At 49.8% G+C, this 142,104-nt stretch overlaps 1 protein-coding gene, 4 long non-coding RNA genes and 2 pseudogenes across 15 annotated transcripts in view; 5 read left to right on the forward strand and 2 right to left on the reverse strand.

Annotated features, from left to right (window-relative positions):
- Positions 1-9,413: 9,413 nt before the first annotated feature.
- On the reverse strand, positions 9,414-11,974 carry LOC140603535 (TOM1-like protein 1; annotated as a pseudogene).
- Positions 11,975-18,543: 6,569 nt separating this feature from the next.
- On the reverse strand, positions 18,544-33,938 carry LOC140603995 (uncharacterized). Its single transcript, XR_012007042.1, has 3 exons — positions 33,877-33,938; positions 18,961-19,253; positions 18,544-18,789 (listed from the first exon to the last, which is right to left on the reverse strand). It is a non-coding gene; the product is annotated as an uncharacterized lncRNA (long non-coding RNA).
- Positions 20,222-44,483, forward strand: LOC140603994 (uncharacterized). 8 transcript variants are annotated; one of them, XR_012007041.1, is made up of 5 exons: positions 20,244-20,304; positions 35,674-35,741; positions 37,729-37,887; positions 41,636-41,781; positions 44,217-44,483. It is a non-coding gene; the product is annotated as an uncharacterized lncRNA (long non-coding RNA). The 8 variants fall into 8 exon arrangements; XR_012007037.1 differs by having other exon boundaries at positions 20,248-20,304; positions 37,729-37,801; XR_012007040.1 differs by lacking the exon at positions 20,244-20,304 and adding an exon at positions 23,047-23,061 and having other exon boundaries at positions 37,729-37,801.
- Positions 44,484-51,919: 7,436 nt separating this feature from the next.
- LOC140603996 (uncharacterized) lies at positions 51,920-62,793 on the forward strand. 4 transcript variants are annotated; one of them, XR_012007043.1, is made up of 4 exons: positions 51,920-52,508; positions 60,905-61,040; positions 61,922-62,108; positions 62,363-62,793. It is a non-coding gene; the product is annotated as an uncharacterized lncRNA (long non-coding RNA). The 4 variants fall into 4 exon arrangements; XR_012007044.1 differs by having other exon boundaries at positions 61,922-62,074; XR_012007045.1 differs by having other exon boundaries at positions 51,920-52,457.
- A 39,349-nt stretch (positions 62,794-102,142) lies between these two features.
- On the forward strand, positions 102,143-102,242 carry LOC140604359 (U6 spliceosomal RNA; annotated as a pseudogene).
- Positions 102,243-105,578: 3,336 nt separating this feature from the next.
- LOC140603451 (uncharacterized) lies at positions 105,579-112,199 on the forward strand. The gene is made up of 3 exons (XR_012006434.1): positions 105,579-107,719; positions 108,309-108,414; positions 112,101-112,199. It is a non-coding gene; the product is annotated as an uncharacterized lncRNA (long non-coding RNA).
- Positions 112,200-139,289: 27,090 nt separating this feature from the next.
- SHISA3 (shisa family member 3) overlaps positions 139,290-142,104 on the forward strand; it is a 4,576-nt gene continuing 1,761 nt past the window's right edge. Inside the window, exon 1 of the mRNA XM_072774847.1 lies at positions 139,290-139,581. Coding sequence (XP_072630948.1) covers positions 139,305-139,581 — 277 coding nt within the window. The 5' untranslated portion in view covers positions 139,290-139,304. The remainder of the gene's footprint in view (positions 139,582-142,104) is intronic.

Genomic DNA, 142,104 nt, shown 5'->3' on the forward strand with positions numbered 1-142,104 from the left:
GCCAACGCGTGTAGCAGAACGTCCGGGGCAGCATGAAGGCACAGCTGACGTTGGTGGCATCAGTTTTATCCTAGAACCTGTGGCGGGAGGCCGCGTGGGAGAGCATGCAACAGGAGGACTTGCGGAATTGGTTTCCCCGGACACAGACGTCGGCCCAGCTTCCCCGCAGCGTGTGCTGGAGTTTGAGCACGTCGCTGAAGTTCTCTGAGCTGCTGCTGCGTTTTTTTTTTTTTCCTTTTTTTTTTATTTTTTTTATTTTTATTTTTTTTTTTTTCCTTCCTTTTTTTTTAAAGAAGATTTTATTTATCCATGAGAGACCCATGAGAGAGAGAGAGGCAGAGCCACAGGCAGAGGGAGAAGCAGACTCTGTGCAAGGAGCCCGACGCGGGACTCGATCCCAGGACCCCGGGGTCACGCCCTGGGCCCGAGGCAGACGTTCACCCCGGAGCCCCCCGAACGTCCCATCTGAGCTTCCCCTTCTTCATCCTAATACTGTTTATTTTATAAAGTTGCATATTGATTAAGTGAAGTTTCATGGAAGGAACCACCCGCCGTTTTGACTCTCAGGTCACCGCTGGCCTGTGTGGCACTTGCATGTAAGTCATAAAACATCCCCCCGCCCCCCTCCTCAAGTGCTCTTACTTCCGCGTGTTAGAGGACTTTCCCAACGTGCTGGTGATTACAACAAAAAACACTTGGCCGTGTCTATTAGCTTGCTGGAGCTGGCAAACAGAACGCCACAAGCTGGGTGACTTAAATCACGGAGCTTAATTTCTCGTGGTCCTCGGTTCTGGGAGGTCGAGGTCGCGGTGCCGGCAGGGCCGCCTTCTCCTGAGACCCCCGTTCCTGGCTTGCAGATGGCCACGGTCTCACCGTCCGCGCGGGGCCTTTGCTCTGCACACAGCGGTGGTGTCGCCTCCTCCCCTTTGGGGACCCCAGCCCTCTTGGATTAGGGCCCACCCACGTGACTTCACTTAACTCTGTGTCCCCCGCCAACGCATACGTTGAATCCCTAACCCCTGCGTGACTTGGACACAGGGCTTCCACGTATGCGTTCGAGGGGGACACAGTTCACTCCACACACTAGTCTCTGCCAGAAAGTTGTCAGAATATATAAATGTATGGGGGGCGCCTGGGGGGCTCAGTTGAAGAGCTGCCTTCAGCTCAGACCATGAGCCCGGGGTCCTGGGGTGGAGCCCCGTGTCGGGTGCCCTGCTCAGCAGGGAGTCTGCTTCTCCCTCTGGCCCTCCCCTTAGACAAACAGATAAATCCTTTAAAAAGGTCATTAAAAAGAACATCAAATATCTACGCTTTGAACAGAGTGCCTTGTGCAGTGTGCAACCTGCGGAGCCTTACGCAAGCCCGGCGCATGGCAGGTCCTGATTTCATGTGGCTCTCCTCCTCCTCCCTCTTCCTCCTGCGTCTTCCTCCTGAAGTTGCTGCGACCTGTACACCTGTACGTGGTGTGGCGGGTCCCCAGGGAGCCAGACTTGTTGAGACGGCTCCCCGGCTGGTTTTCTGGCCCCCACGCCACCCAGAGGCAGGGGTGCCATTGCCACCCTCCATTTTTCTCTCTCCCACTGCCTTCTGTGTCCTCAAGCCGGCTTCCCTCGGGGTGGGGGGGGGCGGTGAGCCAAGAAGGCCGGGCCTAGTGCCGGAGCTGCCCCGCACCTGTCCTGCCCAGCCTGGGGCCTGCGGGTGGCCAGCCTCTGCGAGTGGGCCCGGCTGGGCTGAGCACCCAGGAAGGCGCCAGGCGGCACCAGGTCCGGCCCGTTTCCAGGACTCCCGGCCCCGCTGGCTGCCGTGGGCTCCCTGGCGTCGCTGCGCCGTCCGGTGCGCTGGCAGGGCCCTCCCTCGGGGGCTACTCCTCGACCGTCGCATCCCTGATGGCTGCAGTCGCTGTCGCGTGGATATCTCCAATCCCCTCGGCTCCAGGATTCCTTTTCTGTTCCATTTATCTGGCAAAGCTCTGACCTGGACCCACGTGTGTGCCTTCCCTGGGCATGGGCCCGAGCAGCTGGGCGCTGGCACGTGTGGCACGTGGCGGTCCTGCGTCACCTGGAGGTGGCCCGGCTTTGTCCTCGGCCCTGGGCCCCCGGCCCCCTCCGCTCCCTCGTTTCTCCCAGGCAGCTGTGGCCCACGAGCGCGTCTTCCTCGGGCGATAGGAGCCCTTGGTGGCAGCACCTGCCCTCGCCGTCACCGCTGCCACCGCCGTCACCGCATCGGCCGCAGGTCTTCTGTGTCCGCATCCGCCCCTCGGCCTCTCCCCTGTCTCGCCCTCCTTGCACTGTCACCTTGCACCCTCCCCTTTCTGCTGGGCCACGGGGCGTCCTCACGCCCCTCCCCGGACCCCACCGTGTCCGTGTCCGGGCAGCCCCTCCGTGTCTCCGCATCTCATCGTGGTCAGACGTGTCGGCAGAGCTGCCTGGCTCTTGTCGTCGGTGTCCACCAGGGAGACGCCGACCGTTTACATGGTCGCCCTGGGGGTTGCACGGTCTCCGGCCCTCCCTGCGTGTGCTAGAGCCGTGGGGACCCCTGGACGCCCCTCCTCCTTCACCCAGGCACCGCTTCTCGTTTGGTACCCGTGCCCCAGGCCCTTCTCCTCTGTTCCACCGTCACTACCAGGTGGCCTCAGGAGCTGCTCATCGGTCCCCTTTGTTGTCCACAGTCTCTTTCCTGGGGACCCTCTCCTGAGGGTCCCAGGTTCCTGGCATGTGTGTGCTGATGCTTCCAGCGCCCGCCTGTCTTCCGAGCTGCAGAGCCCACGGCCCGACCGCCGCCCTGCATGTCCCACGAGCGTCCCAGTAATGCGGCGTCCAGGCCCTGGCCGTGTTGGGAGGTGCTGATCGCCCAGCAGCCCCCCTGGAAACCGGGAGGCGCTCCTGGATCTTCCCAGGGCCCCCTCTACATCTAGTGCCTAACCCGCCCCCTGGGACTTCACGCTCTACTTGGGGGGGGGGTCTTCACCTCCCTGCTTCCCCGCCCCGTCCTCGTGGCCACCACCCCTCTCGGGGCTGACGCGCATGTCCCCCTGCCTCCCAGGTGAAGGCTGCTCTGGCAGCAAAAGCTGGAGGCCAGGCGCCTTGCACGAGGCTGCCCCGCATGCGTGGCTCCTGCGGGTGTCCCCGCCGTCCCGCCGTGTTCCTCTCCGCTCCGGCCTGAGCACCCCGAGCACCCTGATCGTCGGACGGCCTGCCCCGGCCTCCTGTTGGCACCACAGCGCACCTGCGCTGGCACCCAGTCTGCTGGCACCTCAGCCCCCGCCCGGCCTCCGGAACCCTGACACACACGCCTCTGCCACCTGTTAGCCAGCCAGTCCCGGGCCCAGACCCCTTCCTTGGGGTTGGCGTCCAGGGTTGGCATCGGGGCGGTCCCCTTGTCTGGCATCAGCTTCTCTCCCATCCCGGGGAGGCTGTTTCCTTCCCGACGCGGAAGCCTCTCCTGCAGTGTCCCCCTCCCCTTGTCATGGGGGGTCTCGTCCACCCTCCGCCAAATGTCTTTGCCTCCACACACTTATCCCAGGTGTAATTTCGTACTTACTTCTTTGTCACTCATTTCAGCCTGCCCCCACCCCACCCCCGGGACCATTAGCCGGACAAAGGCAGGGCCCGTGTTGGGTTGTCCCCCTGCCCAGAGAAGCCCGGCCCTCGGCATCACGCGTGGCTCCTCATTGGCACGTTTGCTGGATTTGTGATGGGATGAAGCAGCTGCAAAGTTTTTTATTTTATTTTATTTTATTTTATTTTATTTTATTTTATTTTATTTTATTTTATTATTTTTACATTTATTTATTTATTTATTTATTTATTTATTTATTTGCGAGGTTTCCGGTTAAATCCGTTATCCTGGATTTGAGCTTCCTCACCTGTATTCCACGAAGTGTCACTCTGGGATTCAGGAGATGATTACAAGGAACATCATGAGTCATCATGGTTCTTAAAAGTACCCGTTTCAGCTTTAATTAGTAGCTCTTCCTTCCCTGCCAGGAAGGGTGGAGGACGCGAGGACCCCCACTTCCTGCCACTCTCCCTCCCCACCTCCCGTTTTCCTTCTGGTACCTGATTACATCCTGGCAAAGCCTTTGCCGTCTACACCTGTTTCGCAGCCCTGACTCCCTCAGTTACTTGATCATGGTTTTCTATCGAGATGGGGGAATTGCTCACCGTCCGCATTATTTTAGGTCTTTGGTGTTAAACAACAAAATTCAGTCTTGGCTGATTCGAGCAGAGAAGGAATTGGCTGGGTGGGTGTCGGGCGACTCACAGGCGGGAAGAGGGAGGGAACCGGCCGGAAGTTGGGTGGGAACCAAGGGATGCGGAGGGACAGGGAAAACCCAGCCCAGGCCCGGCCTCGTGCAGCTGGTTAGGACGCATCTCGGGGCCTCCCTCCCTCCCGTCCTTCCTCTGTTCCCTCCGTCTTCCTCCTCTTTTCTGTCCTTAATGATCGTCCCCAATCTGAGGAGCTTTTCCAGCTTTTCGTGTGGTGCAAATGAAGTCCCCTTGTCTCTGAAACTCCGTCTCCCACTCTCAGTTGTTTGAAGGCCGGATATTTCGTTTTCTTTCGGTCTTGGTTTTTGTTTTGTTGTTTGTATCCTCAGGAATGGGGAAAAGCATGGTTGAGGCTGTGGGAAATCTTTATCAGAAGACCCGTCTTCTGGGGGATCCCTGGGTGGCCCAACGGTTTAGCGCCTGCCTTTGGCCCAGGGCGTGATCCTGGAGTCCCAGGATCGAATCCCGCATCGTGCTCCCTGCATGGAGCCTGCTTCTCCCTCTGCCTGTGTCTCTGCCTCTCTCTCTGTGTCTCTCATGAATAAATAAATAAAAATCTTTAAAAAAAAAAAAAAAAAGAAGAAGAAGACCTGTCTTCTGTTCTGTAATGTGATTTTTGTCAAATGACTTCTACGAGAATCCACTCCAGGGTCAGAGGGTGGATTCTGTTCCATGAGCTGGGAAAATTCCCTACGTTCCAGATTATTTACCCCCCACCCCATCCCACCCCACCCAAGGCCCTAGGTTCATTGAAGGGTCCTGACACCTTCATTTCTGGCGGAGAAAACAGGCCACGGGCGTCTCCTCTCTCACCCGTCCCTTCTAAGGAGCCGTTTCTATTTTCTGCCAGTTGGATGATGGGAAATACAAAGATACACCCTCAGTTCACCTCTGTCCAGATTTGGAGTAAAGTGGTTGCAGCGTAGGATTTTTTTTAAAAAAATATTTTATTTATCTATTCATGAGAGACAGAGAGAGAGAGAGAGAGAGAGGCAGAGACACAGGCAGAGGGAGAAGCAGGCTCCATGCAGGGAGCCCGACGCGGGACTCGATCCTGGGTCTCCAGGATCAGGCCCTGGGCTAAAGGCGGCGCTAAACCGCTGGATTTTTTTGTCTGGTGGGCCAGGGAGGTTGGTGGTAGAGGCTGGAGGGCGTGGGGGGAGGTCGTACTCAGGAGCTATGCTAGGCCAGAAACCCCTGCTTCGTTCCTCTGCGGCCCCTCCCCTTGTTTGATGTGGGTGAAGTGTCTGCTAATTGCTCGACTCTGGACGTTGGCGGAGGGAGAGGCCCTGAGAGTCTCCACGGGCCCCAGTATCCCGATATTGCACCTGTCACCTCCTCTGGCTCAGGTTGGGTTTCTGTCACTTGTGAACTGGACCGTGCGCACACGGGCAATGCCGTAGGTGGAGGAGGCAGCCGTTTCCCGTGCGAATGAGGGGCCCAGCCTGCAGCCTAGGAGCTTCGTACCTGGTCTGCAAGAGATGGCCGGTGGGGGGGCGGGGGGAGAGTCAGGAGCATCTTTCTTCAGCGGCTCGTTGGATCCTCTGCTTAACTGCTCCCCTTGCAACCTCGTGGAGCGATGACAAGCATAAAGCGACCCGGCCCAGACTGGGTAATTTTAAGAGTGCTGTGGTGCTCGGTGCGATGCGCCAACTTGGCCAAGCCCAACTATCTGGTCAAATACCACCCTAGATGTTGCTGTGAAGGTGGTTTTGGATGCGATCAACATGGCAGTCAGTAGGTTTGAGTGAAGCAGATCACCCTCCAGGACACGCTCGGGCACAGTGGGAGGCCTTCAGGGGAGAGACTGAGCTCCCTCCCTCCCGACAGGCTGCCCCACAGTGCGGGCCTCCTGGCTGGCCCACCTGCCACCTCCCACCTTCGTGTCCGCGCAGCCGCTTCCTTAGCGTCCCCCCCTCGGTGTACCCGTGCTTGCACCTGCCGCAGCCGACGGCTGCTGCTTCCCTGGAGGACCCCACTCAATACAGGCGGGAGGACTGCATGCCACGGTCACCACGGATGCCCAGTGGGTCTCCTAAGGGCCAGGCCACTTTGTCTCCTGTGGACCCGTGTGGGGTTTGCCGAGGTGAGTTTGCTGCTGAGGGGGGCCGACTCTGTGGTCAGGCTGCCTTGTTTCAATCCCCAGTGCCCCCCTCCTTGCTGGCGACTTGGGCAGTCGATGTGGCCTCTGTGCACCCCGGTTTCCCCACGTGTGAGACGGGACGGAGGTTCGGATTGTGTACAGATCGAGGTGACACCTACAAAGGGATCGGAATAGCTTCTGATACAGTAGATCCTGGGGAACCTCGCAGATGCACTGTGGCCTCGCATCCGAGCCCCGATGGGGGGGGCCACCACTGCCGCCAGCCTGCCATCCCCGTCTAAGTGGGCCGCACCCAGAGGAGGAGATGCAGGGGACAAGCCCCGCATGCAGGTGGTGTCACGCTTCACCTCGGGTGTGGGCTTGGGGCTCCGCGAGCAGGGTACCAGGCTGCAGGGAGCTTGCGCCACCCCCACCCCCCCGGCACCGGGCACCAGGCACTGTCTTGTGGGGTGTTGGCGGGGAGGCCCGAGGCAGCCAGGCCTGGCAGCAGCAGCTTCTGCCCAGAAGCGCCCTGAGCTCAGGGACAAGGACCCCGGTCGGCTGGGGCCCGGGGCGCGAGGCGGGCTGGCCACCTGCTGCCTCCTCGGCCCAGCGCGGGCGCCCCGTGCCCCTGGTGCCTGTGGGGGTGGAGGCCGGCCGGTAGGCGCGGGGTGGGCCGCGGAGCTCGGTGCATTAGGGCCCAGGTGGCCGAGCCGCTCCCCTTAGGCTGGCGGTACTGGAAGCCTGCACGTCGGGGGCACCCGCTGAGCCGGCCCTCTTTGGTTTTAATAGTAATCCCGTTGTCTCTGTTCCGACTAGAAATACTAAGTTGCAGTAAAAAAGGGTAGAGAAAGGAACATTTAGTATGAGAAAGAATAACAGAAAATCGCCAGGACTCAAAGACAACCTGATACCGAGCCCTGGGACTCGTGAGGGCGCCTGAAATGTGACTGAACTCCCATCATCAAGGCTTTCATAAGTGACATTGTGAACCAGAATATTTATAAAGCAGTACAAATTGACTTTTTTTTAATTCCAACGTTGTGCTTATTTATTTATTAAAGGTTTTATTTATTTACTCACGAGACACAGAGAGGGAGGCAGAGACACAGGCAGAGGGAGAAGCAGGCTCCCTGCAGGGAGCACGATGCAGGATTCGATCCCGGGACCCCGGGGTCACGCCCTGAGCCAAAGGCAGGTGCTAAACCGCTGAGCCCCCCAGGGGCCTCTCAAGGTTGTATTTAAATTCAAGATGGTTAACATATAGTGTAGTGTTGGTTTCAGGAGTAGAATTTAGTGATTCATCACTTACAGGCACCACCCAGTGCTCATCCCCACAAGTGCTGTCCTGAGTGCCCGTCACCCAGTTACCCCACCCCGCGCCCCGCTCCCCTCCTGCAACCCTCAGTTCTCTGTAGTTAAGAGTTGCTTGTGGTCTGTCTCCTTCTCTGTTTTTATCTTATTTTGTTTTTCCTCCCCTTCCCCTGTGTTCATCTGCGAAGAAGTACAAATTGACTTTCCCATTCGATTTTAGTTAAACGAAGGCACTCCACAGTCCTATTATTTTGTAGGAAAATACTCTTCATCTGCTCTTCTCACAGCTGCGTGGTATCTTCTCTTCCAAATGTGGGAAGGCCTGTGAACCACCACATGCTATAATATAACTAAGCTGGCTGGCGCTTGTACAACGCATTTTTCTTCTGCTGAAGTTTCAAGGGAGTATGTGTTAAACCAAGTTCTGGGATAAAGCTTGCACTATGGTCAGGAACCGGTAAGGTCACACCGGTTGGCCACTTTTCTGTTTTTATTTTATTATTTTATTTTATTTTAATTAATTAATTAATTAATTAATTGGCTACTCTTCTGTTTTTATTTTATTTTATTTTAATTAATTAATTAATTAATTAATTAATTTTTTTTGGCTACTCTTCTGTTAAACTGCATTATTGCAGGAGAGAAATGGTCTACCATGTTTTTTCAGGCACAGGTGGGTCTTGTCTTCTGAGTTTCAAAGCTGCCCAGGGCCACCTTCTGGAGGATTGGCACCTCTAATGTAGTTAATGGGCCGATCATCACTTTCACCTCAACAGTCACTGTGACTTAGAGCTCTTTTATGGTGATAAACATCAGGCTTTTTTTTTTTCCTTTTCCTTTTTTAAAATTTTTATTTATTTATGATAGTCACAGAGAGAGAGAGAGAGAGAGAGAGAGAGAGAGGCAGAGACACAGGCAGAGGGAGAAGCAGGCTCCATGCACCGGGAGCCCGACGTGGGATTCGATCCTGGGTCCCCAGGATCACGTCCTGGGCCACAGGCAGGCACTAAACCGCTGCACCACCCAGGGATCCCCTTTTTTCCTTTTTCATACATAGCTTCTGTAGTGACAGCAGGAGCTAAGGACTCGAACCCCATCACCCCGTAGTACTTGGGTGGCTGGAGATCATTCTTTGCCGTTGCCGAGTGATTATTGGGCAAAGATGACAGTCTTCGGCTCGATGGTGTTGCTGGAATGGCCTAGCGGCTACGGTAGGAACACTGCATTTGAATGTTTTGAAAAACTCTCATATGTAGGACTCCAGGTGAGGCTTTGGCTGGCCCTTTGGGGAAACGGGGGTGTTTCTGTGTTTACCAAGGCCAACAGACCCACCTGTGGAGGAAGGCTAGGTTTCAAGTTGTTCGTTATAGCAGGACTTTAAGTCTGAAAGCTGAGCAGTCGTGGCGCCGGGCTCTCCCAGAGTGGCCCCGTGCAGTGGAGGGCTGGGATTAGGTCAAGGAGATCACAGGATGGGTTTTGCTGGTGGTGTGGGCATCTTCCCTCTGGTTCTTGTTTTGCTCCAAAATCCTTTGATGTTTTCTTTTTTTTTTTTTAAAGATTTTATTTATTCATCAGAGAGAGAGAGAGAGAGAGAGGCAGAGACACAGGCAGAGGGAGAAGCAGGCTCCATGCAGGGAGCCCGACGTGGGACTCAATCCCGGGACTCCAGGATCCTGCCCTGGGCTGGAGGCGGTGCTAAACCGCTGAGCCACTTGCGCTGCCCTCTTTGATGTTTTCAAGTAAGGCTGTCACATCCAGGGACATTTAATCCATTGAATTAGCTCAACGGTGACATCTGCATTCTCCACTACCGTGAGCAGGTTCACCATCCTGTTCTGCGTCTCCTGACCCATCGTATAAGGTTTCCGCAGTAGCTCTGTGTCTTCATGGTTTTCGGACCCAGGAAGACAGTGGGTCTGCCTCAGTTGGGCGGACAGCACCGTCATGTTCATTGTCACCACATCCAATTCGCTGTGCAGTTGTCCAGTCTGTTTGGGACCGATGTAACAGTAGAGCTCTGGAGAGCAGTTCAAAAAGAAGGGCTGGTGGGGTAGGTGTCCATGAGGTCTGGGCGGTTGCTTGTCTTGCCGATTCAGCCTCAGCATCTGAGGGAGGAAAATGAACCCCTTCCTTGAGAAGGTCGGGGTACACATCTCTCACTGCTCTTATGTCTGTTCCTCCTGGGAAACGCTGTCACCAAATCTTAATGAAACTTAAAGATTCTATACTGAATGTCTAATAGCAGAATGTATCTGGTATCCAGTAGCTTAACTAGATTATCTTTCATGAATTCCTTCTTCACAGTATTGGAAACTTGGACCACAGTCCTGCACGGACGGGCATGTCAGTAAGTGACCAGTAAGTTGGAGTTCTTTATGATTGTGGTTTTTGGAAATCCTTCACTTCAGAGTTCTTATTGCATCTTTTCACCCATGATGGGCAGTGCTGTTTTTTTTTATTTTTATTTTTATTTTTTTTTAATTTTATTTATTTATGATAGTCACAGAGAGAGAGAGAGAGAGAGAGAGAGAGAGGCAGAGACACAGGCAGAGGGAGAAGCAGGCTCCATGCACCGGGAGCCCGATGTGGGAATCGATCCTGGGTCTCCAGGATCGCGCCCTAGGCCAAAGGCAGGCGCCAAACCGCTGCGCCACCCAGGGATCCCGGCAGTGCTGTTTATGTCACACAGGAACTGGCCCCCGTCTTCAGCCTGAATGCTAGCATATATGGCCTTTCTGTATTTTGGGGTGCTCTGTCCATCACTTGTAGGCTACGGATATGGCACATTGTTTCAGAGGCAGGATTCTGGGCATCCTATGATCGAGTCACTCAACACAGAAGGGTCTTCGTAGAACACCACTTAGGGATCCAGCCACAAAGGACACCCTTGGTGGGAAGCGTGGTTGGGAAAAAATGGAGAGTCAGAATCTTGTTCTTCAGCATGAGGCCCTACTCCCGCAGAACACTCGTGTGTGGCCTGTTCCAAATGCTTCAGATCGTTTGCGTTCCAGTTTAACTTCCAGACTTGAGCTTTGCAGAGTGTGCACTGCTAGAGCTCTTTCACGGGAAGAAGGCTCCTCTTGCTGTGCCCTGGGGTGGTAGCAGGTTAGGAACTCCTTCTCCCCTGGTCACAGTCCTGCAAGGCCCGCAGATGTGAGCTCCACTGGCCACCTGAGCCCGGACATCTAGAGGTGCCCCTTGGCTGGTGTAAAAATCAGGGTGCCAGAGGAGGGCCTGAGCTCCTTGATACCAGTGAGCTGCAAGAGGCAGAGAGAGAGAAGGAAGACGGGCCCGCCGGCCGCCATCCCTGGAGAGCATTTCAGCAGGCTCCTCGCTGTATATTAGATTAGCTGCCTGCCCCTCGGGCCACCGCCTTCAGACCAGCAAATATGCCTCCTTTCGCAGAGAGTCTGGGCACTTTTTAATCTGGACCCTGGGGCAAGATGAGTCCTCTAGAAATGTTCTCAGTTTGCAGTATAGCTTTGTGGGTCCAGTCGACGCAAGTTCTGTTGATTTTCGAAGCACCATGCTTTGGGGCTTGTCTCTCAGGCGCAGGGCTTAAGACGTGGGGTTCCCAACGTTAGAGTCAAAACTTTTACTCCTCAAGAAGAAGCAGCTGAGCATTTTGAGTTCCTTCCATGTTGTGAGTTGTCACCCTGGAGTATGATTTATGGTGAGATTTGTCTCAGCTTCTCCTACCCGCTTGGATGTAGGTTTCTTCTCATTTTTTGGACGTGTAGGAGTCTCTCAGCTAGCTTTTTTTTTTTTTTTTTCAGAGGAGGTTGTGCCATATGTAGGTGTAGATTTGGCGTGTCCACGGGAGGAGGCAAGTTCAGGATTTTCCCGCGTGACCATCATGAACCAGAATATCTGTAGTGTGTATACATATTTGAACCCATAAAGGTCAGATGGTTTAGCACTCGTTGGTGCCAGCCATCAAAATAGGATTGAAGTAGCTTTGGCAAAACATCTCCTGGAACTTGTTTTGGTTTAAGGAGGTTAATCAGAGATTTTATTCTTCTTCTGTGGAGGCTGTGCAGCATTGCCCAGGTCCCTGCTTGAGGTAAAAGGGCTTAGTCCCCTGGCTACTGAGAAGGTTGTTGGCTAACGTCTGTCTCTGGAAATTGCCACCTGCTGGAGAAAGAGCCTTCTTGCCCAAGGTCACACCCCTTTGGGGGCAGCCCTCGTCCGTGGTGCTGAAATATCCACGCTCCTCCCCCGCTTCCCTGGCTGGGGAGAACTCGGAAGGGCTGTTCCTGCACCAGACTTGCCTGTGGGGTCGGCTGAGACCTTGTTGTACCTGCTCCATAGCCCAGCTTCTCCCCTGCCCTGTCCTGCTCCCATCCTTTTCTTCCGTGGGTATTGAACCAAGGGCAGTCCCAAATATGCCTCTGTACCTAAGTCAGCCTCTCAGAATTTGCTTCCTGGGGAATGCAACCAGGTCTCAGCGGGAGGTGAAAAAATATAGTTCTCAGATCCTTACCATGTGAGAAGATACTCACTTTTTTTTTTTAAAGATTTTATTTATTCATTCATAGAGACACAGAGAGAGAATGAGAGGCAGAGACACAGTCAGAGGGAGAAGCAGGCTCCATGCAGGGAGCCCGACATGGGACTCGATCCCAGGTCTCCAGGATCACGCCCTGGGCTGAAGGCAGCGCTAAACCACTGAGCCACCCGGGCTGCCCGAAGATACTTTTGAGATACTCTGCCTTTGATCATTAAAAAGGAAAGAAAAGAAATGACTCTTTTGGAAATTCGCTGGGTCTTTCTGCGGAGCTGCACGCTCTGCTGTGTACTGTTTCCCTTTACTTAACTAACTTTCACCCTGGTTTTAATTTATCTCAAAATACGAATAGCCAGGCCGACTTGAACCCTTTTTGCAAGTGAAATTTGTTGCAGAACAGAAAATTACACGAGGAGCCGGGAGGACAAGGCATTTGTTGGAACGGGAAACTCAGAACGTTATAGCAGAAGGGAGTACTTCTGGTAATGATGCGTGGGGTTGAAGCGATGTGAAAGGGAAATCATTTAACCATGTAAATTGAATGAAGGAGCATCCCATGAGAATGACCCCAGGCCCCAGTTTTCAGGAAAAGAAAATGGTGGGTATTGGAATGAGGTCACCCCAGTGCATGTGGGACATTGGGTCTATCGGTCCACTTGGGTTTGGCATCCTGGTTTAATTCTCTACTGGAGCATGAATTAGTTTTCATCTCAACAGCCCTCCAGCTTCTCAGAGGGTAAAAATATAGGCCCATTTTATAACAGACTGCAAGATATCTCCGGGTAGGAGCAATTTTAGGGAAAAAGGATTTTCGCAAACAAATTGGCGACTCCATTTGACCTGGAGTCTCAATTAAAGGTTTCAGTAACAGGTTAAAACAATTGCATTTGCTGGAGACAAGGAAGAGGAGGAAGAGCTGTTACTGTTGTCATTGTTTTTTTGTTTTTTTTTTTTTCTCTAATATTTCCTAACCAAGCAACTGCTTTGGGATAATAACAAAATGATTTCACTATGGAAAAAATGCAGAGAAGAGAAACTGGAGCCATTTGATTGGCTAATAATGAACATAAAGGACTTCATGCTTGTTGAATGGCAGATTGAAATCCAGTGTGTATTCATGCAGATCTTATGGGGGTGGTATTGGATTGGACCACAAATTAGTGCTGGCATTAATGAGATGGAGGCTGTAAAATACAGAGAGTTCCAATAACCATGATCTCTGATAAGGCCCGATTGAAAGCACCCAGACCTTTCAGACAAGTTCTGTGTGAGAGCAGAGCAATAAACAACAAAGAGACATTATTCAAAATGGGGGAAAACTGGGGATTATATAACGGACTGAAGTGGTGTTAGAACGCTTGGTTAAAATGACACAGCACAGCTGAGTGACAAACAGAGCCTTGCCTAGAATAATGATTTTTAGAAACAGACACTGTTTAGATGCTACTCAAATGATCAGAGAGAAAAATTATGCCTTTTTATTGTAGGGAAGTTGGTCTAAATGAGGAACTGCTCTGTGGCAATACCACCGCCGCTACCCTTAATGCTAATCACCTTCCATGTGATGTGTATTGTGATTTATGGTTTATGACGCTCTTAACATTTGTTATCCTGTTCTGGCCTCACAATGTTTGCACACCAATAGTTGAATACATGTCTGTGCACCCGGTTAGCTCTTGCATTCCATGACTGCAGGAACTGGATCTTACTCATTTTACGAAGCTTCTCCTCTTTTGTTTGTGAATTCTCCAAATCAATTTGTTTCCAAGAACACTGCCAGGTGAAAAATCTCTCTTTTCCAGCATTTCCGGGATTATCTGGCATACATAACAAAGGCTATTATGGCAAAATTATATTACGTAATGACATTAGGTTGACAAATGAACAGAAGACGCCGTGTGCTGTTAACGTGGGTGGCTTGCGTTTGCATGAGTGGAGTTCTTGGGTTACCTCAGTCTGCAAAACTCGTCCATACCTGCTGTGGGTGTGTTCTCTTTCCTAGGCTGACCAGCAAGGTTTCGATGTGCACGTGTGCTCCTTGTAGAACCGCGTGGCTTCCTGGAGCTCTGTCAGTAACTTTTCAGGAGTTTGTCTTCATGTTGTCTTAGGTGAACCGGCTGGTGGCTCTCCTGCTGGAGCTCCCCGTGCTTATTTGCTACTCAAACTCCAGTCTTTTATTTCCTGAGCCTCTAGCAAAGCCTTGAGTTCTAAAGTAGCTGTGGCCTGCTTTTTGTTGAGGGCACACGCAAGGCGTTACTATAGAGAGAACTTATTTCATTTCCTTGATGGTCACCATCTTGGATTTGTTCTTCCACATTCTCATTTTCCACATAACCTGAGTTATTTCTGTCTTTCAAGGGCCTCATCAGATACGCTGGCCTTTAACCTGCCTTTTTGTAACCTCTCCTTCCTGCAGAAATTTGTTGGGTGTTCAGCACAGAGCCTGACATACAGTGTTTGTTTATTTAGTAAATATTGAAATGAGTTGAAGTACCCTCCACGAGAGGCCCTTCTATATTCATTGAATATATAAGAACAGTTAAACCAAGAGATTATATCTATGACCTTAGATAAAAATTTACAGCTGAGGAGACCCTTAGAAATCAACTAAGCTTCTCTACTGCATCCCCATTGTTTGTTTTGATAAGAAAATTAAGTTAGAAGGAAATTGGCTTTGCCAGTATCTAGCACTCAGGGGGTGGTTTCATAAAGGCTAGAACCCTGAGCAATGGTTGTTGTCTGTGTCCCCATATGTCTTCCTCAAGGTTAAACACAGTAGACATAGAGACACTCCTGTGTGCATCATATTGATCTTGATTTCAACATCTTTCTCCCAGGCGTGGCGTGCCAATGGCTTTTTATTTACATCCCTTGGTGATTTCATGTCTTTCTATACCAGGAATTTAAGAAATGTCAGGGAAGGAGAGGCTGGAAAACTTCCTGAACTGGCTGTCATGGAATCGTAGAATCTTGAGGTCAGAAGAGGTTATACAGGTCACCCAGAGCAGCCATGCTCTAAAATTTGAATCCCCATCTACGACATTCTGACAACTGGTCAGTCAGATTCTATCGGAACATTCCTAGCCTCTCTCTTTGGGCAGAGCCGACTCTTGGGATTTTGCCTGAAAGCCGTCTTCCTGGAGCCTCCACGTGAGGACCCAAGTCTACCCCTTTGGGGACGCTCAGAAATACTGAATTTCTGGTCCCTATGGCAGTTCTTCCAGTGTGCTTCTCCATGATGTTTCTCTTTCTATATCAACGTTTTTTTCTTTTTTTTTTTTTCCTACCACTGTTTCCCAGCCTTTTGAAATCCAAGGCAGACACTGAAGATATTTGCAGAGCACCCTGGGGTGAACCCGAGGGGAATTAGGGATGTCTGTCTGGGGAGTGGTGAAAAACTCATTACGTTTTTTCACTATAGTATATAATTATGATAAAATAAAGTACAAACGATTAGGGAACATGTTAAATATTGAAATTGTAGGAAGCTTCCAAATAAAATCTTTTCAAAGGTTTGAAAATGAAACTTAGCTTGATTCCACGAACATAACCTTTAATACCAGGTTTTATGTTTGAAATGGCTACTTATAATTCCCGATCAAGACTCGTTAATGATGAATTCTTCAAATTTTCAATAGTCGAGATGGACAAGAAGCTGTGATTAAGAATTCAATACCGTTTTTTTCCCCACCTATGAAAAACAGAGTAGTTGAAATTATACTTAATTAAAGACTCTAATACCGCTCTCTTTACTTTCATTGACAAATATAATGTTGAAATTTCTAATGTTGTTGAGAAAGGACTTCTACTCTGATTGCACTTTCATGTTAAGTATTTCAAAATATGCTGGAACTCTGCTTTGCAGAATGCACATGCGTTGTTCGAGCAGACATCCAGCAGTACGGAAGCCTCCCGGAGGGGTACATCGGTGCACAGACACAGAGGGAAGTAGTTGCATGTGAAGGAAGAGACCCTGAGCAGCATGAGTCATACCCACTGGAGCAGCTGGAAGGCTCCTCCACCTCCGCCCCCCCCTCCCCCCACCTCTAGCCAGGAGCAGGTGGGTAACTGTGCTCTCTGGGCACCTGGAGTGGGAACTACTTCGGCAACGGCATCTCCACCTCTCAAGATGGGCAGCTGTGCTCTGCCTCTGGCTGCCAAGGTAGATGTAGAGGTGATAGATCTTGTTTGTGCTCAGTACATCCAGGCTGAGTAGCAAGTGCCAAATGTCACTTTTAATGTTTTCCCATTGGGGGACCGTGAAAGACATCCTGACCCCACTGTGCTTGGACAGTGCTTGCACAGACCGACCAGAGCTGCCTGGGCCGGAGCTGGCCGGCATAGGGTCTTTGGCTGTCCAGGTCCTGCTCAAGAGCTGAGTGATCTAGCTCCAGGCACAGCTTTAAACAGTTCGGAGCACACCATGATGCCAGAGGCGCGTGGCCTGGGAAGATCTCTTGGACATTGCTTCCATGGTGTGCATTCAGATTCTTTCATCATCATGGTCTTTCTCTGAGGTCATGTCTGATTGATCTCCATCCTTTTCACAGCCTGATGCCCAAACTTTGAACACTAGGTGCAAACTAATCAGCAACAGAGAACCCCCGTCCACCAGCCCCAGGGATCTTTACCTCTTTAGACATTGATACAGTGCTTCTAAGATGCATTCCTGGCACCTACATCATGCCATCTCGTATTAAGCTTCTTGAATATTTTAGCTTTTTTTTTTTTATAGACTACATTTTTTAAATTTTTATTTATTTATGATAGTCACACACACACACACAGAGAGGCAGAGACACAGGCAGAGGGAGAAGCAGGCTCCATGCACCGGGAGCCCGACGTGGGATTCGATCCCGGGTCTCCAGGATCGCGCCCTGGGCCAAAGGCAGGCGCCAAACCGCTGTGCCACCGAGGGATCCCCAATATTTTAGCTTTTAAGTGGCTAACTTTGTCTTAAAGAAAAAAAAAAAAGCCTGCTCCCCTGGCCACAAATGATTAGGCCAGTGATTTTTGTAAGAGTTAAAGGCAAAATCTTGGTTGAATACAGGGAGACCAGCTGCCTCTGAGGTGACAAAACTGAGCCACATAGATGGCAGCATGTCCTCTTGCTTTGCTTAAGGAGGGTGAGTACAAATGCTAGGTACATGAGGAGGAGGCGTGTTACTCTTTGTGAACTTAAAGAACCTTCAGGTACTCCATGACCAAGAGCTTGGACATTTTTCTTTTTTTCTTTTTTTTTTTTTTAATTTAAAGATTTTATTTATTCATGAGAGACACAGAGAAGGAGAGAGGCAGAGACACAGGCAGAGGGAGAAGCAGGCTCCATGCAGGGAGCCCAACGGGACAAGATTCTGGGTCCCCAGGATCACGCCCTGGGCTGAAGGCGGAGCTAAACCACTGAGCCACCAGGGCTGCCCTTGGATATTTTTCTGTAGGCAATAGCAGTCATTGTGTTTGGAAAAGCAAGTAGCCTAATCTAGTTGTACACTTTTACTTTGCTTTAGGTTAGGATTTTTTTTCCTTGTAATTTTTCTTCCTTTTTTAAAATAAGCCAGTAGTGTTGGAATATGTATAAAGAAGAGTGCACCAATCATACACGTACTCCCTAATTATTACAAAATCAACACACGAGTCAAGAAATAAAACATTACCAGGAACCTAGAAGATTTCTTACTTCCATTTACCAACCACTTCCCCTCCTCCTTGTCCAGATGTAACCACTCTCCTTACTTCTAATATATAGATTAGTTGTGCCTGTTTGGGACGTCCTACACGGACTCATCAAATATATATTCTTTTGTGTTCGGCCAGTGTGTCCAATATCGTGTCCACGAGGTTGATCTGTATTGTTGAGATAGCCGTAGTTTGTTCTTTTTCATTACAATGTAGAATTTCAGCGTATCGAATATACCACATTTCATTTATCATTCCATTGTTATATGGATGTTTGGGTCGCCTCCAGTATTTATCTCTCATGAATAATGCTACTAAGAGCATTTGTATACATGTCAGTGGCCCATATTTATGATTTTAAGGGATTATCATGCTTTGCTGCCACTTGGAACTGATCTGCTCTGGAGCAGAGCCTGGGTGTTCTTCTCCCTGGGCACAAAGGCAAGTAGTAGAGATTCCTTCTCGAACCACGAAGCTATTTTTCCTGATGTATGTCCCAAAGTTGTCCTCGGTGAAATAATAACTCTGAATTTCTTTCTTTCTTTCTTTCTTTCTTTCTTTCTTTCTTTCTTTCTTTCTTTCTTTCTTTCTTTCTTTCTTTCTTTCTTTTCCTTCCTTCCTTCCTTCCTTCCTTCCTTCCTTCCTTCCTTCCTTCCTTCCTTCCTTCCTCCCTCCCTCCCTCCCTCCCTCTCTCTCTCTCTCTTTCTTTCTTTCTTTTCTTCTTTCTTTCTTTTTTTCTTTTTGGCTTGATGCAGTATGTATGCATGTATTTTAGTTCCAGTGTGGTTCACACACAGTGCGATATTGGTTTCAGGTGTGTAACAGAGCGATTCGCCAGTTCCACATATCACTTAGTGTTCCTCAAAGTAAATGTACTCTTAATCCTCTTCAGTTTCTTAAGGTATTTTCCTCTCTTTGAATTCCAAATGTGTAGTCCACACCTGTGCAAGAGAAGAAAACACAAGACTGAGTTGTGAGATGGTGACATTGGAGGTTCTTTCCTACTCTGAGACCTACAAAGCAATGAGATATTCTAGAGGAAGGAGTGAGAGCCCAGGAAACTTGACCTTTGCCTCTGTCTCCAGGGTGATCGAAGCCCAGCCCTTTCTTACCCTGTAGTACATTGTATCCCAGTCATTTGTTTATGCTCATCTCTCTGGCCCCATAGGATCTCCTCAGGGATCCACATGAAGTCTTCTTCATCTTTTTGGTTCCTAGCACGGCGCCTACACATGGTAGATTGTCTGCGTGCATTCCATCCTCAGGGTTACCACTGGACAGCTGCAGAGGGGAGGCTGGAGATTGGCCCTGAGAATACATCAGAACTGCTCTCGCACCTCTAGATTTTTCAAATTTGTTTCTTAGTGTTGATGATCCAGTATTAGCACTCAGAGGCACAATGTGGCTTAAAATAATAAAAAACACATAGTTAATGCTAATTGCATCTTTCTAGTGACCAGACACCGTTCTATGTGTTTTACATTTATTAGCTCATTTAATCCTAGCAAATCTTCAGGTGAGAAAGTTAAGGCTCCAGCAATTAAGGCTTAAAGTCCTCCAACTAGAAGGACAAAAGCAGGATGGGAACCCGGGCTGTCTGGCTACAGAACCCCTGTTACAGCCATTCCTCTGTGTTGTGTTCACCAAGAGACGCATAGGACAAATACCTATTGATTAGTTTTTGGTGGAGATTCTTCACTCTTTAAAGAACAAAACCATTTCCTATGTTAAAAGTTCTCTGGATAAATTCAAATGTATTCCAAATGGAAGCCTTGCATGGTAGTCGGGTACAGAATCCCAACCCGCGGTGGAGTGAGTAAGAGCATGGGCCCTGGGGACAGATGCCATGGATTTGAGTCCTCGCTCTGCCTCTTATTCCCTGTGAATTTGACAGTTTACATAACTTCTCTGAGCCCCAATTTTCTTATCTATGAATTAGAAATAGTCATTTTTACTTTAAAATTTTTTTGAAAATGAAAAAAATATATAAAATACTTAGCATTACTAAAAAATAACAACAAATGGTAGTAATATTTTTGGTAGTATTAGTATTTCTGTTAGTATTATTCGCTGTGACACCACAAAAGGTCTTCGTAGGGATGTTTCTTTTCTGAAAACTTGTTCATCTCTAGCCCTCTACAATCAGAACCTTTTCTCTCTCAGGCAATCTTAGAAGGAAATAGACTCTATCTTCTCTAATACTCAGTGTTGTCTTGTGGCAAAATATACATGAAATTTACTATTTTAGCCATTTTTTAATACAGTGCTCTGGAAGGAAGTACACTTAAGTTGTTGTGCAACCATCACCACCATCCATCTCTAGAACCTTTACATCTTCCCAAACAGAAGCTTAGTACCCATTAGACAATAGCTCCACATTCTTCTTTGCTCCTGGCTCTTGGCAACCACCATTCTATTTTCTTTCTCTATGAATGTGACCACCCTAGGAGACTGGCGTAAGTGGAATCACACAATATTTGTCCTTTTGTGACTGGCTTATTTCATTTAGTAGAGTGTTTTCAAGGTTCATCCAGGTTAGAACGTGTGCCAGCATGTCCTTCCTTTTTAAGGATAAATAATACTCCATTGTGTGTATATATCACAGTTTCTTTATCCATTACTTCATCAGTTGGTTGCTTACCTTTTGGTTATTGTCAATAATGTTGCTAAGAACATGAGTATACAGATACCTGTTTAAGTCCCCGTTTTCAGTTATTTTGGTATATACCTAGAAGTGGAATTGTTGAATCATATATTAATTCCATGTTTAATTTTTGAGGAACTACCATGCTGTTTTCCACAGTGGCTGTACCCTTTTATATACCTACTGGCAACACACTAGGGTCCCAGTTTCTCTACATCCTCACCAACACTTCTTAGTTTCTGTTTTTTTTTTTGTTTGTTTGTTTATTTTTTTAATAACAGCCATCCTAATGGGTATGAAGTGATAGCTCTTGTGATTTTTTGTTTGTTATTTTTTATCATTGTGGTTTTGATTTGAATTTTCGTATGATTGGTAATGTTAATCATCTTTTCATGGGCTTATTGGCCATTTTTCTCCAATATCCAGTTTTATTCTTTACGAAAAACACATGCTCCCACTCAACTCTAACAGTCCATCAATTCATACCAGGCAAGTCACCATACGATATAGTAGGTAGTTGTTTCATATTTTCATGATACCTCAGTGTCCTCTTAGTACATTGCTGGACCATTGTAGGGTGAGTTACTTGCGATAGATGACTAATCTGAAATGCAAGACATTGATCTTTTTTCACTATCAGTTTTAGGGCGTGCTTTTTCATCCATCTGTTGCCTTATCTGATGGGCAAGAAAGCTTTCAGTAGGAATTACCCCTGTGTGCAAGTAAACCCCATTGAATGAATGATGAATGAATGATGCCTTTCTTCCCCAAATGTACTGAATATATCTTGAGCAGTCTTTGACAATGTTGACTACTCTGTCCTTTTGAACTTGTCTTCTCCTTTGGCTGCCCTGACACCATCCTCTCTGGTTCTCAGTCTACCTCTCTGACATTCCTTCTAAGTTTCCCTCCCTTTTCTTTGTTCTTTTAAATATTGGTGTTTTCCATTTCTGTTTTGGCTCTTTTGTTCATCTCCATGGTCTTTCTCCCTCACCCACCATTTTTACCTCCATTTATATATGGGGAACTTCCAAACATGTCTCTTGCCTAAAACTCGGAGCTCTAGGATCGTTTATTAAGCTCTTCATTAGAAAAATCCTATAAGCACCTCAAATTCTACATTATCTAAAATAGAACCCAGATTCCCCCCAAATAATAATCTTTCTTGAATCTTCCCTAAATTGATGAAAGACATTGCCATCAAGTCACAAAACAGGGAAATCATTATGCATTCCCCTCTTTCCCTTACCTCCCCACATCTAGTAAGTCTCTCAGTTCCCCTCTCATCTCCTACCTAAGATTTCTGAACTCAGTAAGATGATGCTTGCAGTATGTTGGCTCTGTGCCCTGCACACTGTAAGCATGCCATTCATGATAACTTTCCTGTTAGTAGTAGTTGCTTCCAACTCCTGTTACTATCCACCAAGGCTCTTTCAATGGTCATCTCTCCTCCTGCTTCCAATCTTGCCCCCATCAAATCCATCCGTTAAATTCCTTCAGTCATTTTTAATTTTTTTCATAGCACACATCTTACCATCTCACGTCCCTGCTTAAAAATGCTTTCCTGGCTCCCTAATGCAATTCAGTTTCTAAGCTCAGTACACAAGGTCCTCCAGCATCTGGCTGCTGGCTAAAGTTGGATCCATCTTTGGTTGCTTCCCATGGAACCCTATCCTATGTTCTGGCCAGAGCAAATGCCTATGCTTCCCTGAACACACCCCGTAGCTCCACAAGTTTACGGCTTTGTGCACACTCCTCCCTGTGTACAAAACGTGTTCCTCCCTCCTTTTCCTCCAACCGTAGTTCATCCTTTGAGACCTCACCAAGTGACTTCTCTTACATGTTGTCTCCCCTGAGCTCAGGTTTTCCAGGATGGTTGGCCATCCTCTGGCTTGTGCTACTGTAACTCGTACATTATCACAGGTAATTCAGGTGTCTGATGAATAAGACAGAAACTGCTGACAGCATCTTAGATGTAAGGTTTTCTAGCATTGAAAATAAAATAAAATTTCAAGGTCTAGTCTCCACTGGAAATCCTGTCACGGTATCATTTTTTCTCCCCAGATTGCTTTGTAATTGTTATTTTTTAAAATGTCTGCCTCCTGACTAATGGAAGACACGGGAAAAGGCCTGGGTCATAGTCACCTTTACCTGGCTCAGTGTGTGATACCAGACGCTTCTTGAGCACTATCTGTGTGCCAAGAACTGCTGTAGGCACTGTGCAAATTGTAAGGAACAAAAATCCCGGCATCCCTGAGGGCAGGGATGCACTCTATGCACTGCCCACCATTTCCCAGTTTCCCTCCTACCCAAAGGCTGATGTTATTCACAGACTTTTCTATGATTAGGAATATAAAGGGGGAAAAAATCACTCAGAGAGAAAATACGAACTGTCAGATGAGAATGAAATTATAAGTGGTAAGAGGAGAATTAAATTAAGAGCAGTAAGCATCATGGATTTATAAAAACAAGTCATGTCAGACAAACTTAATTGCTTTTCCTGATAGAATTACCAAATTAGGGGATGGCGGGATACAATATCCTGAGAGCAGTTTCCTTCAACGACCAGGTAATGAATATTATTTTTGAAGTTAGCAGAACCCTTTGAAATAGTATCTGTTGAAATTGTACAAAATGAATTCAAATTGACTTTGATGTGAGTCTGGTTCACTGACTTGACAGCAGATTGAAAAGGAGAAAAGCTAAGGCAACTACAAACAATATGGCACTAAGCTTAAAGATATTGCCTAGCAGGAGCTTGGGGGGCTTTTTATTTAGATGTGTTTATCATGATCATTATCAGGGGTCAAAGTATGATTTGGTGGCATTTAAAAGACATTGAAAGAAAATCATAGTACTTGGGGGAAGTCATTGAATGGAGCACAGAAATGAGATGGTTCTATATTATCATTCTAATGGTATGGTCCTTGGAGTGATAAAACCCAATATTTTGCATAGTGCTTTAAACTCTTGCTACTCAAAGTGTGGGCTACAGACGGCAGGAGCCCAGAGAGCCGTCATGATCTGGGAGCTTGTTAGAAATGTAGAATCTCAGTTCCCACCCCAGTGATTCCAAATCTTCATTTTAACAAAGATCCCCAGGTGATATTTGCACGCACATTCATTAGAGAAGCACTGCTAGGCTATTTTCAGATTGTTCTATATGATTTGAGTTTTAGACCCTTCTCAGAGGTGCAAGACATTGCATTGATCTAATAAGTGGGGACTAAGTCCCAGTCTCAGTAATCCCACTTATTTACCCTTTTTACTTTGCTTAAAAGCAAGCCTGTGTAGCTGATGAAGCTGTGTCCTGGGGGCAGTTAACTTCAGTGGGTCACACCATTGTCGTCTGTAAGGAGGAGCTACCCACCTGTGCCTCCTCACAGTGTTTCTGTGCGCCATGCATGTGTGCCGTCCATTTGCATCCTTTAACATCACGGAGAAGTGTCTTACTAGTCTCATTTCACAGATGTGAACTCTGATGTTTGGAGTGTTAATATAATTGGCCTAAATTCATGTTTTTAGTAAATGGCAGAGCCAGAGCCAGAATTTAAACCTAGGCCTGTCTGATTCCCAAAGCCTTGGTGTTTCATATATAACGGGCTACGTCATGGCTATGTGTGATAGGGATTTCAGAAGATGGCACAGAGAGGGGGATTCACTGAAGAAATATTTATTGAAGGGATGCCTGGGTGGCTTAGTCAGTTAAGCCTCCGACTCTTGATTTTGGCTGGGGTCATGATCTCAGGGTCGTGAGATCTCGAGCTCTGTGTAGGCTCTGTGCTGGGAGTGGAGTCTGCTTAAATTCTCTCTCCCTCTTCCTTTGCCCCTCCCCCCAAAAAAAAGAGAGAGAAAAGAAGAGTCTTTACTCAAAAAAAAAAAAAAAGTATTTATTGAGCATCTATAATGTTGTAGGAACCTTGAGAATATTTATTAAGGAATAAAACAGACCTAGGCCCTGACTTTGTAGAATTTACAATCTAGTAGAGATGGGAAATTGTGTGTGTGTGTGTTGAAGTGGGAAGAGTATGAGGAATATTGCTTCCAAACGTGCCGTTTGTTGGGATAATGCAGATATCAAGAACGACGGATGATTGGTAAACATGCGGGTATGAAAACAGCTTAAAATACATAATATACTATTAACCTATTAACGACAAACTTCTAGGTAACCATTTTGCTTTTTAAGAATTTCTTCCAACTTTGTAAGGAACCTTATTGGGCCCTTAGAAAATTCTAATATCATTGTATGTCAATGAGAACTTTGGAAAGGAGAGGTGAAGGAGGAGACTGAAACGCCATCTCTTTCATCTGACTTTGGCCCCGTGTCTAGGTCCCACTCCCTTTTGGTATTTGAGGTTGAACTAAGAGAAAGATGTTTGTCTTCACGTGAGTCTGGTCTCTAGAAAACTGCTGAGTGACAAGCATCATAGAAATGTAGACTCCAAGAGTGAGGATCCTTAGTGGGGAGGTGGTACATTGAGACATGTGGGACCAAGCATCGCTCAGAAGCTTTTCTCCTAGTGAACTGTCCTTTATCCCTCAAGTTTCTGATCCTGCAGACCTGGTTAGGAAGGTGATCTCTGCCACATGGTCCTGCACAGCTTTTCCTTTTCCTTTAAAGTCCTCCTTAAATTGTATTCTTTTTAATATCCATTTCTTGCCACTAGTTCCCAGCTCCATGAGGGTAGAGCATTGGTCTCTTGCAATAAATACTACATCCCCAGGATCTAGCAGAGTGCAAGGCATATAATAGGTGATAAATCAATGATTCAATAGTTGTCCTATTAAAATTTGAAAAGCTGATATTTTTAAAAGTCTTTTCGGTTTTAAAAAATGTGGCTCAATAAATATCCTTTGTGTGTGTGTGTGTGTGTGTGTCTGTGTCAAAATGCATGTAACATAAATTTACCATCCTGACCATTTTAAGCATACAATTCAGTGTCATAAAGTACATTCAGATTGTTATACAACCATCATTACTACACATGCACAGATGGATGCAAAAACGAAACTCTGTACCGATTCAACACTGACTTCCTGTTTTCCCTTCCGCCCTGTCTCTGGCGACCACCATTATGCTTTTTGCCTCTATGCGTTCCACTACGCTAGGCACTTCACACTAGTAGGCTCGTGCAGTATTTGTCCTCTGAAGACTTTTTTACTTTTATTGTTCTGAAGGAGCAAGGAACACAAACTACATGGTGGTGTTTGTTGGAGTGAGTCTATTCTTCATCTCATTTAGAAAGAAATATGCTTATTCTTGGCCTGTTCACATTGAAAGAGCCAGAGACTAGTAGAAGAGGAAGAGAAGTGGATGGATCTTCTCCAGGCTTCTTACTATTAAACTTCACTTAGAAGATTTGTGGCTACACTGAAATTCAAGGGTGTGACCTATTGAATGTGAGAATCCAAGGCAATGGATTTAAGGTAGGGTTTCCCCAACATTACTTATTTTCACAGCTCACCCAGGCTCCTAGCATAGTATTAAAGAGAAGGCTGAAATGCAGATAATAAAGAGAAACAGAACGAACGTGGCACGGATCCTCGGGCAGTAATTTAATACCTGAATCTGGGGTGTGGAGAAGGGACTGGCTCTGGTCTCTTTGATCTAACAGGGCCAAGCAGGGATTATGAGGTCTGTCTGTGCTTTGCCTGGGATATGCTTACCACACACACAAATCAGTGGTTTAGAGATGACAGAGAGGGCTTGCGGAAGTCACATTTACCTTTGCAACATCATCTTTGACTAGCGGGTGAATTGACAACAAATAGCAAGTAAAGATGAGACATTGGGGATCTCTGTTTAGAGTAGCTATCTATACTACTCAGATTGGCCTTTCCATGGTACAGGGAGGGGTGGGGAGAGTGATGTTTGATGGGGGCTCAGCACCATGGCTGGGACCTGAAATGGGATTCTCCCTCAAGGCTTTGAGCATCATCAGATTCTGGGGAGCACATGGAGCCAGGAGCTGAATAAGACACCAGAGTCCACTAAGCCCATTTAGGAGGTGGGAAGGAGTACAAAACGTGAAGGGAGTCGGAGATTGTTATCAGAACGAAGAAGCTGAAAGATAAGAAAGTACTCAGCATTTAAAGCATAAGTGGGCAATAGCTGGGACGGGGTGTTTTCTGTGACCATGTAGGCAAGTTTAAAGAGCTAGGAAATTTTGCCCAAATTGCTAAACAGGTCACATTTATTTTACTGGGTAGACATAACCAAAGTGCCACGTTGATGTCTCTTTCCCCTAAACCCCACCTCCTCCACATCCTAGACGCTCCCAGCTTTATATCCCTATTACAGACCAACCACCTGGATGCCAAATGATGTACTGGTGTAATAGTTAAGGGGGCTTCTAGCAAGATAAGCTCTCTATATCCAGTGATTTGCCTGGGATTAGAAATGTGCATTCCACTTGGAGAGCCCTGCAGGTATCTGAGAAGCTTTGGGTCTTACACAAAACCATTTGCATGTCTTACGCATGCGTTTTAGCTTTTACTTGTGCAGAGATGATAATGGTTTTATTTATTCCTTCAACTTTCTTTGACTATTGAAAGAAGTAGTTACAGAGTTTGCTGAGAATCTTTGCAGCCCAAGTGCAAGTGAAAATACATATATCATGGATCTGTGTCTCTCTCTCTATATCATATATCAAGTATATTTTTATCCATGAAAAGATGGCTTCCGAAATTAGTGGACGTATTTGTCTTAGCTTTTGCAACCTCAAGCCCTGCTGCCAGACCAGGTAATGCTTTTCTTCTTGGATCATATGGTATGTGCTTCAGTCTGAATAACATTAAAAATATTTCTCTTAGCAGGATGTGGTGGAGTTGTTTTCTTTTTTAATTTCAAATAACACCACTCCTTGAACTGGGAACAAACAATTCACTTGCAGCTCAGCTCTGCATTTATTTGTAATTTTCACATAAATCAACTTATATGAAAATGTATTCATAATTTGAGCTTTCTCTATAGCGATAAAATGTTTCTGCTTCTGTGGTAGAAAATAGCTTATTATGCAAACAACATTGCCACTCTTACATTATGCATGGGATTTACCTGGAGAACATCACAAAAGCTTCAGAAAAGGGGGGGCGTCCAGGGGAGGGTGTAGGGTACTTCATTTACTGCACCATTTACCTATAATAATTAGCTACAAATGAGTTAATATCTGTATTTAGCAACTTATTTAATATTGCTTTGGTTAATTCAGTGAAACAATGGAGGAAAAAGAAAAAAATACAAGGGAGGTCTTCTGATAAATGGTGCCTTTCAGGATGTCAGCCCAGTGAAAAATGAGATCTAGTGGTTTCAAACTTAGGCCAGTGGTGGTGAGTAATTAATGGCCAACTCATTTGAACTTGTGTGCTCGATCTAATTTGGGATATTGAGGGTTCACACTGATTTGCCTTTAAAAAGAATGTCACTGTCAAATAAGGTGATTGTATAAGATTGATATGGAGAGCTCTGACTTGGATGTATAGCACAATTTATATTTAGAGAGGCAGCAGCAGTGTTATTCCAAACCGTGTGTGTAGTGTCACCACCATATCTGGATGGAAAGCTGGTGTTCTTTCTATATAGGATTCAAACAGGGATCACTTTAGGTATAAGTGGTATATGGTATTTATTTTTTTCAGTCACATAACAGATATGTTTTAAATGTCTTTTTGCTGTGTTTGGGCGTGTGGATAAAGTAGTAATACACAATGGCCTCTGCTTTTATGTTACCTTATTGTGATTGGAGGGGAGTGGGTAGGCAAAGCATAACACAAGTAAATAATTGCAATAAGATTGATAAATGCTATGAAGGAAACATACAAGGAGCACGATTTAAGGAGTATTGGGATGGTAGAGATAATCTTTGACAAATGATTTAACCTTTCTGAATTTGCTCTTTGTAAATTGTGAAGGACTATATGTGAATTATCATTACTTTACACAGTTACATACAATTCTACATGGTTGCCTCTTGTGAATCTGCCATCTTGAATCACTGTTAGTAGTCCATTTGCTCCATCTGGGTGATCCCATTTCAAAGGACCAAAAAGCAAGAAGATCACTCTGTGGTTGTGGCTTCTCAGCAGTTCCTAGCTCTTCTTTGCAAAGGCTTATGACTTTTCTATTGGGTGTTCTCCAAAGGGCAGCTTTCTTTTGTTGGTCCTGCTATAAGATTTCTGCTAAACTTTGTTTAGGGCTGAATTAGAGGCTCTTACTTGGAGAGATGACATGGTAGATCAAAGATTCAGGCCTGGAATCAGAAGCCTGGTGTTCCATTCCTAGCTCTACCCTTTAATGGTTGCTTGACTTTGGTCAACTTACATACTTTACTGAACATCTATTCCTTGTCATGTTTAAAAACTATATTACAATAATACTTCCCTAATAGTATCTAATAATACCTTTCCAAGTTATCATAAAGTAAAATGGAAACTCCTGTTATTTAATAATTTCAGTCTTTAGAAAAAAATAGATAGTTCCTTAGTTCATTTTACAAAGCCAATGTAATCTGATAATTATGTATTGATTTCACTTATAAATATGGATGCAAAAAGTAAAACTAAAACTGTAGCCCTGTATAAAATGAATGACATACCATGACTAAGTAGGATTTATTTCTGTAATGTAAAGGTGTTTTAATATCAGAAAATCTACATGGTAATTCTTTAAATCAAACTAAAAGGGGAAAAAATCATGGGATTAAATCATTGGATACTATAATGTAATTTTATAAGATTAAATAGCCATTCTTGGCAAAATAGGAATATAGGGAAATTTATTTAAGCATAAAAAGATTATCACATTATTTTAGCAAGTATAATAAGCTATCCAATGATAAAGTTATTTTGTTTAAAATTAGGAACAAAATAGGGCTCTTCTCTATGACCACAATTATTTACCTTGATTTGAAGGTAGTAGCAAATGAAATGAGAGAAGTAAATAATGGGTATAAATATTAGAAGAGATAAAATTGCTGTATTTGGAGATAGTATGGCTGGATACTTAGCAAACCCATGAGATTAAAAAGAATACTAAATTTGGTAAGAGGTTTTGGTAAGGTGTTTGGTTATTTGATAAATATACAAAATCTGTAATTTTTTTGAAAGATTATTAATGTGTTTATTTGAGAGAGAGAGTGAGCAGGGGGAGGAACAGAGGAAGAGGAACAAGCAGACTCTGCGCTGAGCCTGGAGCCCAATGCAGGGCTTGATCTCAGGACTCTAAGATCATGACTTGAACCAAAATCAAGAGTTAGATGCTCAACTGACTGAACCATTGAGGCACTTCTGTAATTTTTTTTACTAGTGTTAGTCAACTAGAGGTAGACTTTGAAAAAAACATTCCATTTATAATAGCAACAAAAATTTAAAGTACATAGGAATAATTTACAAGATTTATAGTCTTCCTTAAAAAAGCTTAAAAAATCTTATTGAATACATTGAGAGACATATGTTCTACACGGAAGACTTAAAACTGTAAAATTTTCAATTCTTTCAAAATCAAACACATATTTGCAATTTCATTTAAAATCTTAATGGGATTTTTAAAAAAAGAAAATAATTAAGTATCTTAAAATAGTCAAGAAAATTATGCAAAAGAATAATAAGACATACTTACTAGATATTAAAACTAACTTCAGAGCCATGGTAATAAAAATTGTTTGATATCAGCATCAAATCAAATAAATAGATCAAAGAAGCAGAGTAAAAACTCCGGAAAAAGATCCAGGTATTTATAAGACCTTACTATGGCATTGCGGGGTGCCTGTGTGGCTCAGTTGGTAAGTGTCTGACTCTTGATCTCAGCTCAAGTCTTGATTTCTGGATCATGGGTTCAAGCCCTGGGTTGTAGTCTATGCTGGGTGTAGAGCCTACTTTAAAAAAAAGGTGGTATTGCAACTTATTAAAAGCAGTTATTTAATAAAAATTGCTGGCAAAAGTGGCTACCCAAGTGGAAGAAAATAAAATTTATAATCCTTACCTCATCATATAAAAAATAAAGTCTGGATGGATTAAAGAAAGTAATATGTCAATTTTTATTAAAATGAGTGATGTACTTAAGCTTTGACCTTGCAAAGTGAGTGGGATTCTAGCCAATAGACATAAAGCACGTATGTAAGGACATGTATACTAATATTTATTACAGCATTGCTTTTATTAGCAAACAAACAAGAAAACTGGAGACAACCTTAGTTTTCATCAATAGAACTATTGAGTAAGGAGATCCATTATTTGGCATTTTGTTTTTTGGGTTTTTTTTTTATGTAGCATTTTGAAAGAATGAATTCCACCTCTATTTATTGGTTTGGAAGGATGTCTATAAAGTAATTCAAGAAATAAAAGCAAGCTGCGAAATTATGTGACGAGTATCATCTAGTTTCTGTATCTATATTTTTATATTTGCCCAAAAAGGTTTGAAAGTGCTCACCTAGCTGTTGATATTGGTTTTCTCTGGGAAGAAGGCAAGGATGGAGGGAAATGAAGAGGGGGATGTATATTTTCTTCTTTGCATATTGTTAGATTTTGTCACATGTTAAAATGAGCACATGTTCCTTTCAAAATTAAAACAAAAATCATTAAAAATGACCAAATGAGTTCATGGATACAAAGGCGTACTGTCTGATTGGCATTACTTTTTGCCTCTCCTTTTTTTTTTTTTTTGCCAGAGAATAGAAAACTAGCTTATTGAGAATGGGCCAGTTCTCATCTAATTAGATAATATTTTTCCAAAGATCCTCTAAGAAATAAACCTTCCCAAAGATCCCTAAAAACCCAGATCCCCAAATCACAAGCACTTTCCTTTATATTCAAATAACCAATATTTTAACAAAATACATTGGACAGTAAGAACAATTTATAAAAGTTAGATCAAAAAACCTTTGGTAGGGCAATTACATGGGGTCAGCCTCCAAAAGGAAGAGGCCTGGGGCCTAGAAGTTCTCAAAGGACACCAGTCTCATAGCTAGTAATGCGAGGCTCTGACTCTCCTTATCTGACTTGGGATATGATATCCTTTACTGCCTCATAACTGCCTCTCAATATGGTCAAAGGGCACTAAACCTATTCCAAATGGAAATGATTTTTTCTCCCACCAATTTAGTAGACCTTTGAGGACTTTACAGGCTACTGTACTAAACCATATGTATCAAAATGTTCTGCTGTTTTGAATTCTGGTTTTTGAGATACTGAGTAAATAGAAATTTTCATAGACTGGCCATGACCATTTCTTGCCAGACCAAGTCAAATTGATGCCAGCTTCTACCTATCTCATTCTTCATTTTACTACTGTCCTAGTAAAAACTAAAGTTGGCTTGCAGTCTAGTGATAACTGGGCATCTATCTCTTGGTGCAATGCTATTAAGCTCCAGGTATCTGATGTGGGGTGAGTTATTTAGGAGATGCAAGCTGGTGGCATGGACAAAGCATACTCTCGGGTATTAGCATAGTAGCCCAGTCGTGTGTGTGTGTGTGTGTGTGTGTGTGTGTGTTTGTAAGGCTTAGAATTGCCTCAGTAATGATCACAAGCACTTTTTTGATGTTTGCAACCTATGAACACATGCCAACAATTGACTGGCTGGCTGAGTTGGATGAGTGTCCCAGAGGACGGGTTGTTGGCAGCTGTTCTTGGTGTATCTTCAAGCATAGTTACTTGGGAGAGAAGAAATAAGATTGGAGCAAGAGAACAACTTGGCTTCATTCTAGTATGAGAAAGGGTTGTGACTTGAAGTCATCTGTCTGTATCCTGATGTTAAGAGTAGCTCAGATGTAAATTTCAAATTAAATAAGAAAATCTAAGAGAATGCATTATGAGCTCAGTGCTCAATGAACAAAATAAAAAATGATTTCACTAAGGGAGTTCATTTTACTCTGCGGATGAGTTTATATGTTTCCCCTTTAAGTATACTTAGAATTCAGTCCTGAGGGTCAAATATTGACATTAATGAGACGACTTCTTATACTATACAGCAATGATAATGAAAGATTGTACATGAAACATTGTGAGTGAATCTCACAACATAATGTTAAGCACAAGAAGCCAGACACCAAAGAGTACACTGTATGATTCCATTTACATAAAGTTCAAAAACAGGCAAAACTCATCAATGGTGTTGGAAGTCAGGAAAGTGGTTGCCCCTGGGGGCAGGGGTGAGAGGAAGGAGCATGAGGGGAGGTGCTTGCCATATTCAATTTCTTGATCTAGGTGCAGAGTACATGAACATGTTCAATTTTTGAAAAATTCATTGACCTGCATGATTATAATGAGCATACTTTTCTTATGTATATGTCAATAAAAAATAAAAATAATTAATTTCTTGGGCCTTTCTTACCTGCCCTTTCTTTAATTGGCTTTTTTATTATCCTTGGTAAATGGCAACCGTTCCTCCTCCCCTATCTCACTTTCTTCCTATGGGTAAATCTTTAATAAAGGTTACAATTGATTAGCATGAAACTGTTTTTGAGTCCTTGACTATTTAGAATGGAGTTCTTTTTTTTTTTTTTAAGATTTTATTTATTTATTCATGAGAGACACACAGAGAGAGTCAGAGACCCAGGCAGAGGGAGAAGCAGGCTCCCTGCAGGAAGAGCCTGATGTGGGACTCGATCCAGAGACTCCAGGATCACACCCTGGGCTGAAGGCCGGCGCCAAATCATTGAGCCACCCAGAGATCCCCCAGAGTGGAGTTCATTTATTGTAGTCTTTTCACCTGACACTTACTGAGGGGGCAGCCTAATAAAACAGGTGCAGACAGCTTGAAATAAGTGTTAGGCATGAGGAAAAGATGGCCCATTAACCTCACACAGTGAAGGGTACCGTAATTGCAGGTTGAGAGGCAACTTTCACCCCGTTTACAGATTTGCTTAAGGCCTGGTCATCTAACTAAGCTTTTAATCTCTGTGCTGGGTAGTTTGCTTATTTATTCTGTCTAGAGGCAGGGCGTTGTTTGGGAAACCTCTGGAGATATTTTCTGGTCTTTTCATTTCAGATTAAGTCTATCAGGGAGCATGGTAGGAGATGAGCACAACTTGCATTGTGAGTGATCCAAGCAGGGAGTGCCCAGGAATGAATAAATGAAGGAGGGGATGGAATCTGGTTGACCTCTAGGTCAGGACATCCCACCTTCAGCTCAGTAATGTCCCTACCCCAGACCCTTCCTCCTGAGTCCACTCAAGCTGCCCAAGGCTGCACTCATCTTTGGTTTGTCTGCACCTCTGCTGTTCCACCCCTACTTCTGTTGTGACCCCCTGGTACTGACCCATCTCTTGCCACCAAGTGGTGTTCCCAGGTACCATCCCTCTCTGCGAGGGATGGCTATCCACTCGCTGGCACTTGCCTATCATAATTCTCCCCTCCTTTCTGCAAGGGAACTCCATCGGAGCCTACCTTGGGATGTTTTCTCACCACAGCTTGAACTGCCCCTTGCTCACGGATCAGTGGCCCTGAGCTGGCACTGAACAGACAAAAAGAAGGGGGATGGTGGGAGGAGCAAGTAGAAGGAGAAACTCTGATAAAAGTTGCTCATCTTCAGGGTGCTTCAGTTCAAATGTTACTTCCTTAGAGAAACATTCTCTAACCTCCCTTTCTACAGGGACCCCATCATTTTCTATCATATCACTCTTTTAGTTTCCTCCTTATTCCTGAAATTCTCTTGTTCATTGTTTACTTGTTTGCTAGCTAATTCTCTACTTCACTACGACTGTGATCTCTGTAAAGAGTCCCTTACTTATCTTGTTTGCTGTGACATCCTAGCACTGTGATAGGACTCAACTCACATTTAATGAATGAGTGAATCTTTTTTTTTAATTTTTATTTTTATTTATTATTTTTTTAATTAATAAATTTATTTTTTATTGGTGTTCAATTTGCCAACATACAGAATAACACCCAGTGCTCATCCCATCAAGTGCCCCCCTCAGTGCCCCCCTCACCCATTTACCCCCCACCCCTCCCCTTCCACCACCACTAGTTCGTTTCCCAGAGTTAGGAGTCTTTATGTTCTGTCTCCCTTTCTGATATTTCCCACACATTTCTTCTCCCTTCCCTTCTATTCCCTTTCACTCTTATTTATATTCCCCAAATGAATGAGACCATATAATGTTTGTCCTTCTCCGAATGAGTGAATCTTTAAAAACACTCTGAAACTTGAAGAAAGTTTGAGTGACTCCCATTCAGAGTATAATATGTGAAAGTAAAATGGCCTCCATCAGTATGAAATCCTTGTGGTTTTGTCTTGCAAAACCCAACTGGCCAAAAACTATTGAACACCTGCTCGGGTTAGTTACACTGTGATGCTGGTGTAGACTTTGTTGGGCTAAGTGTAGATCATTGGCCTATGATGGTGATGCTGCTTCTCTAGGCTAGCTTCTGGCTCTGGCGAGGAGTGTGGCTTTTAGTTACAGAGTTGAGAAGGCACGCAAGGTTAATTCTGAGTTAAACTTTAGGATTCAACTCCCCAGGGAGACCTAGAAATGGCTAAGATCTTACATTAATATGTAACCAAAATTTAAACTCATATTTCAGCAACAAGGAATAGTAAATAATGCATTGCTTCATGAAGATTTGTTTAGTTTATTTACTTACATTATTTATAGGTTATGTTGGGAATAGACTTGGCCTGCTCTGCTTTGTTCACAGTAACATTCCATAAATATAACAGCAAGCAATAAAATAGCATTGATTCAGAAGTGAGCTCATAGCTTTGTATAACATCAAACATAAAAGCTGTGTTACAATGATAAATACTAAATCTTTAAAATATCTTTAAAATATCATTGGCTTTTTACTGCCATTACTTATGCAGTGTGTATTTCAGATTTTCATATTCAGTATTGTACGTTTTATGTGTGAGTTATGTCCTGAAGCTTTTGGTGTAGTCTGTACAAAACCGGCATTTTGAAGTTTTGGATGGGTGGCGAAAGAACTTGATTCTGGTTCAGAAGACCATTGTGAGTTGTCCAGAAAGATCTCAGTGAGAGAACAAATGGCGTTCTCTCTCTCTCTCTCTTTTTTTTTTTATGTTCTCAAAACATATTGGCGTTTTTTTTTTTTCTATGAATGTGAAGTTCAAGCAATTTAGAAAAAATAAAAGTGTGGGTTTAAAACAAAAGTCTTTTATTCTTCCTATAGTAGGAAGTGTCCTTGTTTTCTTATTTGACATCTAGAATTTTCTTGTGATTCTAGAGTCTCTGCATGGTCTGCTGTTGGTCTGATGGACTCCAAGATGGTGCTTAGCAGAGGCTGGGAGATAGGTATGTAGTCGTGTTAATATCTGGAATATGGAGTCACGTAGCTCTGGCCTGGGGTTCTGGCTCTGCTATTAACAGGTTGTGTGTTTTGGGCAAGAGACTTAATTAAGCACTTGAGTCTCAATTTGCTTGTCTGTCAGAGATCATACCATATAGCTAATAATGTAATGAATATCCAGTAACATAATGTTTGTGGAGCACAGTGCCTGACACATACTGAAGGCCTTTACATGTTGCATCGCCTTGGGGAAGGGCCGATGAAGAGGAGGGGGAGATATCCCGGCCGTATAACCAAAATAGAAGTTGCAAATTACCTGATATTTATGGGAAATGGTTTATATGAAATAGTCATAATTATACATTGAGACCTCACCTTAACACTATTTGGCATAAGGCATGTCTTGGAGACCCCTTTCAAGGAAATTTATGAAAACCAGTATTACAAAAAGGCCTGCCATAAAGTACAGTTATACACATCTATTTCCCTGGCAAAGGCCTGAGGGCAGTGTGAATATATTTAAAAAAAAACACAATCTGCAATATTGCTAACTCTGAGTGTTGGGTAATTTAAAAAATTTTTTTAATGCCCTTATGGAGGCACAGTTGTGTTTTTATTTTTTTTATTTTTTATTTTTTTACGCAGTTGTGTTTTTAATATAGTGACAGACAGAAGTAGGAATGGGAACGATGGAAAAAGCAAGCCCAGGGGAGGACGGAAAGGAAGGGGGGCTGACAAATAGCCCTCGGATGGGACAAGTTGGAGCAGCTCTCAATTTATGGGCCACCACTTTCAACCCTGGGTCTGTCTTTGACATGCAGATTGGAAAGCAGTGGCTCAGACGGTTAGATCCCCATGTGAGGTGACCTAAATTACAGCCTCAGTACACTGGGACACGGGAGATTTGTTAGAAATGATTTTCTGTCTCTTATGGTACCCTCAAGACTTATTTAATCCTCTCTCAAAGTTTGAAGAATACATAAGAATTATGGTATCTTGTTGAGAGTATCTTTTTTAAAAATTTCATCTTTTAATTTGAAAAAGAAAAGTACTGAAAAGTTACAAGACCAATACAATGAACTACCGTACATGTTCACCTAGATCCACCTATTATTCCTATTTTTCCACCTTCACTTTATCTACCCATATCTATGATATAGGATGCATGACATATAACATTTTTTACTTATCCTTCTGCTGAACCTTTGGGAGTAAATTGTAGAAATCATGGTCGTATCAGCGAACATTTTCTAAGAACATAAAATGCATCAACATCATGATCCCATCAAATCTAGAAAGTTTCACATTGATACAAGGCCATTATCTAACAAACAGTACATATTCAAGTCTTGTCCATTGTCCCAGAAATGTCCTTTCTGGCACCTGTTTTTTCCACCCCAGGATAATTTATTGTATTGACGTGCCATGTTTCTTTAGCTTGCAATCATTCCGTGGTTTTTCCTCTGTATTTCCTTTTTTTTTCCCTCTGTATTTCCTGACAGTGACATTTTTGAAAAATATCAGCCCCTTGTTTTGTAAGATGTCCTCCAATTTGGGTTTGTCTGATTGTTTCCTTATGATCCATTTCAAGTTCTGCATTTTTGTTACGACTACCACTGACGTGATGTTGTGTCCTTCTCGGGGCCTCAACGCAGGTGATATGCAATGCCAAAGTCGAAAATTTTCATCAGCACTAAAATATATTTTTAATAATCTTATTTGTTAAAATGAAGACTTTGGAGTACTTCTTAATTGGAAAAATCTCCTTGAAAATCTTACTTTATGGAACATTACAACCATAAGATCTGCCACCGTTTCTTGGAAGAATGGTTGTGGAGTCATCTTTCTAGTCTTCATCACTCGGTAGAATGGCGCTGATGTGTTTAAATGTCAAAATATCTTAGGGACTTCTCTAAGATGCCTTGTTATCAGGAGAATCCAATTACATTGGAAGTCTGAGGGTGCAAATTAATCCCCATTCCCTTTCCGCAGGTGTTTAACCAGTTGAGAACACAAGGGACAAAATGATGATCAGCTTTATCACCAGGAGACCCGGAGCATATGGGCAAGCCTTTTCCCTCCCTCTCCGAAGCAGAACCTTCAGTGCTTTCCCAGTCCTGACCTCACCATTCTCAGCCCACATTTGGAAAGGTTGAGACCTGGCCAGGCCTGCCAGAAACTGGTTGGGAGAGGAAACAGCTATCTGTGTTGTCGAGCACATGCAGATCTGAGAGGCCACGTGCAAATGGCAAGAGGTGGGGGCCCTCGCTGGCTCCCCACTGCCTGGAATGTGCCCACGACTGCTCTCTTTTTTCCAGTCCTATCCTCTTCTGTGGAGAGGAACCAGTGACAGAGGAGAGAGAGGAAGTACAGGTGTTCTCCCTAACATTCCCCTAGAGGACGAGAGGTGAAGTCTTGTCCCTAGTGTAGGGTGGCAATGTGGGGAAGAACAGAAAAGGACTCTTCCTATAACATTGCCCACATTTATTTCTTGGGTTGCACCAAGTGGAATGGAAAATATGAAGTCTAATTGCAAAGTGAAATCTCATCTTTCTAATTAATGCTGCAGGCTGCCAGGGATGTCAACTTGCCTTTTCAACTTCGGAAAACTCATTGAAGAGCAAAACATTTGTCAGCTTTGCCAACCTAGACTGTTACTAAGATAGACTCTCCTACACTGTTGTTTTTTTCTTTTCTTCTCTCTCTCTCTTTTTGGAATAAATAATACATTCACATGGTTAAAAGTTTTAAAGTTACAAAATTTACAGAAATCTCCATTTCACCTTTTCTGTCTGTTGTTCAGTTCTTCTTTGAGGTTCCAGGGCTATTGCTTCTTGTTTTTAAAATCTGTTCTTCAATGGTGTGGGTCCAGCATTCATTTTTCAGACAAGTCATTATCGCCTGAAGCTTCCTCACCCTTCCATCCCTCCTGTCCATCTTGGTTCCCAATCTTTTGATATTAAAGCCAGATCCTGGAAAGGGGTCAGTACTAGACAGGGAGAAGATTCTAGGCATATGTGTATGCATATTTATGTGCCAGCATTTCAAAGTCAAATATAAATGATTTAGGAATTGCTCATTTAGTCAATAAACCAAAATATATTTATTATTTAATTATCATGTGCCAAGGATGATACAAAGAGTACAAAGAATGGTCCCCTGAATTCAGAAAGCTCCAGAGTTTACTTGTGGAAGCAGAATTAATAAACCTGTTTGCAGACAACTTCTAAGCCGTGTGGGTACTGGGGTCTTCTGGAAAGGAGAGGATTGGTGTGAACTATGGGCTCTGGCGAGAACTTCATGGAGGAGATAGGATTTGAACAGCCCTTTGGAGGACAAGTGGTACCCAGTGGGTGTTGGGAAGGAGGGGCTTTCTAGACATGACTACCTAAGTCACACCGGCCCCTCTTCCGTTCCCCTCCTGTGGAGGCTCATTGCTGACATGCACCCTTACTGTTTCCTCTGCCCGGATCCCTATCCAGTCTGCTTAGCTAATTCTCCATCCCCGGGTCACTGCTCTAATATCACCTACCTGATGACACCCGCCCCAACCTCCCTATTGAGAATCAGAACCCACCTCCATGCTCTGAATGCCCCTTATTCCGATCTAGTCTTTCCAGGGCTGTCAGCAGTTTATAAGACATTCTATCATTTAATTTTGAGATTATTTATTTATTTATTTGAGAGAGACAGAGAGAGAGAGAGAGCAAGCAGGGGGAGAGGGAGGAGCAGATTCCCCGCTGAGCAGTGAGCCGACTGTGGGGCTCCATCCCAGGACCCTGGGATCATTACCTGAGCTGAAGGCAGATGCTTAGCTGACTGAGCCCCCCAGGCGCCCCTATCATTCAATTTTAAAAACTCTATTAGTTGTTCATTTTCTGTCTACCCCCCCACTAGAAGGTAAGTACTGTAAAGGCAGAGATTTTTGTTTTCTTCCCTGTTTTCTGCTAACCTCAGCCCTTAGACATTGGCCTGTCATAGGCAATCTGTAAATGCCGAGTACAAGAAGGAATAGAGCCATCCCTTCCTTCCTCTCCAAGAAATTGTGGAGAGAGAAAGCCCACGTCAAAAAAAAAAAAAAAAAAAAATTAATCAAGTCATCCCTTTGAGCTCAAGACCTCTTTGCATTTCCTTTGTGTGTGTGTGTGTGTGTGTGTGTGTGTGTGTGTGTAAGATTTTATTTATTCATGAGAGACACAGAGAGAGAGGCAGAGACCCAGGCAGAGGGAGAAGCAGGCTCCATGCAGGGAGCCCGAGGTGGGACTCGATCCCGGGCCCCGGGGTCACACCCTGAGCTGAAGGCAGATGCTCAACCACTGAGCCCCCAGGTGCCCCACCACTTTGCATTTCTAAGGGACAGTTATTGAAAGTAGGTGGCTCAATGCTGGGCCTCTGATTTTCTGCAGGCCTGAACATACTCAGTTTGGAAATAGAAAATGAAGGGAAGAAAGTAAACATTGTTCTGCATATTAATGTGACACAGTGATGCTATTGAGAGAACAGCACCTTGAAATTTATGAGCAGTTAGAAACTGATTCCTCTTCATCTCTCCGGGTCTAGACGGTCTAGACGGTGTTGCTGAACTGCTTTCCCTCCCTCGTTCAGCCTGGCCTTCCCCTCTGCGTTGAATCCCCCTGGATGTGCTGGTGACACCCACACTTGCATCTCTTAGCCTGACAGCCCCATTTGCATGTCATGTCTAAGTCGCCCCCGTCTTCTCCGTCTCCGTTAATGGCACTATCACGTACAAAGGCTCCGGCCCCAGGCCTCCTGGTCATCGTCCATTCCTCCTTTTCCTCCCTGCTCACATCTCATTCAGTGGCAAGTCCTGTGAGTTCTTCTTCCAAAAAGTATTACATCCCAGCGCTGTTCGCCGACCCTCTCCACCACCATCACCTCCTCCTCCTGCTGCTGGAGACTTCCACGGATCTTCCTGCTTCCTCCCTTATCCCCAAGAACCTATTCGCACAGATCAGGCTGCGGTAATTCTGTCAAAGATGTAGCTCCGATTATGCCCCACTCCTGTTTAAACCCTTTTAAGGTCATTGGATGGGACTTAGAATGGAATCTAAAGGGGATCCCTGGGTGGCGCAATGGTTTAGTGCCTGCCTTTGGCCCAGGGTGAGATCCTGGAGACCCAGGATCCAGTCCTATGTCAGGCTCCCGGTGCATGGAGCCTGCTTCTCCCTCTGCCTATGTCTCTGCCTCTCTCTCTCTCTCTGTGTGACTATCATAAATTAAAAAAAAAATAAACAAAAAAAGAATGGAATCTAAAGCCTTACCGTGGCTCTGGGCTTCACCTGATCTGACCTGGCCCTTGCCTGCTTCTCCATCCCATCACCATCACGCTCCTCCTTCACGACGTTGGCCTCATTTTCCTTCTTTGAATATACGGAACTCATTCCTGCTTTGGATCTTTTGCAATTGAATTGCTTTTCCCTTTGTCTGGAAGTCTCCATCCCAGGGCATTGCTGGACTCTGTTCGTTAGTCAGGTCACCCACTCAGAGAGCCCCTCCTGACTGTCCTGTATAACGCCTTTCCGCCCCCACCCTATCTCCTAGGTCTTATAAGCAGGAATCATTTTGATTGTGTGTCTGTTTCTCTTAAAGAGGTCCCACAGAAGACAGCCCGGTCACATGGGTGGATAAAAGGACCATTTACAAAGATTTAGGCAGATAAAGGGAAACGAATAAGTGATAGAAGTACTTCTTATAGCAACAATAACAGAAAACTGTTAACACCCCAAGGCCTGAATGGGGCAGGGGGTGAGAGTAGCTACTTGAACCTGGAGAAAGTAGCTGTAGTTTACAGGAGAGGCCATTTGGCACGTCTTTGGCCCAGCAGACAGGGTGTCAGGGGGAAGAAACACTCAGACCTTACTTTCCTGCTTCCATCCAGACTTTTGCTGCTGCTCCTCATTGACCAGATTCAACCAGAAGCTGAAGGGCATGACTACCAACTGATGCAATCCATAAAGGACTGTCTCCAAGGCGTACAGTTGGCTTGAAAAGAGAGGAGAGAGGATCCGGGAGGGCAAACAGAAGGTATCCACACACACCCCTTACTAGAATTCACGCTTCATGGGAGAAGCAACTGTCCTCCGAATCTAGGAGAGTTCCCGGCACACATAGATGCCCAGTAAATATTTGTAGAATAAATGAATGAGAATTCTTTGTCTTTGGAGGATGTGTCTGTTTTTTTTTTCCCCCCAACTATTATAAGCTATAAAATTGGAGAGAGTAAATAGATGTGCCTTCAGTTCACACTGCCGGAGTGGGAAGTTGGGAATGGATTCACTCTGGCAGGTGTGTGTCCTCCCGATGCTGGGCAGTGCTGTTGCAGCTGGGAGCCTGCCCCTCCTAACCCTCCAGCTGAAGCCCTGGTCAGGGTGTTGCTATACGCGTAACTACTCAGACTTGGAGAAGCATACCTTGGACTGGGTCGTGGGAGGGGATTGATTCTCCAAAAGGAGAGCTGAGGTTTCCCAAAGGATGAGTTGAGATTCACGAAGAGGAAGCATGAGGGAAGCACTTTTGTAAGAGTGTGTAAATCTGAGGGTAGGAGTTCCTTGAGAAGGATGTAACTTGTTACCCTCTGTATGTGACACCTGAAACCCTTTAGCTGTCTGTTATGCAATCTTTTTCCTTCAGGTTGAAAGAGAGAGTATTAATATTAATACCCCTTTTTTCTTAAGGAAGATACACTAAAGGGCCATTGCACATGTGCTTGTATTAAGGAATAATGAACAGCATCTATATAGATGTGTTATCAGCAATTCTCCTCTCTTGACACCTCCTAATATATATAATGAGAGACATGCTCCTTTGTTTAAGGCCTCATGGAATTTCACCAGGCCAAGGTCTAATAGAGCTTTGTCTTGAGTAAAGGCCTAATGGGATTAGGCCTGGGGGAAAGAAAACTCATTGTGGGCCTTTTAGTTTGTGCCTCCGGAAAAGTTAGGGGTGGGGAGAGAGACAGAGACAGAGAAACTGAGGGAGAGGAAGGGTAGATGGACCAAACTTTTCAGAAAGAGGAGATAAATTTTACTACCTCCTTTGGGCCATCTCACACCTACGTGATTTCATTTATCCCTTAGGACAATATTATGATGTCAGGAGTCTTATTGTTTCATTTCTACAGATAGGTAAACAGATTAGCCAAGAAATTGAGTTCCCCAAAGTGAGAAGTCTGGGAACAGTTCCCTGCCTTTTTAGTCTTGTACCTCTCAAATCCATTCTGTCCACCAGTAGAAAGAACTCCAATGAAAGGTTGCTGGGAACTCAGTTGTGACAGGAGGAGTTCTTTCTTTCTCTTTGCCTTGGCATTTTTCTGACACAGTAGACTTTGCCCTGGACGAGGTTCCAGGTGAGCATGAAGGATTGATGAGGCCCAAAAGGGGTGGGAGGAAGGGAGTTGGTACATTGGTACTTCATACTCTTTCTGATGTGGAGGACATGATAAATGTTTTTTGGTTTAAGAGAAACCTTCCATAAGAAAAGTCTCTTCTGAGGCACCTGGGGGGCTCCGTTAGTTAAGCGTCTACCTTCTCAGGGTCCTGGGATCGAGCCCCATTTGGGCTCCCTGCTCAGAGGGAATCTGCTTCTCCCTCTGTCCCATTTGTTCTCTCTCGTGTACCCACTCTCTCTCAGATAAATAAATAAAATCTTAAAAAAAAAAGTCTATTAAAGAAGAGATAGCGAGTTAATGTGAAAACTATCTTCCTAAACTAATAATGTCAACAATTATTAAGAAGCAATACGGATAATGCATTGAGGGTAATCAGGAGTGAATATTGCATAAGTCAATGTAATGATCATCATTTCTTGAATTTCAAGAAGGAGAAGGAACAGAACTTTCTTAGAGAACATGGAAATATTGGCGCAATGGATTATCCCCTTCTCCTGCTGTTTTTGTAGTCAGAGAACAAACACTCTTTATGTAAAGGAAATTTGGGGTTGAGCAAGGAGAAATATGTTAACTCAGACCTTTCTTTATTACTGGGTAAAAATAAGAAAGAAAGCATGAGAGGAATAATTTTTTGGAAGAAAAGTTTATGCAGGAGAAAACACAAAGCCATGCCTAGCTGTATCTGGGCTATATCGTGTGGAAGATTTATTTACTTTCAGACTGATCCTGCCCACAGAGCATGAGAGCGTGAGGCGAGGCAGACCAACCCATGTGTGATAACACTCTTGTTCTAGGCTCGATCATATTGTTTTTGAAACTTAGATAAGATTCCACTGCCCTGGTACCAGTACTGTGTACTTACTAGTTGTGATAGATATCACTATTTTTCACTGATATTTCCAATTTTCCTCTCCTCCTCAGACATATGAAAGACTATGTTTTCTTGCCCCTCCATTTGTTGGGTGGGACAATGTGACCAGTTCTAGCCAGTAGGCTAGGAATAAAAATGGCATGTGTCCCTTTTGGGGAAAGCAGTGAAATGCTGATGTGTTATTTTCTGTCTTTCTCTTAGCATGGTAGACCAAGAAGTGTCACGTTGAGATGGAGAAACTCAAGATTGAAGCCTGGAATGCTGACCCACTACATGGAGGACAAATGTCCCAAAAAAGCCACCAGGACCTGCAGTGAATTTGTGTGAACAAATCTTTGGTTGTGTCCATGTCTGAAGATTTAGGGAGATGTTTATTACCACAGCCTAAACTAGCCTATTCTTAGAACATCTGGTGGGTGGACACACACACCCATATACACACACAGAAGTCAAGAAGAATGTACAAAACTGGCTCTTCATTCTGTTTCTAATTATATCTCCTAAGTCCCACAAATTACATAGAATATGATGACACTCCTCTCCCTTTTGCCACCAGCTACTCATCTGGGGTACCTGTAACCTTGGCTCTTAGGGCCACCTCTTGTGCTTGCTTCTCAGGTGGTCACTGCTCAAACTAGTTGTTCTAACTCCCCTCACTCCCAGAACCTGGCAGCTTCCCCTTCCTAGCCTCTGGTGTGCATTTTAGTCATTACATTTTGTTTTAAGGCTTAAGGTATTTAGGATTCTTGTGGAAGGATAATCTTTAGGGCAGTGAGGATTTTCCCATCAAGATGTCTGCTATTAGCAGGAATTCTTAGAGTTATGAGGCTGAAAGAACCCAGTATTCTGGATTGTGTGTACATTGGTCTGTACTGTGTCGCAGGAAGAAGTGTTTGTGTGTATGGGGAGAGGTAGCAAGAGGAGGGAAACAGACCACCCTTCCCGCCACACTAAGAGACAAGAAAATGAGGCCTATCTCTGGTAGGATTCTGTGAATGCCCAGTAAACGCCAATAATGATGATGCCTGACTTTTCATTTATATGGTCTTATTTTGTTTCTGCCCTAACCTGAATGTGGTGTCAAGGGAACTATTAATGGCTTCTATTCAGGGACATGTGACTTGGTATTTATATATTACCTGCCCACTTCATAAAGTGCTAATGAATGTTTGCAAAGCTCTTTGAAATCCTCTGGTGAAAGGTGCAACGTTAAGTGAAAAATATTATTATTATTATTAGAAGGTAATAGACAGCTTTGAATGATTGGTCATAAGAATAACCGACATAGCATTAAAAGAAGTGCCAGAAATCATCCAGACGTTTTCAGCTCCTCCGGCCCTATCAGCCTCCACATTACATATATTACACTGTTTCCCTGACACCCATTCTAATAACTGTATAATTCACACATTAAATCACCACTTCCAGGGAAAGGTTGAGCTCACTCACAGCTCTATTGATGGTGACACTGAGAGGATATTAAATGTTGGAAGGTCTAAAATGGAGGCGAAGTGCTCTTAGGTGGAGAGGCCAGATCTAGCCACTGAATGGCCACCATGTTTAAGAGGATATGAAAAGAGAATGAATCAGAGACACCTTGGAAATGGAGATAAAACTTTAAAATAGATGCAGGATGGGAAATCCATGAAAACAATCAAAATCTAAAGTGAGATAGCCGACATGTAGCCATATTCTTTATTGTATGCCTTCTCTGGTTTGAAAAGTAGTGGCAACACAAAAGGATTTGGGTTTCCTAATTCCTTTAGCTTGGAGTTGTTTAGTATTTCTATCTTCTGCATAAAACTCAGTCTTGGTTAGGGTTGGCAAGTTACTTCCAACTTTTCTCACTAACTCTGGTTGGATGGCTGGATGGATGGCTGGATGATGGTAGCCACCTAAAGTACGGTATTGAGAATTATGGGGGCACATTTGGCCTTGGCAGGAAAGAATGCTACGATCCATTAGCAATGTCTGCCCAGGCAGAGGGAGAAGGAAGATTGGCACATATGTGGAGTAGGCCTTGGGCTTAGTTCAAGGCTGCTTTTATTGTGACTTATAACCAAAGCTATTAAAAAGTAGTCCAGGGGATGCCTCTTGATCACCTGCCAGCAGAGGCCAGAAAAGCTTGTGTTCCTGGCCCTGTAGGAACATAATAATCCATGTCTCCTGGAAAGGAACTCCTACGTCTGTCTGGCACCGTGATCTTTCTGACTTATGTCAGGAGACACCTCTATATTGCCTGGCTTTAGTTGCCAGTGGGACTTATGCTTATGAATTCCATAGGACTGTAACCAGCCAAGAAACATTTCTTAAACATCTACCATCCTAATGCATAGTAAGAAGCAACCAACCCAGGAAATTTGCTTTTTCTGTGATGGAGGCCTATTAGCTTACCATCATGAACGCAACCAGGGGTAGGCTTCTGATTAGGCATGCATCTTGAGGTGGACTGTAATCCTTTCCAGAGACCTTGAAGAGCAGGTGCTGCCTTTTTTTTTTTTTTTTGCCCCCGAGCAGGTTCTGTCTTCATGCTCACCCTCTGCTGTGCTCCAGAGTGCCAGCGTGTCCTGGAGGGAGTGTTACATGATTTTGGTGCTCTACTTTTTGTGTCTGGAGCTCAAGTTTTTGCAGTTGCCACCTGGGGGGATGCCCCTTAATTGCCTGGTTCTGGTGGCCAGGGGCACTTGCATTCCTGGGTCCCAAGAGACTGTGACAATCAGAGGGATGGTTCTTGGCAGGCAGGTTATCATCCCTATGGCACTGCACAGATGGCAGACCATGGTACACTCCCCAGTATTTCTGTGAAAGACACTTGTCTTGGAGTTTTGGTATGAGGTGCAAGATTCAGGTTTGGCACACATTTAGTGGCTTCTGGAATTGCTCTCAAAGAACATAGGCTGTGGATGCCATCTTGCTGCTTTCCCTCTGACCTGCTTCACCTCACCAGTATCACCCAGAAAAGAGTTTATATACTCTTCACAAATTATGTGACTGCTGCTCAGGGGACACCTCCAGATCCCTGGCTCTGGTGGCCAATGGGGCTTGCACTTGTAGTCCTATAGGACTGTATATATCTGCACACTTCAGAAAGTTGATGCCTGAGGGTCTGGTTTTAGTCAGCCTGAATCTAAATGCTGAGATCCAATCAATCAATCAATCAATCAATCAATCCATGCTGAGATCCTCCCCTTTGGGACATTGACAGGTTTTGGCACATTCTCAACCACTGATAGCTATTGGAGATGTAATAGGCTACTTGGAAAAGCACAGAGGTTTGGGAGAAAACCAAGAGCTGAGGCAGGGTTAAACCAGGGTCATCTCCTATACAAGGCCACTTCTCCAAGACTGGAAGAGGTATTTATTTCATCTACCAAATAGAAACCAACATAGAGAGTCAAGCAAAGTGAGGAAGTAGAGGAATATGCTCCAAATGAAAGAACAAGATAAAACCTCTAGGGAAAACAAAGATAATGAAATAGAGATAAACAATTCAAGTGTTAAAGTGTACTAATTAGTGGTCATAAATATGCTGATCAAACCTGGGGAGCCAAAAGGATGAACACAGTGAGAACTTCATCAAAGAGATGAATAATATAAGAAAGTACCAAATAGAAGAAGTCATAGAGTTGAAGAATACAATAACCGAAGTAAAAAAATATACTAGAGGGATTCAACAGCAGACCAGATGAAGCAGAAGAAAGAATCAGTCAACAAAAAGACAAAACAGTGGAACTCAACCAATCAGAGCAGCAAAAAAGCTAAAAGGATGAGAACAGGTGAAAATAGTGACTTACAGGGCAACATCAGATGTTCCCATCATAGGGTCCCCAGGCAACTAAAGGGAGAGGGAAAGAGAACCAAAAATCTTATTTGAAGAAATAATGGCTTAAAACTTCCCTAACATGGGAAAGGAAACAGACATCCAGATCCAGGAATCCCAGAGAGTTTTATATAAGATAAATCCAAAGAGACCCACAAGACATATAATTCAAGTGTTAAAGGTTAAGGACCAGGAGAGGATCTTAAAAGCAGCCAGAGAAAAACAACTCGTCACATACAAGGGAACCTTTGTAAGACTAGCAACAGAATTTTCAGCAGAAACTTTGCAGGCCACAGGAGAGCAGTATGATATATTCAATGCACTGAAATAGAAAAAAAAGGCTTCCAACCAAGAATTCTCTGCTTGGTGGTTATCAGTCAAAAATGAAGAAGAGATGAAGAGTTTTCCAGACAAACAGAAGCCAAAGGACTTCATCACCACTAGACTGACCTTACAAGAGACGGCAAAGGGATTTCTCTAAGCTGAAAATTAAGGGTGCTAATTAGTAACAAGAACACATGAAAGAATAAATCTCACTGGAAAGGCAAATATAGTGAAGGTAGTGGAGTAATCTTTTAAAGCTAGTATGAAGGTTAAAAGAAAAAAGTAGTAAAAAATAACTATAATTACGATAATTACTTAAGGGATACACAAGATAAAAAGATACAAAATATGATCTTAAACACGTAAAACGTTGGGAGGAGAGCTTTACAATGAGATCAAACTTAGGTTGTTATCAACATAAAATAGACTCAACTATAAAATGCCAAGAGTAAAAGAATTAATCTTATATCATTGTTGCAAAGATTAAATGAGATGATACATGTAATTTAGAATAGTGCTAGATGCACAGTAAGCTTTTATAATAATTTTTAAAATATTTTATTTATTTAATTGAGAGATGGCAAGCACAAGCAAGGGGAGGGGCAGAAGCAGAGGGAGAGGGACAAGCAGGCTTCCTGCTGAGCAGGAGCCCATTGAGGGGCTCCACCTCAGGACCCTGAGACCAGGACCTAAGCAAAGTCAGATGCTTAACTGACTGAGCCACTCAGGTGCCCTAATCATAATCATAATCATGATCATAAAATTTATTTTAAAATTTAAAAATATTATTAAAAGTTTATGATTTATTTGTACTAAATATTTTGTTTTATATTTTGTTTTTTTTGTTTTTTTTTTGTTTTGCTTTATACTTTGAATTTGCTTCATTTTATTCTTTTTTTATGTTTGCCTCTTATTTTTGTTCTTGTGCTCTTTGTTAGTTTAAAGGTACACACAATTTGGCTGTAAATAGTTAGAATGTTCATCTGAAGTCTATGCAAAAATGTACTAGAACTTTCCCCATTGTCCTAGAATTGCAGCTAAAGCCCAATAGGCCATATTGGAAATGTGCTATTATTGAGGGATGATCTTCTCCCTCTGGGGCTTACAAGAATTGCCAAGAAGTATGTTTGGCCTGGCCCTACAACCACCTGCCTCCTTTCAAATGGCCCTAGTCAATATAAAGCGAGGATTAAGAGTGAGGAGTTAGCATTAAGGGGGTGAAGTGTTTGAGACTGTTCCCTCCACTCATCCTAAAAGAGACCTCAAGAGACCCACAGGTCAGGACAGGGTGTCCTGAAGGAAGAGGAGACTAGCCTTTCATTCTCCAGTTATGACTGCATAGCCAGGAGACTTGTGATTTGTCCCCAGGGCTTGTGACCATATAGGAGATAATTATTATGAGTCAAGGCACGGAACATAATCGGTATTTAGACACAAAAGAGTGCATTAGTAGCAAAAATACTAAAAAGATACTGAGGGACACCTGGGTGGCTCAGGTGGTTAAGTGGCTAACTCTTGATTTTGGTTCAGGTCATGATCTCAGGGTCCTAGGATCAATCCCCATTATCAGGCTCTATGCTCAATGTGAAGTCAGCTTGAGTTTCTCTCTTTTCCTCTTCCTCTCCCTCCACTAATGCTTGCTGTCTCTCTCTTTCCACTAAATAAATCTTTTAAAAATCTTTTTAATGTTTTTTTTTTATTTTTAAATATCTTATTTATTTATTCATGAGAGACACAGAGAGAGGCAGACACAGGCAGAGGGAGAAGCAGGATCCCTGTGAGAAGCCTGATGTGGGACTTGATCCCGGGACCTTGGGGTCATGACCTGAGCCCAAGGCAGACACTCAACCACTGAGCCCCCCAGGTGTCCCTAAATAAATCTTTTTTAAAAAGTAAAAGAAAAAAAAAAGGGATATTGAGCTAATTTTTGTAATTAGCATCCCATGTGTGCCAATTACAAAAAACAGTTTTTAGGCTACTATAGCAAAAGCTAGAAATTTGAGGTGTTTAGCATCATATCCTTCCAAGAGACAGTGCAAGTGTAGTGGTTAAGCATTGATTTTAGAACTGGATTATATGAGTTCAAATCTTAGTTTTCTTTTTGCTCGTTGGTGGCCATTTACAGCTGGGGTCCCCATGCCTCAGTTTGCAGTAAGTGGTATTCAGCTTGAAGGGGGTGTTGGCCGAATTAAGAAAGTTGGTGTATCTAGAGCTGTGCTGTCAAACGGAAGAGACCAATGAGCCATATATGTAATTTAAAATGTTCTGGTAGCCTCATGAAAACCCAGAAAAGGGGAATAGGTGAAACTAATTGTAATAATATATTTCATTTAATCCAGTACATCCAAAATATAGTTTCAATGTGTAATTAATACAAAATTATTAATGAGATATTTTACATTAGTTGTCTGACTCTTCGGCATCTGTAATTTATACTTACTGCACAACTCAGGTTGGACCAGCCTCATCCCATGTGCTTATAGCCATGAGCGGCTGGTGGCCACTGCGTCCGACAGCACAGCTGTAGGATGTTTAGAAGAGCGCCGGGTGCATGCAAGCTGTCATACGAGGTTTATCAATTCTTTTACCTTTCAAATATTTTTCAGATGGATCACCTTTTTCCTTCTCCACTGACATGCCCGAGACCAATTTATCATCATCTTTGCCAGGAAAGATGGATTAGCCTCCTACCTTGGCGCCCCCCATATTCACTAGCCACAGCCCTTTGCTCTCTGTTCTTCATACTGAAGTTCAAGGCATCCTTTCAAAATATGGGTCTGATCATACCCCCACTCCTTTGCCCCCGGACCTTCCCTGAGCCACGTTCGTGCTCCTCTGAGCTTTGCCACTAACCTTTGTTTAGTTCTTTGTGGAGTCCTTGGACATGTAACCCCATCTGTAGCCTTCCCTGCATGCCCCCCTTCCTTTGTATCTTCTTGGGAAGCCCTTTCTGGTGGCTTCGGTCTCTGTCAGATAACTTTGCTAAACTGCAGGCATAGGATCCTGTTCTTTTCCCAACGCTCTTTTCTCTGTTTGTAATTTTGCTTTCGTTAGTGCAATAAATTAGTTAACCTGCCTGCTGCCCCATGTAGACCATAAATTCTTTCAGGGCAGGCACTTCATTGGTCTTTGTTCACTATTTTGTCCCCTCCATCTAGCTCAATGCCTGGCACTTTGTGGGCCCTCATGAAATATGTTTAAATGAACTACTGAAATAAGTAAACATGCAAATATTGCCCGACAGGACCCAGCAAAAACAGAGTGAGGGGAATTTAAACCAAGGAAGAAAATGACACAAGGTCAGCTTTTAGTTTAAATTATTAAAAGATAAGAACAGAAGGATTCTAGAGTAGAACGACGCACCATGTAACAAGATGCAGAAGGCTTCACAAACATGGGAGTACCAACGTTTGGACTGATGTAGACAAAGCCGTGAGCAGACGGTGTCCTTAACCCAAGTGTATAAAATCAGCCTGTAAGGAAGAGAAAGAAAAGGAGGTGGGGAGCATGGAGGAATATTGTGGGCCGTCTTTTACTTCTCTGGTGCCTGAGAAAGTAAATGAGTTGGGCATGGGGGAGTATGGCTGGAAGAGGAAGCTTGGGGCCTTTTGACCCAGATTTTACACGATAGACCTGTACTCTCTTCTCTGTAAACAGCTGAACTATAACGGAAATTCCAGGATCTCAGCAAATAGTAATGAAATGGAGCTGGTCAATGAGTCAACAAATGTTTTTATTTTCCGTAAGCTGCGTGCTGGGAACCCTGTGGAAAGCAAGACAGCTTGGTGTCCGTCTCTTTAGGTCTAGGGATGACATCAGTTTCATACTTCCTTTTTCAGTTCTCTGTCAACTGAGCTCGGACCAGGCCAAGTAAGGGTTAAAGTGGAGTGTGTGGACTGGACACGTAAAGTAAGTGACGGTAAAGGTGGTTCAAGGGATCCCACCAATAAGGCCGCCTACTACGTCTACTACGCATTAGAGGACGGGGGAGACCCTGACTTGAAGAGTTCTCCAATATTGCCCCCCTCTGGAGGGTAGACGACTACTCCCAAGAAATCATGGAAAATGGATGCGAGCGTCTGCTCACTGCCGACGTGAAGTTTCTGTCCAGTCGGTTGGGTGGAGTGAGAACACCAGAGAGAGGAGCAAGTCGACTCCATCTTGGATGAGCCGCCTCGTGCCCCTCCCATAAACTGATCACGGAGTCTCAGCGACGTAACCCAGTAGGGATTTAGTCCGCGCTCACATAGTGTCTGTTGTGCATCTGGCGGCTCTCTGGAGCAGCACGCCTTGAAGCGGTGAGAGAAACCCGGGGCTCTGTTATCTCGGCACGACTTCCAGACCTCCAGGTGACCTCTAGGTGGCCAGGGCAGTGGAAGAGAACTGTGGCACTCACCCCCTCAGCCTGCAGGGGACATATGTCACTGTCATTCACAACCCCCCGGGCAGAGGGAGTCACCGTACAGCCCCTGACTGCAAACGGGTCTGTGACGGGCCAGCTTCCGTGTGCCCAGGAAGGAGGGCGACTGGATGTTCGTGAACGCGAGGAATGTCCACCACGCAGGAGATGCACTTAGGGTGCCCCTGAAACACCCGAGTGGGAATCTCCGATACGCAGCTGGACACAGGGGTCTGGAGCTGTGGGTCTCAAACTTGACTGTGTGTAAGAATTATCTGGAGGAGACGGTTAAAAATTCAGATTCAGATTCCTGGGTCCTCGGCTCAGAGGCTCCACGGCGGGAGGCCTGGGTTAGGCCCCGGGGTCTGAACGTTTAGTCCCCGCGGAGACCGTAACTTGACGAACACGAGTAGAGACGTAGAAGCTCAGCCCCGTAGGGGTGGTGCCGGGCTGCCAGTGGGGGAGACCACGGCCACGACCCGCGGCCGGAACGTGGGGGCGGGGCAGATAGGAGAGAAAGATCCAGGGAAGTCCAAGGGGAGAGGCTGTGTGGAGAAGGCAGGAGGGCGGCGTTTACGGCCGGTGTGGGGTGGGGCTCAAGGGCTTCGAGGGGCCAGAGCCCGAGGTCGACCGCAGCTCTGCTCCCTGAAGAGTGGGTGGAAGCGGCGGGCAGCGTGGGCCCCTCCTCGAGGATGTTCGGCTGCAAAAAGGGGAGAAGGTGGCGGCTGAGGTGAGGGCGCGAGATCAGGGGAATCAGAAGAATCCATCGGGTGAAGCTTGGACATGGTTACGGGCTGACAGGAAGGGGCCGGGGGTGAGGGTTCAGGTGGAGGGACGGGGACCAGGCCTCAGCTGCATCTTCCCCGTGGACAGAAGGAAGGATGGATGCTCCTCCTCTGTGGTGGAGGGAAGGGGAAGGGCTTGTCAGCTCCGGCGCCCGGGAAGTGCCAGGGAGGCGGACACGCAGGGGCCTGTCCCCCGTGACCAGCCGGGACCAGAGTCCTGTGCAAGCTCTGCCCACGGTTGGGACGCGCTGCTGACCCTTCCAGGCGGCCGCTGGCTTTGAAGCAGGCCTGGTCACTAGGGTCCAGGCAGGGTCGCAAGCCCCGCTCAGACCCCAGCCCTCTGCTCCGGGACCTCGTCTAGGGGCCCGTCCCCGCCATCCCCTCTGTCCCCCCCAACCCCTCCATCCCCGCCGTCCCCTCCGACCCCTCCGTCCCCTCTGTCCCCTCTGTTCCCGCCATCCCCTCCATCCCCTCCATCCCTGCCATCCCCTCCATCCCTGCCGTCCCCTCCATCCCTGCCATCCCCTCTGTCCCCTCCGTCCCCTTGGTCCCCTCTGTCCCTGCCATCCCCACTGTCCCCTCCATCCCCTCCAACCCCGCCATCACCTCCATCCCCTCCGTCCCTGCTGTCCCCTTTGTCCCTGCCATCCTCCTCCATCCTCTGTCCCCTTTGTCCCCACCGTCCCCTCTGTCCCCATCATCCCCTCCGTCCCCTACGTCTCCGCTGTCCCCTCCATCCCCTCCTTCCCCGTCGTCCCCTCCATCCCCTCTGTCCCTGCCGTCCCCTCTGCCCGGTTTCTGCTGGCCCCCCGCTGGCAAGCAGGGCCCGGGCCGTGGCAGGACAGCGGAGAGGTGGGAGGGACCCGGGTATGACCATGGGGGCGGCGGGGGGCACCTGCAGGTGCAGAACCGGCCGAGGGCGCCGACGCAAAGGCCCGCATGGCCCACCCCCCGTGCCGCGCACGTGGGCGCTCCCTGTCGAGCCCCGCGTGGCTACTTTGTCTGGCGCTCGGGGCTGCTGGCAGTCCAGAACGAGCCCCTGGCCTGTTGGCTGCCGGCGACTACGGGGACTAGACGGGGCCCCAGGCCCGTCGCAAGCCCGTTCAGGACTAGAGCTCCGGAGGGAGGCGTCGCGGTCGCGGGTGCGGTGCTTGTGCCTCAGCCAGCAGGACACACTTTGCTCACAGCCAGACCCCTGTTATTTTTTTTTTTTTCACCCAAGAAGTCGAATCCTGCGTGAATCCATAGTACATACGAATGAGGAGGCGCTTGTAGTGTGTGTGGCGAGGACCCAGGAAACCACGGACCTCACAACCCTTTTTAGGCAATGTTTTCCTAATTGTGCCTCCTAAACTTTTCTTTTATTATTTACTTATTATTATTATTTTTTTTAATTATCGGATTTGGTTGACGTACGACGTTACGTTGGTTGCCGGTTTACAACAAAGTGGTTTAACAGGACATCTGTTCCGTCTTCAGCCTCCATCCTGCTAAATGGAACCGCCGACCGATGCGTGTTACATGGCTGTGGGCGGTTGGTATGGATGATGCTGCGTCATAAGTTTGCAGACTTTTTCTGTACACGTCTCATGTTTTGTGGGCTGTCCAGTCTGTCGCAGCCACTCAACTCCGCTCCTGTAGCCCCAGAAGTGTCTCAGACGATAGGTCAGTAAATGGGCACGGCCACCATACCGCTTTTCTTGCTGTGTCATAAATCATCACAGACTTAGTGGCTGAAAACCATGCGCATTTATGGCCTCACAGTTTCCGTAGGTCAGGAGTCCGCTCAACTGGGTCCTCTGCTCGGGCTACCATCAAGGTGTTTCAAGGGCTGCAGTCTCATCCGAGGCCTGGGATCCTCTTCCAAGCTCAAGGGCCCGCTGGTGGGATGCAGGACCTTGTCCGTCTAACTCACGGCTGCTTGAGAGCAACACATGAGCTCTCTACTCATCTTACTCATCTCAGCCGGACACTTGGGGAAGGCCTAAGGCGTCCTTTAAGGGCTCATCCGGTTAGGGCGGGCCCGCCCAAGGCTGTCTTCCTTTGGTTACTTCACAATGAACGGATTGAAGGCCTTCATTACACCTACAAAATATCACATCCCCTCACCTTTGCTATGCAAGGTAACATAATCCTGGGGCGGGGGGGGGGGGTGGGGGGCACCTCATCATAGTCACAGGTCCCACCCACACTTGAGAGAAGGAGAGATTACAGAGGGAGTGGGAATACGGGGGGCTGGCTACCTTGGACTTCTGTCTACTGCATCTGTGTGCTAACAAAACGACAGAGGTCCTGGGAAATGTGAGCGTCAGAGCTCTTTTCCCCTGTCACAAAAGTAGTATTCTTCTCTTGATTATTTTTTCGACCCTTTAAATATGTAAAAGTCACTCTTGTGGGCTGGAGAAAACAAAAAGCCAACATCATCAGGCACTCGGCTGGACCTGTGGCCTCTGGTTTGTCACAGCCTGATGCCATCTGTGGAACGGAGTGAGACAGCTCTCGTGGCCGAGAGGGAGGTGGTTTCCAGAACCAGACGCTGGATCCGGATGTTAGGGCTCTGCAGTGTGCGGAGCAGGGCTGGAGTTTGAGGGTGACCTGTTGGGATGGAAGACGCTCGATCCCTCCAAGACCTAACAGAGAGCAGAGCCACAGCCCTGACCGTCGCCCGCACAGGGACGCGTGTGCTCAACCAGTGCTCCGCAGCCTGTTATCTCCCCGTTACCCTGTGAGGACGTGTTCTCCGTGCTTATTGATGCAAATTGTCGCTTTCCTGCATTTACCTGTTCCAGTGCTTATTTTCTTCAAGGCTTCACTGGGATCCTCTGTGGGGCTGTTGCAACTTCACATAGTCAATCAGGGATCGGCTTGCTCTTTGGTGTTACGGAAAATAGAATTCTGCTGAAACAGAATTTATGGCCAGAAAAACACCAAACAGAATAAAACAGGAAGCCCAAGCATTGCTTTTCATATCACAAGGCACAATCATAGTTTCAAATATGTGGATTGTACGTCTAGGCTAATTTTCATATTGTTTAAATCCAGATTTTCGCCTGCACAAACAAAAAGATGAACAACTGTGAAAAACGTCCTTGTTCCGGAAGCTCAAGAGAACTCTGCTCGTATTGTGTGAGACATTGGATCTTAGAATCATGATCTACTCATCTAGCCATAAATATACTTAAATGCGTATATGGCGCTTACTATGTGCCAGGCACTGTTCTAAAGATTTTATTTATTTATTCATGAGAGACCCAGAGAGAGAGGCAGGCTCCACGCAGGGAGCCTGATGCGGGGCCCCATCCCAGGACCCCGGGGTCACGCCCTGAGCCGAAGACCCCTCGGCGTCCCTGCCAGGCACTGTTCTAAGCCCTATGCAAGTAGTAATTTGGTTAAGCCTGGTAATAACTCTTCAAATACAGTGTTATTAATATCATGACAACAAACCGAGGCACGGAGCAGGATTTAGTCACATGACCAGTATCTCCTGACTAAGGAGTGGCTGAAATGGGATTTGAACCCCAGCAATTTCCATCCAGGGCCCGTTCTTTCAACCACTATCCATAGTACTTCCCCAGCATATAATAGTAATTTCTAGATGTCTCCTGAACATGCTGTTGTGATTCATGATGCACAACTAGTTGATAAGATATTTAAATGAAAACACTGAAATTAGTGTGAAAATTCTTGCCAGGTGACTGAAATGGCCAATTAAATGACCATCTTTCCCCTGGTCTCAGCCTCGCAGCCTTGTTGATTAGCCTGTCAGGGTGTCCTGTGATATTTCTAATGCCAGCTTTGAGATTCTTTCCCAATAATGGCGATATCAGAATCTTGGTAAGGATCAGTTACATGGCACACATTTGCAACGACTGTATTAATAATTCATCAGATTTTTTCAATTGATGCAGAAGTTGTTATTGTAAAATTATTCAAAATTTGTTACATTTCTATAATACGAGTGAAGACATTGAAATAATTGTGTGATTTTATCAAAGACAAATCTCGTCCTATTCAAACATAAGATTTCTGATACGGATGCCTGTTCTCAGAAGAATACTAATAATGTCTCGATCATCACGTGCTTAGTTTTTATCAGCTGAAAAAGTTCCATTGTCAAGACATTTTCCGAAGACCCTAAATCAAAACAAGGCCATTGCAATTTTCCATGACACTTTTTTTAAAAATGGAGAAGCATAAAGTTTCTCCATGTGAATCTTTGCATTTTAATCAGAATTGAAGAGAAAGATAAAAATATGGTTTCCTTCTAAAAATAAAAGAATTTCAGAAGAAAATCGCCAGTAATGTTAACTATTTGTTGTGATGTGGATTTGGTGAAACGGCTGAGGGGATGGGAGTAGAATTACCCGCCTTGAGAAGGAATATATTGAAAAGCCTTGAACAGTTTTGCTTCACTTGGAAAAAATGACAAAAACTTGTTAAAAGGCCCTGGAAAGGATTATCTGAGGAAAGCAGGGAATAATTTCTGGGATATTTTGTTTTCTGTTGCTGCAGACTTTTCAAAATGGGATCCTTAAACTCTCGCTTGAATAGTTGTTTGCTGAGTGGAAGCAGAAGAAAACAAAATTCCACAGAAAGATTTCCATGGAGAAACATCGTACTATTCCAGGGTTTCATGCCACATGGTATATGGTTCCAGTTCATGAGATCATTTTTGCTGACAGTTTTTGGAGGATTACTAAAATAATTGATATAAAAATCTCTCTTGGTAATCAAGTGAATTAGACTTTCCAAGAGCTGTTTGGAAAAAAAAAAATTTCTAACTTCACATGTTGAATTCTACAAATGGGCACAGACCCTGTCATCAGCTTTGACAGAGATGATGAAATTGTACTAAAGTAAAATCATATTAATCCGTCTGTAATTTTTTTGCAGAATTTTTAATTAAGCCCCACATACATGTACCCGTGTTGGTAAAAGGCAATGGGTTAAATGCATAACTCGTAAAAGTTATTTTTTTTTCTAATTTCTGAGGCTTCTAAAAATAAATTCACAAATGCAAAACACTGGTTGTCAGAACATGAATTTAAATTCGGGGTCTGTCAATATGGTCACCATATGAATGTTCTGGACCAGAACGAGTGTTCTGAGCCAGAAAGAACGAAGCAGAGCAGTCGCAGAGTGGATGTAAATGAGAGAACGATGAAGTGTGGGTGATTTGAGGATTAATGGGGACTTTTTTGTGTCCAGAAGGAAAACAAGGCTGACATAAGATGATTCTTGATAAGGTAATAATCACTCACTATCATCAAAGTGTAAGTACTTCAGCCAGAGACTGCTGAGCCCCAGGAAAGGGCTATTAGGCCTTGTTAAGGCGATCAGCCGCTTCCGTCATTATTTGTGTGCCTGGCATTTCACAATCAGAACTCGGCATCCGTGTTAGGAGGCCGCTGGAATTCACGAATTTGGACGGACAGATTGGCTGGATGACGACAAAGCGGGAAGGCTGTCTTTCTGCGCTGGACCTCAGCAGAGAGTGAGAAACACCGTGACGCACCCACGCTAGCCTGGCGCGCTGTGCTCGATGATGCTTCCCAAGCCGGCGCTGGGCGCGGAGAAAGGGATCCGGGGAAAGATGTGGTAAGTGGTGTTTTGGAACAACCAAAGGTGAAACTCACGCCTATTTCCTGAATAGAAAGTTATGAAATGGCTCATTTGCTCGTCCAACAAATCCTGAGTGTGTCCCGTGTGCCAGGCACCATCCCAGGCGTGACAGGCCAGTGAGCAAAGATGGGCCACAGGGCTACGAGTCCAGCAAAACCACAGGAAAGGAGATAAAACCATTATATGCAGGGCAGCCCGGGTGGCTCGGTGGCTCAGCGCCTGCCTTTGGCCCAGGGCGTGACCCCGGGGTCCCGGGATCGAGTCCCGCGTTGGGCTCCCTGCATGGAGCCTGCTGCTTCCTCTGCCTTGCCTCTGCCTTTCTCTCTGTGTCACGAATAAATAAATAAAATCTTAAAAAAACCTATTATGTGCAAGTTGGATTGACTGTGTATAAAAAAGCCACATACATATTAGGAGGAGGGATCTACTACCCGTGTTGTTACAGTAAACACTACTGGATATCGTGTATATATTTTTAAAAGGAAAAACTGCTTTTTCCTTTTAAAGATTATTTATTTATTAGAAAGAGCGCACGTGTAAGAGAGATCACGCGCGGAGCATGAGCGGAGTAGGGAGGGGCAGAGGCAGAGGGAGACTCCCCGCTAAACGGAGCCGGTGCGGGGCTCGTCCCAGGACCCGGAGATGCTGACCTGAGCTGAAGGCGGGCGCTGCACCGACTGAGCCACCCGCCTGCCCACAGTTCAACTTCTAATTAACGTTTCTTTTGCATGGAAATTATATTTGACTAATACATGCCAGGGGAGTCCGTGTGCTTCTTTTTAAAAAACGAATATTAACTATCGCATAATCCCAGAATTCTGTTCATCTAGTTTCTAAAGAAAATTTAGGTCATTATACACAATCGACCAAATTAAAACTGACTTGCAAAAAAAAAAAAAAGTGTTTTTAGCATATGTAACCTGGGAGATTTCCAACTTTGAGGAAAACTCAGACTCCATATAGTTCCACTTTAACTGCACTTCTTGTAGTTAAAAGCGTTTCCAAGAGATACGCACATTTAGGAAATATTTCTCACGTACTGAATTCTAGATGTTTGCATGACTTCTCAGATGGACCAGGAAAAGATTCTGATAGTTTCCTATAAAGGAATAGCCCTGAAAAGCACATAAAAATTCTGAGCACTTTACACAGCGCTTGGCACATAGTAAGTACTCATTAAATACTTGTAGACATGAGCAAGCAAATTGGGCATGACAAGTTAGCATCACGATAATTAGATAGTAGGGGCCGTCCCCGTTTTGTGAAATCGGAAGCTTTTGCAATTTTGGGAGCCCTCTAAAAAAAAAAAGAATTCAAAATCATACGTATAAAATTAGGCATGAAAGTGAATATCCATTTAGAATGAGAAAATAAATCACTACAAATTATAATATTTAAAAGGATAGACAATTGTGAAAAAGCACTTCTTCTCGCATGTTTTTGGCTTCTCCCAGGATGTTTCATTTTGTCATATTTAATCAATAATCTGCAAAAATACACAAAACGAATCTGAAATTAAGGCATACAAAGGAAGAATGCAAATATGTTTTTTTTTTTAAATGCGATTGTGTAACCAAGTCACTGAGACCCTGGAACATGCCCCTATTGCCCTTCGGCCCCTGGCCCTGGGCTCTCATGTCCTGACGTTGGGAGAGCCAGTATGGGGGTGGGGGTGGGATGGGAAAGAAGCCAAGTGGTCCAATTCTGGGGGCCCCCGGTCACTCCTCCGTTTCCAGGCCTGGGGCCGAGCACCGGCACTTGGGCTTCATGGTGTTGGGACCGTGGCCCGTGACTGGCACCACCTGCCGCGTGATGGGCTCCCGTCCCCGACCTGCTCTCCAGCCAGGACAACTTTACCAACAGGGGGGCACCTAGTGTGACCTCTGATTTGCACAAATGGTGCAATAAAAGGGGTCCTTCTGGTCCTTTCTGCTCGCAGCTTCTCAGTAAAGGGACATCAGAGCTCATATGGCAACTTAGTGACCGAGGCACCTGTCACCAGTGACTGTCCTTACGGCCTCGATGCGGACTGGCTCAAGAGCAGGACGTTGTCGGGAGGACTCTAATCCTAAAAGGTCAGTCCTTAGCCCTGCTATCCTGCCCGGACCCTTTGGCCCAGACCCGCCGGGGCCCTGCCTCTCAGAGCAGGAGCCTCCTCCCTGGCCCGCCGGCCCTGCGGGGGCCTCTTCCCTCCCAGGGCACCGCCCGACAGCGGCCGCCCTCTTGCCCCGGACACTCTGCTAACTTGCCCAGCCTCCAGGCCACTGGGCCGCGTGGACCCTGAGTTCCCGGGGGTCTTGGCACTGAGGCCAAGCGGCGTCAGTTAGTTCCCCGTGGAAAGCAAACCTGGGGCTCAGCTTGCCTCCCGAGCCCGGGCACTCCCCTTCCTCACCGAGTGCGGTCGTGGTTGTGGGATCTCTGGGGTTAAGGCTGGGGGGTGCTTCTGGGCTTCCTGATGGGCCCCACGCTTGCTCTCCTCGCACCCATCCTTGAGGCTGGGCGCTGGTGAAGGTGACACACGGCCCCCGGGACCCAAGCTTGACCTTCTTAAGGCTCCCTGCCGAGCTAAACCACAGCTTGTCCATATGTGCAGGCTCGGGGGGGGCGGGCACCCGCCCGGGGGACCAAGGGCTGAGGCCAGGCTCAGGGCTGGGGGAGCGGGTGACCCCATGACGGCGGTGGTGGCACTTCTCTGGTGTTGGAAGTGCCGGAAGCCGGGAACCCGCAGGACATGTCGCACTCCTGGTTCACGGTTCTGTGACCACACGGGTCTGTGTCCCTGTCGTGCTCACATTTAAAACTGGACTTTTTGTGTTTTTGTGTTTTTGTTTTCTGTTCTGTCTCTTCTGTCTCCCTTTCTTTTTCTTTTTCTTTTCTTTTTTTTTTTCTGTCTCCCTTTCTTCATCTGATTGATATTTCATCCTTCAAAACACTCTGCACTCGTCGCTGCTGTAAGGAGAGCCCTCCTGACGCCCCCAGAGTCTGCACTGGGCCCCCCAGGTGCTCCCGCGGCAGCCCGCCTGCCTCCACTGTGGGCTCCCACGGGGTCTGTGCTGTCTCGCAGGAGGAGCTACGTCTTTTGTCTTGCCGTTCCGATGTCTCGTGCCCAGTAAATATGCAATAGATGCTTGTTGAATGAATGAGTGAGTGAGAATTATTGACTTTTGGGGCATCAAACTATTCCAGACCCTGGTGATCTCAAATCCATCATCATATTCTGTACAAACTGATTGAATATCGATCCCTTGACATTGCTTTGAGTTTTTTTTTTTTTTAAAAAAAGGCCTTTTGAAACTATGATGTGCAACTGTAAAAAAAAAAAAAAAAAAAAAACAAACCTGTTTCTACAACACACACATAGATACCAGTCTTATTATTTTATGATTATCCTTTGCAGGTAAGATGTGAGATGCCCAAGCTGCAGGCAGACCTGAACACATGCTTCACGAAGCTTCACTTTGTTCGCTCATAGAAGACAGTTTCGATTGAAAATCTTGGAAAGAAACAGCTTGACCAGGAGAAGATTTGCAAATAGTCTTTTATTTCACTTCCGCCATATGGTCTGTGCCCATATGCTAATCTTCAGGTCCTGCTCTCAGTGACCCTACCCCCTCGTCCTGGGACTCTCTTGTTGACACAAACCAGTCACACACCTAAGACGCTCGCAGTTTATTCACTTCCACGCAACTTTACTGAATACGTACTCCTCACATTCACTGTTGTTGAGATTAGGTCACGCGGTCAGGGTATCTGTATCCAATGTTTTTTTCTTATTCTTTCATTTCTTCAACAAATACAAAGCTTTCATGTCAGGGCACTGCGTGCTCCCGAAGCCATGAGAGGGAAAGAAAGGTCGATGCTTTCCTGATTTCAGAGAAATCTTAATTTAATTAGGAAGATAAGGGACACAGGTGTAATGTGTTGAGTATCAACAGGAGCCAACACTGTCAGGGACGACCCCTGGGGAGGTCCCTCGCTGTTGCTCTGCCTGCCCCTAGGATTTTCACCCTCACAAAAGGCCGAGTTGGGTGTGAGGGCGAGGAGATGTGGGCGGGTAGGTGTGCAGGATGAGGAGACGTGGGTGAGTGGGCCAAGCCTGGGGTATGGGGTCGGGGGGAGCCGAGCCTGGAGCTCCCGGGGGATGGAGTCGGGGAGGGGGGGCCCAAGCCCAGGGCCTTGAGGGATGGGGTCTGGGGGAGCCAAGCCTGGAGCTCCCGGGGGAGGGGCCGGGGGGGTAGGGGGAGCCCCCCGGGGTCCTGCTGGGCCACAGCCCAGGTGCTTCCAAGAAGCGGGAAGGGAGGGCACGGGGGTGGGGGTGGGGTGTGGGGCTCAGGGTGTGACCCTGGGTGTGCGCTCAGGTCCGGGTCTCAGGGTGGTGGGATGGAGTCCACGGGGGCTCAGCGCCCAGCCCGGAGGCTGCTGCAGGTTTTCTCTGGCCTGGCCCTGCCCCTCTCATAGGTGTGCACTTGCCCTCCCTCCCTCCCTCCCTCTCTGATTCTTACACACACACATAAATAAGTAAAATCTTGTAAAAAGCAAGTGGGGCGGGGAGGGGGTGGCTGGAGAGGGCCTGGTGCAGGGGTGCGGTGGCCTGCGGGCTCCAGGGGACGAGGCGCAGGGGCCTGCAGGTGCCGGGCAGCAGGTCTCAGGGGGCAGGGGCCCAGCACCCCAGTGCCTCCTGGGGACCAGGACAGGAGTGAAGCCGAGCAGTGCCCAGAAGGCTGCATCTATGCAGGAAGCCACCAGGCGAGTGCAGCCCGAGTCACAAGGAGCCTTGAGCTTGTCCCCTCTGCAGGGGCCACCGTGGGGGCTGGGGAGGCTCCGGGGCAACACCACCTTCACCCTGATGTCCTCCCCGGCCCTGCGGGGACAGCCGGTGGGAAATGAGACTCAAGGGCCTTCGCCGTAACCTTGACCCGGGCCTGGGCCTCTGACAACTGAGCGAGCGTCGGTTTGTGCTGCAGGATGGCCTCGCACCCCAGGTGTGGCCTCATGGAGGACCCGGGGCGGGGGGGGGGGCTGGGTGCAGCACAGCTGGGAGCAGCGAGGGGAGGGGACGGAGCGTCTCCATATTTGTGCCCCTGGGAGCCCAGGCTCGCCCAGGTCACCCAGGAGCCGAGCGGCCGGGCCCCCCGGGGGTGCTGGCCATGGCCTGCAGCTGCCCTCCCCCAGCCCAGTGTCCCTGCAGGACTGGACCCCCCACCACCCGCGCAGGGTGAGAGCCCCCCGCCTGGCGGATGGGGCCTGGAGCCCCTTGGAGCCCCTTCGCTGGAATTTGAAGGGCCCACCCCCTACCCAGCGGCGGCCACCGGCCGTTCCCGGTCCACATTTCTGAGCTCGGTCTCTCTGCCTCTAAGCCGGGGGATGAAGGAACCCGCCTCCCAGGTTTCCTTGGGGTTGCTTCGGAAAGAACGGAGCTCATGCTTATAGGGCGCTTAAAACAGTGCCTGTGTACAGTCCCGCAATGCGTGTGAGCGTGGACGTGACTTCTACACGCACTGTATCGGCACGATGTGTGCCCACACGCGGGTCAGGTAACGCACATGCATGTGTACACATATAGATCACGAAATACATAGATAATGAGATATTTCCTGCGTGTCCCCGCTCATAGACTGGGAATCCCGCCCGCGCCCCCCGGTTCCTGGGGCGGCACGGTAAGGGCTCGGAGGTGGCCAGTCCTCTCCAGCCACAAGGAAATAGCGCGACGAGCTGGAAAACAGTAACTTGGCTCGGATTTAGCAGAGAAGAGCGGTCACAGGGCCGAAGCTATCCTCAGAGCTGGAGGACAGACAGACAGACCCCTCCTGACAGTAGGGCTGCTGCTTCCCGGGGCTGCACATACACCCGGTGGCCTCATAGGGAGGCTTGGTGCCTTGGCCGGTTTCCCGCCCCCGGAAGGGCATTGGCCACAACGCAGGGAACGAGTGGCGGCCTGCGGAGCCCAGGTAACCTTGGAGGGAACACCCGAACGTGCATATCGACGCAGCCATTTGAGTAAGTATTGATTCCTGGTAGCTGGGGCCCGGATGCTTAGCTCGCGCAAGAGGTGGGAAGGGTTACTTACACATCAGGGCATAGAAAGCTTAAAAAAAACAACAATAAGCCGATAAACCCTTGGGGGATCTTGTCGTTTTTTTCTTTATAGATACTTAGTTGATGGAGAATGCAGTGGGGCCTGTGGCTTGGTGGTTATTGATCCATAGGTATGATTAAAAGAGCCTATAGGTAGCTGCGGAGACCACCCTGAGCGGGGAGCAACCGCGATTCCCTGGTAGGAAATTGATAAGGCAAACAGGAATTCGGAAAGGGGTGCCTATTGGACAGGAACTGGGCTGGTTTTTCTTCTGGAAGGAGGGAGGTGCAGTTTTATGAATTTATACTCTAAACCAGATCAAGGGCAAGAACCAGGGACAAGACTGAATGTGATGGGCCCTGGATTCTGCTTCCACTTCTCTTCAGTCATCCACAATTAAGCCGCTTGCATTTACTTAATATCTCACGCTCTCAAAATACACTTCCAAGATCTTTTTTTTTCCCCTGACACTGTCATACCATGAAGGAGACAGAAAAGTCTTATTTTTGGCCACACATGAGAGCAGAACAAGGCTGAGAGTCTACTGGTGGGTTCCAGGGGAATGGACACCTAGTGATACCACAGTTAGAATGTCCATCTGTCCACCCGTCCACCTGTCCAACCATCCGCCCACCCACCCATCCATCCATTCACCCATCCACTCAACCACTCACCCACCCATCCATCCACCCGCCCACCATCCACCTATCCATCCATCCACCCACCCACCCAGCCACTCACCCACCCATCCACCCATCATCCACCCACCCACCCATCTATCCACCTACCCAACCACTCACCCACCCAACAACTCATCCATCCATCCATCCATCCATCCATCCATCCATCCATTCATCCATCTTATATTTGCTGAGTGTCAGGCATTGTGTTTATGTCTGGAGATTCATAGATAAACAAAACACAAGTCCCTAGATCAGGAGCTCACGATCTTATAGGGGAAGAGGGAAGACAGCTGTGTAAACAAATATAGGCATCATCATTATCCACATTTAATTTTTTTAAAGAAAAGTGATGGATTGCCTATTTCCAGCAGAACCCAAGCTCTTTTGTTTTAAATTGGAAAAATAATGTGTCCCTATCCCATTCAAAAATGTCAGTTTCTCCAAGAATCTTTCAAAAACCCTTGTAAACACCTATACAACTATCCAATAAAAATGTCTGGTTTAGTATAAAACACCTTAAACAGCAATAATCTAAGTTATAGCACTTCACGGATTTCTTAATCATCTTCTTGTGCAGCATACAATGATACTGAAGAGCACTAGATAGATCATGTTTTACCCCATGATATCGTGTTCAGGGAACTGGAAGTATTTTCACACGGCTGAAGTGTAAGGCACGAAGGGCCGTGAGACCGGAGAATGAGGCACAAACCTGGATGGGACGGCCTTGTCTGGAATTTATTCTGGAAGACCTGGACCCTGTACCTGAACGTCTTGGGGCGAGAGTGTCAGCATCCCCTTGGAAGTTTAGAAAAGTCCTCGGGAAACAGAACAGAAGCAGTTTCTGGGGCCAGAGACCTGGGGCCCCGAGGTGATGAGGTGATGCAGCCCAGGGTGGGGGCCACTGCAGAGGGCACAAGAGGACGGGCTGGTCTGCAGCGTCCTGAGGGTGGAGCTGGTGGGGTCTCTGGGACGAGGTGGGCACTTCCCTGTGCTCGCCGTGCCCGGGCAGTTAGGATTGAGGGTAGGTTTGTTCCAGGTAGTGCCTCCCCAGCCCTGCGCAGCCGCTGGCAGAGCCCAGCGCGACACCTGGGTAAATGCCGTCGCTTGGCCAACGCGCCTTCAGCGAGGTGCCGAGGAAGGAGTCAAGTAGTGAATCCGTGAGTGAATGAGTCACTGACTCTTCTTGGCAGCGTCTGGGCTCCCCCCGGCCTCCGGCCTCCGTCCTTCATTCCTACCCCGTCCCCATCCCGGGGAGCGCAGAAGTCTCAGCCCGGGGCATCGTGAGACCCTCGCGGGCACCCTGCAGCCTCCCTTCTCCTGCCCCAAGTCCCGAAGCCCCCCTGTCTGGGGGTGGGGGCCTCCTGATTTCCAGTCTGGGGTTTCCTTGACCTCAGCAGAGCCCCAGGCACTCAACTGTTTTCATCATCTCTCTCTCCGCAGTGGAAATAATGATCCTTATTCATCCCCCTCACACGGATGTCGGACAGATTGATTATTTAATGTGCAAAAATTGCTTGGAGGATGAAAAGTGCCTATTATTATTATTATTATTATTATGTTGTCCAAGAGACATTCTCTGCCTTTTAAGGGGAGCCCCGGAGTGGTCGCTGATGTGTCGTTCGAACGCTCTGCGTCTCACAGGTGGAATATTTATTTACCAATAGACAGAAATATCCGCGCGCAGGATGGCTCCCCAGAGCGCGCTCATCCACTTCCAGAGTTGGTGAGCGGATCACTCCCGTGGAGTGTAGACGGGCTGCTGGGTCAGGGCACGTCTGGGCCGATGTCCACGGGGCTCCGTCAAGAACCCTGACCCAGCTTCGCCTCTCGTCCGCCACTTGTCATCTCAATGATGGCCTCAGTCACGGAGGGGGCGTCTCATCCATCTGTCCGTCCGTCTGTCCATTATTCCCCCTGGACGCTTTGAACTTAGAAACTTTCACCTTGGCCAGAGGTGAATGACGGCTTCCCAGGGGCATCCTTTTCCAGGTGCTGCTCTACGGAGGTGGTTTTCATGCACGCACCTCAGGAATTTCTGTATTGAACAATGACAACTACAAAAAGAATGTTTTGATTTTCTTTCTTTCTTTCTTTTTTTTTTTTTTGAATCCCTTTTTTAGTTTGCGGCTTGATAGAGAGTCAGGGAAAGTCGTAAGAAAAGTTTCAATTGCTTTTTAAGTAGTGGGAAGGGGGGACCCTTAATTCAAAGCGTGTGAATGTAGAATTGATGCTGGTGGCTTGATGTCCCAAGCTTGATTTGCTGCTAGTTTTCTTTAGCAACTTGGGCTTTTAGTGTGATTTATGCCTAAAGTTTTAGAGTGAAATTTATGAACTGCATTAAATGCTAAGGAAGAAGCATAAAAATCAGTAATTTGAGAGTCTGCGGCAGGAGAGTGCTGTGTACAAATAGGCTAAATGGAAATAATAGACTAATAGATGTGTCGGGGAACAGCAAATGGCTCTCTGACATCAAGGACCCAGAGCTTTGGGAAATTCTTTAATTACCATCTAATTGGCTGGATGAGGTGGCACTGCGAAGGCTGTATGGATGCGAGGGGTGCCCTTTGCAATGGGCAGGCTGGGGTGGGGGGCGGCCAGGCCCAGTGGGGGGGCCACGGGCTCCACTGTGCGCCAAAGCCGGAGTGCGGGCCGCCGCCTGCCATTTTCTTTTTTTTTTTTTTCTTTTTCTCATTTGTTTTTATTGAAGTTCTATTTGCCAACATCCAGCATCACCCCACGCTCATCCCATCAGGGCCCTCCTCACCCCGTCACTCGGAGCCCCATGCCTCTACCTCCCCTCTGCAACCCTTTGTTCATCTCTGGAGTCAGGGGCCTCTGTGGTTTGTCTCCCTCTCTGACCTCCCCTGCCTGGGGGACCCTGTCCCTGGGGCTGCGGGGCCTCTGTGACCCCCCTTCCTGGGACCCCCCTGCCCCCTGTGCCCGGCTCCCCTCCCTGGGACCCTCTGCCCCCCCTGTGCCCGGCTTTCCTCCCTGGGAGCCCCTGCCCCTGTACCCAGCTCCCCTTCGTCCCCATGGTGGCACCTGGTCCCCCCCACCCCATGTGCAGCTCTCTCCCTCCCGCCTGCGCTCCCTGAGGGGCTGCTGCGCCCCTCTGCCCTCCACTGTGCCCCCTGAAGCGCTGGCAGACGAGCAGGGCCGGGGTGTGGCTGGAGGCTGGAGTGCCCAGCCTGGAGCTCCTGGCTGCCCCTCGAGCCCCCGTGGGACAGGTGCCTTCTGGCCTTTGACTGACAGGGGCCTGAGGCTCCGGGCCCTTGGAACTTCCCCTGGGGGCGGGGGGGGAGCAGCAGCCCCTGGCCCCCCATGCACCTCCTGCCCGGGCCCCCACCCGGTCCCGCAGGCCCCACACCCGGCGTCCTGGGTACTGGGCTCCGGATGTACCTGCCGACCCGCGTGGCTGCGAGCAGAGCCCTGGATGCGGCAGGGTGGGCACAGTGGGGGGCTTCCCAGGGGACAGGGCCCCTCTGGGTGGGTGGGGTGCACAGGGTCCCCGCCCCGAGACCCGGAGCCAGGGCGGCTGGGCCCTGAGTCCTGGTCTGGGTGGGAAAGCCCGAGAGCAGCAGCTCTGGGGTCGAGGGCCGAGGAGCGGCTCCACTGGCTGCTGCGGATCTGAGCCTCCTTCGCCCTTCCGTTGTGCGCGGGCCCCCACCCACGGTGACAGCCTCCGCGCCCCTCAGCCCAGGCAGGTGACACCCAAGGTCACGGTGGGCATGGGGAGAGGAGGAGGTGGGGAGACCCGGGGGCTCAGATGCCGAGGGGGCCGTGGGGACTGGGGGTGCAGAGTGGGGGAGTCCCGCTGGCTGGGGGGGCCTGGGGCAGAGTCACCCGTGACCCCCCTCTCTGGGGGCTGCACCCCGAGGAGCTCGGCTGCGGGATGCTTGGGAGCCTGCTGAGCCGGGGCAGCCTTCTGGATCCCCCCACTCAGGACCGGTAGGTGGGGACGTGGAGGCTCTGGGCAGAAGCTTCGAGGTGAGACGGCGGGAGCTGGTGGGGCCGGGCCGGGTCCGCGACGGTGCCGGGGTGCGGGTACCCCCGGGGAGCCGAGAGGGAGCATCGGGGGGGGGTTGGGTTGTGCCCCCTGCAGAGTGGGCTCCCCATGGGAACGCCGCCCAGCAGGGAACTAAAGGTGAGGGTCTCCTGCGGGGGGCCTGGGGCCCAGCTTCCTGGCTCCAGCCACAGCTCGCGTGTCCCCCGTGTCCCCCCCGGCAGCGGCGCAGCGGGACCCAGGATCCTATGCCACCTGGAGCCTCGGTGTCGCCACTGGTCCCCAGCCCTCAGCATCACACTCGGGGACAAGCGCTCTCGTATCAAGGTCGTGCTGGCGGGTGACCCTCACCCCATGGCGGCCCGACGCATGTTGCCAGGGTTTCCGCAGCGTGTGTTTTAGGAGGTGACAGGCCCTGCCCGGAGCCTTGCAGGTGGCCGGGACGGGGTGACAGGGCCTCTGCTTTGGTGGGTCCCCTCTCCGCCTAAGGTCCCGGGGGGCCCACAGCGCCTCCCCCCCCCGCGGGATGGTGGCTCTGCAGCAGGGACATGAGGACCGTGTACACCCGGACTTGTCAGGCCTTTTCCAGGCGGGATCCCCCAGCGGGGCTCCGGGGGTCACCCCGCAGAGGGCAGGGCCGACGCCCTCCAGGCTCACCGGTGCTCCGGCCGACGGCCCGGCCAGCTCTTACTCTGATTACACCGCCGGCTTGGGCCCCGGCTGCTAATCCACGTGCAGACAAAGGGACACGGGGATGGACCTGAGCCTGACATGTGTCCCCAGTGGATGCCCTGCAGGAGACGCGGCCTCCCCCAGAGGGCGCTCGCTGCTGCTCCTGGAGCTCGTGCAGCCCCGGCCGCGAACTCCGGCCTCGCAGCTGAGGCTTGTCGTCACCGGCACCTGACGCCCCTGGTGCTTCGGGGGCACCGGTGGGCATGATGTCCTGACAATCATCAGGACAGGAAGGGAAATGAAGGGCGCCCACGGCCCGAGGCCCCCGCAGTTGAGGCTGGCCCTGGGGACAGGGGGACAGCGGGGACGGCGGGGACGGTGGGGACGAGTCGGCAGGCACAATGTGCTCCCGCAGCCCAGGAGCCACGTGCGGGGTGTGGAACGTGGCCGGAGCCCATGTCCCCGGCGGCCGAGCGAGAGGCCACAGGGTCACCCGCGGGCCCGGCAACACCCCTCTAGGAATCTCCCTTCTCAAGCCCAAGAGTGGCTCGGGTCAGAGCAGCGTGGAGGGAAGCGAGTCGGGGCCTGGGCGCCCGGGTGACCGCAGCCCTGCTTGTCACGCCGGCCCCGCGCTCGGCCCTCCGTCCCTGCGCACCCTGCCCGCCTTCCCCGGGGCCTGGGGTGCTGGGCGGGGGGCTGGGGCCACGGGCGGCGGGCTCGGGAGGCCTGGGTCCCCGCGGCTCTGCAGCGTGACCTGCTGGTCGGGACGATCCTGAGGGCTCTTTTCTGCCCTTAGGGTCCAGGGCCACCAACTGGGGGGTCCTGCTGTGAGGAGAACATGGCGTGAGTCCCTGTGACGCCCGCGTCGGGAATGGGACGACTGCTTCCCGCCCTCGAGTCCAGTCCCCCCAGAAGCATTAGCCACTCGCTTTAAAACAATGTGTATTGAGGGGCCCTGGGGGCTCAGGGGTGAGCGCCTGCCTCGGCCCAGGCCGTGACCCCAGGGTCCTGGGATCGAGTCCCACGTCGGGCTCCCTGCATGGAGCCTGCTTCTCCCTCTGCCTGTGTCTCTGCCCCTCTCTCTGTGTGTGTCTCATGAATAAATAAATAAAATCTTGAAAAAAAAAAAAGAAAGGGTCCTTTCAGGGCCTGCCCCCGTCCTCCTCAGGGCCTGTCCCCATCCTCCCCAGGTAGCTCTCCATCCTCCCCAGGGCCTGCCCCCATCCTCCCCAGGTGGCTCTCCATCCTCCTCAGGGCCTGTCCTCCCCCGAGCCTGTCCCTGTCCTCCCCAGGTGGCCCCCATCCTCCCCAGGGCCTGTCCCTGTCCTCCCCCAAGCCTGCCCCGTCCTCTGCAGGTGGCCCCCCATCCTCCCCAGGGCCTGCCCCCGTCCTCCCCAGGTAGCCCCCATCCTCCCCAGGGCCTGTCCCCATCCTCCGCAGGTGGCCCCCCGTCCTCCCCAGGGCCTGCCCACATCCTCCCCAGGTAGCCCCCTATCCTTCCCAGGGCCTGCCCCCATCTTCCCCAGGGCCTGCCCCCATCCTCTGCAGGTGGCCCCCCGTCCTCCCCAGGGCCTGCCCCCATCCTCCCCAGGTGGCCCCCATCCTCCCCAGGGCCTGTCCCCATCCTCCCCCAAGCCTGTCCCCATCCTCTGCAGGTGGCCCCCCGTCCTCCCCAGGGCCTGTCCCTGTCCTCCCCAGGTGGCTCTCAGTCCTCCCCAGGGCCTGTCCCCGTCCTCCCCAGGTGGCCCCCATCCTCCCCAGGGCCTGTCCCATCCTCCCCAGGTGGCTCCCAGTCCTCCCCAGGCCTGTCCCCGTCCTCCCCAGGTGGCCCCCATCCTCCCCAGGGCCTGTCCCATCCTCCCCAGGTGGCTCCCAGCCCTCCCCAGGGCCTGTCCCATCCTCCCCAGGTGGCTCCCAGTCCTCCCCAGGGCCTGTCCCCGTCCTCCCCAGGTGGCCCCCATCCTCCCCAGGGCCTGTCCCATCCTCTGCAGGTGGCCCCCCGTCCTCCCCAGGGCCTGTCCCATCCTCCCCAGGTGGCTCCCAATCCTCCCCAGGGCCTGTCCCCATCCTCCCCAGGTGGCTTCCAGTCCTCCGCAGGGCCTGTCCCATCCTCCCCAGGTGGCTCCCAGTCCTCCTCAGGGCCTGTCCCCGTCCTCCCCAGGTGGCCCCCATCCTCCTCAGGGCCTGTCCCATCCTCCCCAGGTAGCCTACTGTTTCCTCTGCTCCAGGCTTTGTCCGCCACCACCCCGCCTGCTCCGTTGCCGCGGTGAGGCCTTGTCCCCTCAGCCCCCCACACACGATGCTCTGTGACCACGCAGAGGGCCCGCGGCCCTGAGGACAGTCCCCCTGAAGCCTCCTCCCCAGCGACGCGGCGTCCGTCCCATCCGTGGGGAGGGAGCTGATTTTAAGAAGTGCCGCAGGCATTTGGGTCTGCGTGTATTTATTTCCTGTTGTCCCGAGTTCTATGAATATGTTTGTTTTAATGTGTAATAAGGGGAAAGTACGGCAGGCCCGCGGAGTCCGTGGTTCCCGTGACGTGTGTCCATCTGGGATGAAGCCAAAGCACGTGGAAGTTCAAGGATGAGTTCATTCGTTTATTCACTTACTTACTCATTCATTCATTTATTTTAAAGATTTTATTTATTTGAGGGCGTGCACGGGGCAGGGGCACAGGGAGCTGCAGGCTCCCCCCTGAGTGGGGCCCACCTGGACTCACCCCCCCCACTGGGTCAGGACCTCTGGGGGGTCAGCGGGGACCAGGAAGACAGGGTCCCCTCCCCTCCTTGCTCACGCAGGAGGAGGTTCCCGTGAGGAGGCCACTGTGCGGGCAGCAGGGGTCGCTCATCGCCTGGACTCGCCATCATCCTCCCCGTGCATCTATTTTATTATTATTTTTTAATGACTTTATTTAGTCATTCATGAGGGACAGAGAGAGAAAGAGGCAGAGACCCAGGCAGAGGGGGAGCAGGCTCCCTGCGGGGGGACCGATGGGGACTTGATCCCAGGACCCCGGAGTCACGGCCTGGGCCCCCTGAGCCCCCCTGCACCCCAGTGCCCAGCGAGCATCTTCCCTGGTACGGGTCCTTTCCTCGCTGTCCTCGCAGGGTCCTCGCCAGCACCTCCCTTCTCTGGTCACCCCGGCCGCCTCGGCCTTTCCGAGCCCACTTCACCGCCCGCAGGATACTCGCCTCGGCCTCCCAGGGCGGCTTTGGTCCTTGATGTGCACGAGAGGCTGCCAGGCGCTCCTGACGCTTGCCGAGGGGTGGCGGGCCTGTCGCCTTCTGGCCGCTTGGACCGCGGGCTGCAGAGTCCGCGAGTGCGGGTGTGTGACCCCCAGCTCCCGAGCTGGAGCGGCCGGCGGGGAAGCCGAGGACCCACGCGTGCTGCGGCCGCCTCCAGGCCAGCCCCGAAGGGCTGGTGACCCACGGAGCCCTGAGTCGCCGACAGACGGGTGTCACCCGAGGCCACGGCGTTGGGGTGCTGTTACTCATGCAACGCATCCCTGCAGCCCCCTCTGCTCCCCGTTGGGAGAGGACCTTGAGGGTGTCCCCATGGGACCTTGCACCGTGGACCTTGAGGGTGTCCCCACGGGAGAGCCAATGACACTGCGGCTTAGGTTCCTAATACGTACCCGCCTGTCTTTCCCAGTAGGAAATATGAGGGTACGTGATGGTTGATGGTTTTGCCGCCCATCGTGGTTCAAATATCTAGTGTCATTTCTGCAAAAAAAGAAAAGATATGAGCTCGATTATTTTTGAAAATATGGGTTGAGTCCAATCAACAAAGTGGACCGCAGGCGGGGCGTGCAGGCTGCCGTGTTTGCCCGGGACCTCTGGGGCTGGCGTGGTTATCGCTGAAATCCTCCTTCAGTCTAGACTTTAAAGGATAAGTCCTACGGACGTCCCGTCGGAGGGGCCTTTGAGGGATCTGGGAGGCTTCCTGCTCGGTGTCCGTAGGTCTGTACGGATCCATAAGGTGCCAGAGGTCGGGTTCGGCTCCAGCTGGAGAAGGATGTTGGATTTTTATTTTTATGTTTTTAAAGATTATTTCTGTATTTAGAGAGAGAGCATGAATGGGCGGGTAAGGCAGAGGGAGAGGGAGAGACTCTCAAGCGCTGAGCTCGAGCCCGGCCTGTGGCTCGGCCAACGCTGGGCTCGATCCCACAACCCCAGGATCATGACCTGAGCCAAACCCAGGAGTCGGTTGCTCGGCCAGCTGAGCCACGCAGTGTCCCAGTAATGTTGAAATTTTATCTTATTTATTTATTAATTTTAATTTTATTTTTTAAAGATTTTATTTATTTATTCATGAGAGACACAGAGAGAGGCAGAGACCCAGGCAGAGAGGGGAGCAGGCTCCATGCAGGGAGCCTGACGCAGGACTCGATCCTGGGACCCCAGGGTCACTCCTGGGCTGAAGGCGGCGCTAAACTGCTGAGCCCCTGGGGATCCCATAACTTTTATTTTTTAAAATTAATTAATTAATTAATTAATTAATTAATTATTTATTTATTTATTTATTTATTTTTTGTTTTATTTTTTAATTTAATTTAATTTTTTTAATTTTTTATTTTTTTTAACGTTGGAATTTTAGACGGAACTTCGTAGGGGGCCTGTCATTGCCCCCGTCACTGCGGTATTGTGACCACGTGCTCTGGTTAATGCTGAGAACACGCGTGATCGCCCACCCTCATCCCGCTACGATCACTCTTGGTAAAGATACTGACCCCTGTTTTATTCTCCTCACAGAATTCCTCCTCCAACTATGCTTCGGTGCCCTCTGGCTCCGTCGTAATGTTCGGTCGCTTTGCGTGGCTCCAGTTGCAGCCTTGGGAAGCTGGGGCGTGTTCCGTGTGGGGCCCCCGCCTGGCGTCGTGAACAAATGTGGCAGCAACACCTGCCGGGGTGTGACGCTCGCTGCTACTCTGGCGGCCGGGGGCGGGGGGGGGCTCAGCGGCTGAGCGTCACCTTCAGCCCAGGGCGTGACCCCCGGGTCCCAGGGTCGAGTCCCACATCGGGCTCCCTGCATGGAGCCTGCTTCTCCCTCTGCCTGGGTCTCTGCCTCTCTCTCTGTGTCTCTCACAAATAAATAAATAAAATCTTTAAAAAATAATAATCATAGCATGACTCCGAAGGGAGGCCGTGGGTGATGTGTGCCCACAGGGTGTCCTGGCGGGTGCTCCTGGCGGGTGCCAGCGGACACACCAGAGATTCCGGCGTCAGTGGCTTCCCCTCTCCCTCCCGAGTGCCCGTCGGCGTCGGTGTGAGCTCATGCGGACCGAGGCTCCTGCTGCCGATGTCCCAGGGTGGGGGGGTCAGGAAGGGAGCAGCAGCCGTGGGGGCTCGGGTGCTGGGGGACAGTGGGGATGGCGGGCATGGTGTCCACTGCCGTCCGGGCCCCGGGGCACTGTGTTGGTGTCGTCAGGGTGGCGGAGGGCCCGGGTGGGGAGGCGAGTTCCAGGGAGGGGTGTCTCGCCCCCTTCTCGACGGGGAGCCCGACAGCGACTCAGGAACCGCGTGGCACGAGGCCCGTGGTTTGGGACACGGTGCACAGAGCTGGGAGGTTCAGGGCCCGCGTGCGTGGGACCCCGTGTCAGCGTGGGCCCAGCGTGCAGGTGTGCGCCCCCCAGTTCTGAGGCCCTTGCCCCGAGCCCAGGGCTCCGGTGCAGAGCAGGGCTGTCCCGGGGCGGGCGGTGTCCCGGGGGCCTTGGCGCGTGGGCCCTGGCACCTGTGGGCAGCCCTCCGCGTACCCCGTCGTCCCTGCCGATGCTCGCCCCGCCGGTGCCGCTTTTCTCTTTCTCCCCAAGATTCTAGTAGTTAACACACCGGGACGTGTGTTCCCGTGTCTGGCCCTGTGACTCCCCGACCCCACGCGCATGAGCTGCAGGCCCGCCCCCCACCCTCCTGTCCCCGGGTATCCGTCAGCCTGTTCTCCAGAGTGAACACATTTTTTTTTTGTCTCTTTTTTTCCTTTGTTCACCGGTTTTGTTTCCTGAAGTCCACCCAGGAGCCAATCACCTGGCATTTGTCCCTCCGTGACTGGCTTCAAGCGTCCTGCTCTCCAGGCCCGTCCACGTGTCGCATACGTCTGGGCGATACTCCGTTACATGTGCACGTACACGCCCCACGCCTTCCGCGTCCAGTCATCACCGGTGGACACCGGGGCTGCTTGCACCGTTGTAAGCAAGGCTGCGGGGACACGGCGTGTGTGCATCTTCTCGAGCGAGCCACCGTGAGTATGCTCATCGTGCTCACTTTTATGGTGGGAAACTGAGGCAAGGAAGGATTGAGCACTGTCCTCCGTGCAGTGGGGCCAGCGTGCGAATCCAGGCCCGCAGGTGCCAGAGCCTCCGTCCTTAGCTGCCGTCCCACTTACCTGCTCAACACGGGGACTGGAGGGTCTCCGGAGCCCAGGTGACCTCCGCCCCGCACCTGGGGCCACACTTGGTCTGTCCTTCCCCCGCCTGGACCCCCGGCTCGTGGGCCCGGGACCCGGTCCAGGCCGGGCAGCCCGTCCAGGGGCCCGTTGTCGCCGCGGAGGCCGGCGGGGCTGCGTGTCCTCCGGTCACCCCTCCAGCGCTGACAACGCGGGGACCCCCGTGAGCAGACCTGTCCCGTCTAGCATCGCGGCGAGTGTGTCCTGTCCCGAGGGGTCCGCGGCCACTGGGCCACTGCCGGGCCCAGAGTGGCCACCCCGCCACTGCAGGCTCCCAGGGCGCGACCCGCAACGGGCCAGCACCCCCGCTCTTGTCCTCCACAGAGAACTGGGCACCCCGGCCCCCCACGCCGACTCGGAGGCTTTCTTTACCATTATTCTATTTTTTTTTTATGACTTTTGGAGTAAGACTATAATTTAAATTGAAAAAATTTTTTTTAAAAAAATTATTTATTCATGATAGAGAGAGAGAGAGAGAGAGAGGCTGAGACCCAGGCAGAGGGAGAAGCAGGCTCCATGCAGGGAGCCCGACGCGGGACTCGATCCCGGGACCCCAGGGTCACGCCCTGGGCCCAAGGCAGGCGCCGAACCACTGAGCCACCCGGGGATCCCCTGTAATATTATTTCTAAACGTTCAGGACTTTCAAACTTAAGAGGTTACTTTGTTCCTTACGTGGGATGTCAAAGATGTCTCGTCATGCGTGGACTTAAAGGGGTGTTTTCCCCTTGAAGGAAATATCGGAAACTGTGGGTGACGTGATGATGGGTTATTTAAACTTTGTTCTCCATCCTTCTCAGTAAGCATGTTGTGCTTTGATACTATGAGAGGAACTGGATTTTATTTGTACGTGTGGGTGGGTTTGTTTATTTATTTATTTATTTATTTATTTATTTATTTATTTATTTATTTGCTTTTTTTTTTTTTTTTTAGCTTTGCTGTCTCCTCCAGTATAGCTTTATTCTATCTGGTGCAGGCAACTTACTTTCTTAGTAGCAATGATGGTTGTTTTTTTTTTTTAATTTTCTTTTTAAAAATATTTTATTTATTTATGATAGACATAGAGAGAGAGAGGCAGAGACACAGGCAGAGGGAGAAGCAGGCTCCATGCAGGGAGCCCGATGTGGGACTCGACCCCGGGACCCCGGGGTCACACCCTGGGCCCAAGGCAGGCGCTAGACCACTGAGCCACCCAGGGATCCCCCAAAGATGGTTTTTTGTTTCTACTTCATTTTACTCCCTGAAATTCCTCCCAGACAGACCAGCTGAGAGGGAGGCAAACTAACGGCACCGGACGGCGAGGCCTCGGGGTCCTCCTGCCCCGTCCAGAGCTGACCTGCGGGGACCTGCGACACCTTACGGAGGTCGTTACGGGAAACAGGAAAACCATTCGCCTGCAGCTCACTTGCTGGGTTCTAACAATGTAATTACCTGAAGATCCTGGTAGTTCGGGGTCCCCAGGGGGGCTCAGCGGTGGAGCGTCTGCCTCCGGCCCAGGCCGTGATCCCGGGGTCCCAGGATCGAGTCCCGCATCGGGCTCCCCGCACGGAGCCTGCTTCCCCCTCTGCCTGGGTCTCTGCCTCTCTCTGCATGTCTCAGGAATAAATAAATAAAATCTTTTAAAAAAGAAAAAAAAGATCGTGGTAGCTCAGACTCAGTGTGAAAAAAAGGCCTTTTCAGCTTCTGGGTAAAGGCGGGAAGCTCAAGTGGTGGCGACCTGGCCGGGCAGGATTTCCAGGAACTGGTAGAGGGAGCGGTTGCATTTGAGGTCGTGTAGGGTGCCGTTGGGATTCGGAGGAAGGGGGGCGGTCTGGGGCTTATGGGTAAAGGGTTGGGGCGGAAACATCCCATCCAGGCGGATGATGAACCGGAGACAAAAGGCCAAACCACAAACGGGAAGCTGGAAACGTCCCGGCTGCGGAAAGCACGAAGCCGTGGGTGTTGTCTTCTCCCTCCCGGCGTCCCCGGTAGCCACCGACGGCACCCCCCGTGGGCCCCGTGACAGTTCACTAATCACCTCTGCTTTTCTTTCATTTAGCTGTAAGTTTAAAGTAAATATTGATATTTTCTAAGATATAAAACCAGTCACTCATCACGACACATTTCAACAAAACCAAACGGCTCGAGGGCCTGCACTTCCAGAGGTTTCTCCTAATTGGATAAAACGATGAGGTCTGTACTTTTTCATTTGCCTGATTAATTACTGCTCCAAAACCCTGGAAAGCAGACATGGTCTGTAAGTGGTATCTGTTGTTTAATCGGGGACAGATGTTTTGGGGCCCGGAGAGTTACTCTTAAGTGAAGTGAATCATGGAACTGTATGTTTTAAAAGTGACGGTCCCGCAGCAGCAGGAAAAAGCACAATGTCTTCTGACGCTCAAATCAAGGCCGTGATTGTGGTTTATCCCGAATCTAAGAGCACCAGGAAGTGGCACCGAGATGACAGTAGTAATGGGTCCCCATCCACCTGGGGCCTAGGAGGACCCCCAGGACTTGGTCCCCATCCCCTGGGGCCTAAGAGAACCCCAGCACTTGGTCCTCATCCACCCTGGGGCCTAGGAGAACCCCCAGCACTTGGTCCTCATCCACCCTGGGGCCTAGGAGGACCTCAAGCACTTGGTCCCCATCCACCTGCAGCCTAAGAGAACCCCAAGACTTGGTCCCCATCCACCCGGGGCCTAGGAGAACCCCAAGAACTTGGTCCTCATCCACCCTGGGGCCTAGGAGAACCCCCAGCACTTGGTCCCCATCCACCCGGGGCCTAGGAGGACCCCAAGCACTTGGTCCTCATCCACCTGGGGCCTAGGGGAACCCCCAGCACATGGTCCCCATCCACCCAGTGCCTAGGAGGACCCCCAGCACATGGTCCCCATCCACCCAGTGCCTAGGAGGACCCCCAGCACTTGGTCCTCATCCACCCTGAGCCTAGGAGGACCCCCAGCACTTGGTCCCCATCCACCTGGGGTCTAGGAGGACCCCAAGCACTTGGTCCTCATCCACCTGGGGCCTAGGGGAACCCCCAGCACATGGTCCCCATCCACCCAGTGCCTAGGAGGACCCCCAGCACTTGGTCCTCATCCACCCTGAGCCTAGGAGGACCCCCAGCACTTGGTCCCCATCCACCTGGGGTCTAGGAGGACCCCAAGCACTTGGTCCTCATCCACCTGGGGCCTAGGGGAACCCCCAGCACATGGTCCCCATCCACCCAGTGCCTAGGAGGACCCCCAGCACTTGGTCCTCATCCACCCTGAGCCTAGGAGGACCCCCAGGACTTGGTCCTCATCTGCCCCGGGGCCTAGGAGAACCCCCAGCACTTGGTCCTCATCCACCCGGGGCCTAGGAGGACCCCAAGCACTTGGTCCTCATCCCTCTGGGGCCTAGGAGAACCCCAAGCACTTGGTCCCCATCCACCCGGGGCCTAGGAGAACCCCCAGCACTTGGTCCTCATCCACCCGGGGCCTAGGAGAACCCCCAGCACTTGGTCCTCATCCACCCGGGGCCTAGGAAAACCCACAGCACTTGGTCCTCATCCACCCGGGGCCTAGGAGAACCCCCAGCACTTGGTCCCCATCCACCCGGGGCCTAGGAGAACCCCAAGCACTTGGTCCCCATCCACTCGGGGCCTAGGAAAACCCACAGCACTTGGTCCTCATCCACCCTGGGGCCTAGAAGGACACCCAGAACTTGGTCCTCATCCACCCTGAGCCTAGGAGGACCCCCAGGACTTGGTTCCCATCCCCTGGGGCCTAGGGGAACCCGGAGCACTTGGTCCCCATCCACCTGGGGTCTAGGAGAACCCCCAGCACTTGGTCCTCATCCACCCGGGGCCTAGGAGAACCCCCAGCACTTGGTCCCCATCCACCCGGGGCCTAGGAGAACCCCAAGCACTTGGTCCCCATCCACTCGGGGCCTAGGAAAACCCACAGCACTTGGTCCTCATCCACCCCGGGGCCTAGAAGGACACCCAGAACTTGGTCCTCATCCACCCTGGGGCCTAGGAGGACCCCCAGGACTTGGCCCCCATCCACCCTGAGCCTAGGAGGACCCCCAGGACTTGGTTCCCATCCCCTGGGGCCTAGGGGAACCCGGAGCACTTGGTCCCCATCCACCTGGGGCCTAGGAGAACCCCCAGCACTTGGTCCTCATCCACCCCGGGGCCTAGGAGGACCCCGAGCACTTGGTCCCCATCTACCCGGGGCCTAGGAGGACCCCAAGCACTTGGTCCCCATCCACCCGGGGCCTAGGAGGACCCCAAGCACTTGGTCCCCATCCACCCGGGGTCTAGGCGAATCCCAGCACTTGTCTTACCTGCACTCCCCTCCCTGGTCCCTGCTGAGCCCATGTCCCGTGGTCAAGCCCACCTCGAGGTGTCTCTCCCGCTGTTTCCCCTGTCAGCCCCTACCGTCCTCGTCTAAGCTAACCCACCATAGCCGTGGGCCCTGAGGGGCACTAAGTTCACTCCCATTGGTTTGAATGAAGGCTTTAAGGGGGAGGCTGTTTTGGGTGTGCAGTCAAGGCCAGGGGCCCACGCAGGGATGCTCTATGCCAGGACCACTCTTAGGGAGGGACAGGGGACGCTGCTCCCGGTGCTGAGAGCTGGGGGGGAGGCCGCTGTGTCAGGGAGGGGTCAGCCGTGAGCTGTGGCCCTGTAGCCCCCAATGGGGGGTGTTTACCTCTAGCGGCCCATGCATCTCCTCTTGGCCTAACCCGCCCGAAGGCCAGCGGCGAGGGGGCCCTGGAGATGCACGCTCGGGCCCCAGCCTTCCGGAGCGCGGTGCGGGGCGGGGGTAGGTGCACATGACGCCCCAGGTGACTCCCCATGGTTGTCAGGGTGACAGTAGGACTCCCCAACTCAGAGCCACAGAGGAACGTGTGTGCGTCCCTCAGTCGAGGGTCGAAGCCTGTCCCCAGGTGATGGCATCACAAGTGGGCCTTTGGGAGGTGGTCAGACCACGGGGTGGAGCCCCCATGAGGGGGTCAGAGCCTCTGCGGGGACCCCTTCCCCCGCCTGTGACTGCAGGTGTGTGGCCCCCGTCGGCCGTCCTACGATCCAGCTCCTTCTGACGCCATCCCCCCGAGGTGGCATCGTCCCCGCCGGCTGGGGATCTGGTCTTAAGGCGCTGCCGCCTCCCACCCCCCAGACCCGCCTGTAGGCCCGGGTTGGTGACTCCTCGTGCCCAGCGCGCTGTGATGGAGCTTCCCACGCCCGCCCCCCGCCCGGGCAGCTCGCAGAGCAGCAGTTTACTCCTTGCACCACTGGTTTACTGGGAAAGGAAGGACGGCGGGACGGGCGGGCGTGGGGTCGGGTCAGCTGCGGGAGGCGGCCCCCGGGCCCCCTGCTTTGCGGACCTCATGGCTCTGGGCCCCAGGCCTGCAGCCCCACGGAAGTGCTCCGAAGCCTGCCCTTTTCCTTTTTCTTTTCTTTTTTTTTTTTTTTAAAAAGATTTTATTTATTCACGTCCTCTGCGGGCACCCTGCCTGGATCCCGCCGCCTCCCGGCACCTGTCCCTCCTGGGCCTCGAAGGCAGACCCGGATCCCGGCGGAGAGGGCAGCGGCACCGAGGGAGCAAGTGCGTCCTGGGAGCCGCAGCTTCACGGCCTCCCTGCCGGAGGCACCGGGTGCAGCTCCCTCCCGACACCCAGCCCCGTCTAGGCCTCTGCCCTACCGTACTTCCTTACTCTCCATGGCTAAATCCTGTCCCGGTTGGTTTGTTGGTTTTTTGTTTTTGTTTTCAGACTGTCTAGGGTCCTTCATACCTTTTTTTTTTCTTTTTTTCTTTTTTTGAGTTTGTAAAAATGGACCTTAATTTTTTTTAGAAGAGGTTTAGGGTCATAGAAAACCGGAACAGGAAGTTCAGGGCCTCGTCCACGTACCTCCTCTCTACTGCAGCCGGTTCCACCACAGTGGCACGTCGCCCGGTACCTGTCACCGCTCACCAACCAACAGCGATACGTTGTTATGGACTCACCCCACCGTTTGCATCGGGGCCCACTGTTGTGTTGTAGATTGTGTGGCTCTGCCCAGCGCAGGACGTCGTGCGGGACCTCACGGGACAGTTCCACCGCCCTGAAGTCCCCTGTGCACCAGCCTGCCGTGCCCCACTCTACGCCCCGAGCCTCGGCCGCTCGGGACCATCATGCGTCCCCCGTGAGTCTTGCTCCCAGAACTTCACGTGGTTGGAGGCCTGGCCGGCGGGCCTCGCTCACAAGCGATTTGCACTTAGGTGTCCTGCGTGTTTCTCGTGGCGCGGTTGCGGGGGATGCGGCACGGTCTGCTTAGCCGTCCACGTACCAGGGGACAGCCTGCTTGCTTCTCGGCTTGGGCCGTTCGGGAAAGAGCTGCATTAACCTCCGTGCGCAGGTTCTGTCCGTGGATAAACACCGAGGGCGCCGTGGCGAGACTGCCCGGGGGACCGTGCGCAGCTTCCTGAGACCCGCAAAGCTGCCCAGAGTGGCTGTGCCCCCCGGCGCGCCCGCTAACGGTGCTCGAGGGCTCCCCTTGCCCCGCGCCCTGGTTTCTGTTTGTTGCCGCAGGGATGCGCTGGCACTGGGCTGCGGTTATAGTTGGCCTTTCCCCGACGACGACTGAGCACCTCGAGCATCTCTCCGTGGGCTTAGTTGCCGTTTCCACTCCGGGCCGGACTCTCGGCTTCGTCGACGCTTTCTGCGGGAAGGCTGCTTTCCTCTGCTTTCCTCCACGGGCGTCAGCCTCTGCCATCTGACCAGCCTCTCGACACTCGGTAGCTGGAAGCCACAAGCGTGTCCCTGGGGGTCACGCGGGCTTCGGGCAGGGCTGGGTGGGCTGGGTGGCTGTGCTCCGGGGCTCGGGGCGAGGGCTGCTCTGCTCCCCACGGTGGCCTTACACACTCGCCCCACGTTTCACAACCTCTCTGGGACCCGTGGGAGAGCCGGCACCCACGTTCATGGCAAAGGCAGAGGTATGAGCGGGTGAGCGGAGACGCGTGGGATGTCCCGGGGCCAGGGCTCACGGGTACGTAGCCAGAGGAAGCCCCGTGGCTAGCCCACAGTCAAAAGCCAGGATGAGGCCCTAGGGAGGGTAAGGATGCACGGGGGAGGATAGAGAACCGGGAGGCCATTGGGCAGCACAGGCCACTCACAGTCCACCCTTTGGGTTACAATTACTCACCCCCCTCCAACACGTAAAATGTCCTTAGCCCTACCCAGCGCTTCAAAGAGTGTCACTCAATCACGACATCACGATGCCATGATCTCCGCGGTCCCCACATGCCAGAGGCCTCTAGACAAAAGTGATCAGTTATCTCCTGTACCCAAGCTTGCAGAGCTGGACAAGCGGGAAGAAAATAACGGAAATAAATACTTCCGTGTGAAACGCTCCTGTTTCTGCCCACATCCCATTGGCCGTATCAAGGCATCCCATTGAAGTATCAAGCCCGCCGTCAGAGGGCACCCATAGCGAGGCCGTGGCAGGGCAGGAAGAAAGAATTGGGGACAATACGTCAGCCCAGGGCAAATGGCAGTGGGAGAAAGGTTGTCCTTCATTTCCATCATCTGGCCACTCTGCAAAAGGCTTGAGAAAATATACCCTTTTTGGGGGCATCTGAGCAAATTTCTCAGAATGCTTCCAACCTGGAGTCCACGGGGCGGCTCGCAGGCCATCTGACGTTTCCCACGATTGCAGTCGGTTTCAGTCAAGGCCTGAAGTGATTCTGCCCATAAGACTGTCAGAAAAAAACCTTTCTGAGTTTTTTTTTTTTTTTTATAAAGTGGCAAAATATTTTAATGATAATACATACCCAGTGTTAGGAAGGTTTCAGAGAACCTTTCTGAGTTTACAAATGAAAACAAACAGGGGCAGTCGTTTAGCGCCGCCTTTGGCTCAGGGCGTGACCCCGGGGTCCCGGAATCGAGTCCCGCGTCGGGCTCCCTGCATGGAGCCTGCTTCTCCCTCTGTCTCTAATGAATAAATAATAAAAAAAAGACCAACTAAAATTTGATTCCATATATACTTCCTTATGCATCATCGTTTTAGGAATTTTAGCAATTCCAGGTTTGGACCAAAATATATGTTATTTAGAATAATTTATAACAGATATTATCTTGGTAGTAGTAGTAGATTGAAATTGGTATTTTAATTTCCCCAGATCTTCCTGAGTATGTCAGATTAAACAAGGTGTCCCTCAGTGAAAACATTTGTGTAATTAGTATAATTTGTGTAATTAGTGGTTAACATATTAGTCCAAGAAAAATCTCTTTAGAAGAAGTCAGAAGCACGGAGAAAATGAAAGACTAATGTCTGGGTACAGGCTTTATGCAAGTCTGATGGTTCATAATTGTTTTCATTTAAGAAAATTGCAATAGTGTTTAACTGGGTTTTCAGTTGATAGAACTTTTAAATCTAGCTTTGATAAATGCTTACTCTATGATTTTAGCATTTACCCCAGAAGTTCAAAGCCTTGAATAACATGGTTCCAACCAAATTCCTTCCAGTCCCATTACATTTTAAGGGCACGATTTCTCAGCACATAGATCCGTGGTAAAAAAGAAATTTTTTTTTTTTTTGTAAACAAGAAAATTAAAGGAATACAGTGGGGAAAACATCTTTATGAGCTTTTTTTTATTATTTTAAATTTTAGTCTGCCTGTGTGTCAAAGTTCATTTGGGACGTGCTTCTCTGTCCCCGTCGCGGTCGCTCCGTCTGTCCATCTCCGTAGTTGCTGTCAGTCCGGGCATATTGGGCTGCGGTGGGGTGATGCCCTTACATCTTCTAGGAACCCGGTTGTCCGGCTCCAAGGATCTCCTTGTAGACCAGGGTGACCCCAACGTGCAGCATCGGCATCACCAGGAGCTGCCTGGAGCCCCACGTCCTTGGGCTCCTCTCACACCTGTTGGTTCCCACCCTCCAGGGGTGGAGCCAAAGTACCTGTGTGAGCAAGGCCTGCAGGTGGCTGTGCAGCAGGTTAAGGTCTGAGAACCCTGCCCCAGCTGCCACCTTGTTTCTTCTAGAGTTTGGTCATTGCCTTGAGGACCTGGCGGACCTGGCAGTGTCCAGGGCTGGTCTTTGTCTCTAAGCCGTACCTTGAGGGCCAGACCCTTGACCTCGTCTTTGTCTCCAGGCTGTTATCTTACTTGAGAATCTTCTACTGGCTGGGAAGTCTGACAATAAAAAGGAACCGTTTCCCAGACCAGCTGGTCCTAGATCCCTGGGTGCCGTCGAAATTCTCACAGCCTGACCAGTTCTCTGAACGGACCCGCTGCAGGCGGCCGGCTCCCGGCTGGGATCTTCGGGAGCCTCCCCAGCTCCCAGGCTCCTTTTTCCGCCTTCCAGCCTCACTCCAGGGGCCCCACCCATCCCGAAAGCTCATGAGAGGCTTAATGATTATTATTGTTCCCAGGCCCGAGGGGTGGCTGTGGCTGAGGTTCGGGGTGGCTCTGCGTCGCCCTGCGGGCAGGTGGGAGCGGGTGAGGGCTCTCGGGTCCCGGTTAGGCCAGCAGGTCACCCGTGAGCCACTGGCCAAGGCAGGCCACGCAGGCAAGCCCAAAGCTGATGAAAATGCAGCGGGAGAGCGAGGCTCTCATCTCACTGAGTCGAGGAATGAATCTCGCAAAGGAGAGTAAAGGGATAGAAGTCGATTAAGCAAGGACGCAGAGAAAGCTCTGGGGGGTGAGGGGAGTCCCCACAGGGTTGCCCACGTGCGCCTCCAGGGACAGCCTTTAATTAGAGCTGCCCAGGGAGCCTGCGGCCTTATCCTTCTTGTGATGTCCCGGGTTGAGCGAGGACTGGTGAGAACATCCTTAACGGCTTCCTTCCTCCTGGGGTTCCACTTATTCCTTTTTTTTTTTTTTAAAGATTTATTTATTTATTCATGATAGACCTAGAGAGAGAGAGAGAGAGAGAGAGGCAGAGACACAGGAGGAGGGAGAAGCAGGCCCCACGCTGGGAGCCCGACGCGGGACTGTATCCCGGACTCCAGGATCGCACCCTGGGCCAAAGGCAGGCGCCAAACCACTGAGCCACCAGGGGTCCCCTAGGGTCCGGTTATTCCTTGTTGGTTGCAGGCGACCATCACAGGAAAAGTATCTTCCCACCCACACCCAGGGCAGGGTGGTCTGGTTTGTCCCCTTATCTCTGGTTTCCTTACATCTCAGCATTTTGGGACTTTGTTTTGTGAGCCTGATTCCATGCCCCTGCCCGTCCCTCTCTGCCCAGCCCCGCGTGTCCCTTACTCAAAACCACGACAGGAGCAGAGATACGGGGAGGGCGTGGAGCAGAGAGCATTACTGCAACCTGGTGTCACCCCCACCCTCCAGGGTGAGACTGGGAATCTCTCCTATGAGCTGCCATGACTATAAAAAGTATTATCTTTCAGAATCTTTCAACAATAAATAATATTATTGTTTTTTGTTTCTACCACCAATCAGACTAAGTTTCAGAAGCTTGGGGTCACGTCGCCATCGTGTTCTTCGAGCCCAGGTGGTGCCTGGTGCACACAGATGCTCAGTGACTATCCGGGGAAGCCACACGCGACCGGATGCGCGGGCAGCGGGCCGAGATCCGCAGGGACCGGGAAGCGGGTGCTGGCTGCAAGCCGGTGGGGCTCGTCCTGGGAGAGCAAGAGCCCCCCTTGCGTCTGAACTTCAGAGGAGCAAAGGGACGCTTAGCACTTGGAAGACCCCGCGGGCCAAAAAAGGGTAATAAAGGGGGAGAAAAACGGAAGCAAAGGGCAAGTGCTGAGTGGGGAGAGCTGATGGAACCCCTGGGTGGGTTTCGTGGGGCTCTCTCTTTTTCTTGAACTTTTTCTTTCGAAAAGGCTGAGGGAAGGCGCTCTGAGCCGTTGCCCCCCTGCGCAGCCTGTCACCGCCCGTGTTTTGCAGTCAGGGCCAAGTGTCCACGGGGGCGGGCTCCGGGGTGAGGCCCACCTACCCTGGGACAGCGAGTGGCACCCTGGAGCACCTGCCCGCTTGTCCCCTCCACCCCCCATGGCTGCGCCCGGCAGGCAGGTGGCCGGGCCAGGAGCTCCCTTCCTCCTGACCTTCGGGCGGGTGAAGGGCGCTGACCCCCGTGCCCTGACGACCCAACCCTCCTCCCGCCTCCAGGCCGCTGGAGGGAACCTGGGCCAGGCCTCCCGAGTCTGCAGCCGCTGGGCCACCGCGGCCTCCTGCCTGGCCTCCTGCCCGGCCTCCCTGGTCCAGTGGCCCCCCCACCTGGGCCAGCCTTCGCCGAGGGCAGCACCCGGAGGAGCATGGCCAGGAGCCCGTGTAGGCCCAGGGCCAGCTGCTGACCGACGAGGCCCCGGCCCACCTGGGGGAGCTCCCCGTTTCCCACTGGTGGCCTGGGGAGCAGCAGGGCGAGGCGGGGACGGCTGTTCAGGCCCCAGGTGCTCAGGCTGTGGGAGCCTCACGGTGGGAACTTCCACGAAGCCACGTTGGCCGCGTGACCACCATCTGGTGCATGCTCAGGGTCGGGGGTGTCCTCTGTCGGGGACCCCAGAGGGCACGCCAGGGCCTCCTTCTGTACACTCCTGGGGAAGACCACCGGCTGCCACCACCTTCCTGCATCCCGCGGGGTTGTTCCTGCTGCCCCCAAACGGCCCAGGGTGCTCACAGCGGCTAGTGGTCCCCACCGTGGGCCCAGGGTGGCCCTGCGAGCGCCCACGACACCCACCCGAGCCCAGGGCACCCGGTGGCCTGGCTCGGTCACAACGTGTGGAACCCGCCTGGCACCGACCTCAGGAGGTGTCCACCCGTGGCTGCGAGGGCCCCGCCGCTGCTCCCACGAGGTTGGGCCCTGCGCACTGGCCTGTCCTGTGCCCTCTGCACACGGGGTCTGCCCGGGGCTGCCGAGGCCTCGCAGCTCCACTGTCCCTCCCACAGGGCCACCGCTTGATAGCGTCTGCCAGCTCTGACCCCATAACACAGGAGCTCCAGTGGGGCTGCGGATGGGCTTTGTGGGATGCATGGGCCTGGAAGCTATGCCCGCCTTCCCTCAGTGGGGCCAGGGCATTCGGGAGCTCCGGGACCCCCCACCCTGACCCTCTCCCATGAAGCTCCGGGACCCCCACCCCCTCCCCCACCTCCACCCACGAAGCTCCGGGAACCCCCCACCCCCTTCCCCTCCGGGGGAAGGGTGCTCCCAGTGGAGGGTGTCCTCGGGGGAGGGTGCTTCCAGGGGAGGGTGCCCCTGGGTGGAGGGTGCCCCCGGGGTGGAGGGTGTCCTCAGGGGAGGGTGCCCCCTGGTGGAGGGTGCTCCCAGGGGAGAGTGCCCCCTGGTGGAGGGTGCTCCCAGGGGAGGGTGCCCCCGGGTGGAGGGTGTCCCCAGGGGTGGGTGCCCCCGGGGGGAGGGTGTCCTCAGGGGAGGGTGCCCCCGGGGGGAGGGTGTCCTCAGGGGAGGGTACCCCCAGGGGGAGGGTGCTCCCAGGGGAGAGTGCCCCCTGGTGGAGGGTGCTCCCAGGGGAGGGTGCCCCCGGGTGGAGGGTGCCCCTGGGTGGAGGGTGCCCCCAGGTGGGCGCCCCCGCAGCACGTGCACTCGCCCTTTTTAGACGCCCCGGAAGGCCCTCCCTGGGGTGGGGGCCCAGGGTGGGCGGGACGTGCCCAGCGGCTGGGTCCGCGGTGTCCTGCGCGGTGACGCGGCTCGGGCTGGGCCCCGGGGCGCCGCCGCCTCCCTGCAGCCGCGCGTCCCCCACCCCCGGGGCTCCAGCCCGCCGGCTGCCCTGACCGGCCGGGGCGTCGAGGGCGGTGACCCGCCTGCGTTGTGCCCGGGACGCGGCCCCGGCGGGCGGAGCCTGGAGGTGCGGGGCGGCCGGCGGGGCGGGGTGCACCTGGGGTCGCGCGGGCCGGGCTCCGGGCGGAGTCGGGGCGCCCTCCCTGCCCCCCGGGCCCGGGCAGAGGGAGGCCGGCGGCGAGGAGCCAAGCCACCGAGGGAGCGGCGCAGGCTGTGGGCCGAGGAAGGGTCCGGGGACTCGGGGTCCGCGCCCCGGGCAGCGGGGAGCCCGGCCCTCGGCTGATGCTATGGGCGCCGGACACGGACACGGGAGCTGCGCTGGCGCTCCACGTACTGCCCGAAACCAGCGAGGGGACGGCCGTCCGGCTGCGGGAAGGCGGCGCCCAGGCCCCCGGGCCCAGCCCCCAGCCCCCAGCCCCAGACGGCGGAGGCGCCCCAGGCAGCGGGTCCTCCCGGGTGCACACTGGCCGGCGGGGTGGGGGGCGCCACCCCAGCCCCGGGGACATCGGGCCCCGCCCCTCCCGCCGTGGCCCCGCCCACCGCGACACCGGACCCCGCCCCTCCTGTCGTGGCCCCGCCCACCGCGACACTGGATCCCGCCCCTCCCGCCGTGGCCCCGCCCACGGCGACACCGGACCCCGCCCCTCCGTCGTGGCCCCGCCCACGGCGACACCGGACCCTGCCCCCTGCCGTGGCCCAGAGAATCCCCGCGCGACATTCCCTGAGAGGTGCTCGGCCACGTTTGTCGCTGCCGCGCAGTTCGGGTTGAACTGCGTTCCCCAAGTGGGTTCAGGGCCTACTTCCCAAGGCCTGTGGAAATGGCCTTCTTTGGAACAGAGGGTGTTTGCAAGTGACTGACCAACCTAAGGCCCTTGGGGTGGGTCCCAGCCGCGCGTGCCGGGGAGATTCGGACGGAGGCGTGCGGGGAGCGACCGCGCTCCGAGGGTGCAGGGAGGCGCAGGGATGTGCGGTGCGCAGGGAGGGCGCAGGGAGGGCGCAGGGGGGCGCAGGGAGGTGTATGCAGGGAGGCGCGGGGGGGGCGCAGGGGGCGCAGGGAGGTGTGTGCAGGGAGGCGCAGGGGGGGCGCAGGGAGGGTGCAAGGGTGGCGCAGGGAGATGCGGTGCGGAGGGAGGTGCAGGGAGGGCGCAAGGGGGGCTCAGGGAGGTGCGGTGCGCAGGGAGGCGCAGGAGGGCACAAGGGGGGCGCAGGGAGGTGCGTTTCACAGGGAGGGCGCAGGGAGGTGCGGTGCGCGGGGAGTTGCAGGGAGGGTGCAGGGAGGCGCAGGGGGGCGCAAGGAGGGCGCAAGGGGGGCGCAGGGAGACGCGGTGCGGAGGGAGGTGCAGGGAGGGCTCAGGGAGGTGCGGTGCGGAGGGAGGCGCAGGGAGGGCTCAGGGAGGTGCGGTGCGGAGGGAGGCGCAGGGAGGGCGCAGGGAGGTGCGGTGCGCAGGGAGGCGCAGGAGGGCGCAAGGGGGGCGCAGGGAGGTGCGGTGCGCAGAGAGGCGCAGGGAGGCGCAGGGAGGCGCAGGGAGGTGCGGTGCGCAGGGAGGAGCAGCCGTGGAGCCGCCGAGGCCCGGGCTGCGTGGCGGGCGGCCCCAGGCGCTGGGGTCGTCAGCGCGTCGCTGCGCGCTGCCCCTGCTAACTAGGGAGGGTATGTTAACTCAGCTGACATTAATAAAGATTCTCAAAAAAATAAATAAAAGTGCAAATGCTAAGGGGACAAACCAAAGCAGCCGCAGCCGGTGGGAGGCCTGCGCCGGAGCCCGCAGTCCGTGCGGGAGCGCAGACGCTGCAGGAAGCTTCTCTCTTTGGCTTCACCCTTTGGCTGCTGAGGGTCCCGGGGCTCCGAGCCTTTGCCGCCCCGTCTTGGTTGTCGTCACCATGCTGAGCCCAGCCCTGTATTCAATGCTTTATTTTCATTATTCCGTTTCTTCCTTAAAAGGGTGGGTGTCAACAGACCCACTTTGCTGGAGGGTGTACTGGAGTCACCTGTGGGGTCTGAGATGGGACGCGGCCCTGGCATGTGGGCCCTGAAGGACTGGGGGCAAGTGTTCAGAGTAAAATACACCTGCTTATGGGTAAAGGAGTCCTGGGGGGCGGAGGGGGGGGTGTCCTAGGAATCTATCCACCAAAGAAAGATCATGTTTTCGGGCAAATATGTCCCGGGTTTTGTAAAATCGACTAGCTAAGGAATCTTTGAAACACGTTCCTTATTTGCTTGTTTACAGATTACCTGAGTCACTAAATTGAAATACTGCTTTACTTATAACAATGATTCAGAAGTTTTAAACATAAGCAGAGATATGCCTTTTTTTTTTTTTGCTAAATAATGTCAGAAGATTCAAAATCTATCTTCTGTTGCTAGACGAAGCAAAGTGCTGATGGGCTGTTTGATTAGGGATTAGCAGGATGGGAGCTAAATGGGGGGGCTGGGGATGAAAGTTACAAATTAAAAATAGGGGAGACAAGAGAGAAATCTCCCCCCCCCCACCCACACACACAAAATCAAATAACCATCCTTTTGGGACTGATGAAGATGGCCCTCTCCATTCCTCTTTCTCCCCACGATCATTTGATTCAAAACATGGAGCGTAATCATGACACATAAATCTGCAGAATTAGTTTTTTTCTGACTTAAAAACCCCATTTGTAGAACTACCGCAGGAAATTATCGTCACAAAGTTGCCGTATGCTTTGATTAGTTATAAAAGTTACTTAATAGATAATCAAAAGAGACCTATTTTCTAGTTTTCTTGATCAGCGTAGTCTCTGTGGTGCTGTATTCATCAGATCTCAGTGACATACAAGTATGAGAAGCTTGAGTCAAACTGGCTTAAAAGGAGGACAGAGTGGGATTAATCCGTTCACCTAATTGAAAAGTCTAGGGGCAATTAGTAAGGATAGATTTACGGACCTAGAAGATAACCAGTCTCGCCCATTGCTAATAAACATGTGATGTGAATGTAAATCTAAATCTCCTAGTTCTCTGTACGTTACCTTCGGATCGTGATGGTTTGAAATCACTCAGTGGCAGCCTGAAGATAACTGTTCTTGTTGTGTAATTATTATTATTATTATTATTATTATTTTTTATCACCGCTAAAGGGTTGTTTGCTTCTGAATGCCGGGAGAGACATTTTTAAACTTGAAAAATTTAAAATTTGCTCATGAGGTTTATTTTATCTTTGGATGTTAAGAAGAATGGAAAACGGACCCAAAGTTAACCGAATAGCCCCTCCAAATAAAACATGCATGACATCCCCAGATAGCACTTGACCTTCACTGTGTGCCTGAGGATGGCCAGCTCCGATGGAGTTGCGCTTGGGTTGCACAATTCTCGGCAGGCCTTTATCTGGCGTGTTGGACTATTGTGAGTAAGTGCGTGTTTTTTCCGTCCTAGCTCCCAGACTCCTGAATGTCCCATAAAAGTGATGTGGGAATGTCCCTACACGCTAAAATGAGGCCCAGCTTCCGTGCTCTGGATTTAAAAGTTGGGTAAATACGAGGTAATGGGTAGACCTTGCCATTTGATGGCAGACAAACACCTTTGTCAGGTAAAGATATTTTAGAACCATGGAACTTGAGAGAGCCAAATCCTCCAGACCCCACGTGGCAGATATTTTGGTCAGGCCTGATAAAAACTCCCCGGTTGGTAGGTGACAGTGGGACGATGTGGAGAGAGCACAGTCTGGATTTTAATTCCCATTCTGACACCATCTTGGTGGCTTTTCTGGAAGGATGGCGATGCTGGTCACCAGGGCCGAAGGTGCAGGAGGGAGAACGGGAGGGAGTTGGGAGTCCCACACCCACAGCAGAGCTGCCCAGACTTCTTTCTCGTTGCTACTTGAGGTTGGGGTTGTGTTCCCTGGATTGTCACAGCACCAAGAGAGATTGTGGGTCCCTTTAGAGGCGGTGGGAACAAGACTCCCTCCCTCTCGTATTGCGCTCAGCCAGGTGGTAACCAGAGGAGAGCTGCGTGGGCCCCAGGGTGTCACGACTCCCTCAGTAGTTACCTGCCCACAGACAATTACCCCGGGCAGACGCCCATTCCTGGGTGTCTGTGGTGGGTTTCAGTATCGGCTCATTTAGAGGCCTCCGACCACAGGCTGTGACATCCTGGGTGAGGTTTTCTGAGTAGAAACCGGGCAGTATGTTCTAATAAGCAAGCCTTTAATAGGGCTGAAACCGGTTCATTGTTTTGCATCTTCCTGGTAACGAGGACAGGGATTTAGAATCTGAATTCCCTTTCCACCAGCAAGCACAACGATGCTTAGGAAATCTGTGTGGGCACATACGTGTATGTTAAGAAGAAACGTAGCTCGTTTTCATTCACCATCAGGCATCCAGGTCCCCAGTGAAAACAGATTGTGAGAGATAATTCCAAATCCACCATCGGGACCATCCTAGGCCTGAGGTCTAGCAAAAATATCCTTTTAGGTTTGTTGTCAGCCTCAGAAATCCCTCAAATGTGACCCATATGATTCTGATGAGAAGGGTCTGCGGACTCCTACAGGAGAGGCACCTTCACCGCTGCAATGTGGTTTTCCACATTTGTAATTTTGAATTCATTTTTTAAAGATTTTATTTATCTGAGAGAGCTTGAGGGGTGGGGGGGAGAAGGAAAGGGGGAAGCTGAGTGGGGAGTCCGACTTGGGGCTCCATCCCAGGACCCCAGCATCACAACCTGAGCCGAAGGCAGGTGCTTAACCGACTGAGCACTCCGGTTTTCCAGGGTTTCTCATCCTGCTGTGTAGTCACTTGCTCTGGCCGAGCACACCCTACAGCCTTCCGTGGAGCCGACAGCAACTATAATGCCGTGGGAGGCCAAGCTGGGCGGACGGAGCGAAGACAGAGACGTTGCATCTTCACCAGGACACAGCGAGTATGATTGCTCAGAGGGGAGAGTAACCATATAATGCAAAGACCAGGAATGTCGCTTCTCACTGAAAAGATTGCACAAATCTCTCAGATTTCTCCTCTCCAGACGGTTGGGCATGATGGTGATCGTGTTGTAATCTGCGTGTGGGTCGTTGTTGTTCTTTTTCCTATTCTTGTCTCATCCTATGGCATTTCTAACGGGTGCTCAGAAAAATACGGTTGGGACGGCATGGGCACTCAGAAGCCAGGAGTCTGAGCACCCACTACCACGTGTCAGCTGTGTGACGCTGAGCAAGTCGTTTGACTGTCCCTGCAGATTGAGGGTGATGCTTTCCAACATCCCATGTGGTGGTTGTACCCGATGAGGGGATGTACGAGAAAGTGCTTTGTAAAACGGAAAGCCCTGGATGGATGCCACTTGCTACCACGGGTCACTTCACCAGGGAAGTGAGGCTATGCACTTAACTCCCATTGGTTTTCTCCGCCCCTCCTTTGGGTTTGCTAACTTCGAGAAGCCCCAGCAAGGTGTGCCCAAGCGTAGACATACATCATCACCCACCCTAGAAACGGTAGGAAACCCCCCCCCCCGGGCCCTCGAGGACGCATTCGTTGTAACGTTTCTGGGCTTTGTATCAAGTTGAGAACTCACGTCGAGAGGCCTATGCTTGACCAAACTATTTTTTTTCTCACTCTCCCCAGTACCTAAAAAGGATCATATAGTCCTAATTAGGCCTAGAGAGGCCCACAAAACAAATGTGTTTCCAAGAGCTTTGGATTTATGAACTAAAGACTGTAGGCTACTGTGTATTTTAATATATTCAGAGAGACAATTAAGATGACTTTACTTACGGTTCTGGAAAACAGTCTGGGCAGCGTTCAGCTGAGCGTATAGCCGTTCTCTGTCAAAAACCAAACTGGAATGACATTTTTTGGAATCAGCTCGCTCTGTTAAAAGCTACCAACCATCTGAAAACACTCCATGAATTGGGATGAAGTCGTGTAAAGTTTTGTGATCCTCAGGAGAGGAACAAAAATCTGGAGGAAAGTTCAGCTGCCAAAGTGCAGGAGCAGACACCTCACAAAGGAGGGAGTGAAATGGCCTGTGATGCGTGAAAGCGCTTGCCCTCACCGAACAAAGAGATGTCCGTTGAGACAACAGCAGAATGCCTTTACCGGAGATGGACACGAGTCATCTTAATGGTCCCGTGTCCTATCCTGTGCGTGGGAGCGTCACGGCGCAAGACCTCTTTGGATGGCAATCCGGCAAGAGCTGAAATGTATAGATTGGGAAACACCATGAATGAAGGCGTTCACCGCAGTCTTGGTGGTGGTAAGGACATTGGATACACCTAAATTGGGAAAAGCCAAGTGTTCTTCGGTGCTGGGGCCCGGCTGGATCCATAGGGTGGAGCTGGGTGCCGTGGGCTGCACACGCAGTCCAGTCCATCTCCGCGTTGAAAGCCCAGCCCCGGGGATGTTAGGAGGGGGCTCTGGGGAGGTGATTCGGTCAGGACCAGGACGGAAGGGTCCCTGTGGTGGGATTAGCGCCCTCATTAAGAGGGGGAGAGGGATCCCTGAGTGGCGCAGCAGTTTGGCGCCTGCCTTTGGCCCAGGGCACGATCCTGGATCGTAATCCCACGTCGGGCTCCCGGTGCATTGGAGCCTGCTTCTCCCTCTGCCCTTTGTCTCTGCTCTCTCTCTCTCTCCTGTGTGACTATCATAAATAAATAAAAATAAAAATAAAAAAAAAAAAAAAAAAAAAGAGGGGGAGAGTCAGTTGCTCTCTCTCTGCACCCCGTGAGGGGCCAAGGCCAAGACGTGACTCTGTACAGCAGGGGGAAGGCCTTTCCCACATCTCAGCCGTTGGTACCCCAATCTTGGAATCCCAGCCTCCAGAGCCGTGCGAACACACACGTTGTGGTTTGAGCCCGTCCGTGATGCTGTGCATGGCAGCCCAGGCCCGGCGCAGACCCCAACCCGACGTGAAAATGTCATGCCATCCATAAATTTCATTATTTTGAAAACGTACTTGATAATATGAGGACTATTGTTCTAGAACATTCACTATAATAAAGACAGATTGACAACCTCCATGCTGTGCATCGTGCTGCCTGGGAACTCTACGTAGAAAAGGAAGCGGGAAAGAAAATATAATAAAACGTGAGAGTTACACCATTAGGTGAGGCTACACGTGGCTTCTGTTTTCTTTATGTATTTTTATATTTTCCAAATTCTGTATAATTAGCGTGGATACATTATTATGTAAATAATCAATAAAAGCGCCGTACTAAGTAGAGCAAATACTCGGCGTCCTCTCAAAACTGTCAGCGGAGCCCGACCTGCAGGTGGAGGCCCCACCTGCGCGGCAAGGACGCTCGGCGGCCAGATCTCCGCCTGTTTCTCCGAGAGGGATTCCAGCTTGGAGCAGGACGTGTCGTCGGAGTGAACACAGGCCTTTCAGTTCTGTCAGCATCAAAACCCTATTGAGTAAGTACAACAAGAATTAAAAAGGAAGAGGGTGGAAAAAAAAAACCCTTATGATTTTCCTATGCTTTTTCCGTTTTTTTCCCCCTTTCCCTTCGCTGTAAATTCTGTTAAGTTTTACCTGTACATTCTGCCCAATTGATATTCTGAAAACGAAGATAAAGAGAGTCAGGCATTTGGGACTTTCTTGACAATGTTAATTAAAATGGCCCAGGGAAGACATAACTGAGACATCTTTTTATCTAAGATGGAGATGAAAACCCCGCGTGTTTCTAGGGTTTAACGACACCCGTATGATTCCATTGTTTCTAGTTCTGCTGACAGAAAGGGCTTTCTCCTTGAAACCAAGTAGAAAGCCACTCAAATCCTATCCAGTTCCCCCTCAAAGTAGGCTAGAAATCACAATGCAGCATCAAAAAGAAAAGAGCTGGTTGGCAGCAGTGCTGGATGTTTCCTGACTGTGTCTCTACGTGCATTTTGCATCCGTCACCCTGTCCTCTGTCCAGGACTGGCCGTTGGGGCCTGCGTGGACGGCCCATGCTCGGGGATCCCGGTTGGGTTTGGCCGACGGAAGGCCCCGCAGCAGAAGGGGAAAGACCTTCGGGTACTTCCTCCCTGGCCTGTCGGTGGCTGGAGGGCGCAGGGCCCCAGCGCTCTCTGGGTCCGGGCTCGTCCGACGCTCTCTCCTTCAGAGGCGGTCGGAGCGACCTCCTGTTGCCCCTTAGCCCACGGGTGTCCTGCCATTCCCTGCTGGCGGGGCCTTGGTAAGTAGGGCCTTCGCCAAACTCTCTTTTATCTCTGTTTTTGAATTTGCCTCTCTTTCCCGCCAGGGTGCTGAGCCTTCCACTAGCTCCTGAGACGGCGCAGCCTCATTCTGTCACGGCTCTCCCGCGAGAATATTCTGATAGCCCATTTGACAAGCCCACTTTTCATAATTATATGGTTGGGGGAAGAGTCTGTGGACATCTCACAGTGTGACAACGGTCGGTCTCAAGTGCTCGTCTGGACAATGATGGATCTTAGCAACTGGGTTTCACAACACCTCTGCTGGGTCGAAACAGAGGTACGCCGCAGTCCTTGATGTGCACTGACGAAGAACTGAGTTTCTGTGCATTAAACACGTAATAAGAGTAGATGTGTTATTTTAAAAAGGTGTGCCATTTTTACTCACAGACATTCCAGCATGCTTTCTCCAGGCACAGGGAAAGGAAACAGAAAGTTCCAGCAAGTGTACCTGCAATGCCAGATCCGTCATCTACGACACGGCTAGTCCAGAGGAATGGCCCTGGGAATGTGCTCCATATCCTACATGTAAGGGTGGGAAAAGGATGGGAAACTATGTTGGCTCACATAGCAATTTATTTATTTATTTATTTTAAAGTTTATTTATTTATTTATTTTAAAGATTTATTTATTTATTTATTTATTTATTTTATTTATTTATTTAATTATTTTATGAGAGACACACACAGAGAGAGAGAGAGAGGCAGAGACACAGGCAGAGGGAGAAGCAGGCTCCATGCAGGGAGCCTGACGCGGGACTCGATCCCAGGACTCCCAGGACCGCGCCCTGGGCCAAAGGCAGGTGCCAAACTGCTGAGCCCCCCAGGGATCCCCTACATAGCGATTTATTAAGGAATTCCCTGGACTCAGGAGCTCTACTGTTCGTCATCCAAGGTTTTCATTGGCCTGTGCAGTATAGGGTCACTAGTATTCTAATTAATATTCACCAATAGGTGCTTTAGAGGCACTATCTTATTTAGTCCTCATACCTATTCACATCTCACCGATTAAGAGTTCGTCGGTGGGCTGAAAGGGAGACGGGCTTTGAAGCACGTGGCCCACCTTGACCAGGGAGCTCTGGGTTGTATCCCTTGGTGCAGATGTGATCTGGGTGGAACTCAGCTCTGCCTCCTGCTGAGGCTGTGACTCATGGATCGCAAATGGTGGGTAGAACAACAACAACAACAAAATTTCAAATCCCTTTGGTCAGTTTAATTCAATTACGTTGCTAGATGTGGTGGATGCTGAGATGAATGAAATATGGTTCCGGCCTCCGGGGATCTGAAGCCTACTTGGTAGACAGAGATATAAACAAATAATGAGAGAGCTGTCATAAAATGTGATTCAGATGATAAAAGAAGTATGCTTAAAATTTAATAGGAAAACAGACGAGGGAGCAATTATATCTCTGGGATGTAGAGGAGTGTCGGGAAAAATTATGCACCAGAGGTGACGGTTAAGCTTGACCTTGAAGGGTGTGTAGGAGTTCAATAGTGGAACTGGTGGAGGAAGCGGCGAAAGGGCCCAGCAGGGGTCTTCATTCTCAATCCTGACAAAGGCTCGGAGTCTCCAGTTGCCTTCGGCCTCCAGTTGCGTTTCCAACATTGGACTTCATGTGACTTGTCCAGATTTCTCACTCAGTCCTGTTTGGGTCTAAGTACCATTGGAAGAGAAGCTTTGGGAGGAAGGAGAGCTGGCTGGTCTGGAATAAAATCTAACCATTGATCTTGATCTCAGCAGGACCATGTACTAACCTGAGAAAACCATCCAGAGACCCCGAGTCTGAAAGCTGACAGCAGCGTACCGTGTGAGATGTGTGCACGGTTCGCAGGGCCCGCCTTTCGCTTGGTTTTACAGATTAATCTTGGAGACAACTATCTCCCAGAGACCCCTGTGGCCGCATGGAGTTTGGATCATGAAAGTATGAGGGAAATAGGAAGAAAGGAGAATTTATAGAAGGGATTTAGTAACTCAATACTATTACTCATTAAGGATGCTGTATTATATCAGACCCAGACGAGGGAAGAGGATTTAGAAGATTGTCCAAGATGTCATGGAAATTGATAGAGTTTACTTGACTGAGGAAAGCAGACGAGTTAAATCCAGTTTTAGATTTTTAAATATGTGAGAGCCTTGCTACTCTTATCTTTGCCCCCAGACAGATGTGAATTCTTTCTTACTAAGACCCAAAGACCCTCTTCACCACTGTCTTATGTCATCTTGTCTTAGACCTACTGTTGTTTCTTATTCTGCCGACGTGGCCGACGGACACACCCTCAAGTCATGCCAGTGAGACCGGTGGCCTGGGCAAAGGGAAATGAAGAGAAGAGTGGGAAGAGTATGTTACTCTTTATTTAGAACCCAAAATCGGTGCCTGGATGTAACAACGAAAAAAGTAAAAGGATGTAACAACGAAAAAAGAGGTGACACTTAGACATAAATGTGCAGATTTTATAAGGGGAAAAAAAAACCTTTAAGACACTCTTGGAAGACATAAAAGTAAACTTGAACAAATGGAAAGAAATCCCTGTTCTTGGATGGGTAGGAAGACTCGGTATCCTGTGTTCAGAGAAAATATGGCTAACTTCCCCTATAATGTAGGCATGAGAAGATCCTTTCTAAATGCAGCTCAGAATTCAGAGAAAGACAAGAGAAAAGACGAATAATTCAAGCTGCCTGGAAATGAAATATATTTGCATGGTAAAAATTTTAAGAAAGTCATGACAAGGTCCTGAGATAATTGGGGGAATACGTTTGGAGCATATATGACAGTTAAAGGGCCGATCCCCCTAACATACGCAAAGTAACCAGATGTGGGAGGTGAGAATGCTCGTCCAGCTTTCTCCTGGCTTATCGGCCAGTCTTCACCCTGGGTTTTCCATAGAGGCCTCAGCAATTAGCTGGCTGTGGGGTTGATCTGATTTAACATTTCATGGTCACTTTGTTGTTATTTTTCACTAACTTGTACTTTCACTCCCTGGGACCCGCTTGATTTATGTGTTTTCTCAGATCACATTCTGAGCTGTGCTCTGCACCTGGTGTTTTTCCTGGGCCAGCGGTGATGACTGGTTTGCCGGGCTCTCGTTTCGCGGGTTCCTGGTGAGATCCGCCCCTGTGTGGGTGGTAGGAGGCCCGGGGAGGGGCGTTGGATTGAGGGGATCCTTCAGGAGAGATGAATACACTCCAAAATATGCTTAGTTTACAGTCTTGGGGCTTTCCAGGTGTTATTAGACCCAGAGGGCCCTTTCTGGTGTCTCAACAGGAACGGATATGTTTTCAGAGGAGAGGGGTAAAATAAATAAGTCTGAGGTTATAGATATCTAAATCAAACCTCCATTTCCATTGTTGTTATTCGAGTAATCATAGTTGAATGCACACAGACTAAATTTCATTGTCGTCGAAGTAATTAAAGTGTCACGGATGGACAGCAGGAAGATAATGGTGTTCTGGAAAGAGAATGTTCTGGAAAATTAAAGGAATGGTGCCCTCACTGCCCCATCCCCACCCCCTCGTGATGCTGGGGAGCAACTTTAGCCAGAGATTCGTGTTCGCATCAGGACAGAGGAATGCATTTTCTGGAAGTGTGGTCTTACAGATCTCTGGTCTTGATTCTGAGCTAGAGCCACAGCTGACCTGCTACTACCACCACCACAACGTTTTGCACGAGTAGAGGGATTTCTGTTGTTTTGTCTTCAGAGAGGGAGCGAGGGTGGAGGGTGGGGCGTGCAGAAGGGCAGAAGAAGAGAGAAAATCTTGGGCGGCTCCACACCCAGCAGGGAGCCCGAGGCGGGGCTCGATCTCTCAACCCTGAGATCCTGACCTGAGCTGAAATCAAGACTTGGATGCTTAACCGACTGAGCCAGCCAAGGGCTCCGAGGGCTTTCCGGTTTGGGACTGATCTCATCTGGTCTTTATGTGGCTCCATGAAGCAGGCAGGGGCAGGTATCGCTGTCCCCATTCTGCAGGTGGGATCATCGAGGCTGAGAAAGGCTGAGATGCGAAAAGACAACCCAGCGGATGACTCTGGATTAAGAACCAGGACACCCGAGATGGGCTCATCTTACCGCTCACCACCTGCGATGTCCTGAGCTCAGCTCCTGTGGTTTCTACGCCCCCACCCCAACCCCAGCTTCAACTAAATGAGAGGTTTGTGCAAGATGGTCCTTGAGGGCCCTCCCAGGGTTACTGGGGCAGGATCTGATCACTTGCTGGGCTTCACCAGGAGCTGGTTAGCGGAGGTGAAACAGTACGCGACGTCCCTGAGCTGCCAAGGCCTCCCCCTACCCCTCACAGAGCAGGACCAAGAGCTCACCGGGGATGGGGGAAGCCTTTTCCTTTTGTGGACCACAGATGGAAGGCATACGTTCTCCTGTGTGATTCCAGGAAATTTTTAAAGTTTACTATTTTCTTGTAATGTTTTCCAATGCCTCCTGTGTACATTTTATTAATATTTTCCAGCTTTACTGTGCTCACTTCGGCAGCACATACACTAAAATTGGAACGAGAAAGAGAAGGTTAGTGTGGCCCCCACGCAAGGTCGGCACGCAAACATTTTCTAGCTTTATTGAAGTATGATTTGCGTGCCATAAAAATCCAACTGTTGTAAATACGTAGTTCAAATGCTTTTTAGTAAATTTATGGACTTGTGCAACTGTCACCATAATCTAAGTTGGGAACCTCTGCTTTATCTTAAATCATTCCTTTGTGCTCCCTTACATCAGCCTCCACTCCCTTCTCCAGCTCCGGGCAACCCCTGATATGCCTTCCGTATCTATAAATTTGCCTTTTTCTGGACAGTTTACAAAAACAGAATCATGCACTATGTAGCCTTTTCCATCTGGCTTGTTTAATTTAGCATACTGTTCTTAAGGCTCATCTACGTTGTAGTCCACGTCCGTAGTCCATTCCCTTTTTTATGACTGAATAATATTCCACGCTTTGGGTATAGTATAGACCATATTTTGTTTACCTGGCCATCAGTTGGATAGTTGGGTTGCTTCCACATTTTAATGATGGTGAGTAATGCCGTTATGGACACTTACGACTGAATCTCTGTGTAGACATGGGTTTTTTATTTCTTTTGGGTACGTTCCTAGGGATAAAAATGCAGGTTGGTTTTCTTACGTTTTTATGCAGTACGTGACCCTCTACTTTTAATCCTTATACTTGAGTGAAAGATTCACAGGAAATGTGTGGCGGAGCCAATGTGTAGCCTGTCGTAATGGGCTTTCGCGATGCCCGGTAGCTCTTACAGGAGTGTAATCTGTCTCTGGAAGTAACGCAACCACACAGAGTAGCCGTGGTTACGGTTTGTGTCCAACCTTCGAATTCGTAGGTGGAGGCCGTCACCCCCAGCGCTCAGAATGTGACTGTGTTTGGAGACAGGGCCTGTGGCCCAGTGAGGTCTTCAGGGTGCGGCCTGCACCCACCACGGCTGCGGTCCTCCGAAGGGGGGAAGGGCCCCGGGAGCCTGCGCACAGAGGCCGCAGAGGACATAGCAAGATGGGCCATCCGGGCGGCAGAGTCCGGCTCGGGGGAGGCCAAACCTGCCTCAGCTCGGGCTCCGACTTGAGCCTCCAGAACTGTGAGGAAATAGAGGTTTGTTGTTTAAGTCGCCCGGTCCGTGGGATTTAGTCTTGGCAGCAACAGGCCCACACATGGTCCCGGACTTCAAGGAATTTGCTCCTGCGCCTTCGGGAGGCTGTCTGCGGGCCGAGCCTTCACCCAGAGCAGCCTCCAGTAGAGCTGGGCTCCGTTGTCCTTGGTGCCCTCCGGCGCGGCTGCCTTCTGTGCTGTAAAATCGCGGGGGGGCCTCCTTGCCGTCCTCCAGGTCACGGTCACATCACTGCGCTCCCCGAGCGACCCCGAGCAGCCTCCTCCCTGGATGCCTCCTCCTGTTTGGAGGCCGTTGGCCTGGGAGTGACCAGCTGCCTCCACTTGGCCCCACCGCCCCGTCTGCCCGCTGCCAGGCCACCCTGTCCCTCATGCCACCCCATCCCTCACTCCACCGTGAGAGCCCCTGGCGGCCGGGGGGTGGGCTTTGCATTTGCTGCCCTCTGACCTTGCCTCTGGCTCAAGGCCTGACACAGAATTGCACCAATTCCTTAAACCTGACAACTCCAACTACCAAAATGTTCGTCAAGTTCCAGAAATGTGTCGAGATGTGAAATACTGGTCAGTGCAGTAGGAGTAGAACAAGAATGGCTACAAACGTGGGAAGAGCAGACCCAGCATGTGGGCAAGTCACTGCGAGGGCCTGGGGCCAATGACTCACCAGCCCCAAACCTCGGTTGCCTTACCCCTGAGTGAAAGGGTTGACCTAGCGAGGGTCTGGGGACGGCGAACCCTTTGCAGCCACCCAGCTCTTGGTGAGTTCTGCAGGACGTGCCTCCCTGGGTAGTGGCTGCTTGAAGACACTCAAGATCCAAATTACATCGCGCTTTGATTAAAACGAACTTAGAGTGAATTTTGAGTGTCTGGCTTCCAAGTATATGGAATTTAGAAGTGTTAGTTATTAGTCTCTGGGGGCCCAAACCTTTGAGAGGGAAAGAAGGTAGAGGAACCTACATCACCCACCTTTTGATAATGGACAATTTAAAAGAAATGTGTACATGCACGCACTCACACTCGCACACATGCACACGACTAGCTTGGATCTTTAGAGCTTCGTGTTCAAATCAGACCCCACTGGGAGAATAGTTTGTGTGGGAATTCTACCGTAAAGCAGAATAAAACACAAAAATTCCCCAAATGATAAGAAAAGAAGGGCTTATGTGGTAAACAGCCCCAGAAAGGCAAGTACTTCTGTGCAAGTGGCCTCTGACTTTCTTGGCCCAAGTTTTCCCTTTTCCCTTGGGTTCCGTTAACCTCTTCCTTCACTCTCCCTACCCCACGGTCTCCAAGGATTTGGAGATCTTGATTTCTTTACGCTGAGCACAGACAACAAGTCTTTTCTTTCATTCACTCAGCAAATTTTTGAGAAAAACAAAAAAAAAACAAGGCACAGAGAAGGGAGGGTGGAGGAAGGAAATGCTCACACGGGTGAGCATTCAGGATAGGGTCTCTGATCCCAAGGCAATTAAATCCCTACCCCAGGCTGGCAGCCCCACCGCCAAGCCCATACACCCATGATCCTTTTCTCCCTACTCTTGTCTCCTGCTGGTCTATACCATCTCCTGCTTAAGAATGAATCTACCTCATTAGCCTGAACCATCAGTGGCAAAGGAAGACCAGTTATGTGGCCTTTTGAAAGTTCCCTAATCCTCAGGAACATCCCACCAAATTGCTTTTATTTTTCTTTTGCTTCTATCATCTGCTGAGCCCTGATCATTGATGCCACTACAGCCCAGTCTCAGTTCTTTCTCAGCTCCACATCTCGGGTACACGTTCTGGTTGGCAAATGTTGGGAAAAGCAGATTTCCAGCCATAGTAGTCATGGCAAGATGTTATTTCCTTTCTCCCTTGCCCTATCTCTGATGGGAAGGGTCTCGGTACCATAAAGAATATGGGACTTTGTTGGCATAATGATGTACTGAGGTTAAAGTAAATAGATGGCCAATATTAGGAGGGAAAAAAATGGACTTGCTTAGAAGAAAATGCTAGTGGTTTCCCCAGCTTTCCACGTGTCTCAGGATCCGGCTCAGGCCTTCTAAGTCAGAATCTCTGGGGATACAAAAATCTGCATTTTAATAAGCCCTCCAGATGATTCCGACACATGCTTTGGGCCTTGGGGTTACACAATATTATCCATTCTCCATTCTTGTCTTTTTCATAATAAGCCATTCTCCATTCTTCTCTTTTTAAAATATATATTACTAAGGGAAAGAAGTTTTTTTTTTTTTAATTGGAGTTCAATGTGCTCTTCTCTTTTTTTCATAACAATAAAGCCCTCAAGGCAGCAATGTGCCCGACTAAGAGGTAACATTTCGTATCATCCTTGCTGATAGAGCGGGCGCATGAGATGCAAACAGTAGTCATTGGGTGGGGCTTCTGGGAGATGCCATGAAAGGGAGCTGCCTCCCTCGGCAGGAATCCCCTTGTTGCCTTTGCCTCCCCTTCTTTGTACTTTCTGCCAGCAGCCGCCTTGGACCATGAGGTGACCTTGGAGATGGAAATGACTATCATGGAGCAAGGAGACTGAAGGAGCATCGGCCCCTGGTAGCGAGGTGCTCCATATCAGCTTTGGACTGCCCTCCTTCATCTTCTTTAGAAGAGAAAGAAAAATTATCATGCTTAAGCCATGTGGGTTTTCTGTTATCTGCAGCTGAACCCAATCCTAATACATCGTGTTGTTTTGGATTATTTTTGTATCACTCCTCTGAAAAAAGTGGAAAGAGCTAAAAGCCTTCTCCAGCAATGCAGGACAAAGAAGAGGTATCATTTTCCAGGTTGAGGCATGGATCTCAGAGGCATGGACCGAGGATTAGGAGGAGAAAAGATGGAAAGGACAGTAGGGAAATAAAAGCAGGTGGGGCAGGACCAGAGAAGGGGTCATTCTCAGATGCTCACCCAAGGGGGACTCTTTGCAGACTGATAATTGACTTCCTCGATAGAAGGATTATTTCTCACCAGCCTCTGCACTTTATATTTTGTATACTTATAATGAGAAATGCCTCCCAGTAATGGATGATACTTAAAAATATAACTAAGGGGTCGTGCACTTTTATTTTCTTGCGCTCCTCTTATCGGATGCTTCGACGCCAGAGATTGTGACGGGAATATAAAGACGAATGTTGTAAAGTTTTTGCCTTGGAGATACTCAAGATTTAAAAATAATATGCAAGCTCAGTAGGAGGAAAGTCATTGTCTTTTGTAGCTGTTCAGAGACTTCGCCTCAAGAATATTTAATGTGAATTTTATTTTTTATCTTGGGCTAGAGCAGTGCCGCGTCTTGCTTAAGGTTGGCACAAGCCATCTTGCCAAGATTGGCACCAAGCTTCCAGGGGTTTGCCTACATAGGTTAGGGGTTGTTTTGTAAGGTGGTCCGAACGTGGCTGGACACCTGATTCAATTTGGGATCCAAGTTCATTTCCTTCATTTAGAAAACAATTCAGGAATTGTTTCACTGTCCTTCTAAGTGCTCCTTGGGGTGACTTCCTCCGGATTTGGCCTTAGAAACAGCCCACCCAACCCACTTGGCTGGTGCACCCTCTTCAGAGGTCTCCCCGAACAGAGTTCAGAACCAAAGTAGCAAAGAGCTTCTCAGAGCAGTTTGGCTCACCAGGCTTCTCTGGAGATGATGGTCACTCATTCGCTCATTCATTCAATAAAGGGATATTTCTTGAGTGCCTATTACGCGCCAGGTGTTATCCCTAGAGCCCTGAATTCAATTGGCGAGACCCAGCCCTTCCTTTGTCAGAGTCAGCAGAGAGACCAAAAGAAAACCAAAGACAAACAGTAAACTCAAGGAACTGAAAATAAATGGGACAATTGCAACTTGTGACGTGAGCTAAGGACACAAATAGGATACTGATAGAGAAAACCAGGCTTGGGGGCACGGACCTCTGATGACGGTCAGGAAGGCTTCTCTAGAGAAAACCAGGCTTGGGGGCACGGACCACTGATGACTGTCAGGAAGGCTTCTCGAAGGAGGAAAAATTTGAACTAAAGTCAAAAATTGAGAAGAAGGCCTCCAAGCTGGGAACCAGTGAAGCGGTCTCCAGGTGCAAGGAACAGCGTGCTCAAAGGCAAGGAAAGGGCTGTCAAATCCCAGGAAGTGGAAGAAAGCCAGGGAGGTGGGGCTTCGGGAATGTTTGCTCCCTTGGGCCTTGGGGGCCTGCAAGATTAAACACTGGCCAGTTCAATTGCCTGAGGTCAGGAGTTGGGACCAGTGTCTCTTTCTCTACCCACTTGTACTTCTTCCTGTGCATTTTGTTTCAGATACGCTTACTAAAAATCATGAAAGCATTCGCATATGTACACGGAAGGACATAAAAAATGAAAAGAAAATTAGAGATGAGAGATGGAAGGAAAGAATAATTGGAAGTAGAGGGACATATGGCTTCTCTGTCTCAGAGAAATCGCAAAGCACAGCCCTTTGAAGGTATATTCTCAAGGTTCAAATCTTATTATTTTATTTTCTTAAAGCTCAGTTTGTAAAGTAGGCAATTAGAAGACTCAAATTAAAAAGCCAAAGTAAATCACAATTATGAGCTCTTAGTCTACTTAGATTCCCCTTCCCTTAAAATGCAGAATTGTGTTTCATGTCAACTTCCGTCGGAATCAGAACCAACCAAATTGTTTTCCATGGAATGAAGGCGGGGAGGGGTCTTGTCACAAAATGTCCCCTCAACCAGAGTCCTGGGAGGATCACGTATGGGACACTATGATCATTCATATGGACAGAAGTCTAGAGAGGAGTTTTCAAATGAATTACAACAGTCAAAGAAAAGAGAAGCTGTTGGGAAAGGTTATCTTGTACCCTGAGCAGGCTAAGATGTCAGTCATGTGATTCATCAGATCTGTAAACGTACAGCACAGTCTTCTTTGGAGATTGCAGTGGGGAGACCTCAGATTGCCAGGGTCCATGGAGGGCAGGGGAGGGTTTCACCCAGGTCAGAAGGAGAGGGTGTGGGGGGGCGGGGGTGGGTGGGTAAGGACTGTCTAATCCTCTCTGGCTGCTTCCCAACCAGATGCACGTACAGGGGAGAGAAATCGCAAGCTGTCCTCTTCCTGACCGATCTCCACTGTGGCTGAAGACAGTAGATCGTTGGGCTCAGGAAGGATCAGGGTAGCCAGGTGAGAATCAGGGCTTCCCCAGGTTCTGCCTCTATGTGCCTTTTCACCAGCAATACATTAGAATTTGACTCACCACCAGAGTCCAGTCACCTAACACATTTCGAGAGCACCTTGACTTAATTTCCAAATTGCTCTTAAATCAAACCAAATTCTCAAAAAGCTGCCGACTTAGAATGTGGTCTTCCACTGTTTTAATTAAACCATTCCAATTAAACTTCTCACCACTGCAGGTAGAGCATGCGGTCTGGGGAACCAGATTTAATTTGATTTATTAAAATACTCTGCTTTTGAGGGATGTTTGTATCCGTTTCATTATAAATTACGATTATGAATTATATCTGCTTCATCTCTGTCTGTAGATGGCTCACCCCAAAGTCTGACCAGGAGAGGGCTTTCCTTTTTGTTTTTTTCCTCATAAGCAAAGGCTATGTAGCTTCCTGCTCCCGTTTTCCTCGGGGGAAGCCTGAATGGAAACCAAAGTCAGAAGTGAAGCAGCAGGAGTGACCACAAGGCCAGGGAGGGAGGGGGAGAACCAAAATGACCTACAGGACTATGGGTGGAGGAAGAGAGTGAGATAAACCAGCCAGAGGGACAAGGTTAAATTCAAGGGGAACAGGAGACAACTCTTGCACCACCTTCTGATATCTGTGTTTAGAGTGAGTGTGTAAGACTTTGTGTTCAGCAATGAACTAGACCTTCCCAGCCTTGTAACCTTGCAGCCGGTAGGATGACACTGGGTCATAAGCCAACTCCTAGAGCCCAGAGGGTGAGGTCTATTGTCAGGTCAAGCCACCGTTTCCCTCCATGTGTTGGCCTCCTTCTTGCCAACTTCCTTTGGCCCCTTAGCTCAGCAGCTCCGGTGGGAAGAAACTTTGCTCTCTTATTGAGAGCAAAGTTATCTGTTTTATAATCTCAAAAGCATTCTGATTGCCCTTCCTTGGGTAATCCAGGAACAAGAGCTCCCGAAGTCCACTGACCAAGCGACGACGCTGGCATGGCTAGGATGGGAGGTTGTGGGCAATTAAGTGGGCCGTACCACTCAGCACAGCTCTCGGAGGCTGAGGAGTGCTAGCTGTTGGTGGTGCACGAATCCATGGTAAGAATCCATGGTAAGTTCTAACCAGAAGGAGGACCTGAGAAAATGATACCAGGGAAGCTCATTTTGGTGGAAGTATTTTGGTTTTATTAGAGGGAGAGACTACTGGAGGTCCATATGTGACAGACGAACCTTGCCCCATACTTCTCACTTGATACACAAATTAACTTAAAATGGATCATGGACCTAAATGTAAAACCTAACACTTTTATAACACTGCTGGAAGAAAACATAGAAAAACACCCTTGGGACCTTGCATTGTACAAAGATTTCTTAGCTATGACACCAAAAACAAGATCCATAAAGGAGAAAAATTGGGAGACAAGGGGAGCAGCATGCTTTTCTTTCCTTAGGTTTTGTTTCATTTAGTTATGAATAATTTGACACCGCCCTCACCTTCGAGGGTGATGGAACTCTCTGCTCACATGGTATTTTGATCATCGCTGTAACTTGAGGGCCTGGCCCTGGACTGGGCCCATCACGGACATGCAATAAATACTGGTGAAATAAATGAATAAGCGAGATGTAGGATGATCGCACGATAGCCAGGAGGAAATTCTCTAAACAGAGACATGAATCAGAAGTCAGATGAGCGAACTGAACATAGCGATAATGGAATCAATTAGCATAGAGGTGATGGGAACGGCTGCAGGAGGCCACGCATTCCCAAGGGAGGAGTCTAGACACAGAACAGAGAAGGCCCTGGGGTGGTCTAGTATTGGAGGATGGGAGGGCTAAGGGGGGTAGTCTGTGGAGGAGACAGGGAAAGCATGATTGAAGAGGGAGGAGGAGGGTTAGGGCCACAGAGGGTCATGCAAACCAAGGGAGGAAGCATTTCAAAGAGTGAAGGGTCAATAGTATCAGTTGCAGAAGAGAGGTCAAAAAAGGATGAGATTGGTGGAAGGAACCAGAGTTTCTCTCAAAGGAAGTCACTGGTGAACTTAGAGAGCGATACTTTCTACCACGTGTTAAATTTTGGTTACTATCCAACAGAAAACCTATCAAAATGGCTGAGGCAATATGGAAATTCACCAACTATCAGGCAGGTGTCTGCTGATTTAAGACACAAACATAACCGAGAGCAAACTTTGTCCTCTAGTGTCACGGTCAAGAAAACGTCATAGAGAACTCCAGGGACAACCGTCATTGTAAAAATGGGGAAAAATTAGACGCTGTCACCTGCCTCAGACACTCTGTATTTTTTTTCTTGTTTCATTCTTTTCCCATTGGGAACAAAATCTGTATGTTGGCAAATTGAACACCAATAAAAAATAAATTTATTATTAAAAAAATAAATTTTAAAAATGTGGATGTTGGGAAAAAAAAAAAAGAAAGTAGCTACAGAGAACTCGGGCCGAGAAGACATGTGATTGGGAAGCAGAGGCCACCTCGTCGCGGTTGACGGTGGGTTGATCCACAGCAGCAACTCTAACTGGACTCGGGAAGAGTCGTCGAGACGGAAAGTGCGGGTGCAGGTGGCGACCGGAGGGCGCAGTACCTGACGTGTGAGCGCGAGGGAACTTGGGGCGCCCTTTAAGGAGGATGATTTACTTTGGGGACTAACCCAAGGGCGCGTACAGAGTGTAGGGGTTCGTTTATTTCATAAAGAGGAAAAAAGCCAATGCAGTTCGCCGAGCTCTGTGGTGGATCCTGAAGAAGGACCAGGAAGGCTCCGTATTTGCCTGCAAACTGACCCCGAGCTGTCCCAGCGAGTGCTGACCTCAGACACACGGCCAGGAGGCTCCGGGGCAGGGCTCCGTCCACGCGGCGGCCGAGGCCGGTCAGCCTAATAAACACCGTGGGGAAAGGAGTCAGAGCGGTGGCCTAACGTTCACTTAGAACAAAATTATTAGTGACTTAATAGTAACAGAGGGGGAAACGGAACAGTAACTCCTTAAAGAGGATTGACCAGAGTCTCCCAGAAGAGCAATAGAACATGCACATTTGTTTCTTGGCTTCTTATCGCTATAAATGATGGACTATCAAAGCAACAGCACACCCATTAATCAAGACTGTAAACAATTAAAATCTTTCTCCAGATCCGGGAAAGCATCAGAATGATCAAGACCGTGCCAAAAAAAAAAAAAAAAAAAAAAAAGGAACATAAATTTCAGCCAGCTCTTTGGATCTGGGAAGTGTTTGGGCTACGCAGCCAAAAAGTCAGAGAGCAAAGAGTCTAAACTAAGCTGATAACAACTGATCATTAATTAGAGCTGAAGCCAACTATCTCAGGCCAGAGAAATATCTTGGCTACTCAGCTAAGAGCCAGAGAGCCAAAGGTCCAAGTTGGGTTCGTGATAATTAATCACAGGCAAGACCACTGCCCCGAAAAGCCCCTGTTAGGGACGGGGTGCCTCTGAGAAGAAGCAGCCCCAAGAGAAGCCGGCGGGGCGGCTCCTGCTCCGGGCGCCCCCGAGGCTGAGGCCCTGGAATCAGCAATCAGAGCAGATTCCAGCATCTAAAGACAAACTGAGCAGCTGATAACTCATCCTATGGCAAGGATTTTCTTTTTTTTTCTTTTTTTAAATTAATTAATTAATTTATTTTTATTTTTAATTCATTTATTTTTTTTATTTTCTTTTTTTTAAAGGGAGATTCAAGTCTTTCAACTTCATTGAAATAGGAAGAAGGCACACGAAGGAGAGCAAGTGGAAAATAATGGAGATTATCCAAAAGGTGTCCAAGGGGAAATTAAATGTTGATTAACACCAAAAGTCAGTCACCAAATGGAAATGTGTAAAAATGGAAGCATGTGAGGGGCGGGGGGCGGTGGTCACGGCGTAAGGATGGCTCAGGGGGGTCGAGGATTGGATGTCACACGGAAGTCGATGCACACGGATGCTTACCTTCCTTTCTGCATCTGCAAGGAAGCGTTTTTCCTATTTAATCAGAGAAGGCCCGAGCACCTTTTGGCACACACATCCGCTTTCCTTCTACCGTCGTATCTCAGGGTTTCTCAGCTGCCTGTGCACCCCCCCCCCCACCGCTGCCACGGAGGACCCCAGTCCTTGCCCTTGGGGTCTGCATACAGCAAGCCGGGGACCGCCTGAAGGCCCTGGATGCACGCACAGCTCAGCAGCTGGAAGAAAGGCGTGCAGGTGCCTAATACGGAGGCAGCCGGGACCTTCCAGGTGTGTTCCCGGATCTTTGCATGTAATGCAATTTTTGGCCTTCCAGCTCATTCTGTATAGAGCCCAGATTCTTCTTGGGAACCTGGGTGAGGTGCTGGGCTGCACTGGGATCATTCTCTCACACTAAGCAACGATTTTGTGCTAATGACTCATTAAACCCTCAGTAACACAGTAGAGTTGGCAGTTTGTAGCCTCCCCATCTCACAGATGAGGAAATCGAGGTTCCAACAGGGCGGGGAACCTGCCAAAGGGTCACTGCTAGCAAGTGCGGAGGTCAGTACTTGAACGCAGGCCCACGTGGCTCCAGAACCCGTGGGCTCGACCCTCGTGTCACGCTGACTCTACCAGGACAGCCTTAGGACAAGAAATAGTACCGGCGATTTAGAAGGACGGGAGAGGGAGAAGAGAATAGGGACAACGGATGTCAAGCAGAAGAGTAGGTACACATGGGGGCCTGCTCACGCTCAAGCTTTGATCCCGCCTGCAACTGCGTGCTTTCACCCCGTGAAGGCGGCTTTGTGAACCGTGGGGCTGCTGGTACCGAGCATACGGGCCCTACATCCACGTGTTCAGACCCCAGGTCCCTAAATAAGCAAGCTCTTGGCCCCGGGATTCAGATGGTGTGGTTTCCACCACTGAAAGATTTACAAGTTATATTCCTGGAAAAGTGGATTGAAACCCTCAGTGTCTTCATTGTCCAAAGAAGGAATGACTCAGACACTATATTCGGGCCTGAATTCCCCGCGTGAACGTATGTGGAGTGTGTGTGTGCGTGTGGGCGCGTGTGCACCCGCGTGTGTGCACCCTCAGAGGCACCTACCATTTGAAGAGCTATAAAATACAATTACTTGGGTAAGCTTTGGACATGTGTGATGGTTCACGGACCCCACTCTGGGAGATCTAGGTCGTGTTTACATATTTTAAGACACATTAGGGTAATTCCCATTGGAAAAAAACAAAACAAAACAAAACGTGTATTTTCCCCCAGATTCTATGCAAATGGCGATTTTGAATGCATAAGTACATTTTTGGTTAAAGAGAACATCACTGTCACTTAATATATTACTGGAGATATACACAGATGTTGTTTATGTTTGCGCTTTATGTAAATTGCCTTTCAGTGGAGAAGAAATGTATACATAAGATTTAAACTTGCTATGTTTTACATATTTAGTTTGTGTAGTTTGTTTATATTTCACAGGAAGCAAATATAGGAAAGCATAGAAACCAGCATATTGCATCAAGCTCTTGCGATAGTTTTAAACGAAATGCCCCGAATGGATTAACCTTTACAAATGCCGAGAAATTAGGGGACAATTTCAGTGGAGTGTGTCTCCCGCGGCTGTCCCCGCAAAGCAGTTTCAGTGCTTAACTCGTCGTTTTTCACCGTTGGCTGAAAGCAGGCCTCCCCACCATCGCTTCTTTGCTGCTCCCCCTGTCTCTTCAGATCCCATTTCTTTCTCTTTCTTTCCTTTTTTTTTTTTTTTTTTTTTAATTTTATTCTTAAGTCATCTCCGCACCCCACGTGGGACTAGAACCTGCAATCCCAAGATCAGGAGCTGCCTGCTGCAGCCACAGAGCTAGCCAGGTGCCCCCAGACAGTGCTCCTCTTAACATGGGTCGACGGCCGGCGGGTCGGAGAAGCAGGAAGGCCCGCTCCCCGACAGGTGGAAGGGGCAGCCAAGGCAACGTCCCCCCAGCTTCTAGAAGGAGCTGGTCCAAGGGCCAGCCGGAGGCCCGGCAGCCCGAGGTGCAGATCTTTACAGGGTAGAGGGTAACGCAGGTCGCAGAGTCAGACCAGAGACCTTGGGGTGGCCGCCGTCCGGCCTGTTAGGCCACACCAGCTGCTCCCCTAACCCGCCTCGAGTCCCGCCCTTCCCGTGAAGGCGGAGGATGGGAAACGCTCTGACGCGCAGACCAGAGGCGCTAACTTGCTGTCACTTCGGGCACCTGCTCCTCTGCACCTGCGCGTCCTTGAGTGTGAGATACGTGGTGGGCTGCATAGCATTTTGTCAACAGGCTGCCTCGGCGTTCTGGAGAATTCTTCGATGTGAAAGACTTTACTACACTTAGCATCCCTGGCCCTAAATAAAAATAGGGGTCCCAGTCACCATGACGTCCCCGCCGGTATTTGCCAGTACTCTGGGGTGGGGGGGATGATGCTGCCGCAGTCGAGAGCCACCAACATGAGGCAGCTCTAGGATCCCTTTTCTAGACGATGATTTATTTATTGATGATATTCCCCTCGGGGTTAGCAGCAATGTCATGCCGATTAAAAAAATATTGGAAAATAGCTTAAGTGCCACCAGGAAGGAAAATCATCCAAAACAGTTGCCATCAGCGGTTTGACCTCGTCCATCTGGTCCCTTAAGTGTCTATTTCTTCTTTACATTTTACAACTCAGATCGGATCTCACCCGATGTTCTGTTTCATGATTTGTTTGTTACCCGAAACAGTAAACTATGAACACTCCTCCACTCATGAAATACTCTCCCGCGACGATTTTTAATGAAACTTGTGAAACCTACTATTTCATATACGTCATTGATGTAATACTGAGTCGCATCACTCTCATCCCATGAACACCGTGCGTCTTTTCTCGTCTTCTGTTTTTGGCACCAGATTATATTGTGCTTTTTATCCTCCTTTTTTAAAAAATGATTTTATTTATTTATTCATGAGAGACAGAGAGAGAGGCAGGGACACAGGCAGAGGGAGGAGTAGGCTCCCTGCAGGGATCTCGATGTGGGACTTGATCCCGGGACCCCGGGGTCACGCCCTGAGCCTAAGTTGGATGCTCAAGCTCTGAGCCCCCCAGGGTGTCCCTTTATTCTCCATTTTTTATTTTTATTTATTTATTTTTAAAGATTTTATTTATTTATTCATGAGAGACAGACAGAGAGAGGCAGAGACACAGGCAGAGGGAGAAGCAGGCTCCATGCAGGGAGCCGGATGCGGGACTCGATCCTGGGACCCCGGGGTCAAGCCCTGGGTCCAAGGCGAACGCTCAACTTCTGAGCCCCCAGGTGTCCCTTTATTCTCCATTTTAAAAAATAAGTGTATAAAATCACAAATTCCTTGAGAGCAAGTGCTGGGGAAAAAAAACTTATTTGAACAAAAATAAATGTTGGAAGCACCTAAAAGAGCTTTAAACACTTCCTATCGAAGTGGATGCTCTATGCTCTCCCTCCCACCCTGAGGTCCCATCCTGGAGGCAGAAGGATCAACAATAATAGAAATTAACTCTTACGTAGCATCTTCCTGTGCGAGGCACCGTCTCAGCGCTAGTAAGTGTCTGGACTCTTTAAAAAAAAAAAAGATTTTATTTATTTTAGAGAGAGGAGAGGGAGAGAGAAAGGGAGAGGATCCCAAGCCAGCTCCACGCTGAGTACGGAGCCCAACACGGGGCTCGATCCCAGGACCCTGAGGTCATGACCTGAGCAGAAATCAGGAGTCAGGTGCACAACTAACTGAGCCCCCAGGCCCCGCTTTCATAGCTTGTAAAGATCTGCACTGCGGGCTGCCGGGCCACTGGCCGGCCCTCGGACCAGCTCCTTCTAGAAGCTGGGGGGACGTTGCCTTGACTGCCCCTTCCACCTGTTGGGGAGCGGGCCTTCCTGCTTCTCTGTCCCGCCGGCCGTCGACCCATGTTAAGAGGAACACTGTCTGGGGGCGCCTGGCTGGCTCTGTGGGTGCAGCAGGCAGCTCCTGATCTTGGGATTGCAGGTTCTAGTCCCACGTGGGGTGCGGAGATGACCTACGAATAAAATCTTTAAAAAAGAAGAGAGAGAGAGAGGGGGAAAAAAAAAGAGTGACTCTCTCCAAACTAGGGAAATGGATGGTGGATCGTCAGGCCAAATATTTAAATGCCAGAAAAATGCTTCAAATTGGGAGTCATTTACAAAATGTCATGTGTGTTGTTACAATGTCAGCCGTGAGTGCTTGTTCCTTCAGGGACGGCGTGGCTCTGTTTGCAGGGACCGCACGAGGTCGGCAGGTGCACCAAGGATCTGCAGCATCTCTTCGGGCCTCCCTGCTTCCACCCACCTTGCCCGTCTGTTCCGCCTGCAGCCTCCTCTCGCCAGTAGCGCCCCTCATGGTGTCACCCCAGTCATTGGTCCTGGGGCCGGCTCTGGCTTCCCTGACAGCCCGTGGGCCTCCTGGTGGGCCTCGGGGGCGCCCTGGGTGCGCGGGCCTTGGGTGCGGGGTGGGGAGGTGAGGGCAGGCGCTCTCCGGGTGTTGGCCCTTGCTTCTGAGCTGGGGGCTTCCTGGGTGCGCCTTGGTCGTCGGCTCTTCCATGAGGTGGGACAGCTTGGCTGCGGGTGGCTGCCGTCAAGCGTGTCCCCACCCAGGTCCCTGGGACTCTAGGTGACCGGCTCCCTGGGGAGGTTCGGCGTGCTGGCCCGACTTCAGAGTGGTTCCTCTCTTCCTGCCCCTGCGAAGTCCGAGGAGTTTTGTCTGGTCTGGGGGGCCAGGTGGGCACCAGGAGGTCACGGGGTGGGGGAGGCGTCCCTGTCGCTGGGTAGCCCCGCAGGGTTTCCGTTTCTGTTTCTGTTTAAGATCTTATTTATCCGGTTTGAGAGGGAGGAGGACAGTGGCCGCCGGCTGGGACGGCTGAGCAGAGCCCGGGTGAAGGGCCACCGACCCGTCGGAGGGGCCTGGGGACAAGGAGGCCGGGTGCCCCGCGTGCCCCCGGGGCGGGGAAGGAGGGACTGAGGACCTGACGGCCCTTCTATGCACCTGTTGTAGGGCCACGGGAGGGGCAGGCCTTGGGGCACAGCCCGGCGGGGCCACGCGGGTCAATCTCGAATGTGCTTTTAACGGGATGAGCACTGGGTGTTATTCTGTATGTTGGCAAATTGAACACCAATAAAAAACAAATTTATTATGAAAGAAAGAAAGAAAGAAAGAAAGAAAAGTGGGGGGAAAAAAGTGGATCGGATGGGCAGCTGTGGGGTGAGGGAGGGAGGGAAGTCAAAGAAGCCTTCTGGTTTTTGACGCCTCGGGACAGGCACGCTGGGGACGGATGCCAAGCGCCACCAAACCTGACACCTGGGCGGCCTGTCGGGTACCTAAGTAAAAGGCTGAGTCAGCCCGGGGCCGCAGGAGCCGGGGGAGCTGCCCCTGCAGACCTAACCCGGGCGCAGAGACGGGATCTGCACCCCGAGATACGGGCAGGCCCCGCGCCCGCTTCCCGCCGGGGTAGCTGCTGGAACCACACGTGTCTGCTGAGCCCTCAAGCCGCAGCCAGCAGGACGAGGAGCTGAATTTTATTTAACGTTCATCAGTTTAAATTTAAATGCAGAAACTGACACTCGATTAGGTTATTGGAAGACTTCAAGTGTGTTTGGAAAAACACACTGTAAATATTATAACATCAGGCATTTCCTAGGAAATGGAATCTAGGCATTTCCTTGCGAAAATGCGACGTCTGAATTAAGATGTGCTGCAAGTGTAAAACCCATTACCACACCTCAAAGACCTGGTACCCCAAATAATAATGGTAAAATAATGCATTAATAGTCGTAATATTGATTACATGTTGACACGATCATGCTTTGGGTATATTGACGTTAAGTGTGTCAATGAAATTAATTTCACCGGGTTCTTTTGCTTTTTTTTTTTTTCCCCCAAAATGTGGCTCCTAGGAAACCAAAGATTATATACGCGGCTTGCGTGACATCTCTATCGGATAGTGCTTAGCCTGTAAAGAAGAAATGTCTGAGTGTGGCTGGAACTAGAGGGTATTATGCTGAGTGAAGTAAGTCAATCAGTGAAAGACGATCGTCGTAGGATCCCACTCGTATGTGGAATTTAAGAAACAAGACAGAGGATCAGAGGGGAAGGGAGGGGAAATAAAACAAGGTGAAATCAGAGAGGGAGACAAGCCCTAGGAGACTCTTAGTCATAGGAAACAAACTACGGGTCCTTGGAGGGAAGAGGGTGGGGGACGGGGCGACTGACATGGAGGGGGCACGTGACAGGATGAGCACTGGGTGTCATAGAAGACTGATGGATTGCGGCCCTCTGCTCCGAAACCAATCATGCACTCCATGTTAATTCATCGAATTTAAATAAAAATAAAATAATGATATAGTTTTAAATTAAATAAAAAGAAATGTCTGAGGACTGAACCCTTGGGGACCTTTACTATTTAGAGATTTTGGAAAGGAGGATAATCCTATAAAGAAGTCTCAAAAAAAAAAAAAAAAAAAAAAAGCAGCCTCCTAGGGAGACTGGCCAGGAGCGTGAGGTGTTGGAGAAACCAGTTGGAAAAAAATATGTCAAGAAAGAGGAAGTAAAGCAAGTGTGCTGGGGCGGCTGAGAGCTTGGGGATAATGTAGACGGGCAAGTGGCCATTTGATTTGGCACCATGGTGATCGTTCGTGAACGTGACGTGACGGTTTCACCATGTGTGTGTGTGTGTGTGTGTGTGTGTGTGTGTGTGTGAAGGGGGCGCAAACAGCTGATGGAGGTAGATTATTGAAAAAAAAATCGATTATAAACTAGTCCTTCAAGAAATTTTGCCTTTCAGGGGAATAGAAGGATAGAAGTATTGGAGAATAGGGATAAGGGACAGGTTTTTTTTTTTTTTTTTTTTTTGTTAATCCAACGGGAAATATATTATCATAGCGCCTACTAGTTTTTTTTATTCTCTATTAAGCTTTTGACCTAAATAATCCATCTTGCGAATATCTATTACCTAGTTAGGATGATTCTAATCTTATTTAATGAGAGTTAAGGAATGCTAAGAATTCCAAATAAATACCTGTGTCGAACTTGGCCCATGAAGTCATTGTGTAGAAGTTGGTCTGGGATTGCCAAATCCCTTCCTAGGATTACTAGACTGAGTAACACCATGGATTGAACACAGTTCCCTAGAATATAGAACCGGGACATCATCTTTGTTGCAGTAGAAGTGTGTCTGCCTTCTAGAACTCGAGAACAGAGCCACAGGCCCCAAACTCGTATTAAATTTAAATTGATCATCATGTCTCATTTTAATTTCCGCTGTACTTAGTTGTCGATTTCGGCACATAATTAGCGCTTTGTATAATTGACCGAATGAGTGAAGATAACCTCAGCATCCTAAAGTACCAAGGGGACTAGCAGTACCCAAGGATTCACCGACAGATGGCACCATTCCATTCTTAATTTCAAGTGCCGGATGGATGGGGGCGGGAAGTGGAATCCCTGGTTATGTATTTGGCTACTTCAAATTTCACAATTGAGTAATTGGAGCATATTCACCTGTATTTATTTGTTGCAAATGTCTGTGTTTCTGCTCTGCATCGATCCTGTCTTTAGCTCAGATCTTGAGAGACAAGGAAACGAGATTGACCTGTAGACAAGAGAGGAAATCTCTATAGGGTTTGGCTATTATAATATTTGTGGACGCCAAGAAGTCAGATCCTGCTAATTCATTTTCCCCGAAGAGGTTACTGTCCTTCGGTGGCAGTAAAAGCAAGGCTGTCTAGCGAGCATCCAGGGCGCCCGCGCGGCACTCCGGGCAGCACATGCTGCGTTCAGCAAGTTGGACGAGGTTCGGCGGGACAGGTCACAAGGCCTAAGCACACCCCATGCTTCAGAAACACAAACCCAACCAACGAAGCCCCATCCCACGTGGTCTGCACATGCACAGTGCAGAAGAGGCCAGGGCTCCCTGTAAGCACCCTGATTCCTCCCAACTTGGTTGGTTGTGACTTCCACGAGCCCCCGTGCTCCTGGTCTCACCTGCAGGCCCAGGCAGTGGTCAGCTGTGTCGTAAGACCCCGGGCCCGGGTCACAGCATGTCAGGTGGGACACAGAGGTGGCCCATGCAACCTCTCGGGGTCCCCCACCTACACCTGGAGGAGGGGGCTGCTGCCACGATGGTATTTTTAGACTCATCCAGAGAAGTGTCTGTGTCAGATCAGGGCAGCTGGTTTGCCGTGAGCCTGGCCGGGTCCTGCCGTCAAGGAGCCAGACGTTGCCCAGCAGCCCCCCCAGTTCGTGCGGAGGGAGCCCTGTGAGCCTGCTGCCCGAGGCCTGGGGGGCATCCGTGCCGACCCGGGCCTCCCCGGAAGGGCAGGGAGGTCACCAGGCTCTGGTGTATCTGAAACAGCCACCACCTTGCGGGGAGGTTATCGCTGCGCTTCCTGCGAACAGAAGCATCGCTGTGAGCTTGGAAACCTCTGTGCATAAGTCAGCACATCTTCAAATGACACATCAGTTCCTTTCTCCACGGTTTCTTCCACCTGGACACCCCCCAGTCGCCTTTGTGGGTTTCTTTCATCCTCTTTTAATTGGCATTCACCCCAGGCCTTGGCAGCACCTTCCCCGGACCCGTGACTGTGACCGTGACCACGGGGGGACGGGGACTGAGCGCCGCAGGCCTCTTCCAGGCCCTGGCTCCTCCTGCCTGAGGAACCTCTCTCCCTGCGTGTTGCCTTAGTGCCTCCAACACAGTACGTGGGGGAAGAAGACCCCCCAGTATTCTCTTCCCGAACCTGCTGCCCATCTGCATTCACCATGTGTGCCTGCATGAAAGTGTTGTGGTATAATATTTGACATTTCAATGAAAACACGACTTATGGAAGTTGTGAAGCATCTTCATAAAACAGATATTCGTGACCCTGCCATGTGACCTTGGAATCGGCGTTCACCTACTGTGCTGGCGTCTGCGCAGAACCGGAGCGTCTCATAGTGTGTGAAGGTCCCATCGCTGCCGTAACCGACGGGCCCAACTGAGGACCCGAAGGGGGGAGATGGGAAGTGTCCAATGGGCCAGGGGGCTGCAGGAAGAAGCTGTGCCCTGGCCTTCTCCAGCTTTTAGAGGCCGCCCATCTTCCTTGGTTGGTTGCTCCTTCCTCCACCTTCAGAACCAGCAGGGTCACATCTTCCAACCCCCCTGTCTCTGTGTGACCGCTGCTCCTCCCTCTGATCTCTTCCCTGACTTTCTCTTTAAGGACCCCCGTGATTGCAGGGAATCCACCATATAATCCAGGATAATCTTCCCATCTTGCGATCTTTAATTTAAATGCCTGTTTGGCCTGCAAGATATATGCACAGCTTCTGGGGATTAGGACGTGGGCCTCTTTGGAGAGGGGGGCATCGTTCTGCCTACTAGCTGTGTAGTTTCTTTAAAAAGACCTTACCAAATAGGTAGGTATCCATAAAATTTGTAAATTGAATTTTAAATTAACTTTCGAAGTTCATAAAAAGTATACATGGTCTTCAATTTTTTTTTTTTGACTTAATGTTATTACTCTAAGGTCCACCTACTTCACTTTAAAGTCAACTTGGTTGACATACCTCAAATCGTGTATCCATTCCACAGTTGATGCAAGGAGTCCTGCTGTGAATAGTCTTGATTCCTGGGGCAAGAATGTGCATGGGGTTCTTGAGTGTCCTCTCTTCCGTCTCAGAGGTGCACCCTCATGGAATGTGAATTTTTCCACGTGTAGGACTTCTTTATATATTCTGTAGATTAATCCCTCATTCGTTGATTGTATTTCCAATAAATTCTGCCCCAGTTATGTCTGTCTTTCCCCCTACCTTCTTTACGGTGCCTGTGATAACACAAAGGATGAGCTGCTCAGATCTCACAGGAATGAGAAGTCTCATCCAGTCTTAGACTTTTTTTTTTTAAAGCTTTATTATTAATTTACAGGGTACAGGCAATTTTGTAATAGGTGAAGCGGGAGGAGGTCTGGGACCATCAATATCATTCTTTAGATCTTTTCTCATAGGCAATCTGTGAGATTCACATCATTTCAACACTAGGAGGTCATTTTGAAAGTAAAATGTCCCCGTCTGTGCACCATCAATCCGTAGATCTCAAGTTTGTTTGCCACAATCAGTTTTAGAGAATCAGGTATATCCGCTAGAAGCATTCTGTGGATAAAGACCTTTCCCTTCACAAATTCCAGTAATTCATTTGCCAAGGGGTCTACCATCGGTGTGTTTACAAGGACATTAGATTGGGCTCTTTCTTTCCTGGTATCATTACTCCTCACTCCCTAACTGGAGAGACTGATTTACAGACCTGCTGTTTAACCATTTATTTCCCAGTATTTTCCCTCACGTTACGGTGTGAGGTAAAGAGCCAGTGCATTTTACATATGGGTAACCAGTAACCGTCTCAGTAATGTTTGTTGAATTTCATGAAATTTTTTCTTCAAAGAGTATAATCTATATGAGACTCAAGTCTTTGGAATATGTGATAATTGGAGATTTAATTTATGAGTTAGTATGCGGTCAAGTTTTGAAATACTCTATACGTGAGGGGAAGCCCGAATATTATGGAAGTGTCGGAGAAAGGGTTCTATGACTGCCAAATAATTCTGGCCAGCTAAGCGTGTCGTTTTCAAATGATTACTTTGCAGATTTTCACAAAGATTTATTGTGTTCGTGACTTGTGAACAATTGAAGTAGACGTGTTGAAATCTCCCAGTCTCTTATCTGCCAGTGTTCTTCTGTGGTTCTACTGGTTTTTCTCTCTTTGTGAGAAGGTCTCATTACCCTGTGTATAGAAAGTTTAGAATTATTCTGTATCTCTGTGAACTTATCATAATGTGGTGGCCTTCTCATTTCCTAATTATGCCTTTATCTCTAAGCTTTTCTTGTCTGATAGTAATATAACTATGTCAGCTTTTCAAAGTTAATATTTGCCTGGTCTTTTTAAAAAAATTTTTTTATTTTCAACATTTCTAAGTCCTTATGTTTTAAGGGTGTCTCTTGTAAAGAGCCTATAATTAGTTTTATGTCTCCCAGGGGGAAAAAAAGACCCCAAACTTTCATTGTTTTAATCAGTTTATATTTGTTGTGATTGCTGACATCTGTGAAGTTATTTTTATCACTAACTTTTCTCCTTTTTCCTTTAAAAGTTGATGACATCTTGCACTTATTTTTATTTGTATCTTTATTTTTTAATTTTTTAAAAAAGATTTTGTTTATTTATTCATTCATTAGAGACAGAGAGAAAGAGAGATTGAGAGAGAGAGAGGCAGAGGCAGAGGGATAAGCAGGCTCCATGCAGGAGCCTGATGTGGGACTTGATCCTAGGACTCCAGGATCACACCTGGGCCAAAAGCAGGCCCTAAACCGCTGAGCCACCCAGGGATCCCTGCACTTATTTTTATTTATTTCATTTTTTCTCCACCTGCTGGATTGAAAACATGGATGCTTCTATTCTTTAGTCAGTACATTTGAAATATTATTTATATTTATTAATATAAATAATATATTTATATATTAATTATAATATAATTACTAATAATATATTAATATAAATAATATAAATATTATTTATATTTAACAAGTATGACTAAGTAGAGATTAAGTTCATGTCTTAGCCTTTCTTCTGAACAATACAATTATTTTAGGACGTTTTAATTTCAATCACTCAGGTTTTTTTTTCCCCTTGGAATGTCTTGTTTTTTCCTTATTATTGAAATGTAGTTTGTTTGGCTATACAACTTTAGATTAATTAACATTTTTCTCAATAACTTTGAGATTTTAATTTATTGTCTTTTGACTTTCAAAATTGCTATTGAAAAGTTGGCTGCAAATCTAGTTGTCTTCTTTTTTTGTAGGTAATTTGTTTTTTCTCACCACCTGCTTTTAAGCTCTTCTCTTTTTCTTCGGTGTTCCTCAGGACCATTGCTATGTGTGTAGGTGTGGATTTCATTTTCTTTATTCTGCTTGATACACATCATGCTTTCTGTATATGTGGACTTGTATCTTTCATTGTCTTCCTGGAAAACTCTCAGCCTTTATATCTTTAAGAGTTGCTTCTCCTTCATTATGGCTAGCATTTCATTCTGGAGCTCAAAATAGGTGTAGGACATCTTGGTAAATCTTTACTATTTCTTACTCCTTTGTTCCTATTCATAGCTCTCTGTGCTTCCATCTAAAAATGTTTTAAAATACACCATCCAGTTTACTAGTTCTTTCTCTCCTTATCTGTGTCTGATCTATTGTTTAATACATCCATTGTATTTTATAGTATGATAGTTTTTACTGTAAATAAGTTGTACTTGATAATTTATTAAGTCTACTTGGCAATTTTAATAGATTCTACTCTTCTTTTTTTAAATAAGTTTTTATTTATTTATTCATGAGAGACACAGAGAGAGAAGCAGAGACACAGGCAGAGAGAGAAGCGGGCTCCCTGTGGGACTTGATCTTAGGACCCCAGGATCACTCCTTGAGCAGAAGACAGACACTCAACTGTTGAGCCACCCAGGCATCCCTAGGTTCTACTCTTCTTAACTGCTTATTTTCTATTTCCATCTTCTTTCTTTTGAACCCAACATACACATTTTAAAGATATTGTTTCCAATAGTTCCAAATTCTGACGTCTTGGGAGGTCTAAATTAGTTGTGTCTGTTGACTCTCACTCACAGAATCTCCCTCCACAATGTTTGACTTTGATTGTGAGTTCATATTTGTTTGAAGGCAGTTTTCTGATAGAATATGCATTTGCTTCTTCTGGTTACTGGGGGATCTCAACTACCTGGGACAACATGAGCCTCCTTTCAACTTTTCCAGCCTAATGTGAGAGTTTCCAGTTCTGCTCACTTATTTTGCAACCAACACAGGGCTTGGACTCACCAAGACAGGACTTCAGGGCAAATTTTGACTCTGCCCCAGAGACCAATCATTTTCAACCCATAGCATTTAGTATGACTGGAATATCACACAAGTGTGAATGAAAGAAATCTCCAAAGTCCATTTTAATATACTTTATAACCAACCTACTACTGAAAAAACTCTTTTTAATTGCAGAAAGAAATATCCAAGGATGAAAGCTTAATTCAGTTGTGATTCTTGGAATCTGAGCTTTTTAATTAAAAAAATGAGACTGTGGAATGGCATTCACTCCAATACTAACAAGTTTAGACTACCAGCTAGGCTAAGGTGTGCATAATATTCAGTGTAAAGGGGCTGCTTGAGAAACCTAACTCTCTAGCTTTCTGCAAATCTGCCAAGTGACTATGGGCGCCCATAGTCACTTGGCAGATTTAATCAAAATATTAAATCAAAGTTAATCAAAATATTAAATCTCAAACTATGTTGGGTGAATTGAGTGAAAATGAAAATCTGTTTATTAAGAAAATGAATCAACTTGGATTTTTGTATCACATAAATAAAACAACCAATTGATTCAATAAATATTTCCCTATTGTTCTCATTGCGCAGCTGTCTCATAATACACAGACTACCCAGCAGATAGATTTAGACCCTGGAGTTGGTGAGAACGTTGGGCAAGTTTCTTAAATTTGGAGTGTTCTCATGGGATTGATGTGACCATTAAACAAGTTAACACATGGCAAACACTCACCATAACACCTAACGCAAAGTAGGAACTTAAAAAATTATTCACAAAGACCCTCCACACTAAACTCATAAAATGAATTGTCATTTTGTGACCTTTATTCAAGGGATTTTCTTTTACTTTTTTCTTTTCTTTTATTTTTTTAACCTACAGGAACAACTTAACGCAAATAAGTTAATGTTTTATCTGCAAAAAAGTGATCACAAAGTTAATTTTAATGAACCAAAACCCCAATGTTCACTAATAATCACCATTTTATATGAAGTTCCCCTAAACAGAGTGTTTCTTGTGTGAATAAGTTATTTTTCTTTCTTATAATGAAACCTCAGAGGTCTAGGTATACCATCAAGATGTTAGAATATTTTCATTCAATTAACTTAAATTATGTAATGTGAAAATGAATGATGGCCAGAAGGCTGATGCCAGTGTAATTCTGGTGAGAAATTATATTTCACACATTGGTTTATTTAGTTAGAATTTTCTTTGGGTAGTAAAAATAGTGTTACATAGAAATTAGTTGTATCTAACCTCACACATACTGCCATAAATGACTCTTGCAAATCCTATACTGAGTGACAGTGACAAATCTCCCAGAAGGCAATTTTACAGTAAAATAGGGCTATCCCAGCCCCACTCAGAATGAGGTGTTCTCGATAGCCGAATGTTTCAAATAGCTGATTTAAAATAACAGAACACTGAACATTTCCACTATTTGGATTGGAACATTTTCTAATTGTATGATTCACTTATTTTTTTCTTAAACAGATTGTATATGGATTATGATGCAAACTTTTCTTAGTGACTTAGGATACATCCTTCTGGTCTGGATGTTAAGGAATCAGACCTAGGTCTTGGTATTTGAATTATTCCCCCCATGTCACTCTTGGATTCACTTTTTTTTTCTTATGAATTTACTAAAAGCCCTAGACATAATAATTCTAATGACCTGTCACAAGACATTGTTTTGGCAGGAATATAATTTAGATCAGCAAAGATGGTGGTCTCCACAGAATGATCTTGATCTTGTAGGATCTTTCTCCTCTTGCTATTTATGCAGCATTCCCCCAAGATCTGGCCTCTGCCATCCACTGTGCAACCAGGAAAAGAACTCAGAGGACTGGTGAAGGGACATCAAGAATTGTGGCCTTTGTCTTCAACCATTTTTGTGGCTCAGTTGACTGTGTTTTGCAAATCTGGAAGGATGTCACTCAAGATGTCCAGGTCACATACTCATTGTTTAGTGCAGGTGTCTGATAGTATTTCTTCTGAGTGCCAACAAGTAGGGAGGGGGGTGTTCCAATCAGGAAGTTAAAACTGCGCATCGTTTGCTGCCATTGCTACATTAACTTGCCTCATAAATGGGAAGAAAGAGGAAATTAAAATACCTAAATTTAAAAAGGAGATCTAGGATAAGGGTTGTCAAACTACTGCTGATGGGCCAAATCCAACCCACTGCCTGTGGCATATGGCTCACAATTAAGAATGGCCTTTACCTTTTTAAATGGTTGAAAAAAATCAAAAGAAGAGTGTTTTGTGACAAGTGAAAATTGCATGAAATTAAAATTCTAGTGCCCATAAATAAAGGCTTATTGGAATATACAATAAGCCATGCCCCTTCATTTATGTTCATCTATGGCTTTTTTTTTTTTTAAAGATTTTATTTATTCATGAGACACACACAGAGAGGGGCAGAGACACAGGCAGAGGGAGAAGCAGGCTTCCTGCGGGGAACCCGACGTGGGACTTGATCCCAGGACCCGGGGTCACGGCCTGGGCCTGGGCTCAACCACTGAGCCACCCAGTTGTCCCCATCTATGGCTGTTTTTGTGCTGTAACATAAGAGTCGAGTAGTTGCAACAGAGACTATGCAGACTGCAAATCTTAAAATATTTACTATCTGGCTTTTTTACAAAAAGGCCGCTGACCGATGGTCTAGAAGAATAAATTTTGTCTTCTGCCTAGAAAATTCATTTTTTGGACTGAGAAGTGGAGCTATCTCCATGCTTACAAAGCTTACGAGCCCACCCACTCTTATAAATAATGGTGAGGAATTCTCCTGAAATCTCATGGCGGGAATCCCAGGGATGTATGTGTATGTGCGTGTTTATGTGTACGGACACTAAGTACTTAAAAAAGACCTGAATGTAAGTTGACCACCACATGTGATGATAATTATGATCATAAATTGTTCTTGTAAAAAGGTATTTATTAAATTATGTCAATAATTTAAACAATATATCTTAAAAATGTTTTGTGACTTTCTCCCCAACCAGCTAAGGACATCCATTTACCTCAGGGCGTTCAGAATTCGTTAAAACAAGAAAAAAAGAAAAATAAAAGGTAATGCCCAGGTTTAGACTACCAAGATGGGAATCTTTTTAAGTCCATAGAAAGACAATTGGTTTGAGAATCTTGAGGATATTTGAAATTCCTGAAGCTTTACTTATTAAGACCTCTGCTGTGAAACTTCAGGGTTATGATAAATCATCGGTGGAGAGAATTCAGTAAATGATGTGAGGGGAAGACTCTGACCCATGGGAAAAAGGGAAAACATACCCCTTGGGCTCCGGGAGAGTATGGGTAACACAGGGATATACAGCGAAGAAGCAGTTGGTCTCCTGCCTCACAGTTAGGTCTTTCGTCCATGCCGAGTTGCTCTTTGTGTCTGGTGTGAGAAAGTGCTCCAGTTTCACCCTTCTGCGTGGGGCAGTCCAGTTTTCCCCACACCGTTTGTTGAAGAGACTCTTTCTTACTGGATAGTCTTTCCCGCTTTGTTGGAGATTGGTTGCCCACCAAGTTGAGGCCCCATTTCTGGGTTCTCTATTCTGTTCCATTGATCTATGTGTTGGTTTTTGTGCCAGGACCACACTGTCTGGATGACCACGGCTTTGTAGGTACAGCTTGACGTCCGGGATTGTGGCGCCTCCAGCTTTGGTTTTCCTTTTTAACATTCCTTTGGCTATTTGGGATCTTTTCTGGTTCCATACAAACTTTAGGATTATTTGTTCCAGCTCTGTGAAAAAAAGCTGATGGCCTTTTGCTAGGGATTGCATCGCGTGTCTAGGCTGCCTTGGGTAGCGCAGTCATTTTAACAATAGTTGCTCTTCCAATCCGTAAGCATAGGGTATTTTTTGCATTTCTTTGTGTCTTCCTCAATGCCTTTCATGAGTGTTCCATAGTTTTCAGTCCTCTTTGGTTAGGTTACCTTTCTGGATTTATTCCAGAAACCAGGTCAGACCAGCAGCCCCGAGAGGGGTGACAGTAAGGACCGGTATGTGCATCCTAGACCCTCTCGGGCCCTCACAGCTGGGCTAAGCGGCTTCTCTTCCTCACCCCTCACACAGCGTGAGGACGGAGGCAAGCGGCCCTGATACAGAGATGAGCTCCAGGGAACTGAGTCGGTTGCTCGAAGGGAGCAGCTTGCACCAGGCTGCTAGGTCTCCGGCTGCCTCCGTTCCCTGCGCGAGCCCGCCCGTCCCGTCCCCATGGGCTTACATAGCCAGGGCAGGGCCGACTGGTCAGTTATGGAAAAGGGGCAGCTAGTTTTTCTAGAACACGTTCTTTTTTAGAACATAGGAAGAGTAATGCGCTAAAGACGTCGACCCTTTTGCTCCCTTCAACACATTCAGCTTGTGACTGCAGGTTTGCTGGAGGCCTGACCTCTGGATGCCGTGACCCTGCCCTCAGCAACAAAAGCTGTGGCGCATCACTGTCCGGACGTGGGGAGTCACGCATCGATCTGAAATAAAATGTCATGAAATTAAACTTACCTTTATCGCGTGTGATGTATTCTTTGCTTTGTGTCCTAGTCTATCTTTAAATAAATGCCAGTGAATCCATATCGTGACCCACTCAGGGTGTTCCAACTCACAACCTCAAATACGCTGTCCGAAAGCCCTAGTGAGGTGAATAGAACGTTTGATTTTTCACACCACAGCTCCGGATGCTGTGCTTTCGTATCATCCTGTCCCGAGAACCTTAGCAACCACCCAGTCCCCCTCGCTTTCAGGCAGCAGCCAGCCCTTAATGTCCCCCCAATACTCCTGCAGCATCGGATCTGTGCTCAGGTATGTGTGATCAGAACGTAACCCAAACTGGCTTAAGCCAAACTTAAAGAAATTGGATCTGCATTATTTTTCTTTTTCATTTTCTTTTAAACTTTTTATTTTTTTAAAAGATTTTATTTATTTATTCATGAGAGACACACACACAGAGAGAGAGAGAGAGAGAGAGAGGCAGAGACACAGGCAGAGGGAGAAGAAGGCTCCATGCAGGGAGCCCGAAGTGGGACTCGATCCCGGGTCTCCAGGATGACACCCCGGGCCGCAGGCGGCACCAAACCGCTGCGCCACCAGGGCTGCCCCAAATCTGCATTATTTTTCCTCCAGATTGTAATTTTTAAAAAATACCTTTTGTTTCTCTTTTAAAAAGTGCTGAGGATCTTATTTTACTAATTACATAGATACCAGCTACAGAAAATAACTGATAACATATACCACACAGAAATCTTCAAAATTTCTCAAATACTTACTAGGCGGGTATTTGTTTTTTTTTTTTTTTTTTATTTTTTATTTTTTATTTTTTTTATTTTTTTTTTATTGGTGTTCAATTTACTAACATACAGAATAACACCCAGTGCCCGTCACCCATTCACTCCCACCCCCCGCCCTCCTCCCCTTCTACCACCCCTAGTTCGTTTCCCAGAGTTAGCAGTCTTTACGTTCTGTCTCCCTTTCTGATATTTCCCACACATTTCTTCTCCCTTCCCTTATTTTCCCTTTCACTATTATTTATATTCCCCAAATGAATGAGAACATATAATGTTTGTCCTTCTCCGACTGACTTACTTCACTCAGCATAATACCCTCCAGTTCCATCCACGTTGAAGCAAATGGTGGGTATTTGTCATTTCTAATAGCTGAGTAATATTCCATTGTATACATAAACCACATCTTCTTTATCCATCATCTTTCGTTGGACACCGAGGCTCCTTCCACAGTTTGGCTATAGTGGCCATTGCTGCTAGAAACATCGGGGTGCAGGTGTCCCGGCGTTTCATTGCATTTGTATCTTTGGGGTAAATCCCCAACAGTGCAATTGCTGGGTCGTAGGGCAGGTATATTTTTAACTGTTTGAGGAACCTAGGCGGGTATTTGTATACATACTCTACTCTGTTGGTGTGTCCTAATCCAACCTTGTGCTTTTTTTTTTTTTTTTTTTAATTTCCAGGAACTTTTCAAATTTGCTTCTAATCTTCCTAAGACTAAACTTGCAGTCACGTGGTAATTTTCTAAAAGGGAATTTGTTATAGGTTAACTTGATTTAGTGAAAAAATAAAAAATAGACTTTTTTATTTACACCAAAAACACCAGAGGTGGGTTGACTAGTCATTATAAAACTTACCATGTGATTCTATTACGTAGCCGATCAACAGAATGTGTATTAATTCAGGCAGATAGGTGGATAGGTAGGTAGCTAGCTTTTGGGTGATTGAGGCATGCTCGTATTATGAAAAAATCATCGGTAAAAATTTTTAACTCATTACTGATAAAGATAAATACTACATGTTCATAATAAAAGTTACAGTTTTCAAGAAAAAAGGCCATTTGTGAGGGCATAAAGCAGTCTCTTTTTTTCTTATTTAAACATCTAATGTTTCATAGGACTCAGCATATTTTATATTTTAATTTTTTTATTAGTTTCATAGGTAGAATTTAGTGATCCATCAGTCTTATATCACACCCAGTGCTCATCGCATCACGTGCCCTCCTTCGTGCCTGTCACCCAGTACCCCGGTGCCCCCCTCGCCCCCTCTCCTCCAGCGGCCCTCAGGGCGTTTCCTAGAGTTCAGCATCTCTTACGGTTTGTCTCCCTCTCCATTTTCATCTCATTTTATTTTTCCTTCCCTTCCTCTATGTTCATCTGTTTTGTTTCTTAAATTCCACATATGAGTGAGATCATATGGTACTTGTCTTTCTCTGGCTGACTGACTTTGCTTAGCACAATATCCTCTAGCCCCATCCACGCCGTCCATAAAGCACTCTCATCAATAAACTACATTTAGTACCGGACTTTGTGATTTTTTTATGCCTTCTTAGGAGAGGGTGTGGGGGGGCAGGGGGGGACACATGTAGGTAGGGAAGGTTATTTCCTGCATTTCCCATCTTCAAGAGAGCTAAGGTTGCCAAATAAATAAGTTCTAAATGGAAGGGGCGTAATGGCACATAAATCAAAGCGTTACCGACCCCCAGCTTCTCACAGACTCCACTGCACAGGCCTCAGCCGGGCGCAAAGGCCTGTGTTTCAAGCCCAGGCCAAGTGGAGAAGCCAAAGAAAAATGCAGAGGGTGAGTTTTCTCCGTACCCTGGATCACACAAAGTACGGTGAGGAAGAGTAAAATGAGGTGACCGGGCAGAATGAACGGCTGGCGAAAGTCAGGCGGTGGGAGAGGTGCCGCCCAGAGCTCCAGGGCCCAGGTGTGCGGTGGGAGGAGGCGCACCTGCGCGCCTCACACCCGGACTCCCAAGGACAACACGGGGAGCCCACTTCCCAAGCCTCATCTGGTGGTGCCTGTTGGACCCGAGGTAGCGCTCTGGCTGAGGCCTTCAAATAACGGATAGCAGGTGGTTTTTTGCTTGTTTGTTTGTTTTTAAAGATTTTATTTATTTATTCATGACATACACAGAGAGAGAGGCAGGGGCCCAGGCAGAGGGAGAAGCAGGCTCCACGCAGGGAGCTGGATGCAGAACTTGATCCTGGGACCCCGGGGTCACGCCCTGGGCCGAAGGCAGGCGCTAAACTGCTGAGCCCCTCGGGGATCCCCTGAGTGTAGGTGTTTGCACGCCGGGGCCGAGTGTGCATTCTGTGTTCCTGTGATGGAGGAAACTCAGTTGCCCCATGGGGCGGGAATTAGGGCCCTGGCCTCACTGCCCCTCACCCCTCACATCCCCGGGAGAGCTCATCACATACAGGCTATTTGAAAAGGGGGCAAAATTAGAATAGGAGGTAACTCTGACAGCAACTCTATAGCAGCTTTCCAAAGAATTCCGGATGGTTCACAAACGTTAGAGGTGACTTCAAAATTTCCCAAGCATTCTGTGTGGCTGGTGAAGGTGAGAAGGAGGGAAATAAGCAGCACTGTGTGTTTCTTTGTCCCCTAAGAGCCTCTCCATCACCAAAAACACGTGGCCACCGTCCAGCCGCTTCCCATGTGTCCAGGGCCAGAGCCTACTGAAGGCCAGCTCCTTGGGGAGCGTCAAGGTTGGGGCTGGGCGCTCAGAAGGAAATGCCCCTTGCTGAGAAAGGGGTGGCGCAGTGGGGGGGGGGGGCATCTACTCTCAAGGAAGTTTCAATTAAATACGGATGCCAATTAATTTAATTTATATTTCTGCATGAAAAATGTCATTCCATTACACGCACGCTGGAAGGATGCCAGGAGCCCAGGTTAGTAAATCACGTCTCTACTGACATAATACGGAATCGCAGACGAATGGGATACTTACTAGGTGCCCCGCTGCGCTCGGGGCGGACCCTATAGAAACCCAGCGGGGTTGCAGCCTGTCCCTGCGGATGGACACCCACCGCCCCCTGCCGCTGCTCCCGGCCTCGGGCTGTGGGGAGAGCAGCTCCCACGGTGGTGACCGGCAGCCCCGGGGCCCCCAGCCTGGCCACCCTGTCCCGGCCCTTCCCTAGCCCTTCCCTAGGCCTCCCCTAGGCCTCCCCTCGGCCTCCCCGAGGCTTTCCCTAGCCCTCCCCTGGGCCTCCCCTGGGCCCTGCGCCTGTGCCCCGTGGGGATGTCGGTGGCGCTGGGGCAAGCAGAGCAGGGACTGGCTGGGGGGAAGGGTGATGGGAACGGGTGCCCCCCCGTCCCCCCCGCCCCCTCCCCCGGGTCCCCGCCGGGCGCGCCCTGCGCTGTGCCGCCTGGAGGCTGCGCATCACCCCCACGCAGGGCCAGCTTCCTGGGCCAGGCTGGCAGGAGACCACGCGCTGCGGCTCCCGCACCTCCAGGCTCCCCGGGCCTCCCCCGCCGCCCTGCGTAGGGGTGGGTGGGGGTTTGCGGGGCCTGGGGGTACAGAGGTGTGGGGCCTGGGGCTCCGGGAGTGCCGGGCTGGGGTGCCGGGGGTTCCCGGGGTGCCGGGAGGTGGGGCCGCAGCCCGGGCAGCGGGGCCGGATCTGTTGAGGACGCGAGGCGGGGGCCCCCGGGCCGGCGGGGGCGCACAAGGCCAGCCGGCTGGGAATGCGGGACCTCCGGCCTCTCCATGGACCTCGGGAAGAAATCTTGCATTTAAAAAAAAAATGTTTAAAAGATTTTATTTATTTAGTAATATTTTAAAATTTGAATTCCATCACCTCCCATACAGTGTGGTGTTGGTTTCAGAGCTACAGGTGGGTGATCCGCCCGTCTTCCATCACACCCAGCCGACCTCCCGCGCCCGCCTTCGTGCGGCCACCGAGTTCCCCTGGCCTCCCCAGGCCCCTCCGCTGGGGTCCACCAGTGGGTTTCTTACCGTTGAGTCTGTTATGGCTTGCGCATGTTAATAAGGTCCCAGGTACCGCCTGGGCACCTATGGTTAGAGACGCACTACTCTGGGGGCGCTATGTCTAATCCCCTCTTCCAAAGGCAGGTGCTCTCTGGGCACCTATGGTTAGAGAGGCACTACTCTGGGGGCACTATGTCTAATCCCCTCTTCCTAAATCAGGTACCACCTGGACACCTATGGTTAGAGACGCACTACTCTGGGGGCGCTATGTCTAATCCCCTCTTCCTAAGTGAAGCCTTGGCCGCTCCATACAGGGCAGGGGAAGGGGCAGTGGGGTGCTGGGCTCCTGGGCGGATGCTTACGGGCACCCTGTTCTCCAGTGGCGGATCCGCACCCAAGCAGGTTGGAGGGAAACTACCTTTCCAGAAACTCAGATCCACGGGGCCTGGAATAAGAGATCTACAGTGAATGATTCAAGAAAGGAAATTCCAAGGCGGGGTGGAGGGGTGGAGGGGATGGAGGGTGGGTGGGGGTTGGGGTGACTGGGTGACGGGCACTGAGGGGGGCACTTGGTGGGATGAGCACTGGGTGTTATGCTATATGTTGGCAAATTGAACTCCAATAAAAAAAATTAAAAAAGAAAAGGAAGGAAATTCCATGAAGTCCTGGGCAAGGTTATTAAAGGAAGGTTAGTGATAAGAAGTCACTGCAGGAAGGAGCTTGAGGGAGGGCTGAGAAACTTTTTGTTTTCTAGTTTATTTCCAGATCCAAATGCAAATGATGGGGGGGGGGCGGGGGAGGGAGATTTCCAAAGCCAAAGTGAAGTGTCCTTCTTACTAATTAATACATTTATTTGATCACTTATTTATCGTCACTTCTGTATTCCTTTGGCCTTTTCTCCTCCTTTTCTTTAGTACATTTTGCTTCCAACCCTTTCTGGTGCATTCATTTTGCCTGATTTTTCTTTACCTCTCTGCCTTTGCTTTTCTCAAATCTTTTCTCCAAAGACTATAAAACAAGAAGGAAACAAGGCAAAGTTTAAAAGTATGGTCCAGGGGTCGTTTCATGCTGCTATCAATTCTTATCAAGAAAAAATTTTAAAAATGTGTGTATGTAGTTTTTCTTCTTACATAAAAAATAGAAAGAATTGCATTTCCGTTGTACAAGCACCTTCATGCAGCTACGATGATTAGCATACTGTCCATGGTGTTCCAGTTGTTTCTATTCCATCTTCCATTTCTCCCCTACTCTCTTTTTTCTTTACTCCCTTCTTCTTTCTTTTCTTCCTCCCTCCCTCCCTGCCTCCCTCCCTCCCTCCCTTCCTCCTCCCCCTCTTGCCCCCTCCCTCCCTCCTTTCTCTCTCTCCCTCTCTCCCTCCTTCCTCACTCTCTCTTTCTCTCCCTCCCTCCCCTTCGCTCTTTCTCTCTCTCCTGCTGGTGTGGTGTTTATTAAAGCAAATCCCAGACATCATATCATTTAACTCATTTCCTATAGAATTTCCTGGAGGCAGGGCCACAAGAGAATGTAGGCTGAGGAAATGATCCCTTATAATTGTGTTATTCACCAAAATATGGAATTTGTGTTACTGAGATAAGGAAAAATATAGAATTTCCCAAACCTCCACATAATACCCCAGATGGTATAGATTTTATTTTCCATCTCCATGTCTTCCCCCTAGAGTCTTCGCGGGGGGTCTATGAGGACTTTTGATCTTCCTTTGCTATTAAAGTAATAACAGAATAACAGAACATGTGGACGTTCATAAACCTAAAAAGAGACGCATATCCTCTTACTATTCACTAAGAGCGTTCTGAGAACATCACTTTTGGAGTTAAACTTTGTCAGTGTAGATTTTAGGAGCTCTCCTATGACAAAGAACCAAACCCCCCCCCCCCCGGGGCGTGCCCCCTGAGCTGACCCTTTTAATGGTTTAGAGGCACCTGGGTCTGGATGGGAAAGCCCGGTGCGCAGTTGCTCTAATGCTCCCACACATCAGATCTACAGAGTATCAAGTGATTCGAAAGTCAGGTTATTTCCACTGGTAAACATCTAACTAAATTCGAATAAAATGCCCTCTAAATAAGTCAAATGGACAGGGGCTTTGAATGAAGGAATTAATTATCCTTGGTGTCCTAAGGAAAAAGAATCCCACTGTGGCACCGAGAACATAATTAATGGGAGGTAAGCGCCAACAAATCACTCCTTAAAATATTAATGCTATCAAAGAACAGCTGGATAATGAGCGAAACTTGACCCTTGGGGGACCAGCAAACGGTCCTGTTGCAGGACTTTTTGCAGTTGTGATGTAATGGAATTCCTTTAAATTGAACAAAAATAACGCAAAGAGGTGTGGTTCTGGGCAAGTTATTAGCAGTAAACATGTCTTTGTGGTTTTATCATCTTATTATGATCAGGGGAGCTCACTTTTGCTGTGGTTCTGAATGGCCTTTCCCCTGAGTTGTTCATGATATGCACAATCCAAACAACGCTCCTAAAAAAAACAACTTGAAAAAAACTTTAAGTCTGGCAAGAACTTTTCTTCGTTTTTGGGAATAAAAATATAGCACCCAAGAAATTTTTGCAAAAACAATCTTCCCATATGCCGAAGTCAAGAAAAACTGTACCATTGTTTGTTTGTGGATAAAAGCCAGAACTTTATTTGGTTTTATTTAATAGCTTATTATTGTCCCGAGCAGTATCTATTTCTAAGAGAGCAAGAAAGCTAAATATTTACACAGTCCTACTTAGCATCTGACATGCAGGGCATTATTTTTACATTTTCCTACCTAAATGCTAATCTCAATATTTAAAAGCAAAAGTCAGAAGTAATTTTTCTTTTTAACTTGGAATGTATTTTAACTTGGATTGAAAAAAAAAAAGAAACCGTTTTATTCAGAGTTAAAAAAAAAAAAAGCAGCTCTGAACCGCCTGGGGACCATGGGGAAGCTGCGGGCGTGGTAGATGCTTTTGAGACCCACACTTTTTATTGCTGGTGCACAGCTCACTTTTGTCTCTTTTGTTCCACTCAACTTGCCAACATCTAAATCAGTGACACGGGCATTCAGAGTGTCTGACAAATAGGTTGGGGTACGTGGAACACATTCACACCCACCAGCAGACGAGGAGAGGAAGTTCAGGATGCAGTAAAAATAAATGCCCGCGTTTAGCCTGGTTTCACATGACGCCGGTGTCCTAAGGCCCTTGCGCCGCCGCCGAGGGGGCCGCGGCCCTGCAAATGGCACACAGGGGACACATCCTTTAAATAAATGTGTTTCTTTGCCCCAACAGAAGTTCAGATCGGCTCAATTATCATTAATTTTGTTCTTTTATTTCCTTTGTGGGCGTGAACGAAGTCGTGCTCTTTGAGGGTTTTGGAGCTGCCCTGGGCTGGTGGAGGTGACCGGGGAGGGCGGCACGCGGAGGGGGGGGGGGAGGGTGTGTGTGCGCGCGGGTGTGCGCGCGGGTGTGCGAACGTGCCCTTCCTCCTCCGAGTGGAAACCTAAGTGCAAAAGTTGGCGGCCCCTTGACTTCGCATCCTGAGCGCCCGGAGCAGGTGCCGCAGGCGGCGCAGGGTGCCCCTCGCCCCGGCGGTCGCGCCCGCTCTTTAGCTCGTCGGTCCCGAGGGGCGCGGGAAGCTCGCACCGGGTCGGTGGCCTCGGCCCCGGCTCCGCGGAGCCCGTCTCCCCCCACCCCGTGCGGGGCGCGGTCCTGGGGGAGGAGGATCCGCGGGGCGGGGGATGCGCGCGAGGGGGGTATGCGCGGGGGGGGGGGTGGTATGCGCGGGGGGGGGGCGATGGGGGGATGCACGGGGGGGCATCCAGGGGGAGGATCCGCGGGGCGATCCGCGGGGGGGATGCGCGAGGGGGGGGATCCGTGGGGGGATGAGCGGGGGATGGATCCGCGGGAGAGATGGGGGAGATCTACGGGGGTGATGGGGGGGATGCGCGGGAGAGGGGATCCGGGGCGATCCGTTGTGGGGGGGATCCGCGGGAGGGAAGGGGGAGATCCTGGTGGGGATCCGCTGGGGGGTATGGGGCGGTATCCGCGGGGGGGATCGAGGGGATGCGCGAGGGGGGGGGATGCGCGGGGGGTGGATGAGGAGGGATCCGCAAGGGGGGGTGGGGATGCACGGGGGGATGCACGGGGGGATGGCAGGGATCCGCGGGGAGGATGGGGGGATGCGCGGGGGTGGGGATGCACGGGGGGATGGCAGGGATCCGCGGGGTGGATGGGGGGATGCGCGGGTGGGGGGGATGCTGGGGGGAATCCGGGGGGATGGGGATGCGCAAGGGAGGGGATGGGGGGATTGCGCGGGGGGGATGCGCGTTGGATCCGCGGGGGTGATGCGCGGGGGGGGGGGGATCCGCAGGGGCGCGCGAGCCGAGAGCGGGGGACGGGCGGCCGCGCCCGCGGTGATGAGCGCCAGCGGCGACCCGGGAGGGCGGACTCTTCCCGGAGCGTCGCGGCTCCCCCTCCCTCTCCCCTTTAAAGGGCGCCCCGCAGGCCGGGCGGGCAGCAGCCCGGGGCCGTCGGTGCCAGGCCACTCGCAGGCGGGCCGACGGCGGCGGCCGAGCAGGGGCGCGGGGCCGGGCGGCCGCTCGCGGGCAGCCCCCGCCCCACGTCGGGCTCGGCTGGGGCGCGGGCCGGGGTCGCGGGCGCGGAGGGGCGCCGGGCCGGGGGCGGAGGAGGCGGGCGGCGGAATGAGCCCCGCGGCGCTCGGCCGCAGCCCCCGCAGCAGCGCCCGCCCGCCCGCGCCCGCCATGCTCACCGCCCGGCTGCGCAGCCCTCGGCGCGGCCCCCGCCGCCTCCCCGCGCCCCGCTAGCCCCAGCCGCCGCCGCCGCCGCCCCCGCCCCCGCCCGCCATGAGGCCGCTGCTGGCGCTCTGGCTCGTCCTGGGCGCGCTGCGCCGGAGCCCCGCGGCCGCCCAGCAGGCGGGGGAGTACTGCCACGGCTGGGTGGACGCGCACGGCGGCGACCACGAGGGCTTCCAGTGCCCCGAGGACTTCGACACGCCGGACGCCACCATCTGCTGCGGCTCCTGCGCGCTGCGCTACTGCTGCGCCGCGGCCGACGCCAGGCTGGAGCAGGGCGGCTGCACCAACGACCGCGGCGGGCGCGAGCCCCCGGGCGTCACCGCGCGTAAGTGCCGGCCCCGCCGCGTGCTCCTGCCCGGCCCCAGGCCCCTCCGCGCTCCCCGGGGCCCCAATCCCCGGTCCTCCCCCCCGGCCCCCGGGTCCCTGATCCTCCGGCCCCCCAACCCGGCCCCGGGGCCCCGGTCCCCATCCCCGGCTCCCGGGTCCCCATTCCCGGTCCCCCGATGGCCCTCTCCAGCCCCGGGTCCCCATCCCCAGCTCCCGGGTCCCCATCCCCCGTCCCCCGATCTCCCTCTCCAGCCCCGGGTCCCCATCCCCGGTCCCCCGATGCCCCTCTCCAGCCCCGGGTCCCCATCCCCGGCCCCCGGGTCCCCATCCCCGGTCCCCGATCCCCCTCTCCAGCCCCGGGTCCCTATCCCCAGCTCCCGGGTCCCATCCCCGGTCCCCCGATCCCCTTCTCCAGCCCCGGGTCCCCTCCTCGGCTCCCGGGTCCCCTTCCCCTCCGCAGTCCCCGACCCCTGCGTGCGCCGCGGGCGGCCCCGGGTCCGCGCCCCTCATTCCTTTGCGCCCCGACTCCCGCCCGGCGGGGTCTCGGCGGGTGCCCGAGCGAGGGTGGCGGACGGCGAGGAGCGCGGGCCTGCACCCGGCGGCCGCGGGCGAGGCGGCTGGAGCTCCCGGGGGCGCAGGGGCCGAGGGGAAGGGCCAGGGGGCGGCGGCGGGATCGCGGTCTTGGGGCGCTGGGGCCCCCGGTGCGCGCCCGGCTGGGGGGGGGCGAGCGCCCCTCTGCACCCCCGCGGGGCCGAGCGGCTGGGCCACGACCCCCCCACTCCGGGGGCGCCTTCGCGGGGGTCCCGAGCCGCGGACTCCACCGCGCTCCTCCGCCTCGGGTCAGCCCCGCGGGCAGCCCCCCTGTCGCGCCCTTCGCCCGCGCGGGGCCCGGGGCGGACACGCAGAGACGCGGTCGCCCCCGGTTCTCAGGCCGGAAAGCGCGGGGCAGATTCCCGCTGAGTTCGGAGCGAGTGAACTCTGGCCCAGCGCAGGAACGTTACACCTAAAAGAAAGAAAACAGAAAAAAGAAAAGAAAAAAGAGGGAGAGAGAGAAGAAAAAGCCTTGCACCCGAATGGGAACGTCAGGGAACCGGGTGGGAACCCGGAGCGGGTGACACCCCAGAGCCCCCCCCCCCCCCCCCCCCCCCCCCGGGAGCGGCCACGGAAGGTCCCCGGGGAACCGGGGAAGAGGGTGTGGCGCCGGGTCACCCCGGGTCACCCTTCGCCCAGCGCCCAGCGCAGCCCCCAGGGAGCATAAGCAGGGCCCAGTGGCAGGAATTGCACCTCGAGGGGCATTTGGGGGCCGCGGGCTGCTCTGCGGGGAAAGGGCGCTCGGGGCAAGCGGGGATCCCCAGGCTGCCCTGGCTTGTTAAAAAAAAAAAAAAGATACAGAACCTTTCCTCGGCTCAGCCACTGCCCCTGGGGCCCCTGGGCCTGCGGGCTTGTCAGTGCGCAGTGTGCAGGGGGCTCCCCCAACCCCAATCAGCTTGGCCGCCCCAGGACAGCTGGTGGCTGGGTGACCCGGGCAGGTCACTTAGCTGCTCTGGGCCTCGTGTCCCTCTAAAGTGGGCGCGCTGTTCTCAGGGCAGTTGGGCTGAGGACAGGGGGCGGGCAGGGTGCTTAGCCCGGGCACAGGCAGTGGTGGGCAGTCACTTTGCCTTTGCCTTCTTTTTTCTCTTTTTTTCTAAACATTTTATTTATTTATTCATGAGAGACACAGGGAGAGAGGCAGAGGCACAGGCAGAGGGAGAAGCAGGCTCCATGAAGGGAGCCCAATGCGGACTCGATCCCAGGACCCCAGGGTCACGCCCTGAGCTGAAGGCAGCGCTAAATTGCTGAGCACCCCCCAGGCTGCCCTGCCCTCACCTTCTACAGGGCGCTGTGACAGCAGGGTGCTGGGAGGGCAGGGTGCTAGACAGCGGGGTGGTGGAAGGGCGGGGTGCTACAAGGGGCAGAGTGGGTGGGAGGTGAGGCCGACATGCGGGAGCCACCGACCTCTGGGTTGAGTGTCACCGTCACCGAGGCTTGCACACGCATGTCCCTGGGAAGGTCAGACCCAGAGCCGCTTGGGTGCGGGCCAACGAGCCAAATGCAGCTAAGTGTGCAAGGCCTGGGGTCGGGCCGTGCAGGAGGAGGAGCCAGACCCACGGAGACCCTAGTGGGTGCACCGCCATCTAGGCCAGGGTTGCCCACAGAGGTGGCTCTCCCAGATGGGGCCACTCGGAGCGGGGTCCCCTGGTGGGCAGGGGGCGGCTTAGGGTGGGACCCGGCCCCGTGGGGGCCGTGGCGTGGAACGGCCACTGACTCCCACTCCCAGCTGCCTCAGGACCTAGATGAGCCTGACCGTCCAGAGCCTGGGTGGGGCGCGGGAGGCAGAGGGGTGGCACTGCAGGAGGCACCCCGGTCCCTCCCGGGAAGAAGTACCCAGAGCTGGGGACTGTGCTGCGGGCCAGGCCGGCGGGGCCCCCAAGGGTTCCTTCCAGGGCTCCCTGCTCCTGTGAGGACGCGGCCCATGCACAGG

Source organism: Canis lupus, chromosome 14 (assembly GCF_048164855.1).
Source record: "Canis lupus baileyi chromosome 14, mCanLup2.hap1, whole genome shotgun sequence".
Taxonomy (NCBI): domain Eukaryota; kingdom Metazoa; phylum Chordata; class Mammalia; order Carnivora; family Canidae; genus Canis; species Canis lupus.